Consider the following 144179-nt stretch of genomic DNA (forward strand, 5'->3'; position numbering starts at 1 on the left):
TTAACAGAATAATGCTAACATCTTTTGCAGGAACCTCTTGCAGGTAACCAATTGGCATTTCTGTATTCAATTGCCATCCTGTTATAGCCAATGATATAAATTTTGAAAAAAAGTCAAACTTTAAGGTCAAGGTCATAAGGTCAAAACTTACAATAAATTTGAAAATGCCTAATCAAAAAACTACAAAAAATAGCTGTACAAAATATTGCCCCCAAAAAATCAATAACATGGGTAATCAAAGATTACAAAACTCACCTTGACAATTGAAATTTATAAGTAAGGTAAATCTCACTAATTTTTTTTTTCTAGTGTGCATCCCGAGATCAATATCCATGCAAGTTTGTTTTAAAGCAATCCAAAAACCTTTACCTTTTCACCCATCTGGAAAATAAAGGTCAGAACCAGTATCTGAAGCAAGTTGGATAGTGTCCATCCCTTTATACATCATCCATGCTTAAGTTTGGTTCAGGTAGCATTTAAAAAATATAGTTCAGTTCCAGCATCTGAAGAGGTGAGGTAGTGTACATACCCAGATGCATCATCCATGAAAGTAAAGTCCAGTAAGGCTTATATTAGCTACTTGGAAATGAACCTGTTCCCCACACGGTAACCTAGTCACCCATCTGAAAAATGTAGGTCAGATCCAGCATCCAAAGCAAGTCTGAAAGTGTTCCATCATCCATGTAAATTTGGTCCACATAAGGCTTATAGTTAATAGAGAATGGACTTGCTTCTAGGGCTTTGACATCTACGCTAAAGCCGATGCTAATGCCAATGCTGGAGGTATAGCATAGTGACATGAGATTTAGAGCTTTCTTAATTTTGTTGCAAAAGAGCAGCAGTAATTTTGATAACTGCAAGGTAATAACGATATTAAATATTTTGTGGGAAATGTTTGACACCTTTAATCCCTATGTTTTGTTAACCAAGCACAGATTCACAGTCATTGATTCCAGTGTTTTGAGAGTGAGAACAAGATGTGTTTGTGAAACACTGATGCCCCTGTCAAGGTGGTTGGTATCCAAAGGAAGGTCTTGTCACAAGGATTACATATGTGAAGTATGAAAGCTCTAGCACCAACTGTTCAAAAGTTATGGACAAGGTTAATGTTTTTCAAAGTAGGTCAACCTCCTATGTCAAGGTCAAAGGGTCAACATGGTTGGTATCCAAAGGAAGGTCATGTCACAAGGATTATATATGTGAAGTATGAAAGCCCAAGCTCCAACCGTTCAAATGTTATGGCCAGGATTTAAGTTTTTCAAAAGTAGGCCAAACACCAAGGTCAAGGTCTAAGGGTCAAAGAGGTTGATATCCAGAGGAAGGTCTTGTCACAAGGAATACACATGTGAAGTTTGAAACCCCAAGCACTAACTGTTCAAAAGTTTTGGCCAAGGTTAAAGTTTTTTAAAAGTAGGTCAAACTCCAAGGTCAAGGTCAAAAGGTCAAAGTTGTTGGTATCTAAAGGAAGGCCTTGTCACAAAGAATACTTATCTGAAGTTTGAAACCCCAGGCACCAACTGTTCAGAAGTTATGACCAAGGTTAAAGTCTCATAAAATTTTGCATAAGTGGGTCAAACTCCAAGGTCAAGGTCAAATATGATGGTACCCAAAGAAAGGTCTTGTCACAATGAATACACCTGTGAAATATGAAAGTCATAGCTCCAACCAATCAAAAGTTATGGGCAAGGTTAAAGTTGACAACAGACAGACAGACAAACTGACAGACAGGACAAAGACAATATACCCCGGGATCTTTTGATCTAGGGCCATAAAAATGGCAGTTTCTGGTAAACAATTTGATCAAAATAAAGGACAAATTTTCATTTTCGATGAATTTTGATGTCCAGTCTGTGAATAATGGCCAAAATTACGCATTTTTTGTACAGCTGGTAGACTACATATCAAGTACATGTCTGAGAAAAATGAATGAGATTAAATGTTCTCACACTGCAAACACATTTTGGTAGTGCAAGAGAAAACCAAGAAAAACAATATTGTGATTCCAGATCTGTGTTCAATAAAATTTTTCAATTCATTATAATTTCATCTAATTAATATCTACATCAGTATAAAGTATTGATTAGTAAATTATATATACTGAGAAATTTTTCAAAGTATAATAACAGAATTAAAACACATAAAAAGAGTTATCATTTACCCTAGAAATATGTCCATAGGACATGAATGCCCTGCCGAGTGCACATTAGTTATGCGACATGAAAATATGTGTAAGTGTATGAAGTTTGATGAGAATATCTTGAATAGTTTCTTTAAAATTAAAATTGAAATTTAAAAAAAATGGATATAGATGATAAATTCTCACCAAATTATGTACAAGTGCATAAGCTTACATAAAAATATCTTAACTGGTTTCTTTAAAACTATGCAAAATGCAAATTAAAGAAAAGTGAGGTCAAGGTCATAGGAAATTGAAGGTCAGAAGTTTTTGATATAGTTCAATAGCTCTCTCTAATATGTATCAGCATATTAAGTTCAATAAAAATGTCTTGAATGGCTTCTTTAAAACTGAGCTAAACACTAATTTAAGAAAAGTGAGGTCAAGGTCAAAGGAAAGGTCAAAGTCAAAAAATGTTGATGTAGTTGAATAGCTTACATCAGTATGTATCAGCATATAAAATTTTGATTACCCTGTCTTGAATTGTTTCTTTAAAACTGAGCTTAACACAAATTTTCAGAACATTAAAGTAATCAAAGATTACGAATCTCACCTCAACATACGTTATCTATAAGTAACGCAAATCTCACATCATTTTTTTTCTAGTTAGTGTACATACCAAGATCAATATCCATGCAAGTTCGGTTTAAGCAAGACTAATAATAAGTTACTTGGAAATAGACATGCTCAAAAAACTTTTTTGAGCAAAACTTTGAAAAAATTTTGGTCAGTTCCAACATCCAAAGCAAGTCTGGATGATTTCATCCTTAGATTCACCATCTATGCAAGTTTAATCATAACAGGCCATAATATGATATAGCTACTCCAAAAACATTACCCTTGTCACTCATCTGGAAAATGTAGGTCAGATTTAGAATCCAAAGCAATTCTGGAAATGTCCATCCCTAGATACATAATCCATGCTAAATTTGGTTAAAATATGGCTAAAATTCATTCACGTGGAAAATCTAGGTCAGATCCAGCATCCGAACCAGGTTGGTTAGTGTACATCCCTAGATGCATTATCCATGCAAGTTTGGTCAAAGTAGGGCTTATAGTTAATTGGGAATGGACCTGCACCAAAAACTTTAAACTGATGGAAGGACGAAAGACATGACAAACTCTATATGCCCTGGCCATTTTCATGGCAGGGCATAAAAATAATAAGTACATATCACCACTTCAATTCACCATTTTTTGTTTCTGTAATTTTGATTAGTGAAAGCAATCTGAATAAGAATTCTGGATATATATTCTCAAAAAACTCAGAGTATGTGTTATCTCACAGATAAATTAGACATGTATACAAGTGTCTTAATTATAAAAAAATCTGGAAATTTAAATGCTACCATAATTTTGAAATTTATCTACTGATCTTGATTCCTCATCAGAATTGACCCTCAAGTCAAAGAATGAGCCTCCAATGATATGTTTATTACTAATTCAGTGCCCATATGGGCATAAAGTGAACAACCTTAAGGAAACTGTAAACTAAACACCTACAAAAAGTCCTTTTTTGCATGGACTTGGAGAAAAATATGTCATATAAAGGTATGCATATTGACACTATATAATTCATTTTCAACATAAGGTACCTGCCTTATTTTGGCAGGAAAAATGTTCAAAGATAAGGACTATTCATAAACAGAAATCACTGTTGTTTACCTGTACGAAATTGTACGCCTGGTAATAACACGTAAACCAGGCGTCATGCTCTGCAAAAACCAGGCGGATTTTGACTCAATACCATATAAGTAAACCAGGCGTCAAATGAGACGGAAACCAGGCGTAAAAAGAGGCGTAATATGCAAATTTTACGCCTCTTCAATAGACCAGGCGTAAAGGATCGTACCGTCCAGGCGTAAAAATGTCCAGGCGTAAAAAAGTCCAGGCGTACAATACACAATGATATATACAAAATACATTACATGTTTTGAAAACTAAGTATTTATTTTATCAAAACATCCATATCTTAGTATCAATTTATATAACATTCAAAGGCAGTTTTTCTTAACATTTTGATGGACAACAAAATGTCATTCAAATAAACTTTACATTAATAAATCTTCCCATTTAAGGAAAATTCAAAATTTGTATTATACAAAAATTATAAATTATCTTGAAAATACAGTGTACCAATCTCTGATGACTTTGTATTACAGCAGAGATGCTTATAATGAATTCATGGTTATAGTGATTTTCATTTCCTTAAATTTTAGAATATTGCTGTGAACTTAATGGATATAATGAACTACGCCTAATCAAAATTGTTCATTCATTGTACTTCGCAATAAGTGTGTTTTACATTAGCTTATCTTGTATCGTGCACTGAGCTCTTCTTAGCATTCTCATATTTTTCTTTCCCATGTTCCTTTTTAAATTTTTGTCCTGCAATGAGACTTGCTCTGTGATGGCATTGTTCAGTTCTTGGTTCACTTTTTTTCCTTCATTTTCTCCACACCACTAAAGGGCATAACCTGAAGGAAAATTGTAGCCATGCTTTAATGTAGGTCTGAAATCACATGCATTATGTCCAACAAGATCAGTATTTACAATTAGAGAAAAAAAAATTGTTGTATTACATAATGGGTTGACAGGAAAACAAACAGACAGACCAAACACTATATATCCCCAGTCCTTCAATTGGGGGCATGAAAATCTTACCCCTTCAGATATTCCAGGGGGTGAAATATCCTGGTCATTCTCCCTTGGTTTTTCTGAAGAAGGAGGATTTGGACACAGGAAGCCTGCTTCTTGATTATCTGGATGATAGGAATAGAAATATATTACAGCCGTGCATATAGTTAAATATATCAAATATTGAATGTGTATTTTACAAATACTTTATTTAGGTTTTTATTTTTTTTATTATTATCTAACCTCAACACAATCCTCCATGGGATGAAATGCTAATATCTACTACTACTACCAATGAAAGAATGTTGGTAGTAGAGTGTTTTCTCAAGGGAGGAGTTTTGTGACTTGGTATCTTCTTTTCCTTGGGACTTAGCTCCTGTTTCTTCTCTCTTGTATCCTCAGTGTTTTTTTCTTCTTATTTGGGATAAACTCTTCATCATGTTCCTTAATTTCTTCTATTTTGTCTGTTGGAGCCCTTGTTCTCTTCCCATTTGCTTTCTCTGTGTTTAGATTGAGAAATTAAACAGTCTCTCTGGAATATCTTTTGCTTTCTCCTGCAAGTTTCCCAATAATTTGCTGCATGCCGAATAGCAAACTTTGTTAGTTCCTCTTCATCATCTACAAATACACACACATATAACAAAATTATCACCAAGAAATGTGAGCTTTGTGTAGCATATCTGAGCTTGACCCCCCCCCCCCTTTTAAGAAACACAAAACAGACCCCTTGTAAGTCAGTAGGAAGGAACGAATACAAGAACGTTATTAATATATATATATATATATATATATATATATATATATATATTGATTGGGTATGAAAAGTTTCCGATCCACCTATGCATTGTAGCAACCCATTAAACATCACCTTAACCATGTTAACATGGTCAGCTCATCAGAAAGTGCACTCTATTTGTTATCAGGACAGCTTTTGATTAAAATTACTGTAATTATTTTGTCTAGTAAAATTTTTAAGACAGCCACCGCGCCGTGTGGCAAATTTATAATTCATACCATCATACCATGTTGTGATCCATGCGACTTTATATTTCCCTCATCTTGAACCCGACTTTAAAAAAAAAAAAGGTGGAAAATGTCTCGTATATTTTTTGTTTTGTATATATTTTTTCGAAATGATAAATACTAAAAATGATAATTATGCGATAGAAAGATAATTTAAAAAAAAAAAATCATGGAGTATACAACAGCAGTAGTTTACAAATACGACAGGTCTCCAAGCGTAAACAAACACGCATGCTACATGTAATCTAATCATTAACCATGTTAACAGAATGATTTTAAAAGCACATTTCTTAAATTTTTATAGATAATACTATATGGTATATTTCAAAGTGTTAACCTCGCTGGAGTATGAAAATCTAAAAAATTCTTACCATTGATGATGGGGCCATGAATGATGGTATCTCACTTCGGATTCCGTCCTTATTGTCAACGTTTTGTCTTTTTCTCCCACGACAGTCAACTGCAATCCTCATCGAAGTATTTTCACTTTCAAGTAAACAAGTAGAAATCGGCAGGGCAATGTTTCTTTCAAAGCAACAGAATTTGAAATGACCATGCGGGCGGGATTTTGATAGCGTGGGATATCAAGTTTCTGCAGCCCCGGTTCGAAGATGCTCTACTGTTGAGGTTCACGACGGGATCGATACAAAAGCTATTACAAACTTTTCCCCAAAAACGTCTCTCAAAATAATAAAATGCGTTCTTTTAGTATTAATTTGTCGAATTTTTTTTTTAAAATGCAAAATCAATATGTAGATCAATAAATTTCACTGAGATCATTTTGTAAGGCGATTCCCCTTGGCCTCTGAGAAAACACCTTAGTTTACAGTTGTTCTCGGCACATTGGAAAATCATGGAATAACCAAACAAAATAAAGAAGGTTACTTACGGAAAGCGTTTGTAAAATTTAGCAAATTTCAGCTCAAGTTAATTTATAGAACGATGGAGATTTAAAATATGAGATGCATTACAAGGTACAGAATTTGTGATCGAAATGTGTAAATTTGCCGAGACATAAATAACAAGAACAGGAATCATTGATTGCGAGAAAACCGTAGAAGATTCTAGGAAACTGATATCGGTAAGTATTTTACAGTTTTTTTTTTTTTTTTTTTTTTTTTTATTTTTTTTTTTTTTTAAAGATCGACCTACATATATCGGGATCGACAATAAATTTAATAGAATGTTACTTCCGTTTTACAGATTGCAACCCGAATTATCTCGGAACTAAATCGACTCTGAAGTTAGAAGACGAAGGCGCAGAAATAATCATCATGAGCGAGGTAGGTCACCTTAAATAACATTGTTTTGTTTTGTTTGTATCGCTTTACTATTAGATTACAAATTATTTACTTCTTGCAAATTGCAGGGACCCAGATTAGATCCCTGCTACTTGATCAGCTGTTGATAATCATACAGTACATGTAAAGCAAGAGAAAAAAAATACGAATGAGTTCTCATCGATTTTTTTTTTCTCAATACGTTTAAAGAAAATTAATTATTTTTTTGTACATATTGATTAGCTTGTAACAATACAACCTACACACCAATTTCTGGTTTTTAAAAATATATATATTTTAGTCGATTAAATTAATGTTCACTTGCATGCATTTGATTAACTGGGTAATAGTAGTGTTTTATTCTTGAATTAGATGTCTGACCATGAAGAGTCTGTGCTGGACCATTTGATGAGTAACATGACAACATTTAAGAAACAAAGAACCCCAACTGCCAAAAAGATACATAAAATTTAGTGATGAGGATTTTTCTGATAATGAAGAGGAAGTATTCTCTCTTCTGATTTATCTGATGAAGAGGAATACATTTTGGATGATATCACTGAAGAAATTGCAATGTTACGGAGCATGATGATCAAGACTTCCAACTTCTTTCTTTGCTCTGTAACATCCGTATTTCAATAAGAGTATTCATGTTAGTGCTTGCTGTGATTTGCACCAATAATAGATGATGAATCCAACAACTTTTGAACATAATTTCAGATGTGATGCTAGCAGAACACATTTTATATACCATTTGACATATATGCATTTAACAGTTGTCCAAAAAAAACCAAAAAACTAAGGAACCTTTGTGACGGTGCTTACCACTTTCATTGTCATCGTTGTTTAGGGGCCAATAAAATGTTGATTGTGTCATCTGTCTAAAGGAATTTTGTCAAACACCATTCAAGAAACCAAAAACTTCTTTCTGGAAATACCTGTTATAAATCTACTCCACAATCCATTATTTTTCAAGATGGATTTTTTTAAAGCAAAATGCAAGAGTGGTTTAACAGAAATATAGCTGGTGGAACTTATAAGGACATCTGTGATGGGACTGTAATTTCAGCTAGAAATTATCTTAGCTCAACAATGATGTTGGGAAGGACAAACACAAATGCTGAAATATTTATCTTAAAGTTTTCTAATCTATAAAGTATTTCACTGTAAATATTGCCAATGGATTTATTGTTAACAAAAGAAAAGTGAAATATAATGTTTTGCCTACATTGTACCTTTTCTATTTTTTTCTAAGACCAACATTACGCCTCACCAATTTTTCTAAGTCCAACATTACGCCTCACCAATTTTTCTAAGTCCAACATTACGCCTTACCAATTTTACTAAGTTCAGCATTACGCCTGATACAAGAATTACGCCTGGCCCAAGAGGCGGAAAATGACACGTATTCCGTGTGTGCAAAGAGCAGGAATACGTGTCCTGCTCATGTACGCCTGGTAAAGACACGTAATTCTGAATTCCGTCTAGAAACCAGCTGGTTTCCATGTCTCATCCAGCTGGTTTACGCCTCACTTGTTCGTACGGGTACTTACACTGGAAAATTAATGGAAATAATGAATTTAATTACTTATTCTTGATCTAATATAATGTTTGGAATATTTTAATCTATTACTAATTGTGTTATTGACTGTAAATAACATATTATTTATCTTACTTATAAGGGCAGATCACTCTAACTGCAAAAAAACTACCCTAAAATTAGAACTCTTTTGTGTGCAGTGTTTAGAGCTTCCTTAAGAAGAAAAAGGCTTAAAATATAGGTGAAAGAAAAATGTACAAGTAGACATATGACACTAATATATATATATATATATATATATATATATATATATATATATATATATATATATATATATATATATATATATATATATAGATATAGATATATATATATATATATATAAGAAGGTGTTCAAAGCTTTTTAAATAATATTTATTTGGCTTTCTTAAAGGTGAATGAGCAAATAGTACTATTCTTAGATATTTATACCTGTTGACACATTCAATATTTATTCCCATGCAGGGCAGGAGTCATGAATTAAAAGTTCAAAATATGTGAAAGTAATAGGTGGAAATTGCACAAAAAAAACATGACAAAAATAAAATATCACTAGCTCTGCTGCCTTTGTTTTCTGTAATCAAAATTGTCTATACTATAATATACTTAAGCTGCTTGAAATTGTGAGCATTTACAAGACAGGCAATAAACAAGAGGCCCATGGACCAAATCGCTCATTTGAGTATTTAGCAAGGAGTTTAGTATTTTATAGGTGGTATCAACCTTCCCCTATGGGTTGAACAAACTTAAATCTACACTAACTGAGGATGCTTCCATTTCTTTGACAAATCATGGCTTAAGAGGATTTTTCCCCATAAGTTTTATCTTCTGTTGTGGCAATGCCCTACCCTCAGGGGACATAATCTATGTCCCAAGGGTCATAATCTTTTTTAAAGATTTTTCCTATGTAAAACTATGATCGTCCATTGTGGCCCCACCCTACCCCAAGGGGGTCATGATTTGAACAAACTTGAATCTACACTACATGAGGATGTTTCCACTTAAGTTTCATCTTTCCTGGCTTTGTGGTTCTGGAGAAGAAGATTTTTAAAGATTCCCCCTATGTATTCCTATGATTCTATTTTCCTTAATTATCTCCCCTTGGAAGGGGGGTTGGCCCATCACTTGAACAATTTATAATCCCCTTTACCCAAGAATGTTTTGTGTCAACTTTGATGGTTCTTGAGAAAAAGTCAAAATTGTGAAAAGTTTACAGACGGAAGAGCAGACAGATAGATAGAACTTAGGACAGACACTGGACAACTGGTGATCAGAATAGCTTTCCTGAGATTTCAGCTCAGGTGAGCTAAAAAAAAACCACTCTTGGATGTTATTGTAATATGAAAATAAGATATTCTTTGTGTACTTCTGTTGCATCCTGTGTACACCTTTAAAACAATCAATCTTGCAATCTAAGTTCTGTAAGTTTTGGGGCTATATTGAGTAGTTGGTTAATGAAATTATTAGGTGTCCTATTTTGGTTCACAAGATAAATAAGCAATGTAAAGTATTGATCATACTTATTCATGCTTCACTACACACATGGTGAACAGTTACTCAGTGGAAATTTACATCTTTTCCTTAAAGTGTTAAAAGACATATGGTTTTAAAATATATTTGCTTTTGGTTCAGGGCTTTTTTAAAGTCCTGACTAAAAATATTAAATAGTAGTCATATTCTTGCAAATCTTTGTACATTACAAAAAGTATAATCTGTGAAAAACTCATTAAAATAGATAAATGAAGCTTTTTGTAAAGCTGAGTAAAGCTATTTAGTTAAATTCAAGCCTGATGTAGCTAAATCTAATGATTGTAATCAGGTAATGGACATCTCAAACAGAGTTCAATTGTATTATTATCTCAGTTACTGTTTGTTGACTTCATATTTCAGTAAGTAACTGCTCCAGAATTACTATTATACTTCAAAGTTTTAAGGCTAAGAAACTATTTTGTAATTATCTTGCACTTCCATGGAATGTTACCTGTTGAAGACACTAGGATGCAGAGAAGCATTCCTCCACAGACCACCATTCGAAAGAAGACCTTCAAAGTGAGGACTGTCCACTGGGTATTTCCCATTTCACCACATCATCCAGGGCGTATATCTGTTAAAGCAGGAAAAATCAGTGAAAAACGTTTTGTATTAATTTAGTATTACTGATTAACTCTGTAGGCCTATATCAAATTAACCACATAAAAAAACTGCCAAACGCGCTATAACATCGAATAAAATACATATAGAGACGACTTACCTAGATTGAGAATTAATTAAAATCCGTGTATTATTTAGAACATCAAATGATTCAACGGATATACCCCACACACACATTCAGCAGGACGACTTACAAGGCGGCAATGAACACAAAAGAACAGCAAAAAATTCCCACCAAAATAAACACGTGACCAAAGATCAAAGTGCATCCAATGAAAAACAAGGTTCTCTAACCTATATATTCTATTTATAACATAAACGTGGAAAAGGAAAGCATTTGTAAGCAGTGACCTAAACTAATATATAATTCAGATTAATGATCTCTTGAATTTTTTCCAGAGGGGGCTAACTTATTTAAAAAAATTCAATCCAGAAATTTGTTATTTAAAAAAAAAAAAAAAAAAAAAAAAACTAACCCCCCCCCCCAAAAAAAAACAAAAAACAAAAAAAAACAAAAACAAAGTCAACTCCTTTCCAAAAACCCGCAAAAACTATTTCGAAGGGGGGGGGGGGCAAGTCCGTGCATATTTTTTCCTCTCTTCGGAGCTTTCATTGTCATTTTGATACCCCCCCCCGGAAATTGCAGAGTTGTAAATGTATATTATATATTAAAGCAACAAAAAGGACACACACACACACCGGGAAATGCGGAGCCTATTACGGTAAGTTGGTGGGAAAAGTCAAATGTGAAGCTTAAGAAGGAGCGCCAAACCCATCCCCAAAAGAAAGAAATATGTTACTTACGTTTTTGAAACAAGTTTATGGAATTCCATATACGACAGCCAACTGCTTACTACCAACTGCCTATATGATATTGCTTATTTTGTTATCTTAATAGCTTTATTATGCACATCTTATGATGACAAGAGGGGGGGGGGGGGCTAAAGGCTTATATGTAACGCCAGATAAAAGTCATTTTACGCTATTTAAAAACAGTAGATCCTAGGCAAGGAAGCAATTTTCCTTTTTTTAGGGGGGGGGGGGGGATGGGTGGCGTCACAACTCAACAGATATCCCTTGACAAGTAATTAAAAAGGACACAGGCGTCATTGTTGAGGGAATATAACTGTATATTATACCGATACGAAAGTAAAATCTAGAGGATTAAGAATAACCGGGAATTAGTTTACGAAACAGGGATTAGCTCAGTTGATTAACGCACGGTAAAACGGGTCCATTCATATCTAACGATCTAATTTTATATAAGGAAAAATCTGTAGAGGTAAAATAAATCTAATTCACGTGCGGAATCGGTTAACAATAAATTCCAACGGTATGATCAACCTTGTCTTTTAACATATTTTCAAAGTACCTTAAGACAACTGAGACATACAGGAGAACACACGAGGTTTGCCCGATATTTTTTTTACTTTATTTTATCAAAGTTGGAAAAACTATTATGGAAGACATCACAACATCAGCTCAGAGTAGGGTTGTCACCCTCTGCGCCCTGACAACCCTTCCCCTGATAATTTGTAAAGTGTCCCTTCTAAAACAGTAGATAATAGTGTATACTGCCATAGTGGTACTACAGCAATATAATGCAATCTAGTCTTTGTCATATGCTGTATATTTTATTCAAGACTTCTAGCATCGGATTTATTTCCCCTAAAGCAATGTAAAGGTCTAATAAACTTAAATGTTATTGCCATGCAAAAAATTCCATACAGCATGAAGGGGGTTGATAACTTTAAACATATCTATTAATCAATCAAATTGAAAAACACATTAATACTTTAATTTAAAGATGTACAACACAATGGTGGAGATAAACCAATTGCGATTTCAGTCCAGCATTTTACGTAACGTCAAATTTGACGTCAATTTTTAAGCGTCAAAATGACGAGCGATCTCGATGTATTTGAAAATGGAATTGGGGTCGTTGATTACTTGCATTAACCTCCTCCCCCTCCAATACACACGCACATGAAAAAAAGAAAAAAAAGATTATCCCTTAAATTTCAGTAATCCTATGAATTTGTGAACATACCACGGCATATTTCTTTTTTTTTTAATCTCTATGGTACGCAGCTGCTTTCCGAGTAAAAATTTGCTAACTATATAACATGTTCATATTACTAGTCTTTCTTATAATTATGCAGATAATTATTATTTTGTTTGTCTTTTATAAAAACTATGTTTTCCATTTATAGATTCCATTTTCATCAAGTCATGATCAAAGAGGAACAACTCTAAAATGTAGGAGAGGTGTTTCTCCCTTCTTTTTGTTGAGTTATTTCTTGTGTTTTCCGAACGATGTATTTTTTCAATGATTTGGTCCAAAATGTACTTAAGGAATGAATTTAATAGCTACCCATTTTATACGGTATAATGTGGGTTGGGACAGTTTACGCTTTATAAACTGCGAAGCGGTTTATAAAAAAGCGTAATCTGTCCTAACCCACTTTATACCGTATAAAATGGGTAGCTATTAAATTCATTCCTTATAATTCAATTTTCATTCATTTAGTTAAAGAAAAAAGATGATTGCCCTTAAAAATGGAAGATTCAAATGTAACGTCAGGCGGATCGATAGGTTTTTTACCCAAGTCATTGTGACGTAGGCAACCCCATTTATACGATATAAAGTAATTTTTTTATCCAATGAAATACTGCGTTATAACAAGAATTAAATTATATATACACATAATAGATAAATTCATGTATAGAATATAGAAAAACAACGAGTACCCAAAGAAAGGTCTGGATACATGGAATACACATGAAATATGAAATCCCAAGTTTTAACTTATCAAAAGAATGTTTGGAAAACTTTTTGGAAAAGTGGGTCAAACTCCAAGGTCAAGAGGTCAAATATGTTGGAAAGAAAGATCTTGTCCAATGATTAAACGTGTGAAATATGAAAGCCCTAGCACCAAACATTTAAAAGTTATGGGTTAAGGATAATTTTTTTTTAGGACAATTGGACGAAAAATTAGACAAACAGACAGACGGCATAAAAATACTTGTGTTTCTGAATACCACAAGCTTACTATTTTAGAGGCTGAAAAGAAGAAAACTCTGAACTCTGAAGCACAACAAAAGACACATAAAAGAGGTAAAATTATAAGCAAAAAGTGTCAGCATACAGTTGGGTCTACTTTTTCCCCGCAAAAAAAGTAAGGTATATTAAATGCCTAAGCTTGCCTCTAATGTATATGCCTTATTCAATGTCGGTAAAGTGGTTTCCAAACAATATTTCAAGTAGGACCATCACTAAAATATTTTTGTTTGATGTATTCCGACCTGCGTTTTTAATGGAGGTAGGTATTTACATTTAAAAAAAAAAATATTTTGTAAGACTTTGATAAGGTCATTAGCACCACTTAAAATATTGTCTGAAAACCACATTGCCGACATTGAATAAAGCATGTACATTAGTTTGTTTGTATGTTGTTTAACGTCCCTCTCGAGAATTTTTCACTCATATGGAGACGCCACCACTTGCCGGTGGAGAGCTGCAAATTTTGTCCTATACTCGGCACTTAGGGCCATTGAGCAGTGAGGGATCTTCTTCGTGCCATCACCTACTGCGACACGGGACCTCGGTTTATACGGTCTCATCCGAAGGACCGGTCTCCACGTCCCACAGTGGGATTCGAACCCGCAAGGTAAGGATCAACTCCTTACTTCGCGACTCTAGAGCAGACGCTCCAATCACTGCGCCACGCGGGCGAAGCATGTACATTAGAGGCAAGCTTATACGAAGTAGCCAAGCCATCTTTACGAATATTATTGGTGTTGTCTTGTAGATATTTAATAGGGATTTGGAATTTTCATTTCCATTCAGGAGGTTAATGCTGGCTGAAAATTAGAAACCTCTTTGCACATCTATATACAACAACAAGCATATTCCTAAAGATCAAAAGATAGTGCGTAGAATATTAAAGGAGCTCTGTGAAGAAGTTTCGCCTTCCTTGACCCCCAGGCTTCGTCGGAAACCCATGGTTGATTGTAAAAGCTTCGTTCCGAGAGAGCAACCTTTGGTTTCTGAAACCTTATTGCACATTTACAACTAATCACCAATCATATTTCAAAAGATGATTGGGTTTCTGCATGAAATTTAACAGGAATTCTGGAACTTGGTTTTCGTAGGGAAAAACGTCGTTTTCGACACCTGAAATGGCCTCTGAGTAAAAATGAAAATTAAAAAAAAAACCTTGTACATCTACAAGAGACACAAATCACATGGTTATTGCCTAATATGTAAAAGTAGTCTGTTTCCCGCCCCCGCCATGATGTGAAAACGGAGTGGCGGGGGCGGGAACCAGACTAATGTAAAAGGAGTTCAGGAAACCAGTTTTTTCGTAGAAAAAAGTGAGAACCAGTCTTTTGTAGGAAAAAAGTCGTTTTTCTATCCCTGTTTGGCCTCCAGGGTGAAAAAGAAAATACCTAAACCTCATTGCATATTTATAGGACATCACTAGTGATATTTTAAAGGATCAAATATATGAGGAGTCCTGAGAACCAGGTTTTTGTGTGATTTGCGTGTCTTGTAGATGTGCAAGAAGGTTTTGGAAATTTTATTTCCGGTCAATGGGTACCAAAAATTTTAACGCCTTTTTAATTTTTATTTTTACATAAATGTCTTATGAAATTCTCTATTGAAAGACATTTTTTGTCAATTTATTTTATGAATTATTAAGCCATATTTTTGCCTCCCCACTGGCGAATTTAAGGGGGGGCGTGGGGGGCGCACGCCCCCCCCCCCCTTAAAATTTTCAAAGTATGACATGACTAATATTAATAATGCCATACTTTGGTTTTATAATTAATGGTCAATTGAAAAATGGTAATTTTATTTAATGACCAAGTATCGGTTTTCTTAAAAATCAAGTCTGAAAACCTTGCATTCCCTAGGCTATGAATATTATCTCATAATTATTCAAACCGGAAATCGTCTCCCGATTTCGTTTAGAGAGTAGACTGCACTTGTCAATTTCCTATCATGATGCAAGGAAAAATACTGCAATATTTAAAGGCTGGTCGAAGGTAAATAAATGAATTTAAAATCAGACGGTCTACGTTACAAACCCGTCCACTGATTGATGTATTTATTTATCAAATGGTGTAACTATGCAGTAATTTACTTACATAGATGCAAGACTTTTTTCATTACACACATCTCATAATCATTCCATATAAATGAAATTTAACGTCAGGACAAAGGTTAGGATGGTGTAACTTCGACCGTTCATAAATACCTTAAAATAATTTGTTTATAACCAATTAAGGTGTACATTATTTCAAAGCACTTTAAAATAGAAAAGGATTTACCAAGAGAAATTTTCAAAAAAAACAAAAAACTACCTAATTAGGTCTAAGCAGTTATTAATCTTTGAAGATTGCATTGAATTCTATGGAAAAAAGTAAATTTTCAAAGTTTAAAAATTAAATACTTAGAAAATCAATAAATGCTGTATGGAAAGATGTACATGTATTTGATCATAAGGAATAGAAAAACAATTAAAAACTATTTTTTCACTGGATAGATTTTTTAGAATTGATTTTTATTGAATAAAATCAAAGGGAGATAACTCTTCAAGGTCATGACAAGGTCAAGAATAAGGGCACATTCCGCTCTTACATACTGATTCTAAAACATGAAAATCATGTTTAAATATACTGAGTACTCAGCCCATACATATCTGTTATGCATTCAATATTCCATTGAATCTGAGGCTAATATGGGCCGGATATAAATGACAATGTACTTTGGAAAACATTCTGATTTTTGTGACTTCTTGTATATCTAGGTAAAATGCTATTTTTAAAATCTGATCTTGTTTGTTCGTTGTTTTTTGGTTTGTTTGTGTGTGTGTGTGTGTGTTTTTTTTTTTTCTTTTAAAAAGTGAAATATCATAGTGTACATAACTAATCAATTTTCCACTATTTTTGTGCCTGGTTTTACTCTTAAAATTCACGAAAACCCAGGAGCTTCCGGGGGCTTCGCCCCCTGGGCCACCACCAGGGCTTCGCCCCCCTAATCACAAATCCTGTATCCGCCCATGCTCCCTTCCAAAATTCACAACTAAAAGATTTAGAAAACACCTTTTATTCTTTTGTGATGAGAAGTAATACTTTCAGACTGAATAAAAAAATTAAATTATCCATATGTTGTAAGTCTCTATATACTATTGTAAAATGGTGAAGAGATTCAAATAAAATGATTAATTGATTGATTGGACTGAAAAAGGATGTTTGTACTAAGGATTTCAATGATGGCAGTTTCAAGATTATTAGTATTAAAGAGTTTATTATGTCACTAAAACTTGTATGGATGAAACCTATTATGCTACAAAGTAAAAAAAAAAATCACATTTAGCTTTAGAGTTAGAAATAACATTGTCTTTTGTGGAAAATAAAACATCCTGAAAAAAAAATAAAAGATGTAAAAATATTTTGGAAACATGTTTTTGTCTAAAGGCCTGGCTATTTTTCTGAAAAATTACCAGAAGCAAATTATGGAACCACTGTTTTTTTAACAAAAATATCTTGATTGGTAATAAAACAATTTTTTACATGAAGTAGTTTGAAAAAAAATGTAAATGATCTACTGAGAGAAGATGTTTCCTTCATGGACGTAAACACTTTCAACTGAAATATGGAATCAAAGCAAACTTTTTTTTAAGTACAACGGACCTATATCTATTAGAAAATGGATGAAAAATAAAAATATTGTTTCACCGTCAGAAGTTAAATGCCATTTTTTACACAAAAACTATGTTCTTTATTAATGCTAAGAAATCCAGAAATCTTTATAACATTTTGAAAAGTAATGCTATCAAGCCTCTAGGTAAATCTAGCTGGAACAAGATATTTTATTTAAATGATTCTGAATGAAAGACGATTTTTTTCTTTCCCATTCAAGCTTACCAAAAATGCATATTTCAGTGGTTTCAGTTTCGAATTAACAATAAAATATTAGCCATAAATTCCTTTTTATATAAAATTAAGAAAGTAGGTATGTACGGTTGTTCTTTTTGTGAAACTGAGACTGAAACTATTGAGCACATTTTGGGGGAATGTAAATTAATACAAAATTTATTGAACAGTTTTGATAAGTATTGTTTTAGAAAGATTGATATTAATGTTGTACATATATATTTAAAGAAGGAATTCAAACTGAGATCATTTGAAAAATAGACAAAATTAAATATCTTATAGCACTTCAAATAAAGTATTTTATCTATAGAATGAGATATACTGACAAAAGACTCTTGCTGAACGGGCTGATATCCTCCATATGTATGATACACACAAGGCAATAAGAACAATAATCAGGTAAATTTTGATGAAACCTGGAAGCACTGGAAGAGTCTGTTCATGTAATTCTCTCTCTCCCCTTCTCCACTTCTATCTCTCTCTCTCTGTCTTAAAAAAATGATACAAAATGTATATGTATTCCTGAAGTTATGAATCAGAAACTGTGAATAAAAAAAAAAGAAAAGAATTTATTTTATGAAATACTAACGTAGACCCATAAACTACATGCTCACCTGAGCCTTTTATGTTCAATTGATACACAGGTATGTACATTTAATACATAAGTGAATATGTAAATTTAGAATAACTATTGTGGCTTCTTTACTAGTTCCCCAGTTACGAAGGAGAGTATATTTAGAGGCAAACACTTACGATTTGGTATACTACTGTCTTATGACAGTTTTTTATTTCAATGCATCAGTAATTTTTCTATAATTTCTATAATTTAATTCACTAGTCAATGTATAAATCCTATCACACACTGGGTGATCACCGATATAAATCATCGATATGTATCACCAAATAGTAACAAAAATCAGCTTATCTTATTTTAGTTATTTATATAAATGTTGTGTTCATCAGAACACACTCGCAGTACTATCAAACGGAACTTTTCTTATCGGAACAAATGACTCGTTCCCAGGGCCACTAAGAACTGCCATGTCCCCATCTAGCATGCTGGGGACAAACTCTAGACGCAAATATTTACCGAGAAACAAAATATGAAAAGAGGAAAGGATGTGAGGATCCTTATATTACTTTTTTTCGCCGTGGGGGTGGGGGTAAGGGGCGTGAGTGTTACCCTGGACGATCTGACGTCACGGTACCTATGTGCGTCACAGTGTTTGACTTTCTCCTCCGATAGCCCAGTAAGTAAATTACTTTTTAATAATATTAAGCAGCTTATTAGGTTGATTTTATTTTATGATAAATAAGAAAATAAGCAATTGGCCTGTGTGGAAGTATTAAAAGGTACCCGACTGACATGCTATATACTGAATCATTCGGAAATTTGTGTAATGCTTTTATACTGATAATAAATCCTTGAATAAAAGCTACTTAAAGACGCTGATAAAAAATGGGGATCTTACAGAATTATATTCTTAAATATCCTTCGCATGCTATACTGACGTTGTTTTCACTGATCGAAGATTACAGTGATGACCATGACAATGAAAATTACACAAATGTTTTTGTCCCGTTTGTAGAACATTTATTCGCAGTACTCTGCATACTGTGCACAACCAAATCCACAGTTTTCGTACGGATGTCAGGTTAGTAGAATTTAAAAAAAATCCTGTTTTCTCATATATTACATATTTACGTAGGTAGTCCATTAATCCAAATCCTCATTGTCCTTGTACAGAGTCAGGGCTGTGCTGGGTCTTGTAACTCCCTGATTTTGATTATTCATGGTAAGTGATCAATATCATAAAGAATTAATTTGCAGAGATATTTTTTCCACAGTTGTTTAATTATTGTTAACTCCCGCTTTAACAAACAAAGAAAGCATTTTATTGTACTAGTTCATGTAACTTGCAGATATCAGGAAATCGGCAAGTATTCCATCACTCAGTGCCCATTATGTAACAGGAACAGATATACAGATCACGTGGTCCTCTCCAGCCACGCCCTATTACACGCGCTACCTTCTGCAGATTAAATCCTACAGACAATGGATATCCATCGCAGAGGTACTTATTAAGTAAAACTTACATGTACCTGACTTTATTTTTAATAAACTACATGTACGTATATCTCTACTAAATCATCAAGATTCAAATTTAGGACTCAATAATTTAATTGCTAACGCTTGATAGTCCAAAATTTAAATATTAATAATCAATGCCAAAATACTAGTAAATTTTTATGACAAATAAAGAAAAGGCATATCAATGCGTTGCTTAGTTGAGGGATAATTTGCATAAAAAACTCACCAAGTATATATTGTTTTCACTGTGTCACAGATAACCACAACAAGCTATAGATACCACAACCCTAATCCTTGCAACAACATAACGTTTCGTGTAATAGCCGTCAATCAGTATGGAACCAAAGGATTCTCCAGTGCTTGGACTGCTATAGGTAATCTTTTACCTTCCTTGGCACTATGTCACAAGAGGCCCAAGGGCCTTAATGGTCACCTGAGTACAACAATTTAGAGGATCCATAAACTGATAAATGAAGCTTTGTTGCAAAAAAGCAAGAAATATGGTACGATTAAGATCAACAAAATAATTGTTCTAGTATCTATCTATCTATCCTCCATTTATCACTATTCCCATGTAGACTTTGAACTAAATGTCTATGACCTCTCACATTGACCTCACTTGGCCTTTGAAGAACATTTAAAAAGATAAGTTATTTTTGTTTCATTTTTATTCATGTATTATTTCCAAGCCTACCTGATCAATTTAGACTAAGAAAGTACTTTTTATATTATACAATAAATGTTCTTGCATAATTCTCTTATTCTATTTACCTTTCAAATACATTATCTACAGTGATTAATTATCAAAGGTGAATGGCAAAGGGAAATAACTTCACTCAGTAGAATACAAATTAATAGAGCCTTGACCAGGACCAGAACACTTGACTAAATGGTCCAGATGTTCAAAATTCTGGTAAAAATACCCTTTCTTATTAAACCTTTTTACTCTGCTTGCCTCCAATATACCCAGGAGCAGAGAAGATCTTCAAAGAAATAATGCATTTTCACTATTTAACACAACCCTTCCCTAACACCACAACCCATGACCCAGGGTCATGAAATTTACAAATTTGGAAGAGGTACCCTCATCATCATAATTATGCAATTACATGTAGTTGAAGATTTTCAAAGAATTCACCCATTTTTACTATATTATCAATAGAGCCCCCCCCCCATACTAGATGGATCTATAGAGGAAAGAAGCTCTGTCAATCCTGTGTCTTAAAGTTAAAGCTTAAAGGCAGTGATTTTATTAATAAATGATAGGCATTGATAACACTCGGAACACATTTGCGAGACTGTGAAAAGAAATGTTGCAAGCGATTGCTTCACTTTGCACCGCCTGCTAAATAGTTGCATTTTTGCGCTCTCAAATATGTAAATTTTAACGATATTTTACAGCTCCAAAGCCACCTTCTGCTCCACAGAATGCACAGTTAATGTTTGGCGCCATGTCCTACAACCCGGGATCAAAAGAGTTCGCTGGGATCTTACAGGTGGAAGGAATTCAAGGTAAAGTGAAATATTTACATTTGCCGATGGGTCAGTAATAATCATACAAGTAAAATTATGGGTGATACTTTCAGAACTACATGTACATGCATGGTTTCTCGTGAAAACCCTGAACTATTTCGTTATGTCTTTACCTAGAAGGCGTGTTTAATAGAAAGATAGATGCAAGGGGAGAGGAAGGATATAAAAACGAATTGAATTACACATCTAGTTTGTAAAGTATGCATACCTACAATATAAGCCTTAGTATATATGTACATAGTTTGATCCAGAGGTAGGGTTATGGTAAAGTAAGAAGTAAATATGTAAGCAATGTGTTTATTTTTGTATTAGGTTGATTACCGCAAATGGAACACGTGATAAATGTGTATTATCACATGCTTTAGTGTCGGTTATCACCTAATACACACCAAAACATAGTCACTTCTTTCTTAAGTACTGTTCGCATCAGAGTTAAAAGGTTAAATGTGGAATTTTCACAGACTGACAATGTATGTGGTAATTTTATTATTATATTGTGGTTATTAGGTCACCTGAGTCACTCAGGTGACCTCTGGCTATCCGTTTTTGTCCGTCGGCGTGCGTCGTGCGTTAACATTTGAACATTTTAGCTTCTTCTCTGAAACCGCTTAACCAATTTCAACCAAATTTTGCATATAGCATCTATGGGTAAAGGAGAACAAAAATTGTGAATTTCATGTTCCCTGCTCCCCTGGGGCCTGAGGAGTGGGGCTAAAACCACCAAAACTAATGCAATCTTTAAAAATCTTCTTCTTTACTCCTGGACATCAAGCAGTCAAACTATTGGCATGATTGTAATAAGCATTGAGCCCTCTACCAAAATTGTGAAACTCATGGCATCAGGGTCAGGGGTTCTGGTGCTAGGGTGGGGCTATAAAGATCATATAGTGAAAGTGCATTATTCTTTTGAAAATCTTCTTCTCTGCTCCTGGGTATTAAATAAAGTAACTAAGTACATAGTTATGATGAGCAAGAGTGCCTCTTCCAAAATTGTGAATTTCATGGCCCCAGAGTCAGGGGTTCTGGTGTTAGGGCGGGGCTCTATTGATTATATAGTGAAAATGCATTAATTCTTTGAAAATCTTCTTCTTTGCTCCTGGGTATTAAATAAAGTAATTAAGTACATGTACATAGCTATGATGAGCAAGAGTGCCTCTTCCAAAATTGTGAATTTCATGGCCCCAGGGTTAGGGGTTCTGGTGTTATGGCGGGGCTCTATTGATTATATAGTGAAAATGCATTAATTCTTTGAAAATCTTCTCTTCTGCTCCTGGATATTAAATAAACTAAGTTCATAGTTATGATGAGCATGGTTGCTTCTTCCGTAATTGTGAATTTCATGGCCCCAGGGTCAGGGGTTCTGGTGTTAGGGCGGGGCTCTATTGATTATATAGGGAAAATGCATAAATTCTTTCGAAATCTTCTTCTCTGCTCCTGGGTATTATTCAAACAAAGGAAGTGCATGGTTATGATAAGGAAGAATGCCTCTTCCAAAATTGTGAAATTCATGGCCTGGGTCAGGGGTTCTGGTGAAGAGGGGGCGGGGGTGGGGGTGGGACTCTATTGATTATATAGTGAAAATGCATAATTTCTTTCAAAATATTTTTTTCTACTACTGGTTATAAAGCTAAGAAACAAGTGTATAGTTATGATGAGCAAGGGTGCTTCTTCCAGAATTGTGAGTTTATGGCCCCTGGGTCAGATGTTCTGGTGTAAGGGTGGGGCATTATTTATTTAATAATATAGGGAAAATGCATTTCTTTGGAAATCTTCCTTGCTTCTCGACATATTCGAGGCAAACAAAGTAAAAGTTTAATATGCAAAGGTATTTTTACCAGAATTTTGAACGCCTGGACCATTTAGTCAAGTGTTCTGGTCCTGACCAGGGCTCTATTAACTTGTATTCTGCTGAGCAAAGTTATTCCCCTCTGCCATTCACCTTTAATCACTGTAAACAATGTATTTGAAAGGTTGATAGAATAAGAGAATTGTGCACGAATATTTATTGTATGATACAAAAAGTACTTTCACAGTTTTAATGATCAGGTACACTTGGAAATAATAGATGAATAAAAACAAGACAAAAATAACTTATCTTTTTAAATGTTCTTCAAAGGCCAAGAGAGGCCAATGTGAGAAGTAATAATATGGGGTTAAAAATAGACATTTTATTAATAGTCTGCATGGTAATAGTGATGAATGGGGGCAGATAGATACTAGACCAATTATTTTGTTGATGCTAATCATACTATTTTTCTTGCTTTTGGGCAACAAAGCTTCATTTATCAGTTTATGGATCCTCTAAATTGTTGTATTGTACTCAGGTGACCATTAAGGCCCTTGGGCCTTTTGTTTTATTATTATATTGTGGTTATTTTGTGTTATTTCTGTATTATCAGACTGGAAGGCAGAGGATATAGAGTACTACCAATGGAGTACACAACCCACCGCCTACTGCCGAAACATGAACAGCTTGGTACTGCCAATATTCGATCCATTGGCATCGACTGATGCTGTAAGTGTTAGTTTGCTTTGATCCAAGAATTGAATAAAGTTAAAATACCATCAGTCGCCTAGTATAATATTTCCCGATATTCACTCGGTATTCCCATTTTATCATTTATGTTGTATTGCATACAATATTCTTGTCTAAATATACTGAGTAATTGACATAAGTATGTTACACAATACTGGCTTTCCTACTATCATGTACTACAAAACTATTTTGCAGAAACTAGAGCTTACTTGCAAAACCGTTGAAAAGGAACGCTGTCTACATAGGACGCAAATCATGCAAGAGCACACAACTATATACAATACCCTAGCTGCATTGGTCCCAAAATGAAATAAACAAATGAATAATAAATAAATAAATAAATAAACAATAATAATAATAATAATAATAATAAAACAATCCCCATCCCACAAAACAAAGCAAAACCAACAAAAACCTTTCAAAAACAATAAAATAAAAAATAAGAAACACCTTCCAAATATTTACTCACATATTTGCTGTTGTTTTTGCACAGCGTTGCTCCCTCAATTCTTGAAATGAATTAAACTGTTTAAATTTTTTTGATTTCGGACTCTAAATCTGATTCCACTTGAGGCTGTATAAAAGAATTTAATTTGCAAATGGTCATCATTTTCATAAAAAAAAATTATAAGGATGAGATTGTTTTGTTACATTCTGTCCATTCTTTCCTCAAAAAGTCAACTCGTCTTTCTTGTCCCTTGATGAACATGGAAGTATCCTTGATTATATGCGAATACACACGACACCCTTTAAGTGACACAATATACACAAAAAAATACGCATTCAATCTTTAAATCACTATGAGCATATAAAATAAACAATGCAATATACATTTTATAATTCATTTAATGGGTTTTCAAGAAATCGAACAGTCGGACCTTACTGGAGGTTGGCACTTTTCTCAAATCAAACAAAACACGTGTAGCGCACTTATTCTTTTCAAAATAGCTGGTTGCTTTTTATCAATTTTAGGTTTCCGGAATCCACTTTAGGACCGGTGTCCGAATCCATTCCGACGGATATGGTTGTATCTATATTTTACATGTATGTTTGTAAGAGAGAAATGAATAATGTACAGAAGAAAGTGAAACAATATTAATATAAAAAAAAGGTTCAGATTTTTTTTTTTTAATCCAACCCTTGTCAAAAATATTTTATACGTTGTATATTCTCAGATTCGTGCAGTTTCCAAATGTGGAGTCCCAGGACCATACAATAACATTACCATTGATTTATCAGGTAATACAGTTTGTTTATTATTTACTTATATATACATATTACAAGTCTGTTTGGTATGTATGTAATCATACAAAGTAAAAATGAAATTTGAAAATATCCGCACTCGTATTACATGTATTTTTTTTAAATACACTGTATTAGAAAAACGTGTTATCTTACAGTCTCTTAACTCTTCTACCACTGTTTCTTTTAAGGATTCAGCAATTTCAAAGCATATATAGATTGAAGTATATCTACTATTATAAATGGAAGTATGTTTACTTTTGTATATATTTCAACAGATTGCTCGAAAATCCGCGGTTTTAACTGTCGACCAATCAGAGGGACACCATGTAAGTACATAAGACTTTGTAGAGAAATAACCTTTTAAAATATCTAAAAATGTCTATGTACCTCCAGCATATACCGTGTGGATATAAATATACTTCTCTGCGCCCCTCTTTGAGTTGTTTTGTGCATTCTTTTGTTCCTCCACACATATCTGCGAATTCAGTGTCGTGTTTTGTGAAACAACTTGGAGGTTGCTTTTTCAGTCCTCATCTCTGGAACCAGGAAATTGTTCGACTTCACACAAAGTTGTTCCTGCTTAAAAGTTGTATCAACGGCCTTGACTAAGACTTTGTATCTAAAATTATTTTAAATCACGTTAGGTATCCTTAATGGCTAACCTCCTCGACATTAGATTTAACTCATTTCTCCTTGCAATAGTGTCTTTTACCTAACTGGTGTGGTGACTTTGTTTTAGGGGCATACATGAAAAGTTCAAGGTTATTGAATCTGTTAACTAAACTTTATGACTTTCACATATGGACAACAGAAATTTTGCACGCATAGTTTCTAATCTCTGATTTATTTCAGACATTTCTGGATATCAGTGGATAATCTTCCTCATCTATTCCATTCTATATCTTAGTTTGTACATGTTTCGGATTCAAAGAACTAGATTTCTTTCAAGAGGGATCATAGCCTCGAAACACTCTGATATTTATGGAAATGCAATATACAATCGAGTTGTGGTATTATATGTTTGAAATGAACCTTCATTGTCTCTGAGATTTGTAATATTAAGTAAATATTTTATTTTTTTAAGTGACAATGGAGTGGCTCTGCCCGTACTCTCTTTGCTTGTTCTCTACAAACTTGTGTTCAATACACTGTATATATTTTTCTTAATTTTTGTATTACAATATCTATCCATGAGAATACAAAATGATATACAAGTATATCATTATAATCATTCTTTTAACCATTTTTTTTTTATATTTTATAAGTCGACCCACCAGGAGTCGTGGAAAACGTCACTTTGAGGATGGACATGAACCATCCCCAAATCTGGTTAAAAGTTCAATGGAAAAAGCCATCGGACCTAGGGTCTATGGGAGTAATAAATCACTATTTAATGAGGTGGGGCAAAGTCATAATTCCTCCGTTTTTTCTGGATCAACCACAATACACCCATGAGCCACTCAATACAACTTTAGATAGTGTATGTACTCACAGTTTTCTCAAGTTTACATTTTATTCAAACTATATACTTCGTCCAATTTCATTTTTGAATCTGTGCTTGTTTTTTGCATTTTTTTTTAACACATATTTATCTGTCTTTGCATTTTTGATTTCATGAACAGAATATCGTTGAATTCGGAATTCAAGTCAATGACGAGCCTAACGCAGTCTATGGATTTCAGGTATGCCTAAAGTCTTTTAATTACTGTGGATACATACAGAAATTGTTGAACATGATTTAAAAGAGAAATTATTGTTGATTAATTTTAATTTCATGACTAATCTTATTTACTTCTGCATGAGAACTTTTGCACAAGGGAATCAGACTATCATGCTCGAGATTCTGAGCAAAGCACAAAAACTCGGAAAAGTCCACTGTCTGTAACTGGATGGTACTATTTCATTTCTTTATAGATCATACCCATTGCACCCACTCAAATTGTGCAACCCTTTGATTATGATAAGTTCCAAGTTTTCGCCATTACCCTAAAAAATCGCACATCTTGTCAAAATACTAACATGCAAGGTTTGTTTTTAATTTTATATTGTGTTTGTGCGTTTAAAGAGTTGATAAGAAAAATTTGCAAATAGCAAATCAAGATACTCATATTAAGGACAACTCAGAGCATTAATTTTAAAATACTCAATAATGGGGGGAAATACTCATTTCATTTTGCTAGGGTCTAGAATATCTTGTGATGAGGATGGAGTGTCAATAATCCAGTTCAGCAACACTCTAGACATCACCTACGTCTGGCGTGTACCAAGTCACTCTAATGTACAAGTTTTCGATGACGAGGAATTCCATGATAAGTATGCTATACAGTTAGGGGAAGTGGTCCATTCACCGCCACCTGTCGGACAACAGCTCACCAACACTAATGTTACCGTCGTGGAATCTGTGAGTTGTTTTCAATGAAATATCATTCAACTTTGTACTTGCCATATTAAGTAAACACTAATTGTCGCTTCTTGTTGAATGTCATGTTGGAAACAGACAATTGCTTTGTTCTGTTGAAAACTTTTAAGTTCAAATATTGCTTTGTTGACTGCATGTTTCGTCGTTGCAGGAGAGTCACCGTGTGTCACAGGCGTGAATATCCAAATGAATGTAAAATTTGACGTAATGGAATGGATAAATAAAGAATCCTAACTTCTGCTGGTGTTGTTGATTACCCTGAGACACACGGTGGACAATCATAGTCCGCGGATACAAGAAATGACGTCATGATGCTTTCCTTTAAAATAAAGAAAATTCATTAATATAAACATCTCGTTCATTTCTTGTTTCTGCAAGTGTGCATTGTGTTGTCTCAGTTCATATTGATGTGACAGTTTCTTACATATATGTAAGATTGAAATAGTGTCAGAGATCTATTACATGTATTATGAATATCAAAAGAATGAAAAATGCAAAACAATAATTAACTCATGTTTGTACAGCGTCCTTTCTATTTCTTTAAGTTTGTACATAAAATAAAAATTTGGCTACTCCAAAGTTCCCTGTTTACTAACAGTTGGTAAGAAAGGACGGATTGTTTACGACAATAAATGGATAGGAATTACATGGATCGAATAATCAAAGAAACGTGTCTTGTTTGACTAAATTTGACTCGCATACCCGGTACGGTATGAATAAGATTTCATTTCCTGTTTCACTAAAGAGGGTGGGGGTGTTACTATATCATTTAATTATCCTAATAAGCTGCAAAAATGGGGTCTGACTTTTGAATTATTTAGGTTTGTGAAGAGCAAGAAACAGTTGAAAAGAATAAATACACATTGTGTGCAGCAGAACGGGACTCCGTAGTTTTCCGCAATCTGGAACCGGAAGTGATGTATGGAGTCAGGGTAAGGTATAAAAAGTCGGTAACGTTCTTTTTAAGGTCCATAGTAGTCAGCAATTTATTCACACTCGATCAGTGCTCACAAAAGGGCTCTAAAGAATACCAAATATAGTATATATTATGTTAGTTGGCCTTAGTTAATGTAGCAAGATTAAAGAAAATTGAATCCTTTCGAAATCTTTCGTAAGAAGCAAGTCAGATATATGATATATCTTACAGATATGTCATATAATAAGAAGCGAACATAATTAAACTATTTAACAGACCGCTTCAAATACAGAAAAGCGCTCGCTCCGTGATCGGAAGGTCGTGTGTTAGAATCACGGCCGCGACTGACCTAATTCGATAAAAAATAGGTAGCAGCTGTTCCTTCGCCAAGCGCTCAGCATTTGAAGTGAAAGTTGCGGGTCTTTCGGATGAGATCTTAAAAAACCGAGGCCCCCTGTCACGGTTGCCGTTGGCACGATAAAGAACCCTCACTACTCAATGGCCCTACGTGCCGACCAAAGGTCTAAATTTGAAGCCCTTCACCAGTATATGGTGACGTCTCAATATGAGTGAAAAATTCTCGAACGGGACGTAAAACAACATTCAATCAATCAAACAAATACAGAAAATATTAAGAATGCTATTCAAAAGCATTTAAAATGATCAATTTTGCATACTAAATTTTTTTTTTTGGGGGGGGGGGGGTCTATTGTTAATTGTAGATAGAAGATTAAAAGTATCAAGTACAATCATCTTTCTCTATAAAATCTCAGCAAGACACTTACACAGATAGAAAAGAAGTAATATTATATATTTACATTCAGTGTAATTTTCTTTATAAAATCTATAAGAAATCTACAATATTCCATCCCTTCTATTTACATTTGCTAATGTCTTTCCTTATAAGACAATACTAACGAAATTTGCATTCAATTTTCGTTGACATGAAATTGGTCACGTGATTAGACTTCTTTGCGTATGGAAAGCAAACCGTTCGAGGCATTTGGAAGGCCTAGACTGACGTCACATGATGTTGTACATGTATGTTACGTTGCTTTTCCATAACAGTCTAAATAAAACATTTTTTTTGTAACACAAATAAAAATATAAATATCACGTGACCAACTTCATGTCATATCCCAATGAAACTCTAATAATGATATCTTATTTCTTATTTAACACACACGAAACCTTGTCACGGCGCGGTAGAATACACAATAGGAACTACACACTTTCGATACACTAGGAACAAAAATATATATTGTTTTGGCTCAATCTAATTCAACAATTACCATATTTAATTGTTATAAAAATATAATTATTGTACATTTCAAATTAATTTGTCATTTTTCCCCTCGCTGTATTCATTTGCGTTATTGAACTTTCCACGTCAAAAGGGCTCTTACGTCTATTAACAACACCAGTCAGTTCTGAAAGCCCTAAATTTATAATAAAGGCTAATGAAATTATCATATATGAAGAGAGAACATTAGAGAATGTAAATATAAGCATTGATTTCTTATTTTTTGATGTTGTCGGTCGTATAACATCACCTGTCCGTGCCGACAAATTATCATATCGCTAACGCGAGGTATTCAATTTGTCGGTACGGTCAGGTGAAATTATACGTCCGACGTCCGAAAATAAGAATTCAATGCTTAAATAAATAAATCTTCAAGAAAATTAAAAATAAATCAATGAAATTTGGATAAATTTACTGTATTATTAAAAAAATCCCTATTTCTAAATAGGTTATTGGATTAAAGGATTCAGAGCCATTGCCAACAGAAAAAAGATGGCGTATGATGAAAATTCACACCTTTACTTTGAATGAAACGACAGGTAAAATTAATATACCGTCTTGTATTTGCTTTATTTTGATTTAAAGATATATTATACAAGGGAGTAAAGGCATAAACTTTATTTTATAATCAAGGAATAAAATTCTATTTATAGAAGAGGTCAACGCGACGTCTTCAACAGAAATATTGAAAGGTAAGTGGCAGACATAACGACGAGTGGACTGAATAAATTATTTAAGTTAAAAATAAGGAATCAAAATATAAAAACACAAGCATACCCCGAAAACATGTAAAGATACATTAATTATTTGAAATCTTTAATTTAATTCCATATAGTCGTAAAAATCGTTCATTTTTCTCTCCGTTTATTGATTTGTCGTATACATGTATACCAATCGTAAATGATCGATATATTGATAAACGGAAATCGAGATGAAAGATATTTGTGGATTAAGTATGACAAATCAAGAGTATTGTCAATATAATTGGAGTATTTTCCGAACCGTTGACCAAATCAAAGAACAATTACATCGAACAGATATTGTAGAAGATGGTAAACACAAGAAAACTTGATTGATTAGGCTATTTATAATACGATCAATTAGTCTAACTTTTATAAATTTCCAACTTTTCAAATTACAATTACTCTAAAATCCTATTACTTGCTTTCATACTTCCCGTGACGCCTTTGGCTCTCCATCCTTGTCTGTCACTGAATAGTTCTGGAGTGTGCCCCAACTTCTCTTTTGTTCTTTTATTTCTGCCTCCACTTTTGGCCTAAAAGTTCCCTTAATTTGTTTGCTGTCACAATTTGTGATAATGGCATGGAAATATTCCCTCGCTGTAACCAAATCTTTGAAAAAGAACAAAGAGTAAGTGCAAACAAGTTTATTATAGTGCTCCAAAAAAAAATGCAGAGAATATCTGCACACCTGCACACACAACACGCACATCTACAACACTCGCACAAATAAGAAAAAAATAATAATAAACAAAAAAAAAAATAATGATAGTATCAATATACCGACTATAATAGAGTCATACCAGACCCGACAAATGTTTTATTGCCATGTGCGAATAAAATCAAAATCGGAAACACTGACTGGCGAGACCACAGAGGTTGACCCAAGACGTTACCGTATACTGTTCATTGACACACAGTCGTTGGTTTCTCGTGGAATTACGGTTACGACACTGTCCAAAGGTTGCACGTCCCTCTAGCCTTCAACGCCTTAGTACGTAGAATTTCCTCGAATGTCTCAGTATGCCATAATGTTCATCTGCTACTGTAAACACGCACATACACAGCTGGTCACGTATAATAACACATTATTTAAAGGTCTGGGTTTCCATAGTCGGTAATAAACGCATTCATAAGGAATACTTGAATATGTCGGGTACATTATCTAGTACAAATAAAACTGAACTTAACAAAGTAATGAAATAATAACTTTTTCTTTTAAAAAAAAAAAAAAATAACAAAAAAACCTAGCTAACAAAATATACAGTTCAAACTCACCGCTGCCAAAGTTCTCAAAATTACTCTACTGTCCACACAGGAAAACTTCTCGAACACACACAAAACATTCAGGCCCAAAGCACGTAGCTATTTCTCTCGCGACCACACAGGTCATACAACATTTGTACTTAGGAAGGACACACCTTCTCACTTCTACGGCCTGCTCAGAACTAACTTACACGTAGACAAAATTGTTAAAACCGGTCTGGCAGCCGTGACCAGCTATCCGTAACGACTATACGATGAGAATGAACCTATGGTACACCATAACCAACATAATCAAATTAAACAAAATTGTGACATTTGCCCTCTATTGTTCAACAGAGGACCGTCAGATGCAGGATTGGAAAGAATAGCATCGAGTCTGCAGTTGAAACAGGAGGTTTAACAAGGCTACGTATTGTCATCAACACTCTTCATCATAGCCATTATCCAAGAGGCATCAGATTGGGTACTTTTACCATACACGAAGACCTAGACTTAGCTGATGACATTGCCTTGCTTTCTCACTTCCATTACCGGTCACGGTAGCCTAGTGGTAGGGCGTTCGCTTCGTGATCGGGAGGCCCGGGTTCGATTCTCGTTCGCCGCGTCAAACTTTAGACTTAAACATAGGTAGTGACTGTTCCTTCGCCAAGCGCCCGGCATTAGAAGTGAAGGTCACGGGTCTTTCGAATATGACCTTAAAAATAGGTCCCGTGTCACGGTAGGCGTTGGCACGATAAAGAACCCTCACTGCTCAATGGCCCTGAGTGCCGAGTATAGGTCTAAATTTGAAGCACTTCACCGGCATACGGTGACGTCACTATATGAGTCAAAAATTCTCGAATGGGACGTTAAACCACATACAATCAATCTCACTTCCAATACCGGTAGAGCACTCGCTTCGTGATCGGAAGGTCGTGGGTTCGAGCCCCGGCCCGACCGCGACTGACCTAAGTAAATAAAAAATAGGTAGCAACTGTTCCTTCGCCAAGCGCTCAGCATTTGAAGTGAAAGTTGCGGGTCCTTCGGATGAGACCTTAAAAACCGAAGCACCGTGTCACGACAGGCGTTGGCACGATAAAGATCCCTCACTGCTCAATGGCCCTGAGTGCCGAGTAAAGGTCTAAATTTGAAGCCTTTCACCGGTATATGGTGACGTCTCTATATGAGTGAAAAATTCTCGAACGGGACCTAAAACAACATATAATCAATCAATCAGTCTCACTTCCATTAGCACATTCAAAACAAAACCAGCAGATTACACAAATTTGTAGGAAACATAGTATTGAGGATCAACACCAAAAGAACGGAGGTCATGACCCTAAATACAAACAACCAACAAGCGGTCACAGTGGAAAATCATATACTCCCATGTACTAACACCTTCATATAGTTGGGTAGTTAAGTAATGGAGGACCACAGAATGATATCCAGCAGGGACCCAAAGAACAGCTTTTAAGGTATTCAATGTATAACGACCATATTTTGTATCTAATAAATGAATGGTCCGATATTTTTGATCATGGTAGCATTTTGAAGGTGTTATCAAATAAAAATACTCCACCATAGGAATTTACAAAATTTTGATTACTGTCCAATTGATTGCACCTTGAATTTTACATTGAAGTCTATGGGCAGCGAATGTATTATCAAGATATTGTAAAAAGTAATAGAACTTCATCCAAATCTCGTGGTGAAAATATGCATAAACTATCTCTTTATCAAAATATAAAATAAAATAAATCTTTTACCACAGAAAATCTGAAAAAATTGAAATTTTCCTCTTTTTATTCAGGGCAGATAACTCTTCAAAAACGTTTAAGAGGCAAAATGGCCGGCTACTTATGTTACCCGTCATGTGAATTTGGTTCATTTCAATTTCATCGTTATCTAGCAATGCGTATTAAACTGCTTTAAAATGATTCAAAATTGCTCAATATCCCTTCATTATACATTGAATACCTTGAGAACATACAACCTGTTTGAAGATTTAACCAATACATCTTCTGGACAAAATTAAATTACGTAAAAGTATTTAAAAAATATACATTCCATACAAAGTCCCTGAGAAAGATCCTTAGAATATTTTTGCCTAATACCATCTCAAGCCAGGACCTTCTTAACGTGTGCCAATAGTGTGCCGATGGATGACGATGGAAATGGCTTGGCCACGTACTTAGAAAGAACTCAGAAGCAACATAAAGACAAGGCTTTCCTTGCTCTCTGATGGCTACCTCTTCTGCTTTTGTTCTACGGCATTAATGTAATCTCTCTTCTCATGGCGTAGAGCCTTTTTCACTTCTTTCTGTAAATCATTGTATTCCTCTTGGTGTCTCTCTTTGAGTCTCGCAGATTTTCCTTCATTTACTTTATTTGGGAAACTATTCTTAAGCCAATTATTCACTATGTTCTAGACATTATCAAATCTTTGCTCTTTGTTTCTGCCTGTATCCAACACACTATTCACTAGACTCAGTGTAGAGCTTGCATATTTTCCCACCACTTCTTATTGATTGATAATATGCTGTTCTCTAATTCTAGGTTTTGCAGCTCGTCAAACCTATCCTTAGTGTGATGTTGAATTCACTGTGTATTTAGCTGTCTTTAAGTTTGTCGACATCAAATTTCTTTCATATCATGCTACTGTGCTACGAAGGTAAAGTTTGATAGACTCCGTTACTAGATGATGATCATTATCAGCATCCTTACCTCTCTTCATCATCACATATGGGGAAAAAACTTTTCATTTCATTTTCATGAATGTTTCGATGGGGAAACATTGTTCTTCCAATTGTCGGTGGTTCCAAAATCTGAAAGTCTTTCTCCATTCTCATTCATGGTTCTACAACCATGCTTTCCCTGTGCTCTGTTCTGTAGTTTATTATATGCTCAAGCTTCAGCATTTATATCGCCAATTATGATCTTAATATCACGGTCTGGTGTGTTGTGTAATCCCTGCTGTAACTGTTAGTAAAAAAGCATTCTTGGTCTCCTCATCCACATCGTTAGTGGGAGCGTAGCATTGAAACAGTGCCATATTGACTTGTTTTTCTGTAAGCTGCATTGTTAAACATCTGTTGTTGACTGTCTTCCATTCTATCAAAGACTTTCAAACCTTTCTGGAGTATAATTGCTATACCTTCACGATATTGTCCTTCTCCATCTTCTACTCCAGAATACAGTATCTCTGACCGGTCGTTGTTCTTATTCTTCCTGATTCTCCACGAGGAGGTGTGGCATGTGAATCAGACGATGGACATTACCTCTGGGTTTTAAGTGGCGAGACCTAATGGAATAAGTATCAACCCCGAGACCTGACCCAGCATTTGATACCTATAGAAGCTAATGTTTAAATAAATATGTAATTTCACTTTTCATTTCATTTCCATATTGCTTTTTCACTGTGTTTCTTGATCAGTAAAACAACATCTCATCAGTTGACAATTTTATTTTTACAAAGGAATTATATATAATTCCAATTCGCCGTAGTATTTTTTTTTTACCTTTTTAGGCCTGTATTTTAAAGCTAAGGCGAAAAGTGAATGATATGCCATGCACGTGGCGAAATCTTTGAAACAGAACATTCATTATACTCGTGCTTTATCCTTAGCTCCCTATGCAAGGTTAAGAGGATTTCTCATCTAGGTGGTCACACCAGTGGTCATGGAAAGTAAAAAATCAAAATTTCTCGCCAAACATGCATCAAAGATAAGAGTATTTATTGTATGTTTTACATTCAAATGGCCAGAGCCTTGTATTATAAATAAGTGACCCAATTCGTGAATTAAGATGGTCATATCATGACTCTTCGTGATAAGATTTTTGTACGTATAAAGAATGATCTTGACCAGAAGCCTTTGTACTGCATTAATACAGGAATTTATTGTGTCCTTTATCTAGAACAAAGTATACTGGTAATTCAGCTGTCTCATATCTAGAAATTGAAGAAAAAAACATTTCAATGTTAACCAATTTGGGGAGAGCGTTTTGAATCGGTACTCTATTCATTAGGTTATAGGAATGTGCCGATGGAATATGACACCTGCTTGAAGTAAAGCCAGGTGTTGTTGTTCAGACACTAAATTAACTTTTTAGTTTTAAGAAATAAATTCAGACATATTTTTTGTGTATTTTATCTCTAACAAAACGTCTAATAAAATTTGGAAAATACGCCCGTAGATCTCGTTTAGATACTAAATTTATTTTTTTTGATTAAAAAAGTATTTAAACCTATTTTCTTGTACATTTTTTATCTGTAACAAAATATGTGACAAAATTTGGAGAAAATTACAACAGATTAAGTAATCCTAGTAATATATTTCACTAGTTTACATTTTTTTCATATACAGTTTGTGGATATAGGTACTTGGTATTTAGTATGAAGATTTGACATATATGAAAAGGCAGTGGTGATTTGTCTTAGCGGCACACCTAAAAAAACCAAACAAACATACAGCAAAACAAAACAAAACAAAAAAATGAATGAAAACAAACAAAAAACCCTGGTATGTTCCCCTCTTCCGCCTGAATCCTTTACCAAAGAATGTGGAATGTTCATCTTTTCAGTTGAAATATCTACCAAATTAAAGCTGTTTATCATTTAATTTTTCCCTTCCCATTTTTATCATGATTCTTTTCTAGACCACCGAGACGAGTTAATCGCTATTGCTGTTGTGTTGTCTGTAGTGCTTTTTGTTGTTCTCCTTGTGTTGTGTTATACACTGAAGAGAAATAAGCAGAGGAAAATGTCATCTTTAGACAACCACCTGTTGTTTGGCGATTCCAACCCCAACAACGCTTACAGCCAGATTGAAAGGGCGATGCTCACTGCGTACGTATACATCAATACAGAAATGTAAAAATCCCACATTTATGGACCCATATGCTCTTTTCACAATTATGCTCAAAATCGCATCGAAAAAGGAAAGATTGGCTCAGGAATGGCGTCATTACCAAGATTGACTCTTTGAGATATTGGACTGTAAATATATATTAAAAAGACTTTAACAAAATCAATGAGGAAATGATATTTGGCAAATTTTTAGTCTCTTTTGCATAATATTATTGCAGATCTTCAGAGCATATCGGTCGGATTCTTTTGCCGATGATCTAGGTATATATGAGCAATTAACTGTCAATGAAATACCTAAAATTAACACCAAAATCCACAAAGGATATTCGTAAAAGAAGTTTACCCACATAAATCCCTTTAACCTTGAAATGAAGCATTGTTAGAGCATTCGTACAGCTATGGAGTTCTGTGTATTATGTATATCACTGAAGTTTGTTTCATCATTCTGAAACGTCTATGATATGATATTCTATTTCATATGATCAGTGACTCGTAATGACCTAAAAAAATATTGTTTTATGAATCCACAACGAATAGAAATAAATTAGAATTAAATAATAATACTGGACCTTGAGGTAAGAAGTCAGGGTCATAATTCATGACAGGGTCACATTATCATCTTATAATGGTACAGTCACATAACTAGATTTAAAGATAAAAAAGGCTTCGACTCGGACACATGAGAAGAACAAGAATAAAAGGAATTCAGGATAAAACATGTTTCCATTCATCAAATTGGAAGCATATATATAATTATGATCAAGTAATTGAGGCTTTACAACCAATATGACGATTATCCGATTTTATTTTGATTGAAATCAGTTTTATATTATACAAAATTTTAATGTTACTCATTTTGACTAATTAAAGATTTTTTTGAAAGCAACATATTAATTGAAATGTCATTTTGCTTTGTCTTTCTTTGTGTAACCCATTAAATGTCGGTTTGAAACATAGTAAATTCTTCACTTTTTAACTTTAATACTAGAAAATTTAAATAAATAAAAAAAGAACTCTAATTTTCATGAAACCAAGACATTTGAGTCATGCTGAATATGGATTAAATGGATATAAATGTATATTATACTCGTAATTTAGCTTTAATGTTACATCATTTTATCAATGCTGAGTGTCGCATTGCGAAACTTAAAATTGAAGTATGTTCTGATTCAATAATTCCTTAGGTTATGTAAGAAGCAGAGAAGAATAACAAAAACATCAATAGTTATTAAAAAGGTATTAAAATTGTCAAATAGCATCAAAGAATTATTAAAAATTGTTTATATTATTCTTTCAAATCCCAATACCATTTGATGATGAAAGTCATCATACCATGCATGACCTTGGTGTATTGTTTATACAGGGTGTTTCATAATATATGTTACATTTTGAATCTTCAATTTGACAAACACAAGAAAAAGATACAGACAAGTGTTTTTATCAATTTGGTGCATGTATCCATAAGATTCATTATGTGTAATTACCAACCAAAATATTAAACACTTGACGAAATCTCAAACAGTAATGAAAATTAGCGAAATTTCTAAATTATGCCATTTTGGTTACGTTGAATTTCACAACGTCAAAAGCCCAAATTACTTGTTCTTAATGATCTCCACTATTTCAACTACAAATGAAAATTTCTTCTCGAAATTTGTATAACCTTGTCAGACATATTTGTTAGACACTCCTCATTTGAAGGTTTATGGGGCGTTTTGCAGCTCACACAGTATCTGTAGTTTAAGATTGTAGACCCTGTCCTAAAGAACCCCTACAAAAAAGGCTTGATTGAGATTGGCGAATGCAGAGATTAAACTCTTTTCTTGGGGTATTGCATCATTGAAATTTTGTACGCTGATAGCTATATAGTGTTACATGTATATCATATTTCAAAGTTCAATATATGCTGGCAATGCTGATATTGCCAGCATCAATTTCTGAAAACATCCATCTGACACTTTACTCAGGAGTTTGCTAAATTATTTAAGAGTCTCCAGTTCACCAATTAAATCTTCGGTTCTTGAAATCCTTCGGCTCTCTGGAGTACCGTGTCAGTTATCACATATTGCCCGTCCCCCTGTCCACTAATTTTGTTACTAGCCATCTGATAGGCATCCTAAAAAGTTTTCATTCTTTTCGAATTTTTTTTCTTCATCAACTTCTGAATATTGGCCACATGTATTGAAAAAAACATCTTTACAATTCAGCAATATGTTGATAAGTTACGTCCATTTCGAAAAATACTCAAATTATGACATTAGCGTTTATGAAACAATTTATCATTGTAATACCATGATTTCCTTGACTTTTTCACATGGAACAAAAATGCAGGATTTGATGTTTAAAATGATATATAGTTTGTAATAGAAATATGATAGGTAAGTAAAATAATTAAATTTGAAAATGTAACATATATTATGAAACACCCTGTATTTACATTAGTTATTAAAAAAAAGACAAAAATAATATCAAAATTATTTACAGAACTACTCTAACAGTTGTTGCCGACAAATGGGAGATACCACATAATTGTGTTCGCATCGGCCGGATGCTGGGGAGCGGTGCGTTTGGTTATGTTTTGAAAGGCCGTGTAAGCCGAAGCATATTACAACACAGAGGTATTACAATACCGTTTGATCCCGTGAAAAAGAAAACATATGTGCCAGTGGCGGTCAAATTGATGCAAGGTATGAAAATTGTTACATACTGTTCTCCCACAACAACAAACGCAAACATACTAAATACATTTTAATTTCAATAAATTATGTTTCTACTAAACTTGTGAATGAGTACATTTTAATATGAAAGATAAGTGAACGATATTAAAATAAATTGTATCGATTGAGCAGTGTTAGGTTTGACAAGATGTTTCTGAAACATAAATTCCAAATTTAACTTAAGAACATTTATTCTGGAAGAGGACAGCTCAGATGCACTAGTTGTGAAGCATCATCATTCTCAGAACATTTGCACCCAATCCATATCGTATCCATTGAATCACAGTGAATTCCAAATGGCCGAAAAATATTGTTTGCTTTTCCAATCTCTAGCAATCCTCGAAAACTCCCATCTTTTGTCAATATGTGTATCCTGTTGAAGTATTCATCCGACAGTATAATGTTCCCTTTACTGTCATGTGTCATAGCACTAAGATCACATTGAGGTGAATCTGTCGTATGCCGTCCATTATAAACAAATCTTTTCCCGCCATTTTTGTCGAAGACAATCAACCTGCCCTCATGAAAACCAATGACGTCAACCACGCAGATGTCCCTATTAACATTTTCAATCACGCTCTGTGGCATGGTAAAGTACTTCTGTTTATTGATATCTTTTTCAATTACCATGGCCCTCTCTCTATCTGCAGAATACTTGACAATTTGTCGAACGCTAGCTTCGTTCACATTGTAGCTGTAATCGTTGAGTAAACACACGAGAATCTCGTCCTTTTCGTTGACGTAGAGACCTAACGGAATAAGATGATATGTATCTATATAAAGGGAAGCTTCATACAACTTATTCATGGTTGTTATCATAGCCTGTCCTGCGCAGGAAAAAATGAGATCGCCAGACGATAAAACAGAGATGTTTATGGGTTGAAACTCTGTTAACCGGTATCGATCCTTCTTTCGCATTCGACCGTCCTTTTCTTCCAGTAGATATATTTTATCGGTTTTTGAATAACCAATCCAAACCTCAGAATCATTTATTGGACAAACAGTTTCAATTTTACCTAAACGGATTTGAAATTTGGACAAAACTTCAGGTTCAGGAAGCAAAAATCCCTCGAAGTCAGAGGATGAATGAGGAGCTGCATCAAAAAGTAAACATCCCAGGATGATTTCTTTGTTTTCTTCGCTAAGGGCAAGTTGTCGGAACTCAACTGATTCTTTCTTATCAATCGTTGCTGCATCGACTTCTCTTTCTAGGTTTGACTCAATTTTCGCAACAATTTTCGCATTTTTTTCAGACTCTAGACTTGACATTAATGATTGGATCTTATCCTTTCTCTTGGCTAGTTTATCAACAAGATTATCAACTCTAGAAATATCTAAAGTTTCTTCTGTACTCAGTCCTTGATCCAACAATTGTTTTTCATCCCTTAATCTCCGCTCAATCTGTTTGAATCGATCATTGACCGTTTTTCTTAAATTTGAGAAATCTAATTGCCTTGATTTCTTAAGCTCGTTTAGCTCTACAATCTTTTGCTCGAGTTGACTATAAATCTCTTTTGCGGACTGTTTTTTCTTGCCTTCATCACTTTGAGTTTCTTGACATCCAACACTCTGGAAGGAATTAGCATGATCTCTATGCTCCTTAGACACAGCACAATCTCCGCAGATATTGTCCTTACATGTCCCACAGAACAATACAGCTTCTTGTTTCTTTGGATGATTCTTTCCTGTACATTCATATTTCCACTTTTTGGACGCCATATTTCCAAACGATCGATCCCCTCTCCACCCGCATAAATTTTAGTTTTTGCCAAACAACTAGACTATTCCTATCAGGGGCTTTATTTAATTTCCGACCACCGACTCAAAGTAAAGGGAAGTGAACCTTTGCACCATTCATAGTTTAACATTAACCGTAATCAATGACGGTCAAATAACAGATATAACGACAAACAAACCAAGTAATTTCCACCATTTTTAAATGCCTAATGCTGTTCTAATCAGTGTTTTGAGAACTATCCAATAATGCAAGACACATGAAGCAGTGTCTTTTATCCATATATTGAACATTGAATGTTTTATGAGAAAAAAACTTTTTAAATACCGTAGATGTCTTTTAAGGTTCCCAGTACAGGTACATCTCTTTGCTTCATGGGATATTGAGAATAAAGATAATCTCATATAAAATTTTATGATCTAACTATAATAACTTTAGTTATCCAAAGCAATTAAGTAAAAAAAAAATACATTCCATCCACTATTGAACATATCATAACGATTTTATGACCTCAACACTAAGTTAAAGACGACCTTTTATCTTTGCAACATGAACTTCTCAGAACATTTCATACCTTTCAAATACATGCATTAATAATCTAGAAATAACGTAACAGCAAAGAATATTTAGTCTTTTATTATGTTAAGTAAAAAGGATATACTTGTTCCATTTAACTTTCTAAGCCTTTACAGCAATAGCGAATTTTATTGGAACTAATTAAAATTTACAGAGACATATTCTTTTATGTCATTAAATCAACCACAGATGGCCTATGCTAAAATTCAAGACATGTGAACTTATCCAAGATTTATTGAAAAAATGACAAATTAGATTTAAGAGTATTCATATTTTACTCGAAGAAGGTGAGATGATGAGTTTTCATTCCGAACCATTTTGCAGTCTACCCACAAAAACCCTCCAGAATCAATGGCAAGTGCAAAAGGGAAGTAAATTCCATCTGACGTCGTCATCAGGAACTGGATAAAATGTCCGTCTGGTGACAAGATGTGAATTCTATGATAAACAAAATCTGACAAGAAGAGACGCCCAGAATTGTCATTACGAACCAGACCAAAGTCGCATGGCTTAGCGGCAGTCATTTTATCCTTGCCATCATAGATAAAGCGTTGTTCGAATTTTTTATTGAACACCATCAGACGAACCTTTCCTCCACTTTGCATATCGACAATACATACATCTTCATTGATATTTTCTATAACACTATGTGGATAGCTGAATAGTTTCTTTCCCTTAGAATTAAATTCGAGTCTTCCTCTTTCTTCTCCTTCAACTGTCATCTTGATTATTCGAACAGGACACTTTGGATGTCGATGGGCATGAATCTTGCCCGATAGAGTTACATACAACTCACCGGATTTGCAAACACACATGCCTTGAGGGAACATTGGCTTCATGTTGAGAACTGAAATAGAAGTTCCATTCTTGTCTATTCTGGTTATACTTTGTCCCTCCTCGTAAGATATCATTAACTCTGTACTTGGCAAAGACACTATATCGGTTACTTTATAATCAAAAACGGTTGTTTTTGATATCATGTTGTCTTCTACCTCTATATGAAATAAAGAATTCGATGTAACATCTCCAAACCAACACCTATACTCGTTTACTGGACATATTGCATTTATCCATTGCAGATGTGTTGGAAAATTCGACAAAATAGTTGTGGTTAGCTTTGGAACTTTTGGTCTTGCCTGTCTAACATTCTTTTCGTTTTCTTTAGGTAGTCTTTTTACTCCAAGAAAGTTAGAACCTTTGGTAGATGAAGAAAATGTTACTCCATTCAGGTTTTTTCGAGGAATCTGTTCAAATATATTTGATGCTATTTGATCATTTTCTATACTGGTGTTACTTTGATATGTTTGACTTGTTCCTTTCTGGTTATCTCCACTTTGCATTAATTTTACAGGCGTTTCCACAGAGCTCATTCCTGAAAAAGAGATGCCACCTTGCTGCATTTTCATGGAATCCCCATTTGCATTCAGTCCTGGCCACATTTCCTGACTGACAAAAGGGTCAGAAAATTCAGCCACGCGCCTTCTTTCTCTGTGTGACATATCTCCTAGTTCACTGTCTTGAATATCTTCCACTGCAGTTGGACTCCCACTGGAAGTTGACCCATCTCTGCTGTCTATCTTTATATTAGTTACCTGTGGAAGCAAATTTCCAGAAAGTTCTGGTTTCTTATCTCCATCGTCTATACTTAAAGATCGACGACCTTTGATCAATTTTCCAGAAAGTTTCTTGTTTGGTTTATTTTCTTTTGGTAATGTTTTCTTTCCTATTGATAATTGTTTCTCGTTTTGAAGAGCCTCGGTTACTTCTCTCACTTCTCGTTCTTTTTCTTTTTCTTCTGAAATCACAACCTCTACAGCTCCCTGAATTTTAAGAATTTTGTGATTTCCATACCTTCGTGATTTTTGATGGATTGCTTTGCAGCGGTCACAAGTTATTTTATCGCAGACTACACACATCCATTCTACACGATTATTACTAGAACAAAAGTCACAGGTTGTAACTTTTTTTGGTTTGCCTGAATACGACAACATAGTCACACTTTAACACAACGCAGATTTTTATCACTTGTTGTAAAACACAAGGGGAGCCCAGATCACAATCATATCTAAAAGTAAACAAGGTATTTGCACGATCCTTGACTAGGTTTAACTTGCAGTCTATTACCAAACGTATACACAATGCAATTCAAGTTCATTTTACACTTTACCAGTCGCCTGTAACGTCTTAATACAATTGACGAACTTTTAAACACAAAAGAAGGGTTTATTTAGCTAATTAACCTGTTAATGCCATTCTTTAAATCAAAAGTCATCTCGAAACATGCTTGTGTCCCATCAGCGCTGTAGAATCAATATCTATTATTGATGTCATGATCCCACCTATCAATACAAGACGTTATCTTTGTTTACATGTATGGCTTTCATACATTTAATGAAGATAGAATTTACAATTCATATTTAAATCTTTTTAACATTTAAATAATGCATGGGTACACTGTTTACATTTGGCTCACAAAAGTTTATATAGCTATCGATTTATTTATTTTGAATGTTAAAGTAGACTTAATGCTGTGCAAATTTCCTATTTGAACATTGCGAGCGTGGTTTTTCCTTTTGATTTCTTTGAAAGCGTGATAGAAAATTTTAAGCGTTTGATTTAGATGTGAAAAGAAACACAGTGAATGATAGAAATATATTTAAAAGGATAGAAAAACCATTGGATATAGCTTGCATGATTAAGTTACGGGATCTGTCTGAAGCTTTACTCCTTGTTTAACATTCTAAATTGTAAGATTTTAGAAAGTATGCACACAAAAAGAGAGGTAACTCTTCCTTGATTTCACAGAAAAGGAAAAAAAATTAAAACAACTACCACTTTATATATCTACTATAATAAAACTTTTAGGTCACCTAAGTCACCCAGGTGACCAATTGCTATGATTGACTTTCGAACGTTTTCAGCTTCTTCTGTAGAACGGCTGAACCAGTTTCAACCAGTCTTAGTACAAGCATATGTATAAAGCATCCATGGGTGGTAATGAAAGGGAACAAAACTTGTGAATTTCATGGTCTCTCCCTCCCTTTGACATGAAGGATGTAATGAAAGCCAGCATATTTAATGCAACCTTCAAAAAAAAAACTTCTTTACAGGTATGCTCTCATGGACATCAAGCAAACTGGTGACTTGATTATAGTAAACAATGACCTTTTTACCGAAACTGCAAAATACCCTTGTATTTGGGGTTCAGGGTCCGGGTTGGGGCTAAGTTGGTTATAATTTTATTGCCATACCTTCTATTTTACGTTTCGATCAGACAGAAATATGTGGATTCCCTTGATAAAACATGGACACTGCCATTTTTCTGTAACAATGGGGGTACCCATCTTTTATCCGCAGCTCCTCCTATACTACTGAATAAAATTTCATGAGACTTTCACTGTATCTTAAGTACATGATGCCACTGTGCACCTTTTATTTTTCGTTTCAATCGGACAGATATTCGGGGTTTCCCATAGCAAAACATAAAACACTGCCATTCTATCTATAATATTGGGGGTACCTATCTCATCCGCAATTCCTATCATACGACTGAATAAAATTAAACAAACTTTCACGGAATCGTTATTGCATAGTGCCAATATGACCTCTTATTTAATGTTCTGATATTTGGTGATTCCCATAGCAAAAAATGGACTTTACCATTATACGTATATGGGAGCGGGGGTATCATTTTGTGAACTCGGTGCTTGCAGTAACTCTAACTTTTCTCATGGGCATCTAGCTGGCAAACTGTTTACTTGATTGCAGTTCAAAATTATAAAATTCATGACCCCTTGGTTTAGGGTTCCTGCCCAAATGTGGGATCGAAATGGTCCCACGAAGAAACTACATATTTAAAAATTTTCATTAGAAACGTTTAGCAGGTAAAGAAATGTTGCAGTATCATAATAAGCAGCTAGTCCTCTAATAAAATAGTAAAATACATAGTACTTTGTCTGGTGTGCAGGCACCAGGATAGGGTTAAGTTGATCATACATTGAAACTTGCACACGAGCTAATTGGCAAAATATCACAATAAAAAATGAATGAAATGATCCAAAGTAGTGTACCCAAAGTCTGGATCAAAGAAACTAACTAGAAAAGAGGTACATAAACGAACAAATGAGTGATAGGAACAGAAAAAAAAGAGAAAAGAAAAAATGCATTCCTGTCCCAGATCCCATAATTTTTAAAGTATACTTTCGCTTATTTAAATGAGGATGCCTTTGTGGTACCGGTATTAGTTTTGAAATTCTCATTCGAAGGGTTTCTTTTTGTGTAACATGCACAGCAAAGCAACGCTTATGCATCGGTGTCCGTCCGTCTGTCTTATACCTTGAGAACTGCAGAAGGAAGGGATATAATATTTACCTCATGTATTGCTTGACGCAAACAAGGTTAACTAACCTTGTAATATTGAACTTGAGTTTGACCTCCGTTCCAAAATAGTTTATAATGCTAAAATATGCTATATTCTTTGCACATAGAGAGATAATTTTGAGATATTGAGCACGTTCACTGTCATAAACCTTTCTAAAAAATATATCAGTTATAGTCCAAGTGACCTTGAACTTTCATCAAAAATTCTCGGAACATTGTAAATTATTTCAATTTGGAAAGAACGAGCTTTGATAAATAGCACATATATTGCAAGTTTATGTTCTAATGACAATGTACTTTCGAACGGAATGATATATATTTATACATTTACCAGCAAACTAAAATCTTAATGCATTGGGATGTATGAAAATGAATCGGGATCGGTATACTGACTTCAGAGTGTGTAATTCAGATAAGTAGTCTGCTGATAATTATGTCCAAAGAGGGAGTCACATTATTTTAAAAATCGATCTTAAGAAACTTCTCAAAAAAAGGTTGCACGATATGCCTTCACCTGAATATATTCAAATAGGGAATGGATCACAATGATAGTGGAAAAAATACTGAATTTCAGAAAAATTCTTTTGATAAGATTGCAATTAAGCGAGAAATCAAGCATCCTCAAGTAATGGTGATTCAAGTTTAATCACATTTCTTTTGCTCCAAGTTTTACATCAATCATGCATGAGCAAACATCTCAGATTTGATATCCATCGTATACAATTGATATATAAATCCAACTCGGTTATATTTATAATTTAGTGAATAAACATCCATAAATATTTTTAAAAAGACAATTGAAGCAAAGAGATTGAATCTTTGAAATACTACCCATGAAGACGCAGAGAGAGAGAGAGAGAGAGAGAGAGAGAGAGAGAGAGAGAGAGAGATGCTACCGGAAATTGACGTACATATTAACACTCTTAAATACATCAAGGGCGTATCCATTCATGAGATCGAAGACAGAGTGTTCAGAATACTAAGTGTCCAAGTTAGGTGTGATTTATCGACTCCCGTGTTTGCAGGAGAGAGAGCGACATGAATGGTGGGCCAGGTGTTTGTAATCATAGGCTGATGGATGGCCCTTAATTGTGAACAGCAGTCATGGCATGACTATTAATGTGTTAATAAACATTTTCATCACATTGATGTTATTAACACCCAAACGAGCTTTCGTCAATTACTGTTTTGGAAGCTTCATTGACTTGCCATGTGGAATGTTGAATAGATTTTATTATTTTTTAATTCAAAATATTGAATAATTACTGCCAACTGTGTTTTGTTTAGTGTGTTTGGTTTTAACATTTTAAATTTTCTTATTAAAGAAAAATGAATAGACACTTTTTTCTACCCAATACATTCTAACAGAATTCTCTGAAATGATGTCATTTACTTTATACAAGCTATAACTCTATTATCTTAGATTATTTTAATAATAAAATAAAAACTGTAGATTTCTTGCAAATTTTGATAAGTAAGATTGTTTTTGTTTTAGAGGGATCATCAGAAACAAAGAGGGAAGAATTTTTAAAGGAAATTCGAATAATGAAGGGTATTGGATATCACAAGAATATTATAAGCATGTTGGGCTGTTGCACATTGAATGATCCAATCTGTCTGATAGTAGAGCATGCAGCAAAAGGAGATATGTTGTCTTATCTTAGAAACATCAGGCAAAACATTCAAAAGGTATGTATACTGTGGATAATCATGAAAAATCAAGTTTGGAACTATTTTAATATATCTCTCGTAGAACAATATGACAGGCATATTTGATTGGATGGTTGAGTCAAGTGTTCGAAAAATTGTAATATGTCATTGTCCCAGATCTGAGAACCCTTTGGAACTTTTACTTTATCCCTCAAAGTCCTCACTGTGAACACAGTAACATCATTGGTAATAAATAGCAATCAATCAGTGATTATTGCCATATATGGTATATTGAAAAGTGGTTGTTTCTTAAATGTAATGTTTTTACATTCTTTTGATAGCTTAACAATTTTATTTCTTAAACACAAAAATAAGTACATGTATTGTAAATAATACTTACTACATGTACTTCATTAAAAAAGAAACAAAACGTGAACATGTTTCTGTAATCAAATATCAAATCACCAAAGAGGAGGTAAAGCAGACCAATTAAAATAAGATTGTGATAATTTTCTTTTTCTTATTTTTTTCAAAAAATATTTTACACAGGAATCGTGTACTTTCATTAAAGCAATGAAGGCAACTCGTTCATTAAGGCAACTCTCTCTCTCTCTCTCTCTCTCTCTCTCTCTCTCTCTCTCACTCTGTGGATAGCTTGAGCTAGTTCTGGTTAAGTGTTTAGAAATTTATACATCCTTTTCTCCCTCTGTTTATTCTGTAGAATGGGGAAAAGGGTTGTTTCAAATTGTATTTAAAACCACTACAGAGATCAAAGAAAAAAATTTGACTTGAACCAATCCAAATTTTATTTGTTCCTACAGAAACGCACGTGTCATGGCGAGACGAAACTAAACTATTTCTCCCACTTCATTTTATAACTTAAAAATTATATTTTGTTTTAGTCGTATGTTTGGAGTGAGTTTTCAAACGTGTTTATCTCATAATTAATTAATTAATTGAAGTTATTATATTAATGTTAAGGTGAACACGAGCAAATTCAGAGGAAGAAGAATCTACCTCTTAAGAGAAAATTACATTGGTATTCTTCAAGAGCATTCAATTTCAAAGTTTATTAATTAGCAGCAATTGCAACTAAGAGCAATTCTGATTTGAACCAATCCAAATTTGAATTGTCCCTACAGAAACACACGTCATTGCGAGACGAAACTAATCTACAATAGACTGTAAAAAATATTTGGATGTTTGGAGTAAGTTTCAAACATTTTTATCTCATGATTAATTAATTGAAGTTTTATATGAATTTGAAGGTTAGCGTGAGCATGTTAATAACACAAATTATACATTTAAAAAAAAGGGGGGGGGAAGCTTTTTCCATCGAGGAGAATATGGTTTTCTAGGGTCAGTCTGTCACTTATAATCATGCAATAATTGTTCATGATCAATATTAACAAATATATTGTAAACAGATATTTGTATTTGTGTTCATATTTGGCCCAATCTCATGTTAATAAACTGATTTTCCCGAACCTAATTGCACATCTGTGTAAAGAATGTGTGTGTTTAACTCTAAATTTTAGACTCAGTGAGAAGTGATAAACAATAATGAAGCTTCATCAATGAAGATTAACGTCAGAAAAAGATTGTATGAAATAAAACATTTGAATTGATAAACGTCACTTCCTTCATTAATGATACATTGAACGTACGGAAAATAATTTATAAAGGAAATATAAAATTTTCATTTCTAAAAATATAGACCAGATGACCAATCAGATACTATGTTTTGGGAACGTCTCTTCCAAATGAATAACGCATTTACTTACACTGTATTTGATTTGTAACATTACTTGGAAACAGCAGGAATATGAACTCTTCTGACAGTCCGGAAAAAAAGATTGATATATGAATAATGTAATTAAAATTGCACGTCTGCAAAACTGATAGGTATTTCTTTGATTGGGTAGAGAAAATTTATGATTATTACAAGCTCAATTGATATACATGTAGAATATAAATAAGCACTTGTGGGTGGAATAAGTAAGTGTTCATAAGTCGTATAAATCAAATTTAGGGAAGTATTCTATACTTTCGTATCATTTTTGAAATATCTTTAACCCATTTATAAGAATTCTTTGAAAAGTAATATATCGTTTGAAAACTGTGCGGATAAATGTATTGAATAACAAATTGTATGCTTATATAAGGTGGTCATTTAATTAGCATTGATATATGCAAAGTCATTCCTTTAATCCACGAAGAACGAAAGGAACGAATCATTACACACTGATATAGAAGCCACGAAATACTTAACAAAATGTATATATATATATATATATATATATATATATATATATATATATATATATATATATATATATATATATATATATATATATATATATATACGTACAGAAGCACATTTTCAATTTACAACAACTCTTAAACTAGCATAACTTCCTTAGGTGAAGAAATATTAATATAGAAAGCACAAAGAAATTCCCAACCAATGGTTGAACTCTCGACCTACGGAATCTGTCTACTAGCAGTACAGGAACAGCGCGCTAGACCGCTCGGCCATCTAGGCAAGTCAAAAAACTTGCTTTCGATGCCGATGGAATTCTCGCGGCGCTGTCCTACACTACACGGTCACTGAGAATGGAAGAGAGATTCAGTTATTTGGACATGAGTTTTATTAGAGGATCGTTACCGATACACACTGTAATGAATTAATTTTATTTATACAGCACATTTTAACACAACTCTTAAACTAACATAACTGCCCTTGTAATAAATAAAATAATGAAGTTAAGAAATATTAATATAGAGAGCAACTCTATAAGGATACTCACTTCCGCCCCAACCCGGGGTTGAACTCTCTGCATAATGCTGAGATATATAAGTTCTTGGATTGAAATATGAAATCCTGTTTCAAATATGCTTACTTTTACTTGCTATGTATTTCCTTGTCCGCTTTGACACCCCCTAATATGCAAACACCTGTGAGATAGAATCGGTAAAGTCATTATACCATCTTAACTGTCGTACAAGGTTTGATGTTGTCAGACACATCTGGAGTATGTAAATTAGACGAAAACCTTGAGCAGTTCATGTTTCATTCATTAAAACGCATTATTGTTACGTTATTGCTTTATTTTGTCATTTTTTTTCCTGCGAATTTAGAGTAACGACAACGCACAATATGTTAATCAAGAAATTGAGACAGTAGGCCCCCAGGAACTACTCTCTTTTGCCAGACAAATTTCCACTGGAATGGTAAGTCTTTTTCGTTCTGTCACTGATTTTTCTTTTATTTTCATTTTCATCCCTGAAAGAGAACCAATGCATTAATTAAGCATGATTTTGGAATATGTTCTGTAAGAAAGACCCTACCTTATTTAATCAAATTGTTGGCGTTTTTTTTTCTTCATTTTTTTTGGACTCTTTTGAAGACGATCCATCATCACCACCTCCGCAAATATCAAGCAAGCCCAAAATTCATCCGAAACAGTTATCGAAAAACTTCCTTTTATGGTTCTCCAAATTGTCGACAAATATGACTATTGTAATTCTAAACATTTCTGGTTACCTATTCAGCATTAGAGAACATATTCTAAAATCAAACCCATTCACGTATTTTTTGTTTTACTTTGTTCACAATTATATATTAAATTATCGGTAGTTACTTATTCAATTTGTTTCAGTGTGAAATTTTTAAAGTTCCCTCTTATGTTGAAACTGGTAAACGATTAGAGTTACCATTCTTATCCTTGAAATTAAACAATGTTTTTGCGACGAGTAAATTAACGAATGTTCATGTTTCCTGCTCTTTGTTTTTTATCGTTGCCATTGTGTGTATACTTACAATTTTTTTCAAAATTTCTATTTTTTGGCATTGAACAGAGTAAACTGCATGTTTAAATAAACCATATATTTAAAAAACAATCCTAATTTAAAAAAAAAACAAAACAAAACTTCCTCAACCTTTAAATTTTTCTATTTGTGATTCATTACATGTATCAGAAGTGATAAAAACAGTTGTCATTGATTACGTGATTGGGAAGTTTCTGGACGGTTCCTGTTACATGTCAACTTTTCTTCCATAATTTTGTACTGAATAATGGGGAAAGCTATCAATTACTGATTCATCCCTACAATTCAATTTTAACAATGCAAAAATTTGTAATTCACAAAAAATGGCAAAGAAATGCGGGGGTTACATCGATCCATCAAGAATAATGTTTATCAATCGTAATTAATTAGTTTGATCTGGCGACCCTTCAACTTGATATTTTTTTGTGTTTACCACAAATAATGTAATATCTGACAAAATAATTATTTCATTTAGCCAATCGATCTGTAAGACGAGGAAAAGAAAATATGATAAATAACATTTTTAAAAAGTCTTTAATTTGTTATATTATTATGTAAATATTCAAGCGGTGGTATATTAAAATTGGTTAATAAGAGGAACAATTTTTATGTTTTATGAATACAGCACTACTAGAATTTTAAAATTCTAAAATTAATTTACATTCGAAAAGTAAATTGAAGGAGGAGAGCGTGTGTTTACGTATTTATTTAACCTATTTGTTTATTTTATTATCTTTAAAGTGTGCATTATTACTAAAATCGACTTTTGTTTTGGTCACCTTTTGTGGATTAAATACTGTTTTATTGAAGAATAGACGTTTAAAAAATATATATATATTGATTTTTGATTTAGATTTATGGACTTTGTAAACATTTTAGAACGTAACATTTATTGATGGAAATGTAATCAAACTTTATTTTACACAAAACGGGATTGCATACCAGTATGTAAAGTTTTGTGTTTGAGTGTTTATTTAAAATATTTATTTTTTAATCATTTATTTTGTTTTTAATTGCTCCTCCCCCCTTCAAACATAATGTTATTGTTATATATTTTATGAGATTTATATATACTCTGTTTATATTTTATTATTAGAAAATGTCTTCTGCATATAATAAATGCTATTTTTTAATACCCAAATCTGAAAGTACCACCACTTTATACACTTGTGTTTCTATGAAAATAAAAGAATAACCAGTTTATGCGGAAAGCTTAATAACCAAGAAACAAACAGATGGTCGGTACATATATCATTTTTCGAAGAGTCATTTTTTATTAGTATATTTTCATATCATTACAATGTCTGCATGAATTATGATTTTCTGCTTTAATTTGGTAATCATTATTGTCCAGTGACATATTTATTTCCCAGCATTGGTAATTTTCACTTCAAAATCCGTCAGCCATATAACTTGATTGAATATATTTTCTTGTTAAAATGAGTTTTTAAAAACAGACAAAATATCACTCAAGAGCGTAGATATTCATTCTACAGGAAAGTACAGCGTGCTTGTGTTTTATTTATTTTTCTCTTAATTTGTTTGAGTATATGCTGATTAATGAACACTGAAAACTGAAAAAAACTTAAAAACGCAAATTTTGCGAATTCCTCTGATTATTAGAATAACTGTTTGCGTGAATTGTAAGTAGACAAAGTAAAAACGGAAGAAGAATTTTATGTTTACGCCCTGTTAATTGTTTGGGAGAAAGAATTTTCATTCATAGATTCAACACTACAGGTTCTCTGTAAAAATAGTTTGTATTACGTCTGAGAGAACCCAAAACCAGCTGGCAATTTATCAGACATAATTATTGTTTGAAAAAGATTTATTTACAATATAATTGATAATTGTGTAAACATTCCACGCTACATTTTTCATGGGGTTTTGTTTTTGAGGTTTGAAAATGGTGTCGTGCAATATGCTCAATTCGACTTCCATTTTTAATTTTGGAGATGAATATTGCACCCTCGGAAAATTTAATGGATTATTTTGTGTTAATTTTCTTATTTTCTCGTAGGCTATAGAGACAATCTAAAGCAAATTTGATGGTATTTGCTTTCATTTTATTTATATTATTTTAAAGCCAAAAAATAGTTTTAAAAAATGGAATAAAAATAAAAGTAATTATCCACTTTAAAATTTATTTTCTGGAAATGGACTTGGACATTAATGTTCTTTTATACCATACCGTTAATAAATTATTTGAAAAGTTTACATATTGTAAGATTTTTTTTTATTGATTTAGAATTTTGATTTTTTTCCCCCTTTAAATCATATTTTAAAAATACGTTATGAATAGGCATAGATTAATGAATATTTATTAAATTAATCAAATGACGTACATTTTACTTATCTAGACGACGGATTTTGAGCTCTTACAAGAAAATATATACGTAATTGAATTATCATAATGTCTGATTTTAACAAAATACAACTTTAAACAGTTTTTTAAAAATAATTCACTTAAAGCTACCTGTAATAATATTATTACGGAAGGAAATTACAAATTAACAAATATTTTTATCAAGTTTATTTCTTTTATATATTCAGATTGAAGGCTTATAATATTGATTCACAGAATGTTTATTACCCTTCTAGAAGAAACCAAAAAAACATTTAATGTTTAAATTGGTTTTTGTAGACCCTGTAAAATAAAATTACTGGTATTCAAATTTGCCTTTACCAGCTTCGGTCATTTTGTTGTTCATAAGAAACATTCTAAGCCTCATTTCACTTGTTAGTACTGTAAGAAAATATATTGCCAGGGTGAGCCTCTATTCTTTTGCCTTGACAATGGTTCCTGTTGGGACATGCAGAAAGAAAAAAAGTATTAAAGCAATAACTCATTCGTAATTGTGAATTTGTGTGGAAGAAAAACAAGAAAAACAAAACAAATAAAAAAGGTCTACTAATGACATGTGATGGGTGGTCTATATGTATGAAATATAGACATTTAACAGCAAAAGAACGTTCTCCTGCCGCGTGGAGGAAAAGAAAACAAAATTTAATTATCTACATTTGGTTGAATGGTCATGTTCTTCAGACACAAACCATGTTTTGTCTAATACATAACGATTCTTTTATTTATCGTTTAACCTTTCATTATTCTTTGGCTTGCTAGATGAAAGTGCCTTTGCACTCTTTAAGATCCAGTACCGTTGAAAGTGATTGAAGTAATTTGTATGTTCAACCACTTACAAAGAGTGCAGAAACTGCGTAAGAGAGGGTTATGACATTCCCCCCACGACCAGAAGAAATATGATTCTTTTAATTTTGTAATTAGCGTATTCTAGATAATTTTACCAATGAAAAAAAAAGAGTGTTTAACATTCTAAACGTTCGCTATTTATAATTAAGTTATATGCCTATCCTTCGGGAATTACGCCATAAAGAATTGATAAGAAAACAGACCATATAATATTCATATCCATTGATTTAAATTTGATATGAACAGTTATTTTTTAAAGATATTTTTATCTGAATTGCTTTTGATCTTCGAAAGAATTTTGAAATTGATTTGAAAATCATTATCATAATGTGCGCGAATTGATTCAATTCGGAAAATATATGTGTATATGTTTTTAAAAACTTGAATGTTATAACATTTTTCATTAAATAAACAACCAACTTGTAGTTTATTATTTTTTTTTATCGTAGAATTATGATAAATAGATTTCCTTTGACTTCCAAAGAATATTTATAGATAAAAAAACGTTTTATTCCAATTTTGGGCCCAGAAGGCAAGGCATAACAACAGAAACGGTTAAGGGAGAGAGAAATTGACATATAGACAATAGGTACTGTGTGAACTACATGTAGGGAGAGAGAAATGGACACATATACACAAGATATTGTGCTAATACAGGTACGGAGAGTGAAATTGACATATTTTCGTACTAACATTTAAATAATAAACTAGTTGCGTTTCTGGAATTTTATGACATCACCTTTTTCCTGAAAGGTATAACAATGTTTTCAATAGTTACTGATGTGTCATTATCAAGCATATATATATATATATATATATATATATATATATATATATATATATATATATATATATATATATATTCCCTTTATTGTTACATAAAGTACTCCTTGAGCTTGAAACCCCATAATTAATCTTATTTCTCTCTCCTTTATACAATAGACAATCAATACGAAAATGTCATTCATCTTCTATACAATTTCGGTTACATGATTAAGATATTTGAATTTCCTGACCAAAACCATTTTTCTCAAATTCATACCAATTTCTTTCAACTCTTCAGTCATGTGCACTTATTTGGAATCTTCTGTTCAAGAGATTAATACGTCTGTAATATTCCCCACTGCATAAACTAATTACGTTTTACACATTGTGACCTTCTTGTCCTTGTTTACGTTTTGTGAAGTTGACGTCAGTTGTATAAAAATTAAAAAAAAAAACAAAAAGGAATTACGACATAAAATATGTGTTTTATTTCTCAGGAGTTCCTCTCCCAGAAAGGTTATATCCATCGTGATTTGGCAGCAAGAAACATATTAGTGGACAAGAACAACTTGGTAAAAATTGGCGATTTTGGTCTCACGCGTTACACGTTAGACAACAAAGTTTACGTAAACCGGAAGGGTGGTCGACTGCCCCTAAAATGGATGTCAATTGAGGCCATCAACGAACTGACATTTTCTTCTGCAAGCGATGTGTAAGTATGCCATTCTCTTTTACATGATGGTGCTTGTTTGTCAGTCACCTTTATATTTGCCTTGATCAAAGAATCGCAAGTGTAATTAGGCAAAGCTCAATTATATGACTTAAGAGCTGAACAAGTACTTAAAACGCGTATCATTATCAAACACTTTAATTATACTTCTTATCTTACATTTACGAAAAAGTTGAATTGGTATACATTCTTTAAATTTTTGTCAACATTTAAAGATAAGAAAAAAATATTTTTCATTTATACAATGAGTAAGATATTTTATAAATTTCATAATACATTGCAATTAGAGGAATAAAGAAGATGGGTGAACAAGGCGGGCGAAGTGCCTATAGTGCGACAAACATGAAGTGAAAAATAAAATCTCAATTATATAAAAATTTTCTTTGATATTTCATCTAACATTAAAGTATATTTTATGCTAAATCTCAACAATTTACAAAAATCTCACAAAGACTGAAATTATTTGCCTACGAAATAGCATACACACATTAAAGAGGACAAAAAGGATCATTTTCTCACACTTTAACAAAATTTTTCGTTATGAGTGGGTCTTCGCTCCATTTTTTTGAAAGTTGATCCTAAAAGTTTGCATAAAAATATACATTTTTTGGTTTACAAAAACATGGAGCAAAGACCCACTATACCTTAAAAGTACACTTTTATGACAAAGCATTCGTATCTTTCCGAGAAATACTTGAAGTCCATTTAGTCAAGGGTCATATCACAAACATGATTTAAATGCCACTATTCGTCAGGAGCTGCGTGGCGTAGTGGTTAGCGTGTTAGTCTCAAAACGATATGATACTCCGAATTTTTATTGATAGGGGTTCGAATCCCACGAATACCATTTTATTTTTTTTAATAAAAGAATAATTTTTCCGAGATTTTTTTTCTCAGAAAAGTTTTGTTAATCATAATTTCATAAATTTCAATAATGAGAACTTTATTTTAAATACTTAATTCACAAATTGAATATGATTTTATTAATATCTGAAGCCATAGGCATTCTGCACGCCTTGTTCACCCATCTTCTTTCAAATAAGTATGAAACAAGTTTAGTTCAGTTAGAATGTAAAGACTATACCTTTTGCATTTATTTGTCGTCATATGTTTTCAGAGATTAACCCTTCAGTGAAATTTAAGATGAATATATTTTGAATATTCATTTAGGGGGAGTAAGCATTTTAATATAAAATTATCTAACATTTGAAAAATATTTGTGTAAAGTAGAATTTGCTTCTGAGTTACTAATATTCATCTCTAATAAACGTAGTCTGCATGAAATGCATAATATTCTATAATGCCCTCTCATGAAAGTATATGCATACTTATACCTTAATTCCAAACAAATCACATTTCCAAAAATATATTCCAGTTAAAAAAACATTTTCAAAAGAATATACATGTAACAGATTTGCTTCCATATTTTCATATTTAGGGTAACTTTTTAAAAACATTTGTAAACCTATTCACTGAATTTTGTTTACATTGTTAATATATAAATGGATAAATATATGCACATATGTACATGTGTCTTTATTGCATTTTGACCACTCCTCCTAAGAGAATTAAAACCAAGGAATATAAATTCACTGATCAAAGAAGGACAGACTCGCAATTAATGCTAATACAAAGTAAAGTTTATATGCAAATTAGCTTAATATTATAAAGGTGTCCAAGTAAATTGTGGTCACGTGGTGGTGGCAAAAGCGGGAACAACGGAGATCGCTTGCAATCTAGTGAAATGTGTGGTTTAAAGATTAATTTCTTATGAATTAAATTTTTTCATTATAATAACTTGTACATATAATTACTGTCATCCAGACGTTAGGTCACACAACTGTGTAGAAATATTACTCCCAGGTGTGCGACTTGTCCTGGAATCACGTGGTCTACTAACAAACTTTTCTCAGACAATTTAAACAGTTTATTGAATTTTTCAATTTTTGAGCATGTTTATTTTACCCTGGTATTTTTTTTTATGTATGACTTTTCATACAGTCCAATTTCGGGTTCTTTGTTTTATGGTTCTCTTTCTTCTGTAAATGACTTTCTTCTGTACATCTTTTCCAAAACAAAATAATTACTCAGAACAAAGGAAAATAAATACATTAAGATCCAAAATACCCATTTAGAAGGAGTAAATTTACATCTGTGAGTTTACAAATGAAATTGAAAATTATACTTTATTTCAAATTTTTTCAACATAGTTTCCCTGTGTACAGAGGAAAATATTAAGGGCATAAACATGTCGATTTTCAAAATCGACAGAAAAGGTAAGTAGTTTCTGGTCAAATATCAGAGACCAAACTAAGCTTAAGAATCTTATTAATTCATATACCAGAAGGACAGAGGTTAAAATACAAAATAATATTACAGCTTACTATATTCTTCTGAGTATATTGAGATTTGGCAGAAGCAGCTAGAACACGACTTCCATTTAAACACGTAGTAGAAAATATTTACCACCTGGTAAACTTTTTGAATTACTGAAGACCGTGTTTTAAATATTACTTAATATGATAACATTTCAAACTTAATGTTCAAATTGAGTTTTTAGTGCATGAAAAGCAAATCATTCAACGTAATTAAAGAGAGCAGCCATTTGGTTAATTCTCTTGAAGTTACAGTAATTGAATTTGTGAATGTCATATGCACTAAAGACGCAACGCAAATGCATTTTTTATTTTTACAAGTTATCAAATATAGAATATACATGCACCTGAAACATTTTATAAGGGACTTCACTCTCAGTTTTATATGAGTGTTACAGAACTTAAGGGAAAACATGTAGCAGTTGTTTTAATTCAAAGTCCTGGTTTGAGTTTTACTAACATATCTTAAGATACGAAGTTTAGTAAAATAGACATTTATCGTAACTTATGGTTACTACAAAATCTTATCTTAAGATCTGTTAGTAAAACTCTAGCCAGATTTCCAAATGCGTTTTATATCCCCCACTTGGAAGGTGTGCTATATAGTGATGGGAATGTCCGTCCATACGTCCTTCTGTAACACTTTGGGGTACCCATCTCTTATCCTCAACTCCTCTTATACCACTAAATAAAATTTAATGAGACTTTCACAGAATCTTTATAACATTGTACCCCGCCTATTTCATTGATTTTGCCATTATACTCATATGGGAAAGGGGGTATCAATTTTTGGTGCTCAGTGCTCACAGTACTTCTAGTTTGAAGTATTAGTTTTTTTTAGGGAATACCTACTGAGCGAGGGCTCCTTTTCTACTTAAATTAGTATAAAGCTTGTTGTAGATTTTCTCTATCAAAATTATTCATATCAAAAATATTTGTTGTGTTGAAGAGGGCATTGTCTTTAATTCACTAGGAGTTTGTAATATCCAAACATTCTATGATTGATGTACATTGTACAATGATCATTTAGAAAATACTGGTCGTTGGATGAATTTTTTGTGGTTAACCTCTATTAATTGACTTGTTTGAATTTTTTTAATGTTAATAATACTATGTGGTTTCTTTCTTAAATAAAATTGCTGATTTGGTAATACTCAGAAAAAAATATTTCCTTTAAGGCACAACATCCGAAAGAATGGAAAAAATGTTTAAGGCATATAAAAGAGTAAAGCATAAAAAATAACATCATTGTAAATGATATCAGTGACATTTTTCTAAAACACAGATATGATTAATAAGTCTTTGTTCATATATATATATATATATATATATATATATATATATATATATATATATATATATATATATATATATATATATATATATACTTTGAATGAACAATGAATGGAGGAGGATTATTTCGAAATTAATCAATACCATTTATCTAGATAACTAGAAAATTGTTCGGGAAACTTTTATACTAGTAGGAGCATTTATGTGAAAATTTAAAAAAGTGTCCACACCGCTTTGTATCTTTTGTGTTCGTATTTGCTTTATATGTAACCTATGCGTTATGAAAAGCACCATCATTGGCATTTATGTTTAAGTAGTTCTTGCATGACATGTATTATATAGGTAAATATGCTAATGTACAGCACAAAAGCTATAAAGAATAATTAAATATTTAGAGCACTTTAATTAAAATTCTGATGATTGCAGAGATAAACATTAGAAGGAGATAGTTATCAAGAGCGGTAACTCTAGTTAAAATATATCTGCAAAGCAACTGTTGATTGGTGATGTCTAGAACACATTAAGACAGAGCAAACATGTACCAAATTATCAGATAAAGTACAGTGTTTGCGTTAGTATTTGTGGTCTTTGATTAAGTATTTAAGTACAAGACATGGTGAATTCCTAGGATTTCTTTGTGTTTTACTTAACGATTTTGCCCACTGACGTAATGCTCCGTTATGAAGGCTTCTAGTTATAAATTTCCTTTCAATTATTCGCATTTAATCTTCTGTTTGTGTGTACAGTAACCGTTGAGCTATCTGGCCTCATCGAAAAGCTATACATCATCTCCGGACAAACTCGCATTGCGATTTATAAAGAACATGAAAAGGAAATTCTTCGTCTTATCCAAACCGTTTAAGTTCGTGTTAATGCTGTTTTTCCACTTCATGCAAGTGTGTTGTCCTCTTATCTAAAGTTTCGTCTCAATATTTGTGAAAATCTAAGTGATTCGATTTCAACAATTCTCGTTAAGTTTGTATCCTAACAATGTTGTGTGATTCTCTGTGCTTTTTGAAATAAAGCCACTAGGTTTTTAGAGATCAAATAACTTAAAATCAAACGACCAAATTATTTCATAAACTTCATGCTTGACATTAAGCTGAGGACTAAACAGAAATCAGTAGTCCACTTTCTTTTTAGCTTACAAAAAATTACACACTTTAAAGAGGGTAGGGTTTCTGGGGATCTTTAATGTTGGAAGGATAAATAAAACGTGTAAACAATTTACACAAATAGTCAGTCATTATCATTAGAAAAAAACAATATGTCTCCTTCAAGGCACGCAATTTTTGGGTAAACCTAACCCTAACCCTAACCCTGGGGAAGAGAAGGGGGAGGGCTAAATTCAATTTAAAGAAGTACAATGAAAATTTCACTAGATTCAAAATTAAGGTCCTCATAAAACGCAAGAAATATGAACTTTCATAACTTCTATTCTCAGAGAGAGAGAGAGAGAGAGAGAGAGAGAGAGAGGAAAAGTTACGAATTTTGTATATTAAACTTTATTCTGCCTTTTTTTCTTGCACTTCTTGTAAAATCTGAAGTTTGTGAAACAACGCCCCTCAATTTTGTAATAAAAGGCTTTGTAACATGCCAGAAATTAGGAAATCCATGTAGTTTAAAGAAAGACACACTTGTTTCGGTATGATATATTACCTGATCTCTTTTTCCGTCTCGCTCTCATATTTTCACGAAAAACCACTTTTTTTTTTATAAAGACGAGCAACACCTGTTCTCTCTTTGATCTATTTGTTTTTATTAAATAATCAATTACACGTTCATAATTCCATAAACTGTCTAGCGCTGGTTTAGTCAAAGGGTAATCTTTTTTATACCTACGACAGTAAACTGATCGATATATCTTTTTAAAAAATTTGAATTATAACTCTCGGCATTGGAAATGAGCGACCTGAGGGGATTCGGTGGGAGTCCCGTTCTCTCAGTTCTGTCCCGTTGCTGGACACCTGTCGATTCTCACCTGTCGATGAGATTGCATTCCCCGGCCCAGCTTTGTTGCCAACATCGGCTTGTCGTTAGGTGGATGGCCGTTCTATACCAAATGACAAACCAGGCTAACTTTAGTCTTAAACAAGGACTCACCCCGACCAGAGTGTAATGGGAAAACGATTAAGTTTTGATTCTTCTGCAGATAACATTTTATTCACCATACCCTCTATCTTACTTAAGAAAAATTTCAAAGCTGATAGAACGAGAAGGATTTAGTTTGACATATGCTGTTAGAAGCACCTGCGAAAAGCATTTGGGAATTTATCTACCTTTTTACCTGTCTGTCTTCACAATGAGGGAAACTCTGATCACCTATAAGGCCATATTACCCGTTTCATTGATTATATGTATTACTTCCCTCGTGTACATACTCTACCACCCACTTTAGATTGACTGAGATGACACGGCCTTTCTCTCAGGGACAGGTGGTTTATTAGATTAAGAAATGTGCTCTTATATCTATCGATGGTATCTATAAGAAATTCTCCAACTTTCGATCTGATAATAGATTTGACTTGTTCAGCTTTTTGGCTTGAACCTTCAGGCGGTAATAATTACATTGTAAAACTAAATTAAAACTGGAATCAAAAGGCTTTCTGATCCTCAATCTTCTTCCATTTCTTGTTTTTCTTCTACATTTGATTACGATTTCTAAATACCACTTAAAAAATCTACATCACCTGCATAGTAAAAGGGCCATTTAAAATCTTGATGACAATCCTTTATCTTAACATTAAAACACCTGTCTGGTGCATGCTGAGAGAATTCTTCTGTATTAGTCATTGTTTACTTCTGTAATTTAGGAGATGTCAGTATTACGTTCAAAACATTTTTTTATCCTCTTAAATTTCTTATAATTCATTATAAAACTTTCTTCCTAGTAAGCAAACAAATTTAAAGAAATTAATGCAATTTTTTTTTTGGTAAGTTAATACGAGACTTGTGAATTTTTGTTTCCTGTCAATGGTGATAAATTGGGATCAAAATTAGAAATAAAGCTTCTAATTATCAAAGTTATTTTTACACTTTGAAGATTCATTGACATGTTTTGATTTTTTAAGTCTCTCGACTGTGATTTGCATGTGAGTGAAATGAGTATCATTGCTGATGTAATTTGATCGGTTTATTTTAAGTAAATGGGAAGATACAGTAAAACAAATGCATGTTAATTTAATGTCTTATTTTTGCAAAGAATCGTTCGTCAGTTAAAATTTCACACTACGAGAGATCAAAGCCAAAAGAAAAAGAATTATATAAAATTATTTCAGATCGATTTGCAGTTTCTTTGTAAAATGGGTCTGATTGAGGCGATACGTTTCTCTGTGTGCTCACTGTTGACTTTTTCGTTGCACAAAGCGCATACATGTATATATATTTCATATTGACTATAAAAGAAGCAAGTCATCCAACAGGAACACATAAAATTGAGAAGAAGGTTGTCTGGACGCCATTATAGGCTTGTGGTCATTTAGATAGAAGAATAATCCATCAGGTTTCATTAAAATACTCTTTGTGGTATCCGGTTGTCTAGATAGATAATATTGTTATAACTTATCTCGTTAATCTGCGCTATAATACGAACCCTTTCTTGCATCAATCTGTGGTATCCAAACGTCTGTTCCTGGCGTTGAAATTTCCGCAGCGTAATCCTTCATGTTTATGGAAATTCATTGGAGCAAAGTTAATATCAAATAGAAATGTTGTTTTTATTCGTTAACTGATATACAATGATAGAGAGATTTATAACTGATATACAATGATAGAGATTTATGACTGAGGTAAACAAGAAAAACAACTAGAACATAAATGCTTCAGGTATAATTTACCTCCCTCCGTGTAAAAAAAAAAACGAAAGTTTTACCGAATATTTCGCCGGCGTTTTTATATTTCAACTTCTAAAAGAAATTGGTAGGTTTCCATAACAGAGAAAACTGATATTACTGGGCATAAATGAGAATTGTGGATGAGCTAGAACACCATTAAGTATACAGTTAAGCACTACAATGTATTTCCAATTAAGGATATATTAACTTTGTGTGAAGTAACATACATGACAAAATTCATTTTTCTTTGAGCTGTGGTCCAGTAATCGTCAGTGTACTACTGGACACGTGTCATTGCATTATATTAAGTTTGTAATGCAAGAAAAAATTATAGTTGAAATAAATTAAGAAGATCAGTCAGTGGAAGCAGTTCAGTTCGTTTTTTTTTTCTTTTTATCGGAAATTTAAGCACTCGCAATTCATCTTTTTGTTGTCAGTCTGAATTTCCTGTACGAATTTTTATATATAGCTTGTTTGTTTAAGTAAGGACACAAAACCTCAAACAACTAAGAAGAAACAAGGGCGGATCAAAAAGGTTTTATTTCCAATTTCCTTTCATTATTTTTCACCTACAATTGTATAAAGGTTAAAATTAGACTTCACCTTTGGAGTTCAAACACAGAATTAGGTTAAAGATTATGATATTAATATTTAAAATATATTTTGCTTTTTTTTTTCAAACACTCCGTGGGCCACATGCACTCGTTAGCATACATGTATCAAGGAATAACCAATTAATCAAATGATAACGTTATATATAAAACTTTAATGATGTTGTTCAAAAATCATAGTTTCTTTACATTTAAATAACTTAAAATCCTTGTAAGGATCTATTTCTTAAAGTAGATTCCAGTTATAAAGATTTATGAGTGAATGAGAAATGAAATTCGTGTATATTGTAAATTCAATTTCAACCTAGATGTTGCCGAAACAATATAGAGCTTAAAATTGTGATCTTTTAGAGGACTTGAATACGATATTCGTGATTTGATATATACACATTCTGGAGAACTTACTTGAATGGTAGATCCAGTGAAGTTTAATATAGTTTTTAAAGTTTATTTTGAACCCTTTTAAAAAGAATTATATTCCTTTCTTCTGAAAGAATGGCCAAAACGTGATTGAGCATGCAATATATGTGAATAAAAATGGCTGGAGTAAAAGAAAAAGTACTAGTGACAATCTTATGTACGAATTCTACGGGATCATAATCAATATGAACTTTGTTTTGAACATATTTTATTGAGTACATCAAATGTCTTAGCTTAGTATGAATGATATTGGTGAATCGCTTACCAAAAGAGAACTTTAATTTTTGTTATCAAGTTTTTTTCGATTAATCATGACCAATATAATACCCAAAAAAGAAAACAAAAAAAGGAAAATACAATGATGTTGATACAATGTTGATTGGTCCATAGTTGTAGTCAAATAGTTTTTTCTTCAAATTTTTTCTTTAGTTAGTAAATAATTTAATTAGTGATAATAAAGGTTGATTTAGTTGGATCAAAATGACCTGCTACCTTCAGAATTACCTAAGTATTAGATAAATGGATTAAGTAGCATATACTAATAAACAATGTATTACTCATTTCAATTTGGTTGACTCTGGTATGTTCCACCCTCAGGGAAATACTTCGATTTGAATATACATGTACGATAATTTATTATATAAACATTCGATATATCTATATATAATATTTGTATATACTACAGTCAATCAATTGAAGAACCATCAAGGTATGCAAATGCATATCGAACAGTGAGAGCTATGGAATAACCCAATCTAAATGGTAATTGACCTCCAAAATTTTATAGCTCTCATTAAATAGAAAGATGTCTGCTATAAACGATATCATATACAAACTGAAAACTCTATTTTTTTCTTAGAATGTGATGTGGAGCATACAAAAACAGCTCGGTTCTCCTTCCGCCATTAGATTAAGGCAGATAATTTAAAATACCATGTTAATGTAATATATACATGTATTTCGGTCTTCAGTATGAGGTATATTTGGTATTCATTTGAAATGAAAAATGTGAAGATATCGAACAGTGATCAATCTCAAAAATCCAGTAAACAAACGAATTATGGCAAAAACACGGACCCCTGGAAACACCAGACCTAGGGGTGTACGGAGGTATACGGAGACTCCGTTGTCAAATTTAGTATAAAAGCAATAGCGTAAAACAAATGGTATGAAACATGTCAGAGAAATACGACCCAACGATAGGTTGTATTTACAAACAAGATCGTTATAACGACCGTAGAATTTGCGAAAAACTTAACTTAACGGGGTTGTTGAAATCCTTGTAACATCAACTTATTTGCCAGTAACTTGCCTCGGTTTAACAATTGATCGAACTCAGAGCATGCTCTTGCCTATCGAATCAGTTGGGAGACATAAACACCATATGCAGGTGATGCTGGACTACTGCTATACATACATAAGGGAATTTGACGATGGAAAAGCTCAAGTCATCCCGTTTGTCATACAGTTTAGTTATTAGTTTGTCATTATCGTCTGTAGTCAGTAAAAAATCCATATACGAAATAGATATGGCAGACTGTAGTGTCTTTAATTTCGAGTTCACTCGGAAATATTGATCGATATATGAATGAAAGTAACTATTGTTAATTAAAAAATGTCGTCGTAAATCTCTCTGTATGTCGAGTTGAACGCCAGAGCTAGAATTTTCTTCTCGTAGAAGATTTTGAATAAATTCTGCTTCATAGGAAAATAAAAACAGGTCTGTCAATAAAAAGGGAAAAATAAGTGCCCATCGAAATTCCAACAGATTGTTGGAAGACCTGGTCTCTCTTGACCAAAAACTATGTCACCACGGACGAAGTAATTGTTCCACCTAAAATTTTATCCACCTGTGTTCCCGAAGATAAGACAATCTAAGACAAGCTTAATGAACATTCCTAGTATTAATAATTACCAAGTCTCGTTTTGAAATTTTCAAATTTTGACCACTACTGCAATGAAAACAGAAGAAATATTATATTTAAATCTCATTTTTCTCAACTGCCCAGCCATTTTTTTAACATTAAATGGTTATTCCTTGCAACAAATCAAATTGTTTTCTAATCCCCCCTCCCCTGCCCCCACCCAAAGAAAAAAATTGAATCGGTTGGACATTTTTTTTTACTATTGCCATGGTAGCAAACAAGGGCCGGAGGAATTTTAAAATCGCAGCCGTTGCCATGGAAACAAAATTGGAATTTTTTCAGAACAGTTCTTCGGTATAGAAACTTTCTCAGAATTTATTTTTGTTGCAAATAATCACATTTTTTTTTCTAAATATTTCTTCAAACTTCTTGAACTTTCTTTGTTCTGTTCTGATAGACTTACCGGTATATGAATAGCCTTCCCATGAACCCTCCAAAATCAGGGTTCTTCCCCGGGGACTATTTATTGATTTCTATCTGTTGTTTGTCTTCTCTCACATGAACTAGTGATCTGTCTTGATAAATTTTATACCTTGTCTTGATGCATACACACCTAATGACTCCCATAGTTCGGTATTGTACGGACATGTTTTGGATCGTCTGGGATTTTTTTCTCCTCGGACAAGTTTTATTTATTTTCTGTCACTTTTGGTAAATAATTGCGAGTAACATCATTTTCCGCCCTCTCAGTTATAATATAAAACGAATCATCATGATGTCAAGATCCGATATCTTTCTTACAAATGTAACACAAACACGCTTCTCCCAGACGACATTTACTGCGGTAGATTCAGTGCAATCAGAAAATGGTCACGTGTCCAGGATGTCCAGAAATGACCCAATACTGTGCAAGAACGTTATGTACAGTGTAGATAAAATAAATATAGCAATCTATTTCCCTTCTGATAGACAGAATACAATCAACCCAAAGACATTTGGGAAATTAAGCCTTTGCTTGATTATTTCCCATCTGTCTCAAGCCCTAAATTGTTTTTACCATGCTGCTTTAATTGTCTGTAAATCATACTAATTTTAAACTTCAAAAGAATCAGAATTCAATGCGTTATAAACATTAATGAGACAATCTAAGGATTGTCTTAATATTGTTAGAATTAAATCGCTTTTTTCTTTATTTGGACAATTAATCGGAAATAGTATAGGCGGTATAACGCTCCCTTTTTTACTCCAAATATGATTCATACAACTCAGTATATAGCCGAACTCGTTTTCATAGTGTATATTACCTCACGCACTGAAATTAGAGAAATTTTACTTCAGTTTTATAATATTAAATCTAAATGGACTACGTATCATAAATGTGTGTGAGAGAGAGAGAGAGAGAGAGAGAGAGGGTGTGTGTGTGTGTGTGTGTGAGGGTGAGGGAGGGTGTGTGTGTGTGTGTGTTATAAATGGTTGATTGGTTTTGCAATAGATCTTTTTTCCATATGCTTTTATCTAAGATCACTGAAAAAGCGACAGATTTTGTGGGGAAGTTTCCTGGTAATTTTAACAAATGTAATAAATAATAATTAGAGGAACTTTGGGGAAGATTACACGCGAACTTTGACAAGCGTTGTCACAGAATACGTTTGGTAAGAGATTCCAACATGGGTTTTTATGTCGCATGATGGACGGCATTATAATGCAATAATGACAGCGTTGGTGACACGTCAATTCACTGGGAGCACCCACGGACCCAATTGGAGACCCTAGCTTATATGTTTTGACCAGTTGTAAAGGGGTCATAAATCACCAGGGAAACTTGTTCGCAATAGGATTTTTTTCTACTCAAAGTATGCATATTTTATTAACTTTAAAAGCTGAAATTTCTTATGTTAGTTGAAAAATAATATGTTAGTTAGACATTTTGTATACATAAGAGAAATGCTGTTTTACAAAATACAGAAAATCCAGCAATTCAAATTTTAAGAAAAACAAGATAAACTTGGATAAAATTATGTTATTCCAGTACAGTTTTCTTAAGGGCGTACATTATAGATAAAACAGAAGTATAGATTGGGTGCAATGTTAATATGGAATGTTTTGCGTCATATACAACAAGTGTTAGCAGGTTTTAAATTTCCAGAACAAGGATTGCGTGTAAAAAAAATTTTTCAAGAAAATTGGATTAAATCGGAACACAATGAGTGCAGTAAGGACACACTGTAATTTCCTTTTTTTTCTCACAAAGACTGGGGGCCCAGTTCCCGCCAACGCAAAAACACGTCTTGGAAGCTGATTGTTGAGTTGAAAAACACAAAGTTACGCTTTTACCCTCTTTAATAAGCCTTGAACTCCCCCAACTATTTTCTACGAATATTGAGTACACATAAACGTATCAAAAAGATTCCCGCGAACATCTGTGATTTAAAAGAAATCAAAGTATGATTACTTTGATCTTACTCCAAAGTCGGTACTTCTATGCATAAAAAAAGATAATGTACGTGGAAATAAATAAACCTTCTATTTTTGTGTCCTTGAATGGCAGTTTCACCCAAACATAGTTTTTGCCTTTTATAATGACTAACTTAAATAAAGGTTGTACAGTGCTGCCATTTGCATACAACTATTTCAAATGGAAAATTTATTAACTGAAAGCCTTATTTTGCAATAAACACCACATTATAATTCAATAACATTTCTATCTTTACGATTATTTTCAGTGAATTCCGTGCCATTCAAACTTGCGAAGACCTTAACTCAAAAATAGAAACCTTTTTATTGTTTTGGAGCAAAGTATGTAGACATATCGCATATGCTAGGGCACTAATTATGAAAATGAAAGCAGAAATGGCTGTTGAACATTTGTTTTTCATTTTAGACCGTGGAAGTTACACTTGGGTGAATCGCTATTAGGAAGAGGCGCTGTTGTAATAATTAACCAAATCAGCTATGAACACAAATATGAAGCCAGATGCCACTATATAATTCGCTCAAAGAGTATTTTAAGTAACAATCCATCTATACTTATTCGAAGGAATCCTTGTTCGCCGTTTTTCTCTGTTAAAGAAAAGAATATTTTCTTGTATTTTTCTCCCTAGGAGTGTTTTTATTATAGAAAAATAAGTTTGAAAATAGATACAATTTAGTGATATTTCTGATTTTTTTTCTTCAAAAATATTTTTAAAAAGATAAACCAAAAAAAAAAAAGGCTTTCAGAAATAAATTGTGAAGTATTGGTTATTCTTGCAAATAAATTACATGTAGTTGAAAACTAAAAACGTGATAACAAAACACTTGCTTCATTGTCTGTGTATATGTATATACACTTTCAAGATTAACTCTGAAAGCATTACTCTGTACAAGTAATAATAGTCAGAATACAGTATTTCTTTTTGGCATAATGTATTCTTTTTGATACGGCATTTGCTGTGAACAATAAACATAGTACATACCAAAACAAACCCAACTTGTTATCCATACATAGAGAGTGAAATGTGTGCAGATAAATTTTGGCAAGTCAATAAACTCTGCTACAGTGTACTAATAAATACGTGTATAAATTTTATACTGTATTTTATTTTTTACACAATTAATTACCATTGAACATATACGAAGCATCGAACATATCCACAAAGAAATATCTGGAACGTTGTGACCACCACCAACATAAACTCTATTAAAATAAAGACCCTGTAAAGATTTCCTTATTTTTCAAATACTTATAAAGCTTCCCTACGGCCCTAGTGTATTCGTAGCTTCAAAACTTCTGTTCTAAAAATACCCGATATTGGACCAATTGAAACAAATTATAATTTACGCCCTCTCGTGACAGTTGAAACCTTCAGGGTGTGTATAAAAACTTAAATTATGGAATTCCTACTTGAAGCTACAGGGAGAAGAATTCTGCTCACGTATTGCATTCTCTTCTTAGAACTCTAATTTAGTAACAAACGTCTAGTCAATTAAGCAAATTTGCAAAATGTGGCTTAAAACGCGAGTTACTGGTATTTCTAACACGGAATTTTGTGAGCAAAAGTCTTTTCATTGTGATCATATTTCATACAATTTGCATCGGTATTTCATTTACAGGAAAAATTTCTTTTTTACAAACGCCCAATATTGACGGCATAGTTGTACTGTAAAATATTTTTATAATTAATAGACGTTATCTCTCGGTTCCCATCGGCATCGATGGAATGAAGCTCTTCAAATACCTACAGAAAGGATTATAAAAGAACTCTCTGTACTTGATCTTCATTAAAGTTGCAAAAACTTTCTTTGCAACCTCTTTCTTTTGGTTGAAGTTGAACAGTTCTTTAGATATAGCCAACTCTTTACGATGCGGTATGGTCTTGTGTTCCAATAATGGATCCTGGGATATAAACGAAACCATATTATAGGCTTGGACATTTCACACAGATTTTTTAAAATGATAATTATAAATAATAACGTTAAAGTCTGATAGATGAAAAAGCTGACTGGCTACTGCATTTCAGATCAATTTCGCGTAAAACAAAAGACCCCAGGAACAATGAAATATGAAGATAACGAACAGTAATCAAGCTCAAAAGTCCATTTAAACAATACAAATTTGGAGCAGTGCAAACACGGAACTCTAAAAATATTAGGGTGGGATCAGGTGCCATGGAGGAATAAGTATCCCCTGTTGATCGGTCACAACCGCCGTGTGTTCCTTGCCATGATCGGGCAAACAGGAAAATCCGTAGACAATTCAGTGTGAAAATAATGGCATAACAATTTTTATGAAAAACATCAGTCAAAATTTGACTTAATAATAGATTGTATTTGCTGACAAAGTTATTGTATCGAGCATAGAATTTGCGAAATGTTGACTTTAAATGAGACTTGATATTCTTGTTTCACCTTATTGGTCAATAGCTTGTGTCGTTTTAGAAGTTGTTCGTACATATAGCATGCTCTTGCGAAGCGAATCAACTGGAAGACATAAACTCATTATGCAGGTGATAATGCTACATAAATATGGGAAGTTGACGATTGAAAAGTTGAAGTCATCTTAAAAGACTTTCTTGTTAGGTTATCATCAACGTCCTTTTCTTGTAAAATACCCAATATGAAACAGATGTGTCAGACTCCGTTGTATCTTCAAAGGGATATACCGAATCAACGTAGGAATGAAAATAAATATTTTTAATTGATGAAACGTCGTCGATATATCTAAATGTTGAATTGAAGGCCACAGCAAGGCACTTCTTTTCATGTAGGAGTTTTGGAATAAATCCTGCTCCATATGAATACAAAAATAGATCTGCCAATAACCCATGGGAATTCCGACAGATTGTTGGAAAACTTGATCTCCAAAAAAACTGCATACATGTAGATATTGTCAATCAGAAACTCAAGCATCTTTTTAGTATCAACTTCGGAGTACGCCCGCGTGGCGCAGTGGTTAGAGCGTCTCTCTAGAGTCGCGGAGTAAGGAGTTGATCCTTACGTCGCGGGTTCGAATCCCACTGTGGGACGTGGAGACCGCTCCTTCGGATGAGACCGTATAAACCGAGGTCCCGTGTCGCAGTATGTGCTGGCACGAAAAAGATCCCTCGCTGCTCAATGGCCCTAAGTATCGAGTATAGGTCAAAATTTGCAGCTCTCAACCGGCAAGTGGTGGCGTCTCCATATGAGTGAAAAAATCTCAAGAGGGACGTTAAACAACAAACAAACAAACTTGTGACACAGTGTATACAATCAGAATGTTTTTTTAACTAAATACTTTTGCAAATGACCAATGACAAGGTAAGTAAATTCACAAGTTCCATTTTTTATTGAAAAAGCAGCTGTCTATGATTTCAAAAAACAGGACTTTAGTTTATCGTGGAGAATAGTTGTATAAAGTATTGAAAAGTTGTACGTTTTGATGTGGTTTATTTGTTATTTTTTTTTATTTAAAATTTTCTAAAAAGTTCTTTGGAGTTTTTAAGTATCCAATCTGATTTACACCACTTCTCGAATATATTGTTGTACAGTACTTCTGAAGTTTCTCCTTCACTGCTGTTAATATTTTAGTGAGGAGTAAAGAAAAAGGCTTGGTAAAACATTTATTGGAACCCGTTATGCATCTTTATTTGTAAGGATTTTTATGTAGTTTAGGAATCGAGTATAGGTATCGTAATTCAAATCCATTTTAATTGTTGGAAATATTGAAAATAAACTGACATATGATTTTGAAGAATCTCCTCCTTAGAAAGAGAACTATAAGTTGGATTACCAAGGTGTGCTCTTGCTGTTATAGAAATATATTATGACTACATACAGAAGCATTCAATTGTTTTTCTTTTTAAGAACAATGATACATTTAACAAATTAATAAGCCAAATGTATTGAAGACAAGTGACAATAATAATATTATTAAGATTTGTATAAATCAAGTTAATATGGTCAATATCAGGTTTAATAAACACAAATCTGCCGAGGAACAAGTCTATAAATATGAAACTGTACTAAACCTAGAAATATAACAAAAAACACTTTACAAGATTTTAAAAGTTATAATATGGGAAACTGGATATGAATTTGCAGTGGGGGTATGCTTGTGAGAGAAATTAAGTCTTAGGAAAGTTGTTCCTGTACGTGATTTGTTCTTTTGCTAGCTTAAAAAAGTTTACGAATCCTTAACTTTTTTGGCACCACTCTACCAAAAAATTGTAAGCAATCAAAATTTGATTTTGGATTCTAAGACAAGTTCCAATATTATTGCTCCAGTAAAGCAGTAATTATATTATGGTACCTATTATATATACGAGAACGATATTTAAAAGAAAACAATCGTCAGTTTAAAATATTTTTATATTTTACAAACTTACTAAAATCCAGAAGTCGGCAACATTGGTACGACGTAACTTAAATAAAATTATGAATCAATTAAAACCAATAAGCAAACCCTGGATTGTCAAAAATGAAGATGTTTGTACTACTTCAAAAATTCGTAATTCTTTTTCTTCAACAAACAACATTTTGTTCTGAAATTCTCTTTATTACATGTACGTTTTTTTTTTTTTTAAATTTGGTATCATAATTCTATTTATATGTACTAAACAAAGGCCCTATCATACATATCTAAATGAACTTAATAAACATTTTATCCCCTTATATCTCTTTTTACTATTTTTATGTACCTTTCTTGTGGTCGTCATTTTTTTTTTGCCCTTATACACCGTTTACAGCAATTTATTGTCCACGTTTAGAATTTTGCTATTGACTTTAGATAATTTTAACTTGGTTGCATTCATATAGCAAATTATGATACATATCTGTTTTTATTGCTGTTGCCTACTAAACAGTCCATGATATTTGTTCCAAAATCATTCATTGCATGCCACATACGATATGTTGCTCCCATGTTTGAAAACCTGTACATTATAGATTCATCGTATCTGTTTATTTCATTAATCAGCTGATTCCACTTCGTTGATCCTCTCAGTTAATTAATGTATAGGTTTGTTTTTCTTTCTTCCAATCTTTTTAATTCAAGATAGATGTTTACTATTGAGGCTTCTTTATTCATTAGTGGGCGAGGAACCTCTGTTATTGTAATTGACAGGAATTGAGCAGATACGTCTGTGTCAATAATTATATTTGCTACACAAAGGTAAATGTTAATTTGTTTTGCGTTCAGAAATATAATCGCTGTTAAACAGACTTTGGTCTAACAATTATGCCTTGAAAAATGCAAGTAAAATGACATGTTCATTATACGAGTACTATTCTTAAATCATAGGCGTCGGAAGCAAATTGAAAGTGGGGGGGGGGGGGGGGGGGCTAAACCAACGAAAAAAGGTAAGCCCCAATTTTCAATGCCTATATTATGTCTATCTTTGCAAAAAAGTGGGTTTTTTATTACATGTAGTTGTGTTTTTCACCCTTGATGACTGATATTTATTTCAAATTCTGATTTGACAAAACAGGTAGAGTAAAACAAAACATTTTCCTCTGGCCCTAGATTCCTTTCACCATTTCTGCAACCCTTAAAAATATTATTAAAAGTAAATTTATTTTCACATACATGTAGTATCCCTCAAATAAAACTTTCTTTTGCAGATGGTCATTCGGTATCCTCTTGTTTGAAATCGTCACGCTTGGTGGAACACCTTACCCGACGATTGACATGCGAGATTTGTTGTTAGAATTGAAGAATGGATACAGAATGGAAAGACCTGACAACTGTTCAGAGGAAATGTGAGTTTGAAATGCAAGATGACAAAATATGAAAATTGTCAAATTTAAATCTGTTAAAAAAAAAGACCCACAGCATCCAGCGAAAATTCAGAAGGGTTAAGGGCCTTGATAAATTTCTGAATTTCCCCCAGATCTGGTCAATTTTCATCAATGTACCAAACTTTCATTGTGGAAACATAAAGTTACTCTAGCCTCCTGGAGATTTTTACACAAGATGTTTACGATACGAGTGCAAGGAATCTGTAAAATTGATAGATAAAATTCCATGTGTTCTGTGTTTTCTGAACCAAATCGTACTTTAAAATTGATGTAAATTTAATCAAAATGTGGAAATTTAGAAATGAAAAAAAATTGCTGCCTTCCGGTGACCTTATGTATGCTTTCTGTTAAAAAATATTCATTTTGAGAAATAAAAAATCATAGAGTTTATTTTCAAACTGCAAAACTGTTCTTAGGCCACAAAGGACTCTTAACCTCCCTTGTTCTTTATGAAAATGATGCACAAAATATCACATAAAAAGACATTTACATCAGATTTTGATCGAACAGAAATTTGATCAAGAGAAAAAGTAGAAACAATAGTATTACATGTAATGATATCTTTGGTCAGAAAATTACATATATAGCACATAGAATTAAAAAAAATGATTCTATTTCTAAAAAAAGCTGCAGTTATGACAATTTGGTATCAACAGGTGCGCTTTACAGTAATGGCTAACAATTATTGTACAATGTGCTGACTGTTTTACTCTTCGTTAGTTTATGTACCAACTCTTCTTGATATTCCAAGACTAAAAAAGTAATTGTTCTGCAAGAATTTAGAAGCTGCTACATTTACTAGAGACTCAAACCTGTCCCTCACCGCTAGATCCCCAGGAAGTCTTTAAGCTAATTAACAATTTCATGGATTCAAAGTGACCTAGTTTTATTACTGAAATTGAAATAGTAATTATTTATAGTATTAAAGTACATGTCACAAACCAAGGGGCGATACCGCGATATGCCAATACTGGCTCCAAGTCTTAACAAAGTAATTTTACATGTGAACAGAGGGTCTGTTGAACACTAAAGAACAAAGAAAAATGCCATTATAATTAATTAATTGCATTTTGAGAATATTTATCACTTGCGTTATGATGTAAATCATTATGATATAATATGATAAATTCACTAGTGCTACGTGTATATTCCTAAGAAGCAGGCGAGTAATGTATTCAATTTATTTACGGTAAACAGTTTTTTAACATGGCACACAGAAAAATTTCCGGTTTAGCTCTAATCTCGAAGAACTTATATTTTGTATTTAAATCCACCTAGTAAATTCACATGAAAAAAAAACAACTATATATGACTGTTAAATATAATCATATGCGGTGAAGTTTATGGAAATAAACCGATTCCATGGACTAGAATTGCATACTACATGGATTCTTAACCACTGCACAGTCCATGTGATAAATTTCAACTCTTCGTTTAGATTCCCTTTGTCACAATAAAAAATTCAATTAACTGTATGAGTTGCATGTTTTTTTATTATTCTATCAATGTAACTCTATTTCAACTGAATAAGGAGTTAAAACAAATGATCATGCTTTTTTTGAACAAGTTGAAAGTAACTGACATTGATTGTATGTTTAGTATCGATGATATCACCTTTCTTTGCATGGAAAATGGGCCAAGCTTTGAAATTTGGCAGCTTTTTTGGCACATAATTCAAAAAGTCTTGACATCATCGTCACGTTTGAAAATCAGTTTTAATGTTTTGCAGACAGAGGTTCCTTGAAATTAGCAGCAAAGCGAATTAATTTCTTTTTTTTTTCAATAGTTGTAGCTCAAGTTCTCTAGACCTGAAAAGTACAAACGTACTTCTTTTTGCCTCTAACTTTTTGTAACCTTTAGAAAATCTGTGCTAACTTGAATACGATGCAGAAATCGACAGAAAATCTCTATGCATATATTATGCTGGGAATCATCTCCACAATAAGACATAAGAATTTGTTCCTTACCCAATTAAATATAGGATAATGTAGGGTCATCTATGTTTTATATTTTAAAATCGAAATTACTGTATATAGTTTGTATGAAAATTTCAGATTAGAAACAAATGTTTAACTCCTACTGGTATCGGAGAAGACTGTTTTTCACGCGCTTTAAGTTGAGTATAAGTGAGTTTTCGGAAAAAAACGAATACAATCTTAAAACAGAAATTGGAGCATAATATTTGAGACACACTCAGTTCTAGTGTTTATTTTATATATCTAAATTAAAGTATCATCATACAGTGAAGTAGCACATACAAAGTACCATCATAGAATGAAGAAATATATAATGAGGCGGGATCAGCAGTAGTACTTGTGCACAATGCTTTACAATCTCATAAAAGACTAACTATACTTTTGATCCGATTTCAATAGAACATGATAAAGAAATAGATTTCAAGTAATTCTCTTTATCAATTTTAATCTATGAACGGTATTAGCAAGGCTACTTAAGGATGGCGTTTACTCAGATGACAAAAAAGTTCCACTAATAGGAATGAAAAACCACCTATTGAACATTGTAGACCTATGGTGTAGTGTTATTATTCACTTTCAAATAAATAGATCAATTACCTACTTTTCATGCTAGTGGCTCCTGAGTATTTCTAGGAAAATACGTCAATTTTTTACACTATAATCAAAATTTTCTTTATCAATATATTAAGTAACAAACTGATTGCATAATGAAATATAAAGAAATTGGAAAAGTGTTGCTAAATATAGATAAACAATTATTAGAGTTAAAAAAACAAAACAAAAAACAACTAATTAATGTTACCAGTCCGAATATCCTCTCCGTCGATCTTCTAAATTCTACTCATTTTTAATCTAATATTGCAAAAACCTGAATGATAGGTACTCTATACAATTTATAGCCCCATATTCTGCTGGTATTAAAACTATATGAGGTCAATCATCAAATTCTTGAGATATGTTTTTGTTTATAATTTTGATAAATTTCATTACGTATCATTCAATTATTTTAAATGACAGTTGATCTTAAACACGCACAATATTTACAAAATGCTGTTAAAAACATATACAATCTTAACTTTCAGAATGATATGTTGTTTGTTTGTTTTGTTATTTGTAAAATAATGAAATATTCAAATTTAGTTCGAATTTCCTCAACATCACATTAAATTTATCTTTGTTTTTGCATATTTTCTTCAAATAGTAAAACATTAAAATTTGATATTGATATTAATTTGTAACTTGCATATTTTATCCAATTAGAACAATCCTTGATTTAAGATATCGTTCCTTATAGCTATCCGTTTCTGTCAACTAAAAATCTGAGTAAACGTCATCTTCATGTAGAAATTTCTGTAAAATTCTATTCATGTAAGGATTTCCTTCTAAGTTTTAATCTAATTTTTACTTGGGCTACAAAAATAATTTCACCAAAGTACATGTAATTCTCTTTACTGATTTTGGCTTTCGATGAACGGTGTTACCCTGGTTACTAAAAATAGGAATTTCTGTGATGTTCTTTCAAAACGCTACGCTACAGTTTTGGTCTGATTTTCTAGAGGTCTTAGTACACAAGTAGTCTATGCTAAGATACATCATTCTGCTCCATCGGTTTGGACTTCATGAAACGATGTGGCTATGAATACTACAAACAGAGATTTCCGTGAAATTCTTTCAAAACTCTTATCTTCCAATTGATTTTGTCATTAGAACTGGGGACAAAAGTACACTCAGAAAGATACTCTGTCCGTTTATCGGTTTTTGATTTCAATAAACAGCGTTGCCACGGTTATTGAAAATAGATTTATTTTTTCTTCAAAATGTTAGGCCTCCTACAGTTTTGGTTTGATTTCAATTAAACTGACTCCAGTTTACATCATTCTGTTTTTATCCCGAAAACTCCCAACATAAGTTAATTTGCCATACCAGACTGCTTTACCTACAAAAATGTCCTCAAAAGGATAATCACATTGTCTAACGCGAATACACGAGAAGGTCACCACGAACTTTAGTCTTCTTTTTCTTTTTAAATATTGGAAATTAACATTTCACTACTGAAAGGTGTAAATTTTGTGAATTGAATTTTATCTTTTTGTCTTTAGAGACGTCTTAATCAGCATTTACAAGAATAGAGAGAGAGAGAGAGATTTAGACATTTACTTTTATGATTTTCATACCGGATGACCCTACCTTTCCGGACTGAATTGTCTTCAGAAGCGATGCATACTTTTAAGATTGACTGTAGGCAAATGAGTATAGAAAGTTTCTTGAATGCAACAATAACACCGATTTCCTCGGCGATTTGTAACAAGCAAACCCAACACTTAAGGCACTGTCGACAATTTGTATGAATGAATGCAGTTTGAAAATTGTTGTCTCTTTCCCTATAATTAGTAGTCTCCAATTTTTGTCAAACAAAAGTCAATCGGAATCTTAAACAAATATTGATTCGTCGTTATTATTTTTACAGCACCCCTTATTTACATACCTCGATTGAGTTGATCCTCTGTGTAGTTGACTTTTAGAAAGGGGCGTGGCTGGTCAACATCTTACACGCGGTTTGAGTAGAGTGTTACATTCTCAGTTAATAGCTTTGCGTAACTTACAATGAAATATCTTTTAAGCGCGAGTTGTCTCACAAGTATCTTTTCATTAACGCTATATTCAGTTGATATAATAAAACACATATGTGAAGAACTCATATTTTTATTCCAAAAAAGGGCAAATTTAAACCTCAAATTATCTCGCAAGTTAGTGCATTTGTGAAAATCCTCACTCGAGCTCTAAATTTTCAAGGCAATTATTATGAAATTTTCACATTCAAACTAATAGTTAATTTGCTGACATTTTCTAAACATTATCAAACGTTTTCAAAGAAAAGGATTTTTTAATGAAGGATATAAAATCCTTATTAAGCGTTTCTCTCCTTTTAGTATGAAAGTGGTTCGAAATCATTTATGGGGAAAAATTGAAAATACAACATGTGTATACTGTATAGATCATGGTTTTAAAAAGCCCTATTTTACAAGCCACTCTGCTGTTGTAAATGATATTAAAGATTCATGTGTCTTTTTTGCCAGTTCTTATTTGAGTTTTTAACACTAAAATCCGGCATCAAAATGTAGAAGATTCCTCTCAAACAATTGGGGTGTCTGGAGTTGAAAGAATGTATGTTGCCTCAGCAATGTTATAGTGTTTTCGGTAAAAGATGGTTAAGTGTTGACTGACAAATATTGGTATTAACATCTTAATTCACAACGATCTTCAAACCCCCATCAAAGTGAACAGTGATATAATTATGGTTTCTGAACGATGTATTTTGTGGGTATTAAGTATTTGATAGTGCTACCGACATCTATAAACATCAGACATTTACACATTAATGTACAAAGACTGGGCATTTTACAACACCCTTGCAAAGAAAATGTCTTGGTTTGAGGCTTTTTTTTTCTTTAGAGAAATTATTCTTGCCATCTGCATATGTTTCCAAAAGCTACATCACAAACATTCCATTAAAGTATTTGAAAATTAAATGCAAGTTAGACTGAATTTTTTCAAAGAAATGTCGAATTTTGACGCAGAAAGAAAAAGTAAAAATAATCGAATTCAGTAGATGAAATAATTATATTTTCATTACGCGTTATCGGAATTTGTTTAATATACTATTGTAAGTATAATACACAAATAAAATAAATATTTTTTAAACTCTGGATTTTACTCAAATGTACATAATCCTGTATTTTCTTATGAAAATGAAAGCTAACATGTTTAATTACATTTGTGTTTGCTGACATGCTGATCTCTAATACATAAGATTTTACAAGTTTATGTTCAAATATAATTGTAGAAATACGTTGACGCAATATTGAACAGCGTAGGTCTTTTCCTTGGTTTGATTTGCTTAATTTCTCTGCTAAAATTCAACCTTTTTGTCTGAAATAGGAAAGGTTAGCATTCCAAGACGTTTTAATTATCAGACTGCAGACAGAAATTTCTCAATATATGCAAATATTGCTTAATAATAAAAACGTATCATATCGAATTTCTCCATTCATCCTTACTTTCCATAATTATTTTTTCCTCTCTCCAGAAGATTCTGTTTCTGTGTTATAATACAACTCACGTAATATGGGAATATTTCCGGTAGTGACTTTCAGGCGTCAATCAATTAATCAGTTTCAACTCAGCAGTAAAATATGAAGAACAAACAAAAATGACGAGTAGAAAAAACAAAAAAATATGTCAGTTCATGTCAATATCATTGACATTTTCCAGGAACAAGTTGTTTATTTCGTTTGTCTTTATTACATCATAAATTCGTCAGTTAAAATGTTTGAAAACCAACTAACGCGATTAAAACTGCTTTTTAATAATTTATGGGCCGCAAAACTATTTCTTTTTAAAAGACAAATAAACAGACACATATATTGTTTTGTCCAACTGTTTTTTAATCCAACTTGACATGATGTTGGTTGTTATATCTCTATTAACCCACACTTTACAGTCCATGTTATTCAGTTTATTTACCCAAATCCTTGTCACTGGAGTATGTCCATTATAGTTTCTGAGAACTCGGAAATGATTTTAGCAAGTTCGATAAATTAGTTCAGAGATTCAGAAGGTTTACAAATAACAGAAAGAATGATGACAGGCAAGTTTGACCAAGACGAATTGGCTCAAGTGAGCTAACTTAGAGCTGAGCAGTGTTTCTCCTAATGACTAGAGAGGTGAATATTTTTTGGGAGGAGTGTCCTGATGAAGAATTTGAATTTTTGAATTTTTTTTTTTTAAATATTTACTTATTTATTTTATTTGTAAATAAAAAAAAATACGAATATGAAATGAAAAACTATGATGACTTTTTTAAATTATGAGACAATTTTGAAATGTGTGCAGTGCAGTAATTATGTCATGGTAATAACTTTTACGTTGAGGACAATTAACATAGGATAAGGATTTGAAAACTACCAATACTTCCCGATCTAACTACATGTAACAACAATCTCTTTATATCGAGACAGATGTCATGATCGTACAGTTTATGCTTTATTTGATTGTACAGGTGTTTTATTACGTGAATCAAGCAAGGTCTAATTCAACAGTTAAATTATTATTTAACCAAGAGTTTAATTTTTTATACAAAAAGATTAAAATTCTACGATGTAAATGTACATGTGAACTTCGACTTAGTATAGGTCAAATATTACAAGTTGAGTTGACCTTACTTACATAGTAATATTCCTCTATCACCTGCATATGGTGTTTATGTCTCCCAACTTATTCGATACTCAGTACCATACTCTGAGTACGATCAATTCTTAAACCAAGGCTACTGACAGATAAGTTGATGTTACCGAGATTTAAACAACCTCGTTTATAAAGGCCGCATCTCGTTAAACCAATGACTTTGTTAGCAAATATAACCTATCATTGGGTCGTATTTTCACTGACATATATCATACTAATTGTTAGGCCTTTGTTTTTAAACTAAATTTGACTACGGAACATTCCGTATACCTGGTCAGTACATTGGCTCACGGCGGGTGTGACTGGTCGACAGAGGATGCTTACTCCTCTTACGCACCTGATCTCATATCTGGAATTCCCGGGGGTCCGTGTATTATGCCCACTTCACAGATTTGTATCGTTTGTAGTTTTTTTTAGATCGATCACTGTTCGCTATCTTCACCTTTTAATTAGAAATCGCTACTGACCACTTATTGCTGTTTGCAAGATATATGTATTACCAAAAATCTTCTCTCTCTCATGAAAAAAAAATCAAGCAGGGATTGGGGATGCCTCACTCTTTGAATTGAACATATGCACGCCACTTGAATATGAATCATTAAACGATGAAATGACAATGAAAATGATGTTCATAATAAATATGTTGTTCTTTGTGGTTAACATAAGAAATCTCTGCTCATCTATACACGATAAAGGCGCGATATGATCTTCACGAATTTAAACTCTCGTTTATGCATCTGTTTCAAGCGTTTTAATTATGCGCACAATTAATTGCATAAAAACTTTTTTTGTCATTTGAACTTCTATTTGAATTTAGCAATCATGAGTGAAAGAGTTTTAAGATCTAGCTAAACACAAACGGAAAAGAAATTATGTATTATTATTAAAAAAAAAATAATGGGGGAATATTCATTTTGAAAAAAAAATCCATTCCTCTATTTTTTTTTTTTTTTTTTTTTTTTTTTTTTTTTTTTGACGACTGGGTCGTGTACCAAGACCTAGCCAAGTCATAAAAGCGAATGTATGTAAATTGTGACAGAATTTCCCTCATTTTTAACCACTTGTTTGATTTCTCGTTATTTAGAGCAGAGTAACTGACATTAACGTCAATAGATAAACCACCGATTACATTGTTCCTAAAATGACATAATATCACCTGCGTAGGGGAAAAATTGAAATGCAGCAGGAATTTAATCAGGCAAAGGAACAAGGTTGAATTAATCTAAGAGTCCAAAATCTGACGCTTTTGTGTTTGAAATGAAAATTCTGAATTAATGGAAATAAACTTATTCTTCAAGTTTTGACCGCAAAACGCAAGGGACTGTCTCACAGCAGTGAAAAGGGCTACAGGCATGCAACGATTTCTTTTCCTTTGTTTTATATTCTATTAATAAAATAATGAATGTTTATAAACTTGATAATTTAGAATTTCTTTTTATTTTCCTCTCGCAATCGACTCAAAGCGTTTAAGGAGTTTGGTATAAAATTATCCTTGTATTTTGATTGAATCTAGGCAATAGTCATATATTTTTTTGAAAAATATAAAATACCACTTTTATAAATTCTGAATGATCGTAAAGACAAATTTTTATTTACATTAGTGAAAAGTTTTGACTAATAAGCCCTTCGATTCATCCTTTTATTTCAGGTGGGTGGTAATGGATATGTAATATTTACTTTTTCCTTCCTGAATATTGTGTATCATTGTATTGGCATGAAGATGTTTATAATGATAAATGTCTTTTTTTTTTATTTTTGTCTCATAAACATATAGTCAAATCGATGTGTGGGACAAAGTACATATAACATTTAATAATCAAGCTTGTGGTAATTGCTGGCTACATTGGTTGATTGGGTTGGGCGATCATCAAAGGGTTTAAGCCATATGTAAAAGGTTGTGTCTTGCTCTTAGTCAAGGATGCTTAGCTTTTAATTCTTTCCAATTTACTTCCGGCCAATTGGTACAACATTGCGACAGTCGCAAACTGTACATTGTACATCAACAACATCTTATGGTCTATTTTATTGATTATTTTTCGGTAATGTTCTGCAATTTTATTGCATTTCTAAACGGTTCCTTTTGTTTTTATGACAAGTATGGGTGAAATAATTCTTTAATCCTATGTACTTTTGACCGAATTGCATCCTACGAATATAATTATAGGCAATGTTTTGAATTTTTAAATTATTTTCGACCTATTGGACTTTTTCGGGTCACCAATGTATTTTTCCCTATTGTCTTTCCTTTGACACGATCGATATATTTAAATCAATCTTTTGCACCTGACATCGTTAAAGATGTTACACTATCCACAATTCACTGAAAATCTAAAAAAAAAAAAAAAAAAACGAAAGAAACAAAAAAAAAAAAAAACTATTGTGAACGTGTTACTCATATTGCGACTCGATGTAGTGATACATTGGTCGTCATGACAGGAGTGATGCGGTCGGTCTACAGGTGTGCGAAAACAATGAGATGTGATAAACTATTTTGACTGTCATTTCATGCCATGTTAAAATGAACTATTAACAAAAGAAATGTCCTTTGATAAATGTTATCTGACAAGTCTTTTTTAATTTTCAACTGACCGCAAGAGATGACCAGAAAATAGCCAGTATCACCACTTTGTGAAAGAAAAATGTGCCAACTCCCCCATCGTGCGAATTTTTTCTCTATCGCCTAAAACTGTCTATTTGGTGGAATAATACATTCAATAGTATGTAAATGATAAATTTTCACAGACACCCTATAATTTATAAAATACCTTTCATGATTTATGTCACATGGCCGCTCTCACAATGAGAACACGCAGTTTGCTGAATATGACGAAAAAGGCGAGTAACCACAAGAATCCTTATGTAATGTAAGTCGTGTCCTATATCGTAAATAAAGAGTCTTATTTTTATAACAGCTTATTATGAAATAATATTCCTGCATCATATTTTTAGCAGCCGGTAGGTCAATCTTTTTTTTATTTTATATATGGACATCCAATGCAGACAGTTCAACGTTCTCTTCGAATCTTACTACAGCCGGGGCCTTTACATGTATAAAGCTTTAATATATATCTTCTAATGTAAATTTTTTATGTTTAATTGGATTAATATTATCACTCATTATTCTTTATAAATGATGATAAGCTTCACATCTCTGAAGGTCACTTAAATGATGCAGAATTCTTATTTTACACAAGCATTAAATAGAGAGCATGAAGTCATTGTATTTCAGCAATTTAAAAATCGAGTAATTTTTTGAGTGGTACTTTTCACGAAAATACACGATGACTATTAAGGAATCACGGCATATTCTATTTTTTCATTATATATCGAAAGCAATCGGCTTTTATATTTTTTTATTTTTTTAAATAAAAAATATACCCCCCCTTTTTTTTAAATCCGCGAACAATAAACTGGAATCGTTAAACAGTGTGTCAGAGAGTATGAAGAGTGGGAGAGAGAAACGTTATCAGGGTTGAATCTCTACCACCAGATACATATACACCCAGCCAACACTTTCTCCCCACCACAGCTCAAGTGACACCGTGTGTGGCTCTCAGATGGAATCTCACAGTGAGAACGGATGACATTTTAAGAAAGAATCCACGGGTTTTTAAAACTAGACACCTTACCTGCCCCTATATTTGCCCAAAGGCTGTTCCGCTGTTAAAAAAAAAGAAAAAGCGAATATATACTGGTAGTTTTATGTTGAAAATGTATTGAATGAAATTGTGCTGATGGAATTTTGATGAAATAAATTCCTGTTCATTAATTTAAATAAGGAGAGTACCATCTTTTGAAAAAAAAAATTAAGGGGAATTGATTTCGGGGGGGGGGGGGGGGTGTCATTCGTTTTATTTTAAATCAGAAAAAAATATATTAATATAAGATATCGATAACTTAAAATAAAGGTCACCAGCAGCCCTTCTTTTTTTATATTTAAAAATTCTAATTAGTCATTGAATATCAAAGGGATATCTGTTTGACTTAATAAAGTTAAAAGTGAGTGAAATTTCAATAGATATTTACATTTTAACGATTAAAATTTTATGCAAAATCTGAATTATGATATTACCTTTTTTCTTCAACAGAGCCTCTTGAATGTATTTAATGCCAGTGGGAGAAAAATATTTTAAAGATTCTTTTTATTGCTAGTGAAGGTCAGGTTTTGGAAATATTCTAGTAAATGGATATTCTGAACATGAATAAAATGTTGTACACCAGGGCATTGCAAAGGAAATACAACCGAATTATGTTGATTCATATTACGCCTTTGGTATGTCATGTATCTCTTTTTTTCTAACATCTAACTCCGAAACGTCCATCAAAGAACAAGGCTTTCACTAAATCCCTATCATCTTTCAATTTGGATGTGTTAATAAATCACATTAAACTGTTCTTTCTCATTACAATATTAAACTTGAATATCAGTTAAAACCATAAAGCTAAACATTATTTTTTTTAAAATCAAAATCTTTTTAAAAGAATTCATTGTACAAACAAGACGAAATGCTTTAAAAAGTCCGGGTCCCCAATTACACTTCGCATTTCGGAATTCATTCATTGATTGCTATCTGGCATTTTCATCTCTGAAATGTCAGTCAGTAAATTTATCGCGTTTTTTCATCGTCTTCCAGGTGTTTGAAATGAAATCATCAAAACACATTTTGTAAATCCAGTTTTTGTTGGTGTTTAAATGACATTTCAATATACCTTGTATTCTATGCCTCCTTGGATGTAAACCAGTTTTAAGATTAAGAAATGTACCTTTTTTTTCCAGATACCAAATCATGCGTTCTTGTTGGCGCGAAGACCCAAACAGTAGACCAAGTTTTACCGAGCTCTGCAGAACGTTTGATTCAATGTTAGAAACAAGTTGTGGGGAACACTATATTAATTTTGAACTTGATGACAGCAAAATATACTATCAGGTTCATGATATCCTCAATAGTCAAAATACTACAACAGCGTCAATACCACCTGCTGAGTTAGACTGCTTTGATAAACTAGACAAAACAAATGAAACAGACATAAACACTGAAGATATTGTTAATTACAACGTCACAAGTCACGTGGAAGATGCCTGTTCTACAAAGGAACAGATTCCTCGAAACAAATGTTCTCTTAATGATGATGGAGAGGTCCATGTAGTAGAAGTCCTCGTGGAAACAAATAGTGTGGAGAGTACAAACGATTCTTGTCATCCAAATTCTAGAACTGTGACATTTTGCAGCTCTTTGAACACGCTTGCAGCTCGAAAAAGAGTACAAACAGGTTCACCTCACATTAATAAGAAATATTCTATATCATCAGTACCTAAATTTAATATTGTCAATCAGCTATATAGACACGATCCAGTTTCTCCGAAAGCCAGTAGTAGTCCGGATCTTGAAAGTTTACAAAGAAACAGCGCTATTGACTGCGATGCAGATGAAAGCAGCATCGGTAGTACTTGTTCGAAATGTTCAACGTCATCAAATGGCGATGACGACGTATTTTACCCAGAGAGTAACAGTGTTATTAAAAAAGAATCAAACACACTAAACAAATCTGCTGATAGACCAAGGCGTTACCGTAACGAAACCAGAAAAGGTGATCCTCACACGTTGGTTACGATGTTTTTATCTGACGACCCCCAAAACGATTCTGGAGTGTCGACTTCTAGTGCTAATGAATTGTCCGTACAGAGTGGCCAAGTTTTTATATTTCCTCCGGACAAAAATATTCCCCTAAAGGCTGAAGATGAAGACGATCACGTGACGAACTCAACGTCCAGCGACTGTGAGAATAAAAGTCTGTCACAGGAAATCGAAATGTCCACAGACACATGTGTTTGGGACAGCGACGAACAGACACTGGACACATATGTTTAGAGATTTCTTCAATTAATTTGTTTCTGAAAAATGGCATTTTATGATATTGAATGTTTTGAATAACTTGAAGTGTTATTCACATTTTAAAATGAATCATTTATAGGTATACTAAAGTCATGATCCTAACATCAGGTAAATTTGCGATGTTCAATTAATTCTGGATGTCTGTCTGTCTGGGTTTTTTTTTCGGTATACGTTGTAATCTAATATCTTGTCATGAAATATTGACAATTATAAGCATAATCACTTACTGTACAATTATAGCATTTGCCTAATAAGTTGAGGTAAAAATAAAATACCAGCGTGTTATTTGCTATAGATAACACTTTGGGGATGTTTAACGATTAACTGTTACACCCAGTGACAAAATACCAATCGGAATACGCGGATTAAGACAAGACTATGACGGCTATCATATTCGTGATGCATAGATGCAAAGTAGAAGTTAAACTGTTTGTTATCAATTGCTTGTCACAGATATTGATTTATCTTGATTTCCCCGATCCTGAAATGATAGACCGAAAGAAAACTGAAACATTTCACATCAGCTGATATAATTCTAGACCAATGGCTGAAAATATCTTTTTTTAAGAATAGAAGAAATTTCCTGCTATTAAAGTCATGATTTGTTTTTTGTAGATTGAGAAGCAGATAGCATTTGATTATTGTTCCCTCTTTTAAAAAAAAGCAAAATTGATACGAGCAACTTCAACAGATATGAATAGTTCATTTACGATTGAGTTGGTTCCTTTTTTACATGTCAGTTACCAATAAAACTACTATTTTTCTAACACTTGTTTGACAGTCATGTTTCAATTTCTCTTCCGCGACATTAATGAACGTCTTTTTAAAGTTGATATCCAGTGAGAGAAATAGTTAAAATGTTCTATTTGACTTTCAGATCCTTGCCTTGGCCCGTAAAAGGTTCGTTTTCAGAGGGTTTTTTTTATGTTTGTCTTCCATTGTTTCCAACTGATTTGAAGATGATTCAAAAGTTTCCTATATTCTGTTATAAAAGATATAATATGGGAAATTCATTAAAATTGACTTTTACTCAGAATATAGTATACATGCACATTGCAAATCCAAACCAATTAGGATGGTATTTTCCCCCAGCTTTAGTGCCATAGCTTAGTCCCGGACTTTTAAAACCTTTTTTTTTTCTTGTTTCCATCCCACTTCTTGTGGGTGATAATTGGCACTTAGTTATCCAAGAATTGAAAATTAGTATCCTGTTATTAAGCTATATTTAGAACAAATGTAAAAATAATGAAAACTATTTTTTCACAAAAATGACGTTCTTTTGAGAAATCCTTTGTTTCGCTCTCGTGATAAAAGTTTTACAATGCCATATGAACATGGCTAATAATTAAAGTCAATCCTTCACATAACGCATTTCGTGTCAAGTCTAATTTGATAGCTGCCAAAAGTAATTACTAATTGGGAAAGGATATATTTGCTAGAATCTAAGCGCTTGTAGTATAGTTTGTAGTACTTTATCGTGTATATATATTTGGTAAATCTAGTTGATAGCATTTTCAAAATAAAAAATGAAACCCATTTAAATTTTCGCAAAGTATTACGATCACAATTCAATGAGCATTACCGGATGAAAAAATTGACAATTTTATTTGAAGTGGGGGAATATTTTTTCATCAATATCATTGCAGGATTGGTCCTTCGAGGCCCCGTATTACGACAAAAGACCATGTGTTTCCTGAGTTCATCATAGTAGCTCTTTCATCATTTCAATCAACTCTGGAATGCATTCTTCTCCGTGTCTATGTTTGGATTTTTATTCCATTTGCACTTTTGTGATGCATTGATAATTAAAATAATTTTGGCTGATTTAACTAAACATTTCCTTTGATATCAATAATAAAAGTGATTGAATGTTCTTATCGATTTCCCTAGATAGGAACTGCCAAGGAAACTGTCGTTATGAGGGGGTGCAATTTGAGTGACAGAAAAGACATTCTATCATTCACCAAAAGGAAAATGTTAAACAAAATATTGAAATGTTGTATCACAAACTCCTAGAGATTAAGTTAATGAAAGCTACTGAAGCGCTTCCCTTGAAAGAAATAGAGATGAATAAACATTTTGGAACAATTTTTTTTTTATTATATGATTGAATAATTCCTAGTTCTCTGATTGGCTGACATCCAACATTGTAAAAATAAATTTAAAAAAATAAAAACGTTACGTTCACATGTACGTGACCTTCCAAGTGAACATATGGATTTAATTTTTCTACATTGGACATAAAATAGATTGAGAACCTCCATTTAAATTGATACAATTAATTCCGAAAAGTTATTTCACCTGCACCCTACCTCCATTCAGGGAAACAAAACAAAAACATTTAGGCACATAGAATGGGAGGGGGGTTCCCCACTTTTTCTGAACGTATATTAATTTAGTTTGAAAATTTTCATTGAATGTCTGATTGCATACCCCTCCTTCGACTTTTTAGAACAGTATCTTAGATTAATGGAGCCTAACCCCCACCACCCCACCCGCCCCAAAATAAGATTATGGAGTTTGCAGAATTTTCCTCTTTTGGGGGTTTGTTAGAGATTCATAAGATAAATTGACCTTTTATTTTTTGCCTTTTAATGCCCCCACCCCTACTTCAAAATAGATGCTACGTGCCTGACATTTATTTTTTTCTACATTGCACTAAAATAGATTAAGAAATTTCAAATTTATAGAACTGATTATGTTTATTTCAGTCCCTTTCTCTCACTGCGTTTGGCTAAGACCAGCAGATGTAAAGGTGGTAAGTTTGTATCATTCAATTCATTAAAATAAAACAATTATTGCTGTTTTTCAGCCAGTACAATGCTTTAGCCATCCTCGAAGTACAATATTCACTTGTATTTCATAACTGTATAATGTCTGAGTTTAAATAAAAATAAAATCATAAGATATGTAACATTTCACATGTAGAAAAAAGCTCTTATAGTGATATTAACACAAAATTAAAGCTTATTTGTCTATGTGTTCTTATGCAAGTGTATAAATTAATAATGAAAACCACAATCGTATATCTAATTATATAAGACAATTTTCATGGTCAATATTTTAATATCTCTTTGTAAATGTCAGACAATATTTTTTCCATAAAATACATTTGTTTTTTCATTATCAGATGAACTGTACTTCATGTATTCATACATGCCTATTTTTTGACAAGGGAATGGAAATTCCAGCTAGGGAATATATTTTGTTATGTCTATCACTTTGTTTACAAATTTAACCTTGCTCATAAAGAGTTATTTCATACTTTGTAGTCTGCTTATGACTAGAGATTGTGTGTCAGGACACGGAACCAAAGTGTTTCACAGGGTCAAGGTCATAGTGTATAAATTTTTGTCCAGTTTATGTCTTTATAATAAGAAACATTTGAAATGTATACTTGACACAAACAAAGGTCGTAATCACATGCAGGAAAAAGCCTTATAATGAAATTAACGCAGAAATGAAATTTCACGGTTAATGTGTTCTTTTTCTTAAGCAATAGTACAAAGTAACAATTAAAAAGACAATCATGTTCATCCAATATCTTTTTAAAAAGGATCATTTTCGAAGTCAATATTTTAATATCATTTTTTAAATGTCAAAAAATACATTTTGTTCATTATCAGAACTTCATGTATTTTGCACGTACATGCTTATTTTTCCCACCGAAATAGAAACTCCGGGGGGCAAATTGTTTTAGTCAGTCTGTCACTTTGTCTATGAATTTAACCTTGCTCATATTTCTTGAAGGAAATTAAATAATTTCTTTATAGTTTTCAGAAAGGTGCTTATAACCAGAGTGTGTGTCATGACCCTGAATCAATGTAACTTTGACGAGGTCAAGGTCACAGGGTTTGGAAATGTTAAATGTTTGTCCATTCCATGTCTTTAAAGTGGAGAACATGAGAAGTCCGTACTTGGCACAAATGTTCTTAAGGAAAAGGTAATAGACAAGGTCACGTCCCCAATACAACCTTAAGCACAGGGTATTTGAGATTAACAACACTTCTCGTTTAATTCTTTCAAAGTTTGAATTATATCCTGACAATAACTACAAAGTGTATATAAATGAAAACACACGCACACACACCCTCACACACGATTAACAGAATATCATTAAACCCAATACATATGTTCATAAATATTCTATTAAATTTACGTATATATATATATATTTTTTTTTATAAATGATGCACTGTCTAAAAAAGCTGAATTCTGCAGGTGCTCGCTTTCTGTGAACATTTTTTTTTTCAGGGGGAGTGTGGTCGAATCTCTGTGTGCCTCGGGGAGGTATTAGCCCCACCCCACTCCTTGTGATCTGTGTTTGTCTATTGTTTTGTGTTTAATCTATCTCTAGCTTAAGGTACACTTTGCTCTTTGATTTTTCTTTCTGTTTCACAGGTGTTCGCTGTTAATGTACATGGACCCATTAACCAAAAACGTCTTGACGAAAATGTACCAGTAACGGTGAAACAGAATCGCATAATTAAATGATAAACACGGACGAGTTAACAATCAATTTACTTTGCCAATTTGCCGCTACCCGAAAGGTCTATTGTTGTAATATTGTGAAGAATGGTTTTATGGGTGACATTTGCCTTGAACAGGTGCAAATATTTGTAGGAAAAAGTAGGTAATGGTATGTTAAATTCTGATTGTGATTTGTTTACTGTTGATGTTTATAGATTTCCCAGGTGTCCGTACGTTTTCTTATCCTCGTTTTTATACATATCTCACTCTCTAATACATGCCAGGATTATCTGAACGGTTGACTTTGTAAACCTGAATTAGATGCTTGGATAATAAGAGGAATGCAAATTAAGCTTCAAGTTTTAACAACCCAATTTCTTAATGCACAAAAACAACTCCATGAGAAAAACGAAAGACATTCTGCACCCAATCTGTAAAATTAGCCTTCTGTTATATTGCTTTGTCAAATGTAACATTAGAGTTTGCGAATTCTTATTATTTGTATATGAATTATAAACTACGAAGTAAAAACATTCTTCTTACAACCGCAGGTGCTACGAAACTTGGAAAACCGATAAAAAGCAAATAAAATTGTTCAAAAGCTGACACTAAAGGAAATATGCGAGGAGTTTACACAGCATAACAATCATTTGAGCATATTTACACTCGTCCGCAGCACGTTAAAGGAACACATTGGGTGATATGCCGAAATCGCTCCGATCCGTTGAAAGCCAAATCTTCAACTTCCGGTTTACCAAAGAGATCGTCTTGGCGTCTTCCAGAACTCCGATGCCGCTCTTTTTGACCACAACGTGACTAGCGCCTAATCATCTCCGTAACAGAGTATAAAAGGCTTAATTCTGTTGGTGGGAGTTTAGGTGTACGCTTTAATATGTACTTGTATTTAATCGAGCGAAATAAACCCATACACATAAGCCAAATCTGTAAGGGTTCCTTGTATGACGCCATTCAGACGTTAGTAAGTTTGGTCGTAATTGATCTTTTCAAATTATTGCTTAAATAGTAATGAAGTAAAAGAAGGGTCTTAATTTTACCCGCTTTTTGAATAAGGTCTATCCGCTTATCACCGTAAAATGACCAGGGCCCAACCAAATCAATGTGTTCAGAGTTTGTAACGTTTTAAAATGTGGTTTTTGTTAGTGTCTTGTCTTTTGTGGTAGAATTTTGAAGTAATTGAGGGCAAAGTTTCAAAGTTTTAGTATTTAAGATGCTCTCTTGTCCTCAGAGAAGATGACATCAATTTTGCCGTCTGGTATGGTATTAACCCCACAATAAACTTTAAAAAATAATGCTGACACGAAAGTAACATATTTCTGAAAGAAATATATAATGATACTCTGTTAACTTTTTTTGCTTGGATATGACATATGTTTATATTTATAGTGGCATATTATAAAACATTATCTGCATGTCTATTTTAATTGCAGAATTTAAGATCTACTTTTTAAAGAAAATACGACTAATTTTAATATGGTGTACTGTACGTCAAAAATTATTATACATTTTTTTTTGTATAGAAGGTCAGGGTTGAAAAATTATTTTTGAAATGTAAAAATTCTTGCATTATATCATTCTAAATAAATCATTGATATAGAAATTAAAAAGGTGAAAAATCACAAATCATTCTTTTCCTTTGATTTATGTGATTGCTAATGAATACTTCACAAAATTAACGGAACGAATTTGGTATCGGGTTCTAATTCAGTATAACCTTTGACCACATGAACTGGTTAAAATCGGCGGAATACCTTCAAACAATGTACTGAAAAAGTCTTATGCACTTTATATACTTTACTTTAAACGACGTTTCCGTCCTCTGTTTACAACAGGTGTCAGGCATTTTTTGTGACAATTTCAAAAAAAAGGGGGGAAAGGAACTTTGAAATATGTGCATGATTTTGGTGGATCACATGAATTTGGAACATCGTGTACTTTTAGGTGCTTTTTTGAAGAAACAGTTTGAAGACAATCCAAGGCAATTGGTGGTAATGAATTAAAATGTTAATCTTGATTTACATTACAGGTTTTGTTTATTTTTTTTTCCTTTTGGTACTCAAAAGTAGGTTGTGAATTTAAGGATATTTAATAAATATTCAACCGTTAATAAAATTCTATTGATTGTTTTTAAGAAATGAAAACTATTTTTTCTTTTAGGTTCACGACTTCATTCAAGCCACGAAGACGACGAATATTAACATCGCCATTTATTCTTAATTTATACAGTCTGTCTTTTCCAGTACCTTCTAAGAGTATATTGGTAAAACATATGAACTGCTTAATTAAGATCAACACTATTTTCATTTATAACTCAAAATATTAATTCCATAGAGGAAAAAAAGATGAAACTCGGCCAAGTTCTGCTGTTCATAGACAGAAGCTCTATGACGTCATTTTAACAGGTGTCTGAGCTCCTTCTTTTACATTCTTGTCAACCAAACTAGTGACCATGAACCAGGGCTCCACCACGGAATGTAAACCGCCATGATTAAAGATGTCGTCCCTATACCGTATTATTATTCTGTCTCTTTGACATCTGTTCTTACACGCCTTTTTTCCGATTTTCTAATCTAAATGAGCACACAAATACTCATTTTTATCAAAAGAGGCAAAGCCTTAATTTGTCTATTGCTATTCTCAGGTTGCTGTTTAGGGCATTAACGATGTACATAAGAGTCTTTGATGAGGGGGTTTAGGGTAGTCAAAACCATTTAGATCATCTAAACAATTTGTTTTATGAAAACGTCGGGTTTGTCATTCTAATTACCTACACAGGTGTGAGAATTATGCACTTAAACTTAAATCCGGCATTTTGTAAATAAATAATATCATAATTACACATCACAAATTGTGACCTTTATAAAGAAAAGAAACGTACAAAATATCACGTGCAATTTCCCCACACCCATGGTTCTTGAAATGTACTTGGATTACAAATTTTATTCAGGTTTTTTAGTATTCAAAATTTAATAGGTGATCAAATTGTCGTTAAAGAACTTTGGCGATTAACTGTGTCTGTAGTTTCAAATTTGCATTGACCTAGTGATTTTTTATAATCTATACATTATAGATATGAATTGATATCAAACTATTTTCGTTTTATGAATTGCAAATTCCTAATAATCGTGTCATTTTTATGTCTTGCAATGTCTGCAGGATAGCGAGAAATATTAAAATTTTTATTTTTTGTTCTAAAGGAATCTGTGACTTCTCATGTTGTCATAGTAACCAGAAAAAGAAATTTATAAGTTGATATAAAAGTCTGCTAAAGGAAAGGTCACTGTATTAACTTACAGACATAACTTCGGTTTTCTTTGATGTTTCTATCTACATTTAAATTTCTCTTTCTTTGGAATATTGAATTAAATACATTCTTAACTGTAAAAAAATAATTATGTATGTGATTAATTAAGGGGTTAAATATTTGTACAAACTTGGAGTGAAATACATTAAAAAACTAAAAGGGTGTTGTATACGCTAAATATAATATGTGTAGTAATATAAGATGTCTGATGGTGTCCTTCGAATTCGCCCCTTTGTTCCCTATTGATTGTCTCATGGTATTTTGGGCTGGTAGAATTGCATATATGAATAAATTCAAGGTTCAACTTTGTCATTCAAGAATATGGGCTTACTTGAAGCAAACGGTTAAATTATAGGAACTGGCATCACTAACATAAATAAATAATTTTTACAAGAAAAAACCGCAGGGACCTGTTGCTTTTAATTGCACACCCAAGTCAAGATTGGCCTACATTTTAAAACTCTGTTTTAAAACACAATAAACCTATAGATGTACAGTTTCATTCCTCAGCAATATACACAGGCCCGTAGGAAGCAATTTCAGTTTGGGGGGGGGGGGGCACAGCCAAACATTTTTCAGTTGACAGTTGAGGGGGCACTACCAAAAATTTTCTGACAAGCAAAAAAAAAAAAAAAAAAAAAAAAAAGGTCATCAGGCGGTTTTATTGAGGGGGCACATGCTTATAGTATCTATGTTTACTATAGTAATCTATACATCGGCAAAATTATTGGGGGGCACGGCCCCCCCGTGCCCCCCCCCCCCGGTTCCTACGGCCATGATACAGTATTGTACCTTTGATGAAATTATAAAACTGTTGCAAAACTCTTGCCGCGGTTTTCTATGCATGTTAAAAACACTGTTATATTCAGAATATTACAAGCCATATTGCAAAAATAAGGTCTGTGGTAGTTAAAAACATGCTCTGTGGAGTAGAATATTCAACATATTGACAAAAACGGTCTCAAAGACGGCTAAATATGTAGCTTAAATGTATTTTAACGCTCGTATATTCCTCTGTATGTCTTAAATTATGTTTAATTAAAATGTAAATGGCTGTCCCATATCCTCAAATAAAAACACTATATCTGTAAATAAATAAGCTAACATAAAGCCATCACCTTCACATAAGGTTGCACATTTAATAGGAAGCTTATACAGTACATCACTTAACCTGTCTGACTTACTTCATCACCCATGTGTTTTACTTAGCTCAGAAAAAAAAAATCGTGATGTTGCCTAATGCACTAATGGCGGTGTCTAATGCATTGATGGCGGTCATAACTAGTCTACTTATTACTGCATGTTCTTAGACAGTGCATTAAGATTTGTTACAGCAATGGCAAAGGGGTTCATAAAAATTTTCAAATATGGATGTAATTTTTTTCAAAAGAACAGTTTGGTGAAATATTTAATATCTCCAATGCCAACAAAGTAATTGTGTAAACATTGTCAAGTAAAATTTGAAATATTCTCGAACGTAACATCAGTTTTTTTGTTGATAAGTTGTTTTTTTTTTTAAATCTAACAATCCAACCTGTAAGGAAGGAAACATTTGAAAAATAACATTTAAAAGTTTGACATCCTGCAAGTAGTTAAAAGCTAAGGGTCCAAATAATTTGCCATCTTTAACTGAAAACTAAAAGTATACTAGTCAAGTAAATGAATAACCTTGATAGCGTAAAGAAATAATACATGTATGGCGATTTTGTGATCGGTTGCGGCTGATCGAAGTGATTCCATCCTAGGCATTCGGCAAATTTAACCATTTGCGCGTATATACTTTCAGTTTCTTTCTTGTACAAGCTTCTGTAATTCTTTCGTACCATTTAACGTGTTTAAATCAGTAAAGAGATTTTTGAATACATTTACTTTGTGAGTCATGTTTCATGCTATTGAAAATTTTATTTTAAAAAAATTAGAATTTTCTTTATGTTGCAAGAATTTTTTTTCCACTTCCGGCATTAGAAATAAGTTGTTTCAAGAAAACTCCATTTTACATGTATGTTACTTACGGGGAAAGGTTAATTCGTTCACAAGGTTGCAGGAAAGATTTTTTTTTCACTTCCGGTATTAGAAGTATTACTAAGTTATTCCAAGAAAACTCCATTCTACATGTATGTTACTTAAGGGGAAAGGTTACATGTAATTCGTTCACGGGGTTGCAATCTGACCAAAATATGAAAAGAAATAAACATCTGATCATGAGTTTACACTGTCCGCTCATTTCTTTTACACAGAAATGTTTGTTCCCCAGTCGTATGCTGTTTGATATGATTTGCTGTAGTTAAATTTCATATCGTTCTTTGGTATGATAAGGGTTCTGTATATATGCACATATCTTTTTATCGCTTAATTACGATTTTTCTGCTGTTTAACATGTTGATATGAGGATTTCCTGGGGAATTGAAAGTTGATGAATTTAAATTTGTAATTTATTATTATTTTATTGTCAAAAGGAAATAAAAAGTCCCCGAGGAAATACAAATGCGGGGAACTTAGATTTTAAACAATTGATAGAAACAATGAATTTAATTTTCATTGATTTGTTGAAATCGTCTTTTGTACACGCGTTGACGTTATGTTTATATGTCTAAATGCACACTCTCTTTGCATGACCATAAAACAGTGACATATTCATTTCAGAAAACGCACCAGCTGCTATTCATTACTAAAAAAACTAGACACATGTCATATTAATCCAAATCGTTCAAGAAATCTAGATTTTATCTTAATTAGTGATTTTGTGATTGGCTGATTTATTTAAACAGAAGTGTATCCAAACGAAATCGTCCGAATAGAAACAAACAATGGCCGAAAACCGAGAACCACATCGCTAGAAGTTATACAACTCGACAACGTACATTTCAATACAGCAATTGTTGAGGATTTTTTTTGACAAACATTTGTAATATTCAGGTCATATTTCAATATCCAAAGGACGACGAACAAAGATGTTTTCCTCAGGTGCCGATGAAAGGAGTTAAATGACAGACACGGTATTCTTGGGCCGTAATTGAATTTTCCATCGCGCCCGGTATTCGGCGGACCTCGCGGAGGAACACAATTCAACCCTTTGGTCTTCGCATTCCTAGCACTTCTTAGTAGCTGCTTCGTCACTCTGAGTATTCACTTTGGGGTGTAAGAAAAAAGATAAGCGATGGTCCTCGTCTATCAGCACAGCATCACGAACACAATCGGGTGACCATCACAGGATAATCGACCAAAGATTAAGGATACACAGAAACTCATTATCGACTTAAGAGATTATCGGTATTAATCGACCAAAGATTATAAAGTTATTATCAAAAGAGATTATGAACAGATGTCAATCAAAAATGCGGTCGTAAAACGTGTGTAATGTTTGTAAAGAGGGACATAGTTATCTTTTAAACCCCCGGCAATTAAAGCTAAAGTACATGACGTGACTCAGAAGTATGAAGTATTAGCACTTTAAAGTGTTTTGTTTTAGACCTACGACAAATAAAAACAATTTTTTATAACGGTACAAAAGACGCTTCTTGATTGAGTATTATTTCCTTGTTAGACATAATTGAATAATTTTTAGATAAGGAAATCTGAGATGTTTCCAAAATTATTGAATATATAAAGATAAAATTCCAGTGATGGGATTTTCTTTGAAAAGAAGTTCACGCTGAATTCGATATAAATTACATGGGTATATCAGGCTTGCAACACCAAACAGCCTACCCTTGCTTGCATTCTGATTTCCTGCAACATGCACCTCTAAAAAGCGTATTTACGCAGTTCCAGTTAATTAATTTTTTATGATATGGTGCAAATTGAAGATTTGAGGTAAATCAAAGTTTTACATGTGGCATGCCTAGCAAGAATTCTGAGGTCGTTCTCAGCTAGCAATGATTAATAAACGTTCTTTGGTCGTGAGGTGTACTACATCTAAGTACTGATTCTAACGCAGTGAACCAATCGTTCTGTGTGACACAATTATGTAACCCGACATACCGACAACACATACGCCGAAACACAACTTGTACAAGAACATCCCAACGAAAATTTAACTATTATAAATTTTTGAAATCTCTCTTCCATATTATTTTTGATATAAAAGTAAATGCTGAGTGCTGAGGTATCTTTTTTCAAATTATTGTTGATAATCGTTTAGAGACACTTTTCAGTCATTTCAAGCAGATAGAACTGTGGTCTAAATCACTGCTTCAGTACGACTACCATTATTTTTTTCTGAATTCGAAACACTAAGTCTGTGCCCCTGCTCATTTTCAGCATTAATTTTTATTCCAATGTTAAAGTGTCTTACCCATTCCATATCATTCTAATGTTAAAGTGTCTTACCCATTCCATATCAATCCCATGTTATAGTGTCATGAACCATTCCATGTCATTTCATTTTTAAAGTATCATGAAGCATTTCATATCATTCCAATGTTAAAGCATCATGAAGCATTTCATATCATTCCAATGTTAAAGTGTCATGAAACATTCCATATTGTTCCCATGTTAAAGTGTCATGACCCATTCCATATCATTCCCATGTTAAAGTGTCACGACCCATTCCATATCATTCCAATGTTAAAGTGTCATGACCCATTCCATATCATTCCAATGTTAAAGTTTCATGACCCATTCCATACCATTCTCATGTTAAAATGTCATGACCCATTCCATTACATTCCCATATTAAAGTTTCATGACCCATTTCATATCATTTCAATGTTAATCATGACCCATTCCATATCATTTCAATGTTAAGGTGTCATGAAGCATTCCATATCATTTCATTTTTAAAGTGTCATGAAGCATTTCATTTCATTCCCATGTTAAAGTGTTATGACCGATTCCATATCATTCCCATGTTAAAGTGTCATGACCAATTCTATATCATTTCAACGTTAAAGTGTCATGACCCATTCCATATCATTCCAATGTTAAAGTGTCATGACCCATCCCATATCATTCTCATGTTAAAGTGTCATGACCCATTCCATATCATTCCCATATTAAAGTTTCATGACCCATTCCATATCATTCAATGTTAAAGTGTCATGAAGCATTCCATATCATTTCATTTTTAAAGTGCCATGAAGTATTTCATTTCATTCCAATGTTAAAGTGTCATGAAACATTCCATATCATTCTAATGTTAAAGTGTCATGATCCATTCCATATCATTCCCATGTTAAAGTTTCATGACCCATTCCATATCATTTCAATGTTAATCATGACCCATTCCATATCATTCTCATGTTAAAGTGTCGTGACCCATTCCATATCATTCTAATGTTAAAGTGTCATGAAGCATTCCATATCATTCCAATGTTAAAGTGTCATGATCCATTCCATATCATATGTTCCTCTTCTCTTTGATGAAATAACTATTAACATTTAACCCATTGTCCTGATGTATCAAAACGGATTATCAACAAAATAATCTATGCAGACAGTATCCCGAATCTATCTTACACTCAACAGTACAAACTTTTCAACGATACTTAAGTTAAAACATATCTAGATTTATTTTAATTTGTAAGACCTGATCAAGACCGTGGAACACCTTTTTGGATCATCAGCAACAATCTACAAAAGCCAGTCTAGGATTCCTAAGTTACGGCCCAGATACTGTTTCACTATTTCATTGCCAGTGACTTTGACTTTTAAGAAATGTGTTTTGTGATGGCAAAAGCATTCAATTTTTAAGAGGCGTTTTTAGCATATAGTAAGTCAGTTTTTATTCCTTACAGTCTTTCAAGAATCAATATTCTTACTGTGTTATGAGTTTGAGAAGTAATTTTATTTTTGCTGTTTTTTTATTTTTATTATTATTTTTTTTATTTATTTATTTATTTATTTTGTGCTTGATGGCAAGTCAACTCACTCCAGTTTTCTTCATCAAGTGTGAAAATCTCCTCTTTTTCTTAACTAACTGTGCACATATTTTACATTTAACCACTCCTATACATCTTCTGTCCATAACCGTTTTTGTACACCTTCTATCCTTAACCGTTTTGTACACCTTCTATATCCATAACTGTTTTGTACACCTGTCCTTAACCATTCCTGTACACCTTCTATCCATAACTGTTTTTTGTACACCTTCTGCCCTTAATCAATTTTGTACACCTTCTATCCTTAACCGTTTTTGTACACCTTCTATCCATACCTTCTATCCTTGACCCTTTCTCTAACTTTCTTGTATACCATTTATCTGGAACAACCCCCGTCTATTTTCTATCCTTATACAATCTTGTACATCTTATATCCTTAATCCGCCTTGTAAATTTTCTATTTTGTTCCGTCATATTTCTACCCGAAGTCAAACTTGTACATCTATCTTTGACCAATCTTTTCCAAACATATACATCTTCTATCCCTGGCTAATCATATTTATATTTATCCTTAACCAATCTTGCGCATCGTCTATCTTCACCAAACTTATTCCTAATCTATAATAATCAATTCTTGTATAACTTAGTACATGTACTTAAATATTCTGTGGCATCTTCTACCCTTTACCAATCCTATACTGATTCGCATGGTATGATTCAGAGTACAGGACTTTTTAAAACAGAAAAACTGTAGTTTTACAAACTGTTAATTCCCTTCATACGAATATCTTATCTTTTCTTCCTTACTTCTGCGTAGAGGTCGGCTACGAAACAAAAAATCAATTTTGTACAATTGTAATGTTCTTTAAATTTTCCCACTCGAACTAAACAACATAAAAACAAAAACAAGTAAAAACTATAAAAATTTTGTTTTCAACATTGATACACATGAACAGACAGCGTCGATGAGAGTTTTTTAAAAGTTTTTTCTTGTAATCCATGGATATAAAATTTTCCCTATGTAGTACAAATGATCAAAATTTTAGATAACAATTTGTCATTTAAGGAAAAAAATGTGCATGTGTCATGTTAGAATTTAACCTGGAAAACCACAGATAAAGTTTTAAAAAAATGTTCATTGTTCACAAATGTTGTCTGTGCGCGATGATTACTTTGTAAGAAGTGTGTAGAAGATTATCTTTGGTATATCTAGTTAGTTTTGTTTGATAAAAAGGCTTTAAGATTTAAATATATTTCAAAAATGATACTTCAATGTGCATGAAGGCTTTTTCGTCATTGAACACTTGTGAAAAGACGGGATAAATATAATAGAAGCAATTTAAGGTTTATTGTCAATTCATAAAGCCCGGTTTTATTTTTGTGGTTATTCGTATACTGGAGTCAAATAGGCATGTCGGGAATAAGAGGGGGCTGGGAATTTCATGAGGAGTTGGTAGCGTTTTCTTTGTGCTTCAGAAAGCTTTTAAATATAAATATGCTTGATATTATCAAAATCATTTATCACTACATAAAGACTTAGCGTCCATTAAACCAACAAGAAAACGTATTTGCAAATTGTTGTTTGCAATTCAACGCTTTTGATGGTACGGATTAAAAGACATAATTTAAAAATTAACTCGTTCCCAGTTGGACTTTGATCTAATCGGAATGCGCATGAATTGAGACCCAAACTCATGTATGAATGAAACTTTGATGTTTTGTGGGATTAAAGCGCATTAGAGATGCTAGTCTCGCATGAACGAGACTTTGATTAACTACTTTTCAGTCAAGTAGCATTTGACCACGGTTTATAAAACATTCAGTGGTTTGCGTGTAGCCCTCCAGTACACTCATACTCATTGTAAACATATTTCTGGGCTTTTCTGTTGTGTATCATGAACTAGGTATTTAATTCGCCATGGAAAGTGTTCAATTATCTTTAATCTACTCCATGGTTCTCAGAAAGGCAAGCACAGCTCTTGAGTCTCCGAACCGCCCTTTTTCCTACTACGTCTTTAAGTTGTCATTTTAATGGCTTTTAAAAAGACTCTCGGGTGTTCTTCTAATCGTTGCAAATGATGGCACTCCATAGCTCATTTCAAAGTTCAGCAGCGCTAACCATTTCTCTGTGGGTATAAATTACCATCTTAAACAATTGTAGTGACATACTTTCAATATTCCAAATTTTTGAAGTGTTCAATAACCACGCCGAGTCGACGATCGGCAGATAACGAGGGACACCTGATTTCAAATTTACCAACAGCCAAACTTTGAACAAAAGTAAGATCAACCCCGTTTCCTCTCTGCTGTAGGTTGAGATTATGATTGACCAGTTGGAACGATTTCTTTTTCATATTTCTTAATAACAACTTTCCACATCGCGTATTCTTTGTGCATAACGAGGTTCCTCCCAGGGGTTCACAGAAAAGACTAACCTTCTGAAAAGCGTCACTCGATTTAGAATAAAACTCTAATTCATAAATCTTAAGAAACACACAAGTATTAATAAATTTACAGCTGGTCATAAAATATTTTATGGCACAGGAATGTGTCTCGTCTCCTTTACGGTGCCCCCATCACAATCGACAGCTAAACAGGCCTCGGGGCAAGCCGCTCAGGTAAAAAAAAAAAATGGCAACACCTGCGCAGGACGAGAACTAAAAAGTCATTTCCACTAAGGCTACCGTCCGACTTCCCCATGTTCTGCTTATGTTATCAAAGGGAAAGTGTCTTCATGAACAAATTTATGGCATGTTAGATCTCCGGAAAAAAAGAGATTTAAAGTCCTAAATCCTTTTACAATACAAATGGCATTTTTGTCAATTCTTACAGATGAATATTAAAACGTGATTTACTTTCCCGGGCTGTTCATCTGAAGGAAATGAATCGACACCGAACCTCTATGGACTCTCTATATTTGCTTGATAGTCATTAGCACTTCATTTACTGACATTTTTATTGCAGTCCGAATTCAAAAACTAATATTGAACGTATTAGGGGGACCATGTTACATTTTTTGTCAAATAAATGCAAACGGTTTGAGACTTCACTACGACAACCTATCCCAATCTTATTGAGATTTATGGTCACTCTAAGTAAACTAAAATGCTCAGTTGCTTTTTTACATGTTCTGACCTGATTTTTCTTAATAGATTTATCAGTTTAGTTACAAAATTTCTAAAATATCGCTTGCACTCTTTAAATATTGAATATATGTAAGGTTTTTCCTCCATATAAATTGTCGGCATGCTTTTTCTAGTGAGGTTGGCATTTAAAGAGTAAATTATTTTTTCCCTCTTAAATAATTATTACTTTTATCATAATTGAACACTGATTTATAATTCAAGGGACTAACAGACTGTTGATCTTTACAATATTAATAAATTGATGCAAGAAAAAGTAAGGAGCTCCACGATGGTCGTCCTTCATTACATGGTCTCATTTTGCATGCCTGGAGAAACAGTTTATAGTCCAACTAAATCAAAAAGTTAAGCACATGAATCAGTTGACAAGAAGGCTAATTATTGCATGTTTGATACCAAATTTTGCTTGAATTTTTAACGCTGACCTTTTTGGTTCAGTTGGTTTTCTTCTTTTGCCCACTGTTTCTGAGCAGTTGTGAAATAAAAAGCAGAAAATAAGAATGTTTGTTTCATCATTTTTGTAATTGAACAATGATTTACAATGATAAGAACTTAAATAATTTGAAATTATAACAGTACATGGTAATTTCATAATCCAATGTAAAATGAAAATAATGCTATGATTGTCAATGAATGGGAAATTGAAGATGAGCAAATATGAGGCTGACTCTCGATCACGCTTTCTTCGAGAGGCGTTAGAACACACACTACACACTTGTTCGTCCATTTTCACAATAAATAATATCACAACAAATAACAATAACAAGAATGGGTCATCATGGCTACCGGCATCCGCAGCCTTCTACAACCATGTCTTGGTAGACTTTTAGCACAACTGTGCCATGTTCGTCTGTATATAATAAAGAAAGCGAACTGAGTTCTGTGGGTACACAACAGGGCTTTGGGGCTGCCCTAGGGTCAATGGAGTTCACCAAGTCTTGGACTATAGCATGGTTTGTCACATTCATGTGGTCATCATACGGCCAGTGACATGAACCATCACAATAATAAGCATTATAGCCGGGTGGCGCGAAAATCCAATCGTTCCAGCCAACGGCTTTAAAGTCTACATTTAACTCTTTCCTGCGACACTGGTCATTATACTTTTTCCTCTTGGTTTTATTTTTTCTATTGTTTTTCTTCTTATTTCGTTTTCTCTTTTTATTTTTTCTATTTTTCCTATTTTTTCTAACTTTCTTTGTTTTATCACTGGCGGCACGTTTAGTCCGTGATCCACGGTTATCGTCCGTAAAGGTCACCAATAGAGGTCTCTCATGCCACACTTCTTCAACACTTTCTACATCACGTCGTAAGCGCACATGTTTTATGGAGTCTGTGGACGGTTTGTTTTTAAATGATAACACACGAACTTTTAATCCATGATTTAAATGAGGAGTCTTTTTCCATTTTAATACTGCTGGGTGAATGTCAAAAGATTCCCATGATGCATTTCTTCCTCCTACGTGACGTACGTCCAGCAGCCTAGTTATGGCTTCAGAATTTCTAGTTTCCGGCTGGAGAACTTCATGAATTTCAATTTTATGTCTGAACTGTTTCCTGTTTCCCACTGGATTTTTCGTGTCATTATTTTGATCTACGAAGAGCCTAAGCTCAGCACCAGTTAACGATTCCTCTACAGGAATGGAGGATACATTGAAGTAAAAATGCGCGCAGTTGTGTTCCGCGCACCCCGCCATACTGATGACGTCAGTAGTCAACTCTGTAAAAAAAAAAATTACATTTTTAAAGTTTTTTATTTGTTTGCTTGATTTTTTAAAAGTATAATGCCAATAAACGTTTATAGGTAAAAGTGACTTGCACCGAGTATAAATAACATTTATATTTAAAATTTTGGGTCTTAATTACGAGTTTCTTCCTCTCTTTTTTAGTTATTTCCTGCTAGAGAGGGTTAATTAGAATATATTTTACTAAACCACATTTTGTGTTTTTTTTGGTATGAACGTCTTTTGTTAATAAATAATTTCATTTTCATAATTTGCACAGATTGATATGCAAATTAGAATAAAAATATTTATTCAATTAACGTTGACATACTTGTATCCCTTTTAAAGTTTTATAAATTGTTCGCTTGTCACATTTTTAATCATAAAACTATCATTAATTTTTATTTTATACTTTTTTTAAAATAAAAGTTCTGAATACTTGGTATGTTTCACATTTAATTGACATATTTAGTATATACATGTTCAAAATTTTATTTATTTTTCTATTTTATTTACCTTTATGAAGAAAACTTCTAACTGTGTTGGCAGAACCCGCACCACGTCTTTTGACATTGACGCTATCTCCAAGAGAGTCCGGGTCCTCGCTGTGTTTTTCATACAAATCCAACAAATACTGAGGAATAAAAGTGTCTTTCTTCGGTTTAGGTCGCTCTCTCAATCCAAAGAGATTTAAGAAAGTTTTCTCAAAAGCCTGTATTATCTCTCTTCTTCGATTTTCGTCGTAATGAGAGGGAAAAGCCGATCCCAGTAAAGAAGAGGACGATGTTCCAGCCAGCCCGGTGCACGCTAGCAACAGTAGAAAACCAAGTCGACAGAAACTCATTGTGAAAATGCCTGTCAAAGAAAAGAAAACCCATTGTTTAAAAAAAAAGTCCTAATGAAACATATTCTGTAGTATTCTGTAATCATCTTACCAAACTTGGTTTAACTTTTATTTTCTAAAATACACATGTATATACATTGATTAAACAATATTTTAAGAACCTGTTCAAAGGCACTTTCAATAAACAAAGCTTTGCGTCACTCTGTCTTTATTTACTTATTTACTTTTTTATCGATGAATGGGGATTCTCATTGTTACTCTTGTCTTGTTTCAATATAGAGATCCTATCAGAATTTGAGTTATGTGATGGATTTGGTTTATATTTATAAAACATTGGTGATTCAGCCCGTGTTGGTGGGTGGACAATGTAGTCACGGTCAATAATCTGGTCAGAATTAGCTGCAGAATTTGTTTTATGACGCGCTGGAGATATCGGATTAACAAAACAAATCACTACAAACGCCTATAAGTATCAAGTTTAACTCAGTAATCAACAGTTTTATCAAGATGGGGAGTGCTTTGTAGAACTTTCGCTTCTATCTAAATTTGGGACGAGTCTGACGTAATTTTTAATTAATTGGTAGCATCCAATACATTCCTGACTAACTTTTTTTTTGCTATTCTATGTTGCTATTTATATTTTTTTTCAAAAAAATTTCCACGGTTTTTTCGAAGGTCGGTAACATCTTAAATAATTTTTAAAGAAGAAAATATTCGTGATATGTCTATGAAGAAAATAAGATAAGAAACAGAGAACAAATGAGAAATGCTTGTTAAGATCCAGGTTTGTTAACGAGGACATGTAGCAAGCTAGGGTGATCAAACAAACCCGTGTGTTGTTTAAATTAGGCGGGGCGTACGAAAGAGTTATAAAGCGCTCTCTCCAAGTAATCTTTGCTGGCGATGTGATAAAAGAAAGATCAACTAATCGTAGTGTATAGCCCTTTGCTTTATCAACCAGAACTCAAAGGAGGTAGGGTACATCCTCATTATTAAGAAAGTATTTCGCTGCTTGCAAGAATCCATCCAGACTTGTATTTCTAATGTACAATTACCCTTAGTAAATTCCAGGGCTGTTCAATGTGTGGAAAGATCATTATGTTAAACACTGGTAAAGAATGCTTATACACACAAAGATATTGTGAATGCTTAGGTACGGAACAGCGAGGAAGCCGGTATCTGAGGGTGGTTTGAAGATAAAGTGACGGAAATTTGAGACCAGTTTGTACTCGGGGTCGATTCTCAGGGGTTACCGCTTCAACACCCGTCACGCGACGTTCAAAGGAGCGCATCAATAGGCTGCTACTCCAGGAATGCTTGCAAATATTTGATTTCAGAGATTTGTTTCTTTATTTTAACAATCTATAAACATTCCTAGGTTTATTGTTAAAACCAAAAGTATACATGGGCTGCTTGCATGTTATTGCGGGCAATAGGAAATTAGGTGATCACAGAAGTCTCGTGGTCTTTTCATTAATGCGAGAGAAAAAAAAAGTTGATGTCACTTAAATTACTTTTTTTATACGTTAGATAGTATCGAAGGGACTTTTGGTCTTTAGGTAGCTTAGTGGATTAAGCACAGCCCTGCCTTTATCTAAACGCTTTCACTGATACAATAGTAACTGCCAGCCAACGGTGCTATGTTAGAATCAGTGCTTCAGTGAAGATAGGGACTTTTCGTTAGATAATACCCATAGACCCACGACCGTTTTTTTTTTATCCACAGAATGACAAGCGTTTTGCTGTAGGCAGTTTTTAATTCATTAATATCATTCTACGTTACACCAACAGTTTACTCCTTGTACATTATAGGGGATGATTTCAGAAGACAGATGGTTGTCACCTTTACAATTTGATTGATATCCTCTGCATTATAGTTCTTTGTGGATGCTTCATTTAATCCCCTCAATCAAGGCCATATTTTAATAATATCAACACTTTGAAATGAACCCCCCTTTTTCTCTGTTCACGTGTAGGGTACAAACTTTTACACCACACTGTACCAGAATCTTGTTACAGTTAGTTTTCTTTTTTCTTGGCAAACTGTCTGCCTTTAAGTACAATTTACTCCCTTACTCGCCTTCTCCAAGTTAAAACTTGTGTGCAATTTTTAATTTAAATAAATTGATCTTATAAAGTCGTGTTTTTCCCGCGATGGATAATGTTTAAATTGTGTTTGAATTGAAAACAGTTATTTAAACCATCTTGTGTCAATAAAACGACTGATCGAGGTCCCAAAAGTCAAACGAAAGATTTTCTTAACCGTATTGTGTTATTGAAAAATCGAATGTTGATTTAACACTGTTTAAAGCTGTTGTAACCCCAACAGGTGTTTTATATTTGAATTTACAGATTGGAATAATTCCTACTGCCATTTTTCAGAAATTGTTTGCTTTTGCTTAATAGAATATTTCATTTTGTACATGATAATTTTCCAGTCAGAAGCTACAGGCCCAAAGCAGAAACCTATTAAGAAGGAACGTAACGAAGTTTAAAAAATCTTTTTATTAATACGCACATACCACAGCACAGGGACGTTTATTTTCACTAATTGTTGATCGCGATCTTTTGTCATGGTAGGAGTCTATCATTGACCCTCAGGACCCCAAACAGATCTAATTTTAATTAGTACATTTGACAAGGTTATAATATGGTAATTGATGTTTATCGGAGTAAACAAGTTGTTTGACAGGACAATATTTGTATGACCGCCCGTACCCCTGGGATATTTTCAAGTCCCGTTACTTACACGAAGATAAAGCTGCGTTCCTGCACGGTCTTCCATTAGTTTGTTAATTCCCCTATTTAATGTCATAGCACATTCTTCTATAAATTCCAGATATATACAGAAAGTAAATAATCCTTGTGTGAGAGAGGTTTGTTTTCCCTTGAAGTTAGCAAATCCTGGGTCTAAATTTGTTCCTCAACGAAAATAGCTCTGATGGTTCAAACATTCTCAACCGGATAAGGTTTAAATCACCGTATTAATAAATCATGTTTATCGTTGGAACAGGTGGTTTATTCTGAGAGGAGAATACGTGTGCATTAATAAGTTCCAAACTTATAAGCGGCCGTCGCCAAACTGCACACCGCTTTCTTTAAATTTTCACGTGAAATAACAACACTTTAAATTCTATGTCTTGAAAAGTTCATTATTTGTTCCGGTCAATGAGATAATCGTTTACTTAATGAAAAACTCGTTGCACGTTATAATCCCTTAATGTCAATTTCTATATTATGTCTAAGAATGTAGTGTGTGTTCTCATATATATATAAAGCATGAATACTAATGAGAAGGCGGAGCTGCGCACGCGTTTAAACGTCTGTCAATTATCGAGTATCGTACACATTTTATTTATTGCCCATTTCTATTACAACCGCAAATATTGCCCATTGTAATACTTTACATTCAGAAAAGTCAATTACTTAATACCCAAAGTACACCGTAACTTTCCATATGATACATAGAAATTAACAACAATGAAACCATTTGAACAATGTGAAGTTTTTTTTTTAATCTAAATAGTACAAATTTATATTATTTTTTCTTCAGGGTCTTTTTCATTCTGCTTTTTAAAAACTTTCAAATTTCGATTGACCAATATCGGTTAAAAATATTTGAATAGATAGTAATAAATCTTCGAATTAAAATTGAATTAAATATAAAACAGAGTAAATGTCAAGAAGCATAAAATTAAATGACCACTGTGAAATAATTGGAATTTTTTCATACTGTTAATTAAAATAACATACCTTGCGATAATTTGAGGACATCATTTAAAATGATATGTCAGTCAACGTAAGCATTTGTCGAAGCTTAACATCTGGAGACGAAGTATGCTTACTTAATCGGCACGCGCAAATAAATTTCTTTAATTAATAGTACCATTTAAAATGATGTGATCAATTGCTTTATATAAACAAATTAATTTAGCGAGTTATCCAATCAGAGCTCTTGCCGTGAAAGCTTTTTTTCACGGTCGCCCTTCTGTTTGTGTAGCAAGCGCGTGTCGTAAAAGGGGTGTATAGTGGTAATTTAAGATCGGCATTTAAGAAGAATTAATTACCATTGATTACAACTGTTAAAAATAAAAAGTACTACTATGAACAATTATGGCTTTTAAAAACTCAACAATCTGTTGAAAAAAATATATTAAAAAAAAAAAAATCTTCATATCACTGCTAAAATTTTTTTGAGTATCTGAATAGAATTTAACAAATAACTTTAAAAGTGAAGATTTTTAAATAGAGCACTTTTATGAAAATCGAAATATTTGAAAATCTTGCAAATAAATGTTTAAAATTCCTACTCATGCTATTTTCATATATTTTACGTACGCTCCTATAAAAACTGTGTCAAAGACAAAGAATACTCCAAGGCAGAAATTTTACAAATAACTAACTAACAAGGTACACACTTGAAAGCAAATCCCCTGTGTGCAATAAAATTTAATTGTTCGTTTTTAACGTTCTAAAATAAGCACAAACATTGCGGCCGGGATTTTTGAGCTTCGGATTTTTTCCCCCACAACTGAGCCATTGACGTTCATTCAGAATGGGGAAGCATTCTTACACCGCTGGAAATTTTTACGAGTTTAATAAATCTATGCAGTAATTTTTTTTCCTGGTCTCTCTGAGTCTCAATTTTCTTTCGAAAAAAGCGCATTTAAACAAAAATCCTCTTCAAGTAAATTAAAAAAATTTACCATTCCGATTCCCATTCGTGATAATCCAGAATATTAAAGCTAAGGGATATCCAGCGACAAAATTGTCAATATAGATGTTTTGCGAAATCCAGTAAGTATACCGAGTGTTCCAGGTGTCTTGAACACATCTGAATTTTACAGAGCGACATAACACGCGGTCACGTTTGATTACACAAAGAGAAATAGAGATAAAATCGAAACAGATGTTTCCCAGAGGTAAAAATCCACAGTGTACATTTTCAATTAAATTCTATTACTTGTCTGGCTTACAGTCATCAAAATATTCCGTTTTATTGTCGGGAAACATACTTACATGTATGTTGAACTTCTAATATACAAACGTTTTTCCCCCTCATCTTAAGAGGTGAGGAATTAAAAGGTATCATGCAAACGTTTTGAATGAATCTTATGTGTTGATATTTACTTTATAATCTTTTTTTCTCCCTAATATAACAAAATTATAACATTTTATTCGAGTTACATGATCAGTATTTATAGTTTTTTTTTTTCTAATTTTACTCTAGATTCTTTGAAAGAAAATCTTGTCAGTTTCTTGGAAATCCAGCCAAAAAACAAACAAACAAAAGCAAAAAAATTAAAAATTTTAAGACACGAAAAAATCAAAGGGCAGTGTCTTTCACAAAGCAGGACATTCATGTTACTGCGATAGGCAACACCCTCTTTATTAATTTAGCAATTCAGAATTTAATTACCATGTACAAGTTTTAATTAACAAATTCAGAATTAGTAAAGGACAATGCAAAGTATGATCTAAATGTAGATTTTTATGCCAAACACTCGTAGACAAACTTCCATCTTATACCTTGACATTTCACGTTGGAGTCTATAACTTCATATCGAATAAAGATTCAATTAATCAATTAACTGTCTATCAAAAACAATTTTACTTATATTTAACCCTGACCTTATCATACTCTTTAATATCTTCTATAATATACAAATGATAATGTAGATTATGTAAAATTTCTGAAAATAAATATGTCAAAATAACTAAGTTTTTTGGCTTTTTTTCTCCTTGAACAGCGAAATTAACATAAAAAGACAGTTGATATGAAGTTATACGTCTGCATCAACCCGGAAATGGAAACCAGTGTAGTGAATGAAACAGGTCAAAATAATCATCATGCACGACATTATACATTTTATTGTTATCTTCATTCATCTTTTTTTCTATAAGGTGTTGTTGTGCTACATACAATACATTAATCAAAGTTTGTCATGCAATCTGCATCACTTGAACTGTTGGATTGAACATGAATTTTGGAGCTTGTAAAAATAAATAAATATTTAGGAAATTTCGGAAGTTAAATGCTCCAAAATGAAATTAAGTTTTTGTAGAACTAATTAGAAAAATAAAGGTTGCATAAAGAAATTTTGCATTGCTAAAAGCAGCCTTTATACTGCACATGTACTATTGAACATTTTTTGACAAGAGGGCGGATGCAATTATTAGTTAAAGGAAAATATCTTGATTTCAGAGATGAGGAATTTTTTTTATTGATTTAAATTGATACAATGAGGTGGAGTGTCTTTCTTAGCGTGAAAAATATTTACTCGTCGGTGATTACTGGGGAAAATAAATCGCTTTGATGATTTTATGATCTCAAACAAATTATCTATGTTCGCTAACATTTCATCATGGTAGATAGTAATATGAAATCCTAAAATGTATTTGAAAAAATGTCAATTCGGCTTGTAATAAGCAAATCGGACATGGTATAAAAATCAAAGTAAAGAAATAGCTGTACTATGACAAATAATGTCAAAATATTTGAGGAAGATTTCTTTTCCTCTTTAAGTTTTAACATTTTCATTATTATTGTTGATTTTTTAAAATTTCTTTTGACTTTTTCTAGAAAAGTCGTATAAACCTGTTTTCGTATCTCAAGCTGACGGCCCCTCCTCCCTTCAAGAGGATTTTTGTTACCAGTTGCATATACATCCTTTTGGTTGCACTCCCCTTAAGTTAAGGCCTTGAAAGACGGAGTGCAGAATGAATACAGTGACAGGGAATCAAATTCACACCTGTGAAATATGAAAGCCCATGCAGCAACCATTCAGAAATTATGGTCAAGGTTAAAGTCTTTCAAAAGTAGGTCAGACTCCAAGGTCAAGGTCATGAGGTCAAAAATATTGGTATTTGTGAAAAGGTCTTGTCACAAGGAATACACCTTTGAAATACGAAAGCCCTAGCACCAAGCGTTCAAAAGTTATTGCAAAGGTTAAAGTTTTTCAAAAGTAGATAAAACTACAAGGTCAAGCAGGCAAAAGAAGTTGATGTGACCGTCTTAGAAAAATTCAAGATGACGCCAATGTGTATCTTGTGATTTATTTGACAGGGAACTATATTTTTGTGATAAGTAAAAAAAGAAAGAAAAAAAAGAAAGAAAGAAAAACACACACACACACATAACTGTTAATGCCAGTGGATTTCATCTTTTTGTAAGTCTCAAGAAATTCACCTAATTTTTATTTTGACGAATAGTTCTTATTTTTTCCGGATCTTAACTTTATATGTGTGTACAAATTAGCTCTCAGAGAGGAGAGAATAGAAGTAAAGCTTGATATATCACTTTACATCGTTAACAGTTACACATAATTTTATTATAGGAGCACAGGAAACTTGGATCCAGTGAAGTTTTTTAACCATTCTCAACTATACGGCGCTAAAACACATCAACTACGTCTATTTCACGATAGATCGGAACCTCGGTACGCTGTGTGCTCCAAATATATTCTTTTTTTTTCATTCGTAAATTTTGTCGCATAGTAGCTTAGCTTTTTGGAGAAGATCTGAAATTAAGACTACAATTTTTTTTTGCAAAATATAGTGTACTGTCGTTTTGGTCGGAGAAGGTGACACATGGACCCATTTACGAGTAATAGACATTTACGTATTTTGTAGCAAGGCTTTAACAAATGTATATTTTTCAGAAAAACAATGCTTCCTACCCCACAATGTCCAGTATAAATAGTTAAAGTTGGTTGAATAATGAAGGAATATGAGCATGTAGACCTCCAATATGGCGGCCAACGGGAAATAACTCTTGATAATTTGGGCCTACTGAAAACTATCTATTGAAATTTGCTTTGTAGAATTGTCTCTGCCTCTTAGACTTCGGTATACGTAAGGACTAAAGAGTTATGAACCAAAAATTGATCTCAACCCGCATCTATACAATCAAGATGAGCTTTCCGCACTATTTAGGCATCGCTTCTCCTTGTAAAGATATCTGTATCAACAATATTTTCCTCCACGTTTACTTTCCTTTAAATTAAATTCTATTTAAATAAAAAAAAAGTTTTAAAATACTTTTTTTCCTTTTAAAATTAATAAATACTTCACCCGATGTACTTCTTTTTATCCAATCTTACGTAACGATGGTAGATCAAATAAAAGTGTATCTTTTCGATTGCCCCAGTTTCCGGTCTAGCAATGTTATCAAAAGCATTAGTTGCAGAATACGTTCGGAGAATAAGTTTAATAAGGTTAGAATTATTTAAGTATGCCGAGAAATTATTCTCAGACCTAGATCAGCTTTAAATACACCGTAGTAGCAATTTCTGTTTATTTATGCAAGTGCACATGTACTCTTATCAACTGTCCCTGATTATCGAGACTAAGGAGCTACAGGTCTGTAGCTGTTTAAAGTTCACATTAGGTAAATCCAGGAGTTCGATCCTAGCAGAACTTTTATATTTCGATCCTAGCAGAACCTTCTTATTTTTTCTTCCATTTTATCTTAGTGTTATTTATGCTATATTATGAATGATTCAAAGACTTTGATAACAATCGTTTATCATATTAACATAACATTATATCATAAGATTTGGTTTTTTTTTTCTACTTAATGAAAAATTTAATATGAAAGTTGTTCAACTGTAGACAAAAGACAAACCAAAATAAGCGAGTTTACCCCAATCTTCCGTCTCTCAAAATTGAAATACATATAATTTAAATGTTTTCTATCAGCATAATCATATAACGTAAGCTTGAAATAAAATTACTATCCTTTTCTTAAGAAGATACACTATCTGGAAAATAATTTGACATCTTTAGAGTCGCCATGAACTTGAACCAATGACCTTGAAATAACATCAGTGTTTCCATTACGCATGGAAGAAAACGTGCATAACAAATGAAACATTGTCCATATCCTTATCATTTCTAAATATATTGTGGGATGTGTAACCCTAATCACTTCATGTCCATTTACTTTACTTAAAAGTATTATTATAAATAATCTGTACAATTTCTGTGACTCAGAAAGTTTTCTGAAATATCCAGATTATTAGATTAGAGACTGAATGGCCATAACGATTGAAGAGTCCAATATAATTTGATTTGTGGTATAGAAAAGTCAGTGTCCATGCAAAAGGAAAGCGACCATCATATAGAAAATCTTGTAATTAAAGGATGACTGCACTTAAGGACATACGAAATTTGCGACAAAATAAACTTTCAAAACATGAATTTTTCTTTTCATTGCAAGAATGGTCAACATCCAATCTACAACTTTATGTAATTACGTTTAATAAAAGTGTGTATTTACGAAGTTCGAATCTGTTTTCAAAGGCAGGGGTCATCACAATTTCTTGAATCTCCGTTCGATAATGAGGACGCCCACTTTTTTACTGACTTTATACATAGTCAGCGCATGTTTGTCTATTGTTCTACGCTTAACAGTAGTTGCATATTTGCATAAATAATAATGTGTCAAAAGGAGATTAATAGACAAACATGCGCTCATGGTTAAAAAGAGAAAAAAACTGCTTCTTCTTACATTCGCTCTCTGTGTTGTAACCAAGGATTGTGACTTGTTGAATATTATAATTCACCACGTGATTTCTTACCTCAGGTAACTTTGTGAATACTAAATTCCGTCACGTGACTTGTAAGGTAGCATGTTTGTGCTAACTAGGACATTGTGTTCGAACACATTAAGTCATCTGGCATTGGTATATAATCTGCTTTAATTCGTTGACATGCTCATATTGTTAATTTTGTTTTGAAGCTTTTGTCAGAAGTGTATTTGTGCCATACAGAATGGAGAGGGAGATTGGAAAGAGTGATCACGTTCTTTTTTCCAAACATGTCATTGTTATTTATCAAGTCTAATTTTAGAGCCATTCTTACAATGTTAGCTCCACCTCTCATGCATATCTAATGTTCAATCAAGGGCAGGTAAGTGTAAAGTCACTATATTTGGAAAGCAGTAAGGATAAAAACATTGAATCATTTTATTGTATCACAGTCTACAATCATTTTAAGATTTAAATTTGGTTCCAAATTGACAGGATTCTTTCATAAACATACAAAAGTGAAATAAAGTTTAGATATAAAAGCAACAGAAGCAACCGAAAAAGACCCAAAAATAGGCGTTAAGTGCAGTCATCCTTTAGTATATTGAAAACAAACATCCTCTTACTCATGCGATGGATTTTAACACGTAATTAAATTGTAATTTATCTGTTTGTGATGGAAACGGGATTGCAAAGGCGTACAAGTAGCACTGAAGATATTTCTAATATTGGTTATTCCACAATAAAAAAAAAATTAGGTGGTAGATCATAAATATTCCTCGTTTTCTTAGTCTCAATTTTGAAAGAATCTTATTCTCACAAACAGCAGCCACTGCTACACAACAAGGTCATCATTAACTTTTGAAGGTCACAAAAATCATACGGTAATATGCAATGCACCATCAGATGTTCTTAGACAAAAATCAGCATACATTACCAGGGTTTTGAAGGGTATCAAATGATGAAAATCCTTGTGTTTTTCACAGAAAAATATACAAAAATTGACAAAACATATAGTTTTAGCTGATATTTTTTCAAAACTTTAAAAGACATGTACAGCATCATAAGAGTCGCAAACAGGTCTTTCACTTATGGAACTCTTCAATTACAGGAAATAGGAAAATAAACTTCAAAACTACGTTGCGTATCTATTTATCTTGAAAAATTAGGAATTATTATGGGTTACAAAATTTTCCAAATATTCTTTTTGGTATCGTTGAAAGAAGATGGGCGAACAAGGCGAGCGAAAAGCCTATAGTGCGAGAGACAAACATGAAGGTGAAAAAAAATAAATGTCAATTATAACAAAATTTTCTTTGATATTTCATCTAAAATTAAAGTATACTTTATGTAAAATCTCCACAACTTGCAAAAATCTCACAAAGATTGAAATTACTTGCCTATGAAATAGCATACAGTACACACACTAAAGAGAGCAAAAAAAAGAGATCATTTTCTCATACTATAGCACAATTTTTCCATATGAGTGGGTTTTCGCTCCATTTTTTGAAAGTTTATCCTCAAAGTTTGCGTAAAAAATACATTTTTTGCTAAAGAAAAACATGGAGCAAAGACCCAGTATATATCTTAAAAATACACTTTTATGACACAACATTCGCATCTGCATCTTTATGAGAAATACTTGAAGTCCATTTAGTCATGAGTCATATCACAAACATGATTTAAATGCCACTATTCATCTGGAGTTGTGCAGCGTATAGTGGTCAGCGTGTTATCTCAAAGGAAAATGATACTCAGGATTTTTATTGCTAGGGTTCGAACCCCACGAATACCACATTATTTTTTTAATAACAGAATAATTTTTGTCGAGAAAATTTTCCTCAGAAAAGTTTTGTTTATCATAATTTCATAAATGTCAATAATGAGATCTTCACTCTTAATACTAAATTCAAAAATTAAATATACATGTAGTTTTATATATCTGAAGATATAGGCGTTTTTGCCGCTTTGCTCATCCATCTCCTTTATCACTAAAGCACATGTAGAATAATTTTTAGTTTATCGTCTATAAAAGCATCGAGACAGAATCCTTAATCTATATGCCGTGAAATTATTTGCCTGCTTTTGTTTTCTAAATTCAGCGTGCTCTTTAACCAAACCGGGGATCATATTCAGTCAAACATTGTTATTTTCATCGTGCGATAATTTATAAATAGTGCATGTTTTGGAGGGTAACAGTTGAAATAAACACCTTTCGGAAAACCACTGACAACCGATGCGTCAGCGGAGGTTGACAATGGTTTTCTGGGGGGTGTTAATTTCTAATGTTACCCTCTAAAACATGCACTATTCATTTTATTATGCTGAATGTCTCATTGATATGCGATGACAGTAATCAATCAACCCTTATATCGGACGCAAGCTTTGATTCAATGATTGACATTAAGATGTCTCATTACACCACTTTTTTGATGACGTACTACACAAAAAATAAATCTCCATTGTTTCGTCCCTTTGGGGACGAATTGTACAGCTTCGCTATATTAATGATCTAAATCTTTAAAACGCTTTACAAATAGACTAAACATGCGATCACATAAACATTGGAAACAAAGAAACGGATTCATTATGAATCATGATCATAAACGAATAAAGATTGTTTTTAAGCAGAGACCAAAGAGAAGGACAGTTCAAATCTTCACTACACAATGTCGTAGCGAACGCAGCGAGCTCTACCATTGACAGTATGTACGTATGGATGAAAACTTGAGTTGAAATCCACGACATTGTTGAAATAAATTATAATGGACTCGCGTATAATACATTTATACAGTACTCTTACTGATTTATGTACTTTTCTTTATTAAAAAAAAATGCATTTTAGAAATTTTAACCTTATTCTGAATTTTAGGTGTTCAATTTTGAGTGTGGGGGAATTAAGAAAGATAACTCTTGCAAGTGGCCTTTTTATACCATATTTGTAAATTTTCATTTCGTTAAAAGATTTTTCATTCAACTTGTCACATTTTATTCATTAACATACATTTCTCGTCTATTCATAACAATATTGAATATTATTAAGCGTTGTCATTTTCTTTACATGTCTGAAGAAGTTAACAATCACTTGACACTGAGATTTCTGCAATTCTATTAATAAAAACCAGAAGTCTCTGACGAGACTGTAGTGTACTAGAGTGTTCCAAGGAACGCAATGTCGCCTGATTTTTAGCTTCATTAAAGGTGTAAATAAATTAATCTAAGGATGGTCAGCTTTTTATTTACTATAAGCATGAATGACTGATCGATAGTTCATGCATTTGCCTGCAAAGAAAAATGGCATCCATGGATAGTATGATTGCGATAGAATCTGAAAATCAAAGAAAATATGGTTCCATAACCCTCAAATGAATAATTAAATTAAAATAAATAGAAATAACTATTTGTCATTTTATTAATACGTGTTTCCAACAATCCTCCAAAAATAGATTTCGGTCTGTCTTTACTACAATTGTCAGTCTACACGATCCATTGTTGAATACCGATCCCGATGTATTTTCATAGTTTTTAAAAATATAAGTTTTTCTGGTAACTGAATATCATACGGTTTCAAAGTACACTATCATGAGCTCATAAACATGTATAAATGCTTATTATCTTAACCCTGCCTTTCAAAATTCAAAAGTCATAAGATTAACTAAACTGCCCGAGATATTTTTTGCGAAGTAGGTCAAAGGTCAAGGTCAGGTGGATTGTAATGCTGTATTTTTCATATTGTCTTATGACAAACAGTGCACATGCTAAATTGCATAGACTCACCTCTTAAATGTCAAAACTATGCTATATATCTGCATTATGAGCTATTTTAATCAGTAGGTCAAAGGTCACGAGGTCGGTAAACATGGTAATTTACAAAAACCATAGTGCCAAGCAATATATGTGCAAAATATCAAATCCATATCTCTTACAGTTCTTGAGATATAGGGTGTGACAGATGGACAGACAGACAGACGGACGGACAGACGCCGGGTAAAGTGATCCCTTAGTGCCGCTCTGCTTTGCAGGCGACACAAAAATGATCTTAGTATAGTCTTCTTGTATATAAAAAAGTCTGATCAGACCAAAACTGTAGAAAGAGTTAGCATTTTAATAGAATTTAAAGAAATTTCTGTTTTTAGTAACCATGGCAACATCGTTTTTCGAAATCAAAAACCGATAAAGAGAATCATATATCTTAGTCTAGTCTACTAGTGTACCGAGTCGTATTGATATTGGACCAAAACTGTAGGAGAATTAGCATTTTGACAGAATTTCAGGAAAATTCTGTTTGTAGTAACCATGGTAACAGCGTTTGTCGAAATCAAAACCGATACACATAATTATATATCTTAGTATAGTTTACATGTGTACCAAGTGTTACTGAAATTGGACCAAAACTGTGGGAGGAGTAGCATTTCGAAAAAACGGACAGCTAGACGGACACCTTACCAATGCATAAGCTCTTCTGGTCTCTGACCAGTGGACCTAAAAATTACCCCTGTCTCTGACCAGTAGACCTAAAAATTACCCCCCCCCCCCCACCCCTCCAAAAAAAAAAAAAATGATAAAAATAAAAAATAACTATAAATATCTAAAGTATATCATAACCGTTATTTGGATATTTGAAATCTACAAAATAAGTGTGATGTAGTGAAATATGAAATAAACTGTGGGTGTAATGAGCCTCCTTAAGTTTATTCGGTTAGAACAATCTACGGCGAACCGTACGCTCATAAATTACACCATGTGACATTATCGATGTGTTACCCGTTCCCAAGTGTGTTGCTAATGCTGGGGGTAACATTACAATTTGTTCAATGCTTCTCATCAGATTTCAGTATTTAAAGTATAATAATGGAAAATACTGCGTTATAAAATCTTACACTGATTTCTTTTTAAATTTCAAATATTCAGTTCTGTACAGTGCACGTCTAATCTTCATTTTAATAGAAAGTCTGTTAGATATTACTAGTAGTCAAATATTCAATTTTAAATTTTCTGTGATTGATTTGGGTTTCTATTTAGCAGTTAAGACCTGTTACATATAAACTGTTTATATTTGAGATCGGCTTTTATGAACAATTCGTCGTCTCTTTCGACAAACCTTATGATGTAGGTATTAAAGTTGCACAGTGCACACGTCATAAAAACTACCAGATGTGAAGGAGGTTACTGAAAGGGCCAGAATCATACACAGTTTGAAATGAAGAACTGAACTAAAAATAAATGAAAATATAGACACAAGGAAACAATGAAGAATACCTGCTAGATTACAAAAGATTGTACGACCGAAGTGCCCTGATCAAGATCTGTGCATAATTGGGCGGACTGAATTCTCCGTTTCTTCAAGGAAATAGAGACTAAGAAATATGAGGTCATGTTAAAACATTGATATGGCCCCAGAATCATGAAACAGTTTTAGACTTGGGTCAGAATTTGTACATTTTCTTCAAGTTTTATTGTAGAAAACACATGAAATTTGAAATGTTATTAAAAATTGTTTCCCCTTCATGCTGTTAATTTTAATTTTCCAAGTGTCAGTTAGCAACAAATAGCAGTTTTATAAATGACAGAAATTTTGACTTTTAAGTCCAATACTGCTCCATGATCCTGAGGCCAGGTTTTGCTAAGATCGCACATGAGATTTTTTGTGTCGCCTGCAGAGTAGAGCGGCACTAAGGGATTACTTTACCCTCTGTCTGTCTGTCTAGCTGTCTGTTCGTCTGTCACACCCTATATCTCAAGAACTGTAAGAGACATGGATTTGATATTTTGCAAATATATTGCTTGGCACTATGACTTTTGTAAATTACCATGATTATCAACCTCGTGACCCTTGACCTACTTATTAAAATAGTTCATAGTGCCGATATACAGCATATTTTTGACATTTAAGAGTTAAGTCTATGCTATTAAGCATGTGCACTGTTTGTCATAAGACATTATGAAAAATACTAGTATTACAATCCACTTGACCTTGACCTACTTTGCAAAAAATGCTCGATAATTAGCATTTATACATGTTTATGATCTCATGATACTGTGCTTTGAAACTGTATGATATTCATTTACCACACAAACTTATATTTAAATACTATGGCAATACATCGGGATCGGTATTCAACAATGGATCGTGTAGACTGACAATTGCAGTAAAGTCAGACTGAAATCTCTTTTGGAGGATTGTTGGAAACACGTTGAGCTATTGATACAGTACTTTGAAACTGTATGATATTCAGTTACCACACAAACGTATATTAAATATTATGACAATGCATCGGGATCGGTATTCCATAGTGGATCGTGTACACTGACAATTGCAGTAATGACAGACTGAAATCTCTCTTGGAGGATTGTTGGAAACACGTATTAATTAAATGATAAAAAGTTATTTCTAATCATTTCAATTTAATTATTTATTTGAGGGTTAGGGGACCATATTTTCTTTGATTGTCAGATTCTATCGCAGCCTTATACTATCCATGGATGCCATTTTTCTTTGCAGGCAAATGCATGAACTATCATGCTAATAGTAAATAAAAAGTTGACCACTCTTGGATTTATTTACATCTTTAATAAAGCTACAAACCAGGCGACACTTGGGTTCCTTGGAACACTCTAGTTTTAATTGTATTAAAACGCTTTCTTCAGAAATAAGGTAAAGGCCAATGGGGGCAAGCGTAAATATAGACGTCAGACATTAACAATTCTCAATAAACCGGCCATATAAAGACATGGCATTCCGATGATTAACAAGATGATAAAAATAATGCAGATCTATTTTAATCACCGTCAAACGAACTCTAGCTTTAAGAATTAAAACATAAACATCTACGTGATATTTCTTGTCATAAACATTTTTATAGTTATTCTATTCAGTAATAATGATATTTATGAATATTAATTTTTCTAATAACAACTATTTATATTGCATCTGTTAGAAATGACGTTTTTCATGTCAATTTTGGTAAGGTTCAGCAAGAACATTTGGATTTTATTCACGACCTAGAGATTCAAAACACATGTCAGGGAATCGAACCCCCAAACATGCAGTGTCAGGTAGAAAACGACGGTTTTCCTTCATTTGTCCTTAACACCCTCAGAACTTATGTACTTATTTAGAAAAATGTTTTTTTAAATATATTTGGTTTTTTGAATTGAATACAAATGAGTACCTACATTTATTCAAAATAATGGTTGAAACATTCTATTATCATCGTTTACAAGATTCGCTTGTACTTGTATAATTAAGGGCAATGAGTAAATATATCAGTAGTTAAAGTAATAACCTCACTTTTTAAACTTAGGAATAGTAACGTTAATTGTCACCTTTCTCGCAAAATTTTGGTTTCCTTTTACTAATATTCTAATTACATCAAAATTTAGATGTAGAGATATATGATTTAAAAATTTTGAGGAATAAATTTTCAGCCATCATAGATTCTAACAATTATCAGTTGTACTGTAAATGTACCAAATTAAAGTGGAATGAGAGTTTTTATATTACACCGTCTTGACAAATTACATTAACGCCGGAAGTCCTCGACAAGAAATATACGAGTATTAGCATTCAGGTGTTCTTGTTGATTGATGTCAACAAGGGCTTCAGTCCCGAACCTTTCCTTTTTTTGCTAATTCATTAATTACTATCCCAGATGTTTTACTTAATCCATTACTCCAATATAATAAGGATAGATTATTGAGTAATGGAATAGTTCATTCAGAAGTTTTTCTTAACGTCCGCCCTCAAGCTTTGGCATGCGTTCTGTAGATCTTACACACATTCTCCATGCTGGTCGGGATTGGTCAGTCTTCTGAAATGTATATATTTACATTGCAGACCAAAAATAACTTGTTCTGAAACACCTGTTTCCAGTTCTTATCCATACAATCATTCACGCAGCAATTTGGCTTTCTCAATGGAATGCTTGTGTCATTTAAGTGACTTATTTATAAACCATTATACAAACGAGAGAAGAAATGTTCATTTTTCATATAGATATATATTTTGGCAGCACCGCATTGCAGACTTATGTGATTATGTAAATCTTTTGATAAAACCTTAAGTAAATTCTGGTCGAGATAGAACATACTTCTGACCAGGATATCCCTACTCCCGACTCGCTTTTTGGGTCACACACCTGGCCATAACTTGATCGTTTAATAAACAGTCAAATATTCAGCGACACTTTTGTTTAAGTCTACACTTCGCGACTGACATAATTGGCGTGAACTAGGACCTATTGGACACCTAATTAATTACTGGTTGAAACGCCGGGAGAGAGCGGGAAATCCTTAGAATTAAAGCAAAAGACGTGGATTTGACTGCGTAGATCTACCTTTTGAACAGCTGGTAAAAGGTCATCACCTGCATGTTGTGTGTCACCTTTGAATGAAGATTTAAGTGTTTTACATCTTTCCAAACATTGTTATTAATGTGTGAAGGACGAAAGATCTAAAAGAAGTTATTTCAGCTTTTAACACGACGGTGTCATTTTTCATTCACCTACACGGTGTCCTACAGAATTAATCCGAGTTTCTGGAAACCTTAGTATTCACCAGAAGCTTTTTTTCCATTACAGTATTGTTTGGGGGTTTTTAATGAAATTATTGGACTCGAATCTCCTACCCTCCTTTCGCGAAAGTACTCTGAACGGAGAACGACTGCAAATCCTATTAGTGGTAACTCCACCTGACATAAACACTAAATCCATTATCAACAAATCGTCCAAACTCACCACCATGTTGAAAAAGAAATGAAATTTACTCTTATTGTGATACCTGTTAATATAATTATTCTTAAAATCTACTCTATATCTGTTCTTAAGGATATCCGCTCCTCAGCCAGGAAGGATAACTCTTAAAATTATCATTCAATTTAAAAAGTCTCAAAATTAAGCTTTAAAATGAAATCTTTTCGTGCAGCAATTTTCATTCCATGCATCTCAATAGGATTCAAGATGCTCTTAAGTCTTAGAAACGGTCTTGAAAGAAGCTGACATTTGTACCCTATAAATGTACAAAAATAAATACATTTTTAGAGAAATTGAATTTCCTTTAATCTACATTAGCCATAGTCACCAATATTTATTAGCATGATATGAAATTAGAAGTGATCAGTGATGTCTTACAATGATAGCACAAAGGTTTTACACTATGTATTATATAACAATTGAAGTAAATAGAAGAATTAGAGAACTACATAAGTATATAAAAACATGCAATTTCCTCCAAATGCCTGGATACCCATAATTTTTTTTATCCTTAAATATATTTGTTGTTCAATTTTCAATTAGAAAATTCAAAGCGGATGCATTTATTCACATTTCCTGAAAATATATTTGAGATTTGAGAATTTTCCCTATATGATATGATTAACTATAATGATGAACTTCGAAGAAATGCCATGGGTAATACACATTACTTTGAGAATTCAGAGACATTTTTGTGAGCATTATCGATCACCTAACTCCGGATTTTCAGAACCTGAGGATCAGACTACCTTAAATAATAATGAATAAAATTCACCGACTTAATACAAGTAACATTGAAAGCAACATTTCATAAACATTAAGCCTTTGGAATCAAAAAATTGCGCTACGTCCCCGTCAAGAAGAATTATCATTTCTTGTTAAGGAAGTCCAATTTTGTTTACATATGTATTTTGAATTTTTTCAATTAAATTTTTCTTAGAAAGACAATGTCTCGAAACAATTATTTACATTCAAGAATTTGACATGCGGTATAAAAATAAGGAAAAAAGTGTTTCTTTCATAAAGAAAAACGTAAACTTGTACGATATCATGAATATGCTGACACAATGATCAAAGTATAGCGTGTTATTATACATTACTGGAATATTAGAATCTGAGAACTTAATGCATTTCTTATAGTACAAAGAACGATGTCACCGAATTTCTGATGAGTTTGACTTATATAATAGATAAAGAAAATTATGAAAATATATACATGTATACGTTGATAAAAGCGGTATTGTTGATGAACTCTACGGAAGCACTTCTACGTTTACCCAAAGGTAAACTGAAGCAAAAGGTATGAGAATTTATCATCTTTCGAATACCTACCCTGAAACTGTTTTTGAAACCTTATCCAAAAGGCCAGCAATTTTCACATCTAACTTGACTGTTAGTAGAGAGCGAATCTTAGAGGAATTCCGAATTTTACACCGGTCTCTAACTTACTCAAAATTTGACAACAGTGTACATTTAGTATATACTGAAGGAGAAGATGTATGAAAATCAGAAGTCTCTAAATGAGATTGTATAGTTCTACTAGTTTGAATTTTTTCAGTCTGAAAGATAAGTACACCTCGGCTTGTGGCATTTTATGAACTTTTCCATTTACAGAATTATGTATTTTGTTTTTTAAAGTTGGTAAATTTTCATTCAAACCAGACCAAAAGGTGAAGGGGTAGCATTTTGGAAGAACAAAACATATTATATATATATATTAATAACCATGACAACTGTGATCACTGAAATACAGTACAGGTAATAGAAATAAACAGAAGGGTGTCTGTTGATTTAATCTCCTTATTACCAAATTTCATCAGGTCAAAACTGCACAAAGTAGCATTTTGAAAGAATTTAACATAAAAATGTTTTTGAACTTTGAGAAAAATACGTCGGAAAATGGATCTATTTCATTTTCAACAGAGGGTACATGTCGTTCTGCCGCAGGAAAAATTTTCAGACAACAAGCCGAAGCAGTGATAAACAGAAAACACTATTGCTTACTTAAACTGATGCAAAAAAGAATTTAATTACTTCACTTTAGTCTATCATGATGTAAATAATTATTAAACTGATTACAAACTTTTTATTTCACCATATATTTCAGTTTAAAGGGCAGATCACTCTATTCTAACTGCATAAAAGTACCAGGAAATTAGAACTCTTCAGTTTGCAATGTATAGAGGGTCATAAAAGCAAGACAGTGAATCAAGTTCTTTTCTTCGGGTACATGCGACCTCGTTTTTTTAAGTCCTGAGTACCAAAAAAGCACATAACACAGAATTTTGTATTTTCCATTTCTGGTGATTGCGCATTTCCTGTGAATGATAAATTGTGACAGTATTATCTTGTTTAACAGTGAAACTGTCTTTGATGCCATTTGAAGACGGAAAACACATTGAAGGAGTTTAATGGATGCTACCGTTTTATTTTAAACATAAGCTTTACAGAAGAGGTACACCTAAACACCTGTACAACGAGAAGCACGTGCTCTGGGAAGGGCTTTATCTGTTTACCGGCAAAACTCGCAAGCTTTTACCTTTTTACATAACCAAACTGTTACCCACTATTTTGTAATTACAATTCTATTATGATAAAGTATATTTGGGTTGCTATGATATGTATATTAAGCGCTGATTATACCTTGATTCGTAATCCTTGCTGTCCGACGCTTGCATTCCAACATTGATAGATGGCGCAAATATCTTCAACGCACACCTGTTTTTCTTCATTATTTACTTATATACCTTAACCTGCTTTTAAAATATCATGAGAACTTTCATAAATAAAAGTAAGATCTAATATCTTGCTATTTTTCACACATCGATCATGATAGAGTTTTCCAGTGATGACTTAGAAGCGTGATGCTATCAGCATTGATAGACATCTTTCTTTGTTCAGCCCTGCTTTACGTTTGTTATTTGACATTTCTTTATTTGATATTAGCATCTTAATAACAGTCTGGGCCAATGTGACTGTGTCTTACCGGCGGCTGAACTAATTTGAATGCACAAGAAATTAATTAAAATGTTCTTCAACTTTCCCCAACCAATTTTTTCGTTGTCCATTTTAACTTAATTACTCGATAAAGTGTTGCTTTACATTGTCAAATGTTGGTGTCAAGAAGAGTAAAATGTGTATAGAAACTTATGAATGAAATATGAAAAATTCCATCAATTGATTACGCACATTGTACAGGTGCGCAGTGGTGGGGCCCCATGTCAGAAATGTTGCAATGCTAGGCGTGTTTTTGATCACCGAGACAGCTGCAATGATGTGATGTGTAGCAGATTAACGTAGATTACCAACACAAGATTATTGTACATCACCATTTATCTGTTTTATGTTCCCTACGCAACTGAAACATCCATGCTTTCTTTGTCGCTTTTTAAATGATTCCATTCATCACAGCTTGAACCAGTGTTAAAATGACGTAAACATAGTTTTTACCAACAATGGTATTAATTTAGAGCAACACTGTATGGAAGCTGCAGCGTAGGGATATTCCTTTGGCTCTTTGCAAATTTCATGTGCAGGTGTTGCAATATATAAATATTGGTGTCGATATATATGCATATGAAACGATTCGTAAAATCGTGGGTATGTTACAAGTAACGTACAAGACACAAACCAGAAAACAGCATAGTTTTTAAAGAGAGACATATAAGCTAATTAAGATGTTTGACCTTAGCCCTGACCTTGTCAAGTTGTTTCAGGGCTAAAACAAGACAACGACAAAACCCCAGACAATTTGAGATCGGACTGCATACTAACACAACAAAGATACATAAAAACGTTTACCAATCCGCCAATGAGCAAACATCAAAACGTATAAAATAGCTGCGGTTTTAAGTTTCCAATGGAAAATGGCGTTCGTTGTTCCGGTGCTGGCCTCGACAATGTGTAAACATTTAGTTTTGGTCATAAATCACGAGTCATTGCGCCGCTAATTGATTAGGCATGTCTAACTAACAAATGACACGTAAATAGGGTCATCAATTAATACCTTACTAGTATCTTCTGTTTTAACCACAATAGGCATTATAGACCAGGCCCCGTTTGATTGAGTCAACGGTCTTTCCATATGCTTTAGATAGAGCAATGGACACTAAGTGACACGGCGGGGGCGTAAGGGCCAGTCTATGGCATACAATAACTGTCAAACAGTTCTTTTGCCACCAAAGGTGAAGATAGTCCATATCAATAAAAATCAAAGTGAATAAATAGAAACTGAAACGGTAATATATTGTTGCAAAAACATATTAACTGCACGGACGAAACTGTCATATAGAAAATCTCCTCAGAAATTTTTCGAACATACACTGTAATTTCGAAACAAGCATTTGTCGAAAATAATCCCACTCTATTTTTCAGTCAGAAGTAGAAAAATAGTGGATAATATTATATTACTGAGATATGGTAAAGGAAAATCAATTTACAGCTAAGGAGGGATTCATGTCTGGTTTCTGACTACATGGAATATTCCAAGTATATTTGCATGTATGTCTTATATACTTAGCTATAATGTATTTAAAAGATCATATTTTTCTTTACTTATCATTATCGTACAACTTTAGATAGAAATGGTAAACTGAATTTGAAATCCAGCAGGGACTATATTCTTTGCGCGACTGCGGCGTATGAAAATATCTTCTTTTCTGCCTATCAAAATCACTTACAGAACAATTTATTTATAGTTATTTTTTTTAAACAATCAAATACTTCAAAAAAAAATTGAAATGTAGCTAAAATTAATAATAATGCCCTAAACTTTTAAAACATATCAAATACAATCTTGTTAGCTTTTAAAAGCCTCCAACCTAAAAAACAGATTTGAGCAAAAAATCAGTAAAAAGTGTTTTTTCTCTCTTACTAAACGGTCAAAGCTTTTTGTTTTTGTATCATTTTGTATATTTATATGACTACTTTACCATTTGTAAAAATAAGAAATATTTAATTATAAGAAGTATATAAATATAACTAATATATCCTTAAAAATTAAGAAAAACAGAGGAAATTCGGATTAGCCAATATCTATTTAAGTTAAATAATGTCAATTAATTTGGTAGAGTCATCTGATAGACCCGATATGGTAACATCTTTTTGTGCAAAAAGAAAATCATTTTATCTTTAAAAGTAAAAGTAGGCATCACATGATTATCAACAGTAATTTTTTATTCTAAATGTCAAGGAAAAAGATAATGATCTTGACCTGACCTTGTTTCTAAAATAAAACGGTCTAATTTAACCTAATTGATACCATCATTTAGTGATATTGTCTTCTTTAATCTATGAACATTTCATTGATTTTTAAATACAAGAAATATGAGATCAATATGAGAAGAATCCCTCCTTAACTTTTGATATATACTGAAAAGCACACACACGTACAGATATAATTTAATTTTTTTTACTTTGAACTCTCAAAAAAGGTAAGCAACAGCAACTTACATGCACTGGATTTACCGTTATGCATCATACATGTAAAAATATATATGTTAATCATTTTTCTTTTATTGAAAGTTTTTTTGAAGGCAACAAAGCTCTAATAAAAATGCAATTTGATTTTCATTCTAGTGCAGAATTGACTCTAAGTTTACGATTCAATTTTTATTAAATAGAACATTTGTATGCACATAAAAAGAACATTTGTATGCATTGAGGTTTACAAATTGATAAATTCTCTATATGTTTTTGGAATCCAATAAAGAACATCGGGGGAATTAATCATGTAGATGATGTTGAGAAAAATGAAATTAAAGGGCAGCTTCTTATCAATTCATGCACAAAAACTGTTTACACATTAGTTTACAACTTTAAAGAAATAAATTATATAGATATAGACTAATCATTTGCAAACCTCCTCACTGTAGTGTAACCGTTGTAAAAATAATACTACGGTACATGTAGTCACAAAATATCTAATACCACGCATCATATTTGTAATCATGCTTGAAAAGATGAATAATTCTGTGATATATTACAGTATGAATTATTGTACAAAGGCTACCTAGCGTTTTCATAGCCTAATTTTGCCTAAAGAAAGGGTGAAAGCAAGAAATGTTAAGAATTGGATGTATCTCAGCGAGCAGAATGAGTGTACTTTTGCTCTAGAAATTGTTAACGTCTTTGTTTTATTGATCACAAACGTTTAAAGCCACTTTGTCTAACTTTTGGTGCGCCATATATAATATTCAATATGACTGGATAGGAATAATATTGTCTAAGTGTTACAATAAAAAGTATTCATTTAGTGAAAGAATTAGGTCTTATTTTAATTTTAGTCTTAATCTCGTACAAATTTACAGCCCATAATTTACACAACTACGGTACAATAAGTGTGCAGCAGTACTGATAATTAAAATAGTGAATGATCATATACAGGTTTCGTAGCAATTGCATTAAAAGTAAAAAAAATATGTCAGAGTACCTGATTATGTGTCAGTTCATTTTCTCTGTAATGTAGAAGTTGAGAATGAAAACAAACAATGTATATACATTTCGTATTCAACTTCAATTTGAAATTTTCTTTGTAAAATACAAAAACATAGTATTGAGGGAAAAAAATTCAATCGAACATGCAACTATTACATATTATGTAGCATAAATATGCATATCAATTTCCTACCATAAAAAATTAAAAACCCCATCATTTTCCAATCAGCATTGATATAATTCCAATTGTTGTCATCAATTCTAATTCCGCATAGCAGACATACTTATAAATGATCAGATATGCAATGAATTTGTGATATATTGTCGTTTTAGTAGGCCAGTTTTCGTCTCCCGTGCCGCTTCGTGTCGAGGCTTTCCGAATAATTACGTTTCTTGTGGTACCAACCCATCACGGCACAATAATACGTACATTGAAAGTAAAAAAAAAAAAATACACGTTCTCTGAAAATACCATGAAATGGAAACTGGTAGTATGGATAAGTTAATCAACCTGTACTTTAAAATGAGTAATATAGCAAATCGTATTTTACGAAAATTACCAGCCGTTACTACAATGCACGAGGAAGGGAATTCCAGAGAAACACGTTGGCCTGATATTAATTCAGGCATGTTTACCTAATCAGAATAGTGGGTTATGTTGTAAGCTAGGAAACAAGTATCAAATAATATACAGAGGTATTCTGTACTAGCCACCACATATTTAATTGAACGAGGCATTTTCCCGCACCTTCTGATGAGAATCTTCTCCCTAACTACAGAGCCAGATGGAGATCTTTACACCTTTTTAACACATTACTATAGATATGGTACGGTCACGGCCCATTGCATGTTCTCTCTTTTATCTTTTGTGGCTTTATCATTCTATTAACCTGTTTAAAAGATTTGCAAAACAGATAGAAAAATCACATGGAGAAAGAAACGGTGAGTACGTTTAATTCTCAGCCAAGAAATGTATAGGCAGCAATACCACTTTTATTGGAGGATGGATGGAATATGCGGACAATTTTATTTCAGAACTTACACTAAATGAACGATTGAATCATTTTGGCGGGAAACCACCTGTAAGAAAGGTGTGCCAACAGCACGTGTAGTAATATTTTGACATCTTTTGGCCATCCGGAGAAAATCATACGATTAAACTGCTCCGAGAAATCAATTTCATAGCAGCACATCTGGGAGTTAAGTAAACAATTTTGTTTTCTAAACGATTCTGCAGGTGGTTTGTGTGCATTTCCCTTTGCACGCGATATTGAACATTATAAACATTTCACGAGAATGACGAAACGTGTGCACGTTTCCTTTAGATCTTCAGCTCACCCTGAGTATCTGTTGTTTGTTACAGGGTCGCTCAAAATAAATGTCATTATCCAGATCACATTTCGCAGGTGTCTTTCAGACATAACGAACGAGAACTTTTATTGAACGATCGATGCCAGAATTTGTTTGTTAAGTCGGTACATCATAGTCTTCAATAATCCAGACCAATATAATTCCTGAGATTACTCTAATAGTTTGCATCTTTGTGCATTTCAAAGATTTTCTCTATGACCATTCAATTTCTAATTCTTTCAGTTTGAAAAATTGAATACGGTTGTCCAAATCGTCATAATGATTTATGGCATTTTTGATGACCTTTTACGTGAATGTGTCGAAATTAAGAAAAAGGAACTGTGTTACATTTTGTTTATTGGAAAGAATGTAAAAACTACTACTCTTAATTGACAAGAAAGTCTTACACAAAAAATTAATGTTTTTAAATTTGCATACCAATTTCAATGAGATCACTTCATCGCTTGAATTCAGAAATAGATAAAAGGGTCAAATATTAAAAGAAAAAGATTGGCATAATCCATTATGTGACAAATACTAATGACTTTAGACAGGATGCTCCTTGTCTTAAAACGCCTCCTTGTCGGACACCTAAATTGTGTATTAAATTAAACTTTTAAAAATCGGTTCAAATGAATGACCTTAATGCCTTTCAAACATTGCTGCGATGTTTATTTCATTACATCACTGGAGTGACATTTATAAAATCATAAGATTTATGAGTTTAATAAATTTTCTTGTTTTTATCGCCAAGTTTTGCAATGTAATATATGAAGAAATATGATTTCATGTGGAGAATATTTTGAAAATTAGTATTCGTTCAAAAGTTCAGGCCACAGAGAAATTTGTGAATCAAAGGGGCTTTTTAGTGAAATGGATGACAGGGTTTTTTTCATATGCGAATGCAATGACCTAATTACAATTTATATTGATAGATTTCATTACTATTTTGAATTTTAATAATTTTTTAGCAAGATTAGCATTTATTTATTATTACAATTATTTCGACTATAAGGTATAATGTCTTGAATGATTATTGATTTTCTAACCTTTTTTAAAGGTATGCACTTCATATTTCTAAGGTATGTGGTTCACATTTCTAATAGCCAAACCGGTGTTTGTAGCAAGTGTAGGGCGCTCGCTTCGTGATCGGGAGTTCTGGGTTCGACTGTCGATCTAGGCGCTGCGTCAAACCTGAGACATGTATTCGCCAATTGCCCGGCATTAGAAGTGAAAGTCACGGGTCTTTCGGATATGAAATTAAAATCGTAGGTCCCGTGTCACGGTAGGTGTAGGCACGATAAAGAACTGCTCAATGGCCCTCAATGCCGAGTATAGGTCTAAATTTGAATCCCTTCACCAATCATCAATCTAATAGCTCCCGTAACTATTTCACATCTACGTCTGGGTAAACGCACCTAATGAATATGATGTTTGGATGAGAAGGTAAGTATACCATTTCAAGTTCATACTCGAGTTCCATATAATAGATTACCATGTACCCAATAAACAATATATATAATATTATATAAAGTATACACAAGAAAGGAAATCTTTCATGTAACAGTATGCTGTTAGACATTAGTAAGAGAAATTGTACCAAAACGTTTTTCCATCATTCAACAGAAAACAAGAAAAGATTCATTCCTTATAAACGTTTTTAAGATGTTGTAGAAAGTAGCTTATTTTCATCTTCTACATTTGACATCCGATTAATTTCGGTAACATTTACCAGGCATAAACTGTGGATTAAGCGGCCTTTCGCCACGTGCGCATGCTTATCATTTGGTTCAAAGCCAAGCAACCATCTGTCAGAAGGCTTGTTTCTTGATATGTTTAATGATGAAACCAAGGGGTCTTTTATTTGTTGCTTCAAACATGTTTCCCATCATTAAAATCGTAATTAAGGCTATCGAGTATGTTAATAGGTCTCATAAACCGAAACCAAAAATAAGCCGTGTCCGTGCAAAGTCTTAAGGCTGTGTGTTTCAAGTTTACATTCTGCGGCTGATAAACATCACGTGCAGTGGTACAAGCAAGATACCGATCAGATTCTCTTTATTCACTTTCTGTTTCTTTCTATAAGGATGAACTACCTTTAATTGTTTACATAAGTTAGAAAAACTGATTATCTTTTTTTTTTTAAGAAATCAAGATTTTAAATCTTCGAATAAGTGCTCCTGTTTTTCTGAGAAAAAAAAATGTGTGAAATATCGTTTTAAGGAATATGGTGAAGAAAGTAACTTACGTTGAATCTTTGTGTTGCATGTTCGATTCCTAAAGCTCTGGAAACATGTGCAAACATTTATAACACTTAAAATCAAATAATGTTGGTTCCTTGTTCTCTAGTAAGAGAAATCACTCCAATTCACCATGTCGAACACAGCTTGTGTATCTCTACAATGTCACTGCCTTGTCACAACTCGTTAAATCATGGAAACCTTCCGCAACAAATATAAACACCCAGATCCTAAGTTATACACAAAACCGTCAGGATTATGACATTCTTCCCATTCTGATAGCATAACTCATTATACCCTTATTTCTGCACAACCATCTTGCATCATGCCTTGACCCGAGACGACTTTGTTGTATAGACAGAGATGAGAAATCTGATATAAACATACCATTTCCTTGAAACTTCCTATCATTTATATAATATGTTGAGATACAGACACACTAGTATGCTGTGTAATTTACCATTAAAAAACGTGTTTTGTTTTTATCGTTGAAAGTGTCAAATACATATTAGTGGTAGGTAGTAACGATAAAAAGTAAATAGCAGAAAAAGAAATTGTGACCACAACGGTAACAGACTTGCCTTTTCAGGAAATTGTATCACGTGCTTACGCTTATTTAATTTTTGTTCAAAAAAGAATTCATAGAAAAAAAATGTATATTAACGTTTCAAATGCTATCGTTCTATTTTCAAAAACTTGTTTCAGCATCCTCCGATAGCACCCTCCATTGGTGGTTAACATATGGAAAAACGTGCAATAAAAGAAATTGTTACATATTTGTTGTGGTCTAAACAGCTGATTTCGCAGCCGTAAACAAACGCTTTACGAGGAGGTTTTGACAAGTGACGGGTTTTATCATCTCATTTAATCCTGCTGTGCGCGTGCGCTGATGTTTAAAACAGCTCATTTCAGGAATATATCATTTGTGAAAGTGATTACGAGGTGGTTCTTCAACTTACAGTCTGATGAATTTCGCTGGTTTTTAACGTATTCATCGCTCCTTCTTATCGTGCCAGGCCTTCCACGCTTACCATCCGAGCACGATTCTTTAAATCATTCAGAAATCATGCAGTGTAATGTGAGTTTTTGAAAGGAATACGAATGTCACCAAGTATTTTCTAATAAACATTCCTAGTCTTAAACTCAATAACCCCAAGATATATATGGAATGTATATATATATATATATATATATATATATATATATATATATATATATATATATATATATATATATATATATATATATATATATATATATATATATATTCAAGCGAAAACTGATAACAAATCATAAAAATCTTACACTTTTGAGATGAAAATGAAAATAAGTCATTGAAAACTTAAGATATGAGATATGAAGTCATTTACACTTGAGATATGAAACTGAAAACAAGTCACTGAAAACTAAGATATTTGTTGCAGTCATTTTTTTCAACTGTACTGTCCGATGGAGCTAATTTAAGTGGAAACCATAGTACATCAATGCTCTGTATGATTACAGTGTCGTGATCTCATCATACTCTGGTGTAAGCAGCTGTTTGTTTACTTTCTTAGCATTACTTTTTAAATAAATACAATGTATCCTACCTTAATTAATTGATGCATTAGGAGGTAGAATCCCCCCTCCCCCCAAATTCCCTCCCGTAAAAAGTGACCAGGATATATCAAAGATTAAGCAACTTTGTTTTTTCGGCCTTTAAATTAGTACCTACTTTAATACTTAAATGTTCAATTCTTTTAAGATATTAAAGTCATTTTACTAAGATGTGTCTTGTCGTCGTACATGTACTTTTGAGTGAAATCATTAGCGACCGTCTTGACAGGACTGCCAGCTAAATATAGCGACTTGTCGCAAAGTCTGCGTATTTATAGCACCTTGTATGTAAATACAGAAAAGTTAAGATGATACCTTTTATCTGAAATATGTCTTTCCCATAATTAGACAATTTCTTCTAAACTCCTTTGAAAAACATTAAATTTTCGAAATTCGAAATTTATTCAGCTCATCTATTAAATGAACAGCAAATGTCTCAGTTTGGTAATGATTCTAAGATAAATAGAGTCTCTATTACTTTACATTCAAGTCACTGCAATTACGTAAATAAAATTGACATATGAATGGAATTTTCATGCAAAATCTTTATTTAGATGAAATTAAAAAAATAAATAAAATATATTATTTGAGACATTATAAGCTTTATAAAAAGTATCTAACATAAACTGTGCTGGACATCAATAAACCATACCCAAATTTGTTTCCAAAATAATGTTCGTTAATCCAAACCAAAAAAGACATAAAATGTGAAATTAGCGAAGTTCGTGTAAAATTAGAATGATTTCCGTATATTCTCCAAACGAAACAGGATTAGAATAGTTCATTCATAAACAAAAATAGGGAGTGCACCAATACGCGCGTTGGCTGCCACGATACCCGGAGGTCATAGATGCGGATGGTTTTATCAGCGCGAGGGTGAAAATGACGTGATACGAGGAGGCTGAAAGGCATATCGTATCTTTGGATCAGTGATCGGTAATTTGGCTTATCTTTTCCCGAGTTTGTGATAGGGAGAGTGACATTTCTTTAAATAGGAGTACGCATCCGCAATTAGTATAGAGTATCTACTGAAATAGATCAAAAATTCAAGCATGAAAGAGAATATTGCGCATAAATATCTTTTTAAAAAATGAAAAAAAAATTCAATGTAGGAGAGAAATTCCAGCAAATCAAATAGGTCTCAATTTTTTTTCCTCCTCTAGAACGTTGGCTTCATTTAATAGAACATAAGTAGATTTATTGAATGTTGATAAAATATAGGATAACCCCTATGTGAAAAGTAGTGCTATTTTGAATTTAAAAAAACAATATGTAAATATTCAGGATTGTATATGTCAGACTTTGAGTGATTTCCGTAATTTTGGCGTAAATTTTGAAAGAGCAAAACACTTGACACATATTTTTTTCATTCATGACCAAAGTTGCTGTGAATCTAATATAGAATATAAAACCTCAGATTTCATGTGAAAAGGAGGAATAAGATTAATCAAAATACATAATTCAATTAATCAATCAATCAACACCCGTTCACGCAAATAAATTCTAGTGTAAATACTATTTACTAAATAGAATTTGAAACAGGTTTTCATTGAACACAGAAGTTTGGTTGTTAGCAAGTTTTGCCTTTTCGTCGAAGGGATATCACAAGTGGTTATCCCGAAGTCGTTAGACGATAAATATGCTTGAAGTCTTTACGAAACATCCTCGGGTAAAACATGATATCCGAGGTAAAAATAAATGAGGATTTTTCTCATTAGGTCATTTTTCAACATTCATCTTCCATATTTTCAAATTAAACCAATCAGTCTTTAAATAAGTAAATAAAAATTACAACCCATATCACTTCAACAATGCAATTATTTTTAGTAATCTTGAAAGAAGGTTTATGGTATTGCTCCTTCCGTAATGTCTCTTGTTTGCTCATTATCAACACAGAAGTCGTGGGTGTCCGCATAAAATTATTTAAAGCTGTATAATGCATATTGTCCTTTTAAAACTCCTTTGATGTTGATTCATAAATTTCACATGTTTATTTAGATTTTGTTCTCGTTAACAATAAAACATTGTACTCCATATTTGCAAGCGATCTGGCAGTTTGTCATATTGCACGTTTATGAGAAGGATTTCGACATTTTCTGTTTTAAATGAGAAAAATAAACAATTTCTGTGACAGTTAATTGTTTTGATGTCATTATTCGTATCTTCTTATAATTCGTCAAATCTTCATTCAGGAATCAAACGAGATATCTCTATTATATGATTTTCTGAGATTTACTTCATTCATGATTGATTGACGAATTGAAGTAGGGAAATAATATTAATTCGTGTGAACATTAACGTGGCTTCTTTTTCAATGTAAGCATACACTCATCAGCAATCGATTCCACTTTGTGTGAACTCAAAGCGGTTTCTTTCCTTTTTTTCATTTCTACCGATTTATACTTATCTCAAACTTTTGAGAGGAAAAATAAAAGTCAGCAATTCTTGACGATGTAATTGTGAGCAAAGTTTTGTTCTTTCTCATCAGACTGAAGATTATACTTCTTGATTAACACGAACTCGTTCTAACACTTTTAAGTATAACCGGATTATACTGTTTTCTTCTTTTCATAGTTACCAGTGTTAGATTCACTGACAAACTGAACGAATTTTGCAGACATTTGGTCTTTAAGTTCCAAATTTTTGTTGCTGATATTAATTTTTCACCATATTAATTGAATATGTGTTTTAGTAAATTCCATAGCCATAAGACTTGTAATTGACCCAATAGAATTTTGTTTTAAATAACAATACCCCCCCCCCCTCCCCTTTTTCAAAAAAAAAAAATAAATCATAAAAGTTGTTAATTTGAAAAAGAAAGAAGGCTGCCAATAGTGTTTAATTTTTTTACCTTCATCTAGCACGTCATCATGCAGTCGTTATATGGCTCGAGAAGGGCAAGCTTTTTCATCTTTGAACGAAGTTGTCTAAAATTTATGTATTAATACACTTTATTACAAAACCAATATATTTTAAGTAAATGTATACTGATATATATAATTGGAATGAAAAATTCTTTTTATATTTTTAAGAATTCTATTAGAGAGGTTGTTATAATGTCGTAAAAAGGAGCAAATGAGCAAAACCTTTTTGAAATGAAGTAAGAAAAAAAAACACAAATTAAACCAAAATGTCTATGTTCATCATTAATTAGGTTTAACTTGTGGAACAACTTTGGGAATTTATGTCTTGGACAGGTTTCGACACCAATGAACTGAAGAAGTATGGCGACACAGATTCATATCTTGCAGATGTTTGGCACCGTCTTTCCGGCACTGAATTTTAATAAGTCTGTTTTTATAACTGTACGAGTGTGCTTCAGGTGGTTTCCATGTGGGGAATGACAAGTTTGCAAAATATTATATGATGGTCGTTGTGTTATTTATAATACAATAAATCTATTCAAATGTTGTCTTCGTACTAGAGGATTTTTAGGTCTAGACACAGTAGTTTTTCACTGTCTGAAAATATTTTAGTCGCTGTGCAACTGTTAATCTATGCACTGTATTATAGATATATATCCATGAGGTTTTTTTTTTATCTTTGGTGACAAAGCATCTAAAATACGAGTACATTGTAATCTTTTTGACTGAAGGATGAAAATAAGACTATTCCCCGCGACATTCTGTTTCCCTTTATTACTCTCGACAGTGATTTTCGGTGTAAAGCTCAAGTAATCTTTTAAATAAATGCTTGTGTATGATTTTGATTTTTTCAGTATGTCACGTCTTAACATTAATTTTGTATAAAGTAGCACCATTAAAGACCTTTTAATTAAGAATACCACGGCTGCAAAACTACCAGTCATTTTGCAAATATCATTTTATCCGGAGGGATCGGGGGTTTGCTGAAATTAGCATAAACAAAACAAAGTGAAAGATGTTTGTGGCAAAGGAGATTAAACTTTAAGGTTGAATTTTCTAGTTCTTTTTGTTTTTGTTTTGTTTTTGTTTGTTTGTTTGTTTGTTTTGGTTCTTCTCATTTAAAATCGGACACTTAAATTTGTATGTGTAAGAACTCCTCTATGTTTCACTGGGAAAAAAATTAGACTTTTTTTTCAAATTTTAATTGCAGTGTACCTGTACGATTCCAAATTTAAACTTGAGGGCTGTTGGCAAGGATACTTGCCTGAGTCATGTGTTATATGACTAATTAATGAAACACTTTATTCTGCCTGTAACAAGCCAATCACAATGATTTCAAATACTTTAATCTAAAGAATATACATGTATTTTGATGATTACATGTAGCACTGAAAGTATTTTATCAAATCAGAGCCAAGATGTATATAAATATTGTATACATGTATTTCTACATGAAACTTTCATGCCCAACTTTGACTTATCCTGTGCTATGGTTCAATCCTGACTCTCTTTACCAAATGATGATACTTGATTATTAATTTTAAAAAAATAAAATAAAAAAAAAACTTTGTAGTTCGTCAAAATATTTTTACTTGATACTTTGACCCCAAATTGACTTCAAGACCCAGGAGTTTAATTTATATTTTAAAAATCTATTTAAGAATGCATGTATATATTAGACCTATTACGAAAAAATTAAGTTTTAAGAATTTTTTCCGTGTATATTCCAGCATTAAGCTTCTTAAATATTTTATTCCCGTCTTGAGACCAATTTGTCCATTACTCGAACGAATCTGAATCAAACCATATTAGGATGCTTCTTAAATTACATGTATATGGATAAAATTGTAATTTTATTATTATCTATAATTTACGATTTTTAATGGAAAACTAAATAACAAAATCACCATATTCACTACTAGTATTTTAAAATTTATTTCCCTCTGAAAGTGGCATAGTTTTTTTTTTATTAAAAAAAACTCTTTTCCCCAAGGAGGTTATATGACATGTTTTGATTAAAATTTACCTTGCGTTTTATAATGATAGTAAAAATTGTTGAAAATAGAAAGATTGTTTGATTGTATGTTGCTTTACGTCCCATTAGAGAATTTTTCACTCATATAGAAACGTAACCATATGCTGGTAAAGGGCTTCAACCTTTACTCGGCAATCAGAGCCATTGAGCAGTGAACGATCTTTAACGTGCCAACACCTGCCGTGACACGGGGCCTCGGTTTTTAAGGTCTCACCCGAAAGACCCACAACTTTCACTTCAAAGTGCCGAGCTCTTGACGAAGGATATGATGTCCCGATAGGGCCATTTGCAAAAGTGTAACAGCGCGTTAGGAACAACACTCTAGCGCAAAGTGACAACGTGCTAGTGGGTTGTTCACAACACGATGACGCGTTGTCACTTGCAAAAGTGCAACACTGCGTTAATAACAATGCGCCAAAGGGAAGTGACAACGCGCTAGCGCAAAGTGATAACGCGCCGTGTGTTCGCGCGACGGCGTGTTGTGTAAAGTTGCGTTAGCGTAACGGCGTGTTGTGTGTTAGCGCGACGGCCTGTTGTGCACAACACGCTAGCGCGTTGTCACTTCGCACATTACTGCGTTGTTACTAACGCGATTTTACACTTTAGCAAATGGCCCTATCGGGACACTGTAGAAGGAACAGTTCCTTCCTATTTTTTTTGTTAGGCCAGTCGCGGCCGCGGTTCGAACCCACAACCCTCTCATCACGAAGAGAGCGCTCTACCGACTAAGTTACCGTGTAAGGAGGGATTCTTCTCATAAGAACACTTATTTCTTATATTTAAAAATCAATGAAATTTTCACAGAATCAAGAAGACAATATCACTAAGTGATGGTATCAATTAGATTAAATTTGACCGTTTTATATTAGAGGCAAGGTCAGGTCAAGGTCAGTACCTTTTCCCTGGACATTAAGAATAAAAAATTACTGTTGCCAATTATGCGATGCCTACTTCTATTTCAATAAATTAAATGTTTTTTTTTTTAATAAAGAGATATTACCATATAGGGTCTATAAGATGATATTACCAAATTGACATAAATAATTAAACTGAAATGGATATTGGTTAATCCGAATTTTCTCTATTTCTCTTAAAATTTTAAGATATTTTAGTTATTTTTATATGCTTCCTATATTTAAATTTTTCTTATTTTCACATATGGTAAAGTTGTCACATAAAGATACAAAATGATATAAAAACAAAAAGTTTTGACCGTTTACTGAGAGAGAAAAAACACTTTTTACGGATTTCTGGCTCAAATCTGAACTTAGATTGGAAGCTTTTAAAAGCTAACATAATTGTAGTTTGTTTGGAAAATCATATTTATTTGATATATTTTAAAACTTTAGTCCCTTATTATTAATTTAACTAACTTTTAAAAATGTTCTTCAAGTCAGTGATTGTGTAAAAGTTTTAACTAAATTCATTGTTCTATAATTATTTTGAGAGGCAGAAAAGAAGATATTTTCATACGCCGCCATTCCGCCAAAAATATAGTCCCTGCTAGATTTCAAACTCTGTTTACCATTTCTATTTAAAGTTGTACAATTGTGATGAGGAAAGAAAAATATGATCTTTTAAATCTCTTACATCTAAATATATAAAACATACAAAGCAAATATACTTTGAATATTTCATCTAGTCAGAAATGGTCATTGGATAGTAAATCATTATTCAAAACTTGTCAAGCCATTATTTTTGACTTGCTGTATAGAATATATTTAATCCTTTATATGATGGACCCCTTGTAGTAAAGATTCATATACTCAGTACATGTCCTATAGGTCATAAAGTGATGGTAAGGATATAATTGGGGGAGAGACGAAGGACATTCCAATTAAGTTATACGAGTTCGTAAATTTTAGATCTCTTTTATATGCTGTAGAGGGGCTTATCAGTTAACTTTAAATTTGAATATGATTTTAGAAGTGCCCAAAGTTTTAAAACATACGAAATTGTATACAATATCATAAATTGTAACAAAGGTAACAAATGCTGGTGGAGAGTT

The 144179-nt window shown here is 32.9% G+C and overlaps 3 protein-coding genes and 2 long non-coding RNA genes across 7 annotated transcripts; 2 read left to right on the plus strand and 3 right to left on the minus strand.

Annotated features, from left to right (window-relative positions):
• Positions 1 to 4147: 4147 nt before the first annotated feature.
• On the minus strand, positions 4148 to 6336 carry LOC133183803 (uncharacterized). Its single transcript, XR_009720730.1, has 4 exons — positions 6208 to 6336; positions 5057 to 5431; positions 4841 to 4938; positions 4148 to 4653 (listed from the first exon to the last, which is right to left on the minus strand). It is a non-coding gene; the product is annotated as an uncharacterized LOC133183803 (long non-coding RNA).
• A 333-nt stretch (positions 6337 to 6669) lies between these two features.
• LOC133183804 (uncharacterized) lies at positions 6670 to 7616 on the plus strand. The gene is made up of 3 exons (XR_009720731.1): positions 6670 to 6917; positions 7040 to 7119; positions 7489 to 7616. It is a non-coding gene; the product is annotated as an uncharacterized LOC133183804 (long non-coding RNA).
• An 11176-nt stretch (positions 7617 to 18792) lies between these two features.
• Positions 18793 to 88805, plus strand: LOC133182811 (uncharacterized). The gene is made up of 22 exons (XM_061317656.1): positions 18793 to 19041; positions 19381 to 19446; positions 19539 to 19587; positions 19715 to 19866; positions 20140 to 20257; positions 21285 to 21395; positions 23816 to 23931; positions 25128 to 25191; positions 26463 to 26677; positions 26820 to 26879; positions 27112 to 27223; positions 27378 to 27598; positions 28438 to 28548; positions 30284 to 30374; positions 30489 to 30527; positions 36480 to 36669; positions 39175 to 39377; positions 47594 to 47787; positions 50890 to 50982; positions 56053 to 56267; positions 74759 to 74896; positions 86933 to 88805. The coding sequence occupies exons 1-22, from the start codon at positions 18895 to 18897 to the stop codon at positions 88023 to 88025; spliced, it is 3798 nt and encodes a 1265-aa protein (XP_061173640.1). The 5' UTR covers positions 18793 to 18894; the 3' UTR covers positions 88026 to 88805.
• Positions 39519 to 41128, minus strand: LOC133183805 (uncharacterized). The gene has a single exon (XM_061318710.1). It carries the CDS (start codon positions 41124 to 41126, stop codon positions 39597 to 39599), a length of 1530 nt encoding a protein of 509 aa, XP_061174694.1. The 5' UTR covers positions 41127 to 41128; the 3' UTR covers positions 39519 to 39596.
• Positions 88806 to 105306: 16501 nt separating the features above from the next.
• LOC133182853 (bone morphogenetic protein 2-like) lies at positions 105307 to 135877 on the minus strand. 3 transcript variants are annotated; one of them, XM_061317699.1, is made up of 3 exons: positions 135685 to 135877; positions 107044 to 107382; positions 105307 to 106523 (listed from the first exon to the last, which is right to left on the minus strand). In XM_061317699.1, the coding sequence occupies exons 2-3, from the start codon at positions 107369 to 107371 to the stop codon at positions 105586 to 105588; spliced, it is 1266 nt and encodes a 421-aa protein (XP_061173683.1). In that variant the 5' UTR covers positions 107372 to 107382; positions 135685 to 135877; the 3' UTR covers positions 105307 to 105585. The 3 variants fall into 3 exon arrangements, with proteins under 3 accessions (XP_061173683.1, XP_061173684.1, XP_061173682.1); XM_061317700.1 differs by lacking the exon at positions 135685 to 135877 and adding an exon at positions 111125 to 111177; XM_061317698.1 differs by lacking the exon at positions 135685 to 135877 and adding an exon at positions 110121 to 110601.
• Positions 135878 to 144179: the final 8302 nt, after the last annotated feature.

The sequence above is a fragment of the Saccostrea echinata genome, unplaced genomic scaffold (genome assembly GCF_033153115.1).
Source record: "Saccostrea echinata isolate AGI-Se365-2 ecotype Australia unplaced genomic scaffold, CSIRO_AGI_Sech_v1 ptg000009l, whole genome shotgun sequence".
Lineage (NCBI taxonomy): Eukaryota > Metazoa > Mollusca > Bivalvia > Ostreida > Ostreidae > Saccostrea > Saccostrea echinata.

Excerpts from the sequence above, each read along its gene's own strand:
- LOC133182811 (XM_061317656.1), top strand. The coding sequence starts at position 18,895 with ATGAAAAGAGGAAAGGATGTGAGGATCCTTATATTACTTTTTTTCGCC. Across the intron at positions 19,867-20,139 it reads AATGGATATCCATCGCAGAG|ATAACCACAACAAGCTATAG; the intron begins GTACTTATTAAG and ends ACTGTGTCACAG. Across the intron at positions 56,268-74,758 it reads TTTTCTTCTGCAAGCGATGT|ATGGTCATTCGGTATCCTCT; the intron begins GTAAGTATGCCA and ends TTTCTTTTGCAG.
- LOC133183805 (XM_061318710.1), bottom strand. The coding sequence starts at position 41,126 with ATGGCGTCCAAAAAGTGGAAATATGAATGTACAGGAAAGAATCATCCA.
- LOC133182853 (XM_061317699.1), bottom strand. The coding sequence starts at position 107,371 with ATGAGTTTCTGTCGACTTGGTTTTCTACTGTTGCTAGCGTGCACCGGG. Across the intron at positions 106,524-107,043 it reads TAGAAGTTTTCTTCATAAAG|AGTTGACTACTGACGTCATC; the intron begins GTAAATAAAATA and ends TTTTTTTTACAG.